The sequence below is a fragment of the Schistocerca cancellata genome, chromosome 3, assembly GCF_023864275.1.
Source record: "Schistocerca cancellata isolate TAMUIC-IGC-003103 chromosome 3, iqSchCanc2.1, whole genome shotgun sequence".
NCBI classification, from domain to species: Eukaryota; Metazoa; Arthropoda; class Insecta; order Orthoptera; family Acrididae; genus Schistocerca; species Schistocerca cancellata.
Window position 1 is genome coordinate 17,686,498 of NC_064628.1, and position 144,179 is coordinate 17,830,676.

Genomic DNA, 144,179 nt, shown 5'->3' on the forward strand with positions numbered 1-144,179 from the left:
TGTCTGTGATCTGAAATGTCTTCTGCACACATTGCTGAGGCATCTCTGACGTTTGTTGACGAAATACACTCCTGGAAATTGAAATAAGAACACCGTGAATTCATTGTCCCAGGAAGGGGAAACTTTATTGACACATTCCTGGGGTCAGATACATCACATGATCACACTGACAGAACCATAGGCACATAGACACAGGCAACAGAGCATGCACAATGTCGGCACTAGTACAGTGTATATCCACCTTTCGCAGCAATGCAGGCTGCTATTCTCCCATGGAGACGATCGTAGAGATGCTGGATGTAGTCCTGTGGAACGGCTTGCCATGCCATTTCCACCTGGCGCCTCAGTTGGACCAGCGTTCGTGCTGGACGTGCAGACCGCGTGAGACGACGCTTCATCCAGTCCCAAACATGCTCAATGGGGGACAGATCCGGAGATCTTGCTGGCCAGGGTAGTTGACTTACACCTTCTAGAGCACGTTGGGTGGCACGGGATACATGCGGACGTGCATTGTCCTGTTGGAACAGCAAGTTCCCTTGTCGGTCTAGGAATGGTAGAACGATGGGTTCGATGACGGTTTGGATGTACCGTGCACTATTCAGTGTCCCCTCGACGATCACCAGTGGTGTACGGCCAGTGTAGGAGATCGCTCCCCACACCATGATGCCGGGTGTTGGCCCTGTGTGCCTCGGTCGTATGCAGTCCTGATTGTGGCGCTCACCTGCACGGCGCCAAACACGCATACGACCATCATTGGCACCAAGGAAGAAGCGACTCTCATCGCTGAAGAAGACACGTCTCCATTCGTCCCTCCATTCACGCCTGTCGCGACACCACTGGAGGCGGGCTGCACGATGTTGGGGCGTGAGCGGAAGACGGCCTAACGGTGTGCGGGACCGTAGCCCAGCTTCATGGAGACGGTTGCGAATGGTTCTCGCCGATACCCCAGGAGCAACAGTGTCCCTAATTTGCTGGGAAGTGGCGGTGCGGTCCCCTACGGCACTGCGTAGGATCCTACGGTCTTGGCGTGCATCCGTGCGTCGCTGCGGTCCGGTCCCAGGTCGACGGGCACGTGCACCTTCCGCCGACCACTGGCGACAACATCGATGTACTGTGGAGACCTCACGCCCCACGTGTTGAGCAATTCGGCGGTACGTCCACCCGGCCTCCCGCATGCCCACTATACGCCCTCGCTCAAAGTCCGTCAACTGCACATGCGGTTCACGTTCACGCTGTCGCGGCATGCTACCAGTGTTAAAGACTGCGATGGAGCTCCGTATGCCACGGCAAACTGGCTGACACTGACGGCGGCGGTGCACAAATGCTGCGCAGCTAGCGCCATTCGACGGCCAACACCGCGGTTCCTGGTGTGTCCGCTGTGCCGTGCGTGTGATCATTGCTTGTACAGCCCTCTCGCAGAGTCCGGAGCAAGTATGGTGGGTCTGACACACCGGTGTCAATGTGTTCTTTTTTCCATTTCCAGGAGTGTATATTACAATGAGAGTGACTGTGACAACTTGATGTTGATAAAGACAGGAGAAAAATTATTTGAGAGAAATACAGAGATACTACTATTGGAAGACAGGTTCATATATATTGAGATTCCTAATGGTTCTGTACCTTCTTTTTTTACAGTATTAAACTGAAGTTTCGCAATAGTACGGGATCTCGTTTGGGACCTTGTCTTTACACTTTTGGCGATGGTTGAATATTTCCATATCATGTAAAACGTCCATTTCAGATATCTTCTCTGAAGTGTAAAATACTCTAAGATTTTGTCTATTTCAGGACTGTGCAGTCGACTCAGTCTAATCATGTGATCATTACCGTATGACAGCGAAACTTGGTATTTATTCCAAAGTGTTAATACAGAACCCATTTACGCTTGAAGAAAATAAGTTCCAATTTTGGCCAGCAGGTGCAAATCTGGCTTGTGAACCCAAGAAAGACTTATAGAAATGTTTCCATATGTAACGGATTAAGAATGGGACCTGGACGGATTAAGTCAAAAAAGTGAGAAAGGCATAACTTTGATATTATTAACTGCCACTGGTTCAGTTTGTTCAATATGAGCAGCGGAGACGTAAACGACTAACTAAATAGTGCCAGATTTGCACCTGGTGGCAAAAACTGGAACTTTTTTTAGCAGAAATCGGTTCCGTATTAGTGCATTAGCATATCCACCAAATTTCGCTGTCATACGATAATTACAGCCCACAGTGGACCTCTGTGAATAGCTCCACTTTAATTATAATTACCGGCATTTGGAATGAAGTCTATCTAACTCGTTCTTACACAGACGATGCTGGCGACGGTTACGATGTAATAGTGATGTCGACCTGTCGCGAAAGACAGTAGATATATGCGATTGCAGTCTGTATTATATACCACATTCCACTGATGAATTCGTCTCGGATTATCAGCCGGGTGGGGGCGTCGTCTTCTCGCAACGTTTCAATGAGTTTCGTACCCATCATCTTCTGGGGACAGAAGATGATGGCTACGAAACTCATTGAAACGTTGCGACAAGACGACGCCCCCACTCGGCTGATAATCCGAGAAGAATTCATCATACAGCAGATACTCCTTAACTGGATCACTCCGCATCATCACAACGAAATCTTTATTACCACTGAACCATTTTCAATGACTATCATGGTCACTGCTACTACGAGTACCAGACACATGTGAACTAGAAGCTCACACATCTAATGTGAGCACCTCGTATGTACTCAAGAATGCAAAATTCTATCCGCTACAGTCAGCTGCCGCCCAGAGATGAACACCCTTTATAACTGACTCTTAATGTACATGAATGCCTGTCCGAATTGTTGCAATATACCACATTCCGTTCCTCCGTCCAGCGGTGTAACAGCTGTTGTTATGGCCGTTTAACAAGAAATGTAACGCATTTCTCTAATGAAAGTAGGATGGTTATTTCCGAACAACATATTATTCCCCACTGGTCTGGCTATAAGACCTTGTTATTCAACATAATCTCCGTTCAGGGCGACGGCATTACGCCAGTTTAGTGGTTGGCCTGTATGCCCGCATCTCTACTGGTTGACGTCGGAGACAGAGTTTTGCTGCATCCGTAACCTCCCCATCATCCGTGTACAGCTGCCCACGGGGTGCATGCTTCATTTGGCCAAACAGATGGGAGTCGGAAGGTGCGAGATACGGACTGTCGGGTGGATGAGGGAGAACAGTCCAATGAAGTTCTGTCAGCTCCTCTCGGGAGGGCAGACTTGTGTTAAGCCTTGCGTTGTCATGGAGAAGTTCGTTAGTACTTTTATGGCGATGAACACGCTGAAGTCGTTCGTTCAATTGCGTGCGGATAGCACAGTACACTTCAGAGTTGGTCGTTGTAGCATCAGGGAGGATATCGAACAGAAAGAAGCCATTCAGAGTCCCAGGAAACCGGCGCCATAACTTTAGCGGCTCGGGGTGAGGCTTTGAACGTTTTCTTCGGAGGAGATGTGGCGTGGTGTCACCTGTGGTCTGCCGTTTTGTTTCCAGTACGAAGTAATGAACCGGTGTTTCATCGCCTGGGACGATGTTCGACAAAAAATTGTCACCATCAGCGTCGTAATTCGCGAGCAATTTTGTACAGATGGTGCTTCATTGCTGTTGATGATCTTCTGTTAGGCGGCGAGGAACTCAGACGGCGCACACCTTTGACTATCCCAGCTGGTGGACGAGTGTGTTAGCGCTACCGAGAGAGACGTACAGCTGAGCAGCGAGGTGTCTGATTTCGGTCCGTCGGTCACCTCTGCTCAGAGTGTGCGCACGTTCCAGCACTGCAGGCGTCACACCTGTGTGCAGGCTGGCGCAACGCGGGAGACGGGACAGTCTGGGCAGTGTTGTTGCGATGATGACAGACGCCTCGTCCAACGACTCACCGTGCTTTTGTTCAGTGCAATGTCTCCGTAGTCATTCTGCAATTGCCTATGAATGTCTCTGATGCTCTGGCTTTCCGCCAAAAGAAGCTCAATGGCAGGTCTCTGCTTGGAACGTACCTGCTGTCCAGACATCATTTTGAAGGCTACGTATAGCGTCACCACCAATGGGGATTTCATGAAACTATAGGGGCTGAAGAGAGAATAATCCCTAGTTACCCAAAATCTGCGTTTTTTAACCAAAATCGGCCCAAAAAAAACGCTGTTGCATTCCTTATTGAATGCTCCTCGTATTACTCACCACCTTAAGAAAGCACATTTGTCGGTAGGGAGTGGAACAGACTGTATACAACTGGTTTCAGACGCTCACATGACTCTTCACCGCTTACGAAGCTATGGCAGTGAAGTGGACTGAATGAACCACCTGTCTGCGTGTAATCAGCGCAGTGAGTTTGTCGACGTACAGGCGTGGCAAAGAGACTCAAGGAAGCTGTCGCGGTTAGACGTTCACATGCTCACACGGTGAAAGAAGTTGTCTGATTTGTTCGTGCATCAACGCGAACTGTCCAAAGTGTGTGTAAGGGATGGTGTACACTCACAGTCGTTTAATACGGTGTATGAACGGTGGTTATAAAAAGATCCTGATCTACAGGAACCCGAGGTGAGTGTCATGTCTTATAAGTGTCAATCGGCTTCAGACCCAACAGTAATCGCTGCTGTCAACGAATGCGGTTCTAGAATGACATTTTCACTCTGCAGCGGAGTGTGCCCTGATATCTGCCAGGAAGTTTCGAATGCGATTCTGTTTAAGCAGTTTCCAAGCAAAGTCTGCGAAGGACACTGCTTAGAGTGGGCAGTTGGAGTTAATTACGTTGCGTAAGACCAGTGCTCACAGTGGAGCGTGTAACCGGTCATCTCCAGTAGGCCGAAAATCACAGGAACAGCACAGTATCTGACTGGAGGTGTTTAGTGTGTTCCGACGAGAAACGATTTTGTCTCTCTTCAAATGATTCAAGGTGTCGGGTGCACCGACATCCCAGCTGCGCGTTTAGCCCGCCGTATGTTAAGGGTGCAGTCCAGGCGGGATTTCGTCCCATGAAGTTTTGGGGGTTATTTTTCGTGGCACAGCTTGGATCCACATTTCCACCATACCCTGATAATGGATCAAAATTTCTATTACAGCTTTCTCGTTATCCAAGTGTTGCCTTTTTCCATATTTTCATGATGCAATTGTTGGGCGTACTGTTTTTCCAAGATGACAACAGCGGTATTTTCAGGGTTACACCAAACGTCCCCTGTTTCGGAACCACTCATCCTGTCGCTCATCAACTGACCCTCAAAATCACATTCTCTTAAGTCCACTTAAAATTTATATCTGCGGGTGAAATTTAGCGACAGAGATCACCGTAAATTGGTAGTTCTTCGAGATTCAACCATCAGTGTGTGGCTTCAGCTGGCTGAAGCGCACGCGAAGAAACTTGTCGGCTCTCTTCTTTGGCAAACTGAGGCTGCTATCAGGCTACAGGCGGTCTTGCAAACACAGCACTTGGTTATATGAATGCGAACCTATTTCGACATGTGCTGACGTGCATTTACTTTTTATTCGACGACCAGTACTACGAGCAGCCAGATGGAGTTGCGATGGGAAGTCCATTGTCACCTATTATTGCCAGTTTGCTTATGCAAGATTTCGGAACGAACATGTCTTGTCTGCGTGTTTTTTCAGATATGTAGACGTTACTTTCGTTGTTTGGTCTCATGGCACTGAGAATCTGAACGAAATTTTAGAACACCTGAATTCATTTCACCCGAATATTCGTTTCACGATGGAGGTGTAAATGGACGGCTGTCTTCGCTTCCATGAAGGGTCGGCCAGGTGGAAGGTGGATGGTACGTTGGGCCATTCTGTTTATAGGAAACCTACTCGCAGTGATTTGTACCTGCACGTTGACAGTTGTCGCCATCCTGCTCAATGCGAAGGGGTACCCCGTGCTTTTGTTCACAGGGCCTATGTCATCTCGGACCCTGAGAGTTTGTCAGATGAATCAGCCCATCTCGAAGTCTCCTCTTGTCAGAACGGTTGTGGTGAAAGACAGAGCAGCCGTGCGCTGCGCTATAGACCAACCGCGCACCGCCTGACTGATGACAATACCGAACTGCCACCAAGATCTACGGACTTTTGTCACACGCAGTGAGCATTTCGAGTAGGTTTGATCATATTTTGCAGAAATATAAGGTGAAGTGTGTTTTTCGACCACCATCTAAACTCAGAGTCCTTTCAGGTTCCGTAAAGAATGATGTTCGTTAGCGTAAGGCGGGTGACTGCCGTATTGCTTGCAGTTGTGACGTTTCATATACTGGTCAGTCTGTAAGAACTGTGGAGGACCGCTGTACTGAACATAAGCAGCAAACACGCTTATATCACTCTAGAAAATCTGCCATACCAGAATTATCTTAGACACCGGTCATTCTATGGAATATAGACTACTGGCCATTAAAACTGCTACACCAAGAAGAAATGCAGATGATAAACGGGTATTAATTGGACAAATATGTTATACTGTAACTGACATGTGAATACATTGTCACACAATTTGGGTTCATAGATCCTGAGAAATCAGTACCTAGAACTACCACCTCTGGCCGTAATAACGGCCTTGATACGCCTGGGAATTGAGTCAAACAGAGCTTGGATGGCGTGTACAGGTACAGCTGCCCATGCAGCTTCAATATGACACCACAGTTTATCAACAGTAGTGACTGGCATATTGTGACGAGCCAGTTGCTCGGCCACCATTGATCAGACGTTTTCAAATGGTGAGAGACCTGGAGAATGTGCTGGCCAGGGCAGCAGTCGAACATTTTCTGTATCCAGGAAGACCAGTACAGGACCTGCAACATGCGGTCGTGCATTATCCTGCTGAAATGTAGGGTTTCGCAGGCATCGAATGAAGGGCAGAGCCACGGGTCGTAACACATCTGAAATGTAACGTCCACTGTTCAAAGTGCCGTTAATGCGAAAAAGAGGTGACCGAGACGTGTAACCATTAGCACCCCCATACCATCACGCCGGGTGATACGCTAGTATGGCGATGACGAATACACGCTTCCAATGTGCGTTCACCGCGATGTCGCCAAACTTGGATGCGACCATCAAGATGCTGTAAACAGAACCTGGATTCATCCGAAAAAATGACGTTTTGCCATTCGTGCACCCAGGTTCGTCGTTGAGTACACCATCGCAGGCGCTCCTGTCTGTGATGCAGCGTCAAGGGTAACCACAGCCATGGTCTCCGAGCTGATAGTCCATGCTACTGAAAACGTCGTAGTACTGTTCGTGCAGATGGTTGTTGTCTTGCAAACGTTCCCATCTGTTGACTTAGGGATCGAGACGTGGCTGCACGATCCGTTACAGCCGAGTGGATATGATGCCTGTCATCTCGACTGCTAGTGATACGAGGCCGTTGGGATCCAGCACGGCGTTTCGTATTACCCTCCTGAAACCACCGATTCCACATTCTGCTAACAGTCATTGGATCTCGACCAACGCAAGCAGCAGTGTCGCGATACGATAAACCGCAATCACGATAGGCTAAAATTCGACCTTTATCGAAGTCGGAAACGTGATGGTACGCTTTTCTCCTCCTTACACGAGGCATCACAACAACGTTTCACCATGCAACGCCGGTCAACTGCTGTTTGTGTATGAGAAATCGGTTGGAAACGTTCCTCATGTCAGCACGTTGTAGGTGTCGCCACCGGCGCCAACCTTGTGTGAATGCTCTGAAAGGCTAATCATTTGCATATCACAGCATCTTCTTCCTGTCGGTTAAAGTTCGCGTCTGTAGCACGTCATCTTCGTGGTGTAGCAGTTTTATTGGCCAGTAGTGTAACAACACGAAAATTATGAAATGCACTTCGAGCTAGGTTAGTGTTGCTAAGTAAGCTGTTGAAATGAAATCAGCTAGTAGCCTTACAAATAGAGATGGTGGTTTTTGTTTAAATTCTTCATAGAATCCTGCTCTGTCACTTGTCCAGAAAAAAAAACAGTGGTTCAAAATTTTTTGCTACATCACCATTTGAGTATTAATTTCACTACCGATAACTTGTGATGTCGCTCATCCTCAGTTTGTGTGTGTGTGTGTGTGTGTGTGTGTGATCTGTACGGAATTTATGCGAAAACGGAGGTTTTAAATTCGCTTGCGCAACGCTTACTTGATGTAGCTTCGCCATGAAAATGTCAGGGAGTGCCTCTGTCGAAATATCAGCAGTTGGCGACGAAGTCTGCCGGCTGAATTCCGGTAAGTTATTTTAAAAAATACGTGTTTCAGGGGTTTTGGAAACTCGAGCCCGTAATAGTGTCAAAGTCCGCCGCTCGTGGTCTCGCGGTAGCGTTCTCGCTTCCCGAGCACGGGGTCCCGGGTTCGATTCCCGGCGGGGTCAGGGATTTTCACCTGCCTCGAGATGACTGGGTGTTTGTGTTGTCCTCATCATTTCATCATCATCCAGGAAAGTGGCGAAATTGGACTGAGCGAAGACTGGGTAATTGTACGGGCGCTGATAACCACGCAGTTGAGCGCCCCACAAACCAAACATCATCATCATCATAATAGTGTCAAATAGGGGATCAAACGTTTTACTATATTATTTCATTATGAAAGCAGTTTCACACCTAAATCAAAGAAAATTTGTATTTGACTTGTCAAGGCCAATGTCTATAGGAATCAACCAATGACACTTGCAGTCTTCAATGATGACCCTCAAAGAGAACATTATCACGTTAATTCGCGAGCTCTCGCAAGACACCATGCAAAAGGTCATGAAACGTTTAGTGATACGGATTCGTTACTGTCAAACTTATGCAAAATGCTGTATTTCGCAAATAAACTATTGACTTTAGGTTCTAAGCAGCTGTAAACATTTCAGTTGTAACAGTACTATTAAACAAATGGTATGTTATTTGGCACATCCTGAACAAGTTTTCATGTTTTTACAAACATTAGTCCAAAAATTATATTACGAGTAATACTGTGACTGGAACATTCAAAGCTAAATAAAACACCAGTGACGTAGAATTGCAAATGGATACAAAATCTGCCTTCTGTGTTTTTAAGTTTCCGCTACCATTGGTTTTAAAATGTGTGGCAGACGGTTTTTGTGGAAGCATTCGATACATTGGAGCGTTCTAGCGATAATATTTTTGTTATTGAATCGTTATTCACGAGAACATTTTGACATGTTACGACTCGTAAACTGATATTCCAGGAAGTTGGTGAGTCTATCAATTTCACTTTTATTTTTTCTTGTTGTTATGCTCTTCAGTCCGAAGACAGATTTGATCTATCTCTCTATGGTACTCTATCCTGTGCAAGCCAGTTAGGTTCCTTTCGGAGTATGCTGATGCATTAGCTCCATACTTAACAATAATATAGAACCGTTCTCTCGACGAAAGATCCGTACCCAAAGACTGGAAAGTTGCACAGGTCACACCAATATTCAAGAAAGATAGTAGGAGTAATGCACTAAATTACAGGCCCATATCGTTAACGTCGATATACAACAGGATTTTAGAACATATATTGTGTTCGATTTAATTTGATTACATTCCATTATCCTTCTTTAAAGACGCTGTCCATTCTGTTCAACTGCTCTTCCAAGCCCTTTGCTGTGAATAACAGAATTACTATGTCATTGGAAAACTGTAAGGTGTCAGGCAAATCCAACACTTTCCATGAAAACCCTGACATGATAAACAAATCCAGTAGTATGTCACATAGCTCCGAATAAATCGTGACATTAAATTAACCAAAGTAATACGAGTAACGAGTGAGCAAATGGAATACCACAGACTAACACAAGAATGCCTAAATGCATGTCATACCTTCCCACCGTGAGACAGACGCAGTTCCGAGGGGAGAAACCGAGAACAGAAGCCGAGAGCAGAACCGTGTTAAGCTAGAAGGTACTACGATAAGGGACGGACACCCACGTCGCCAGCTAACCACCAGGACCACCCCCCCAGCTCATGTTAAAAGCTAGAGCGCTCCAGAAGAACAGTACAGATCTTACAATAACACTAAAAGGGCCACACCAGCTGCAAGTCTTACCGTGAGACTTTTTCGCGTCTCTTTTACGTTGCAAAGTATAACGTTTCTCATTGAATAGACAGAAGTTTTGTAGGCGGAGCTTAAGGTTAACATTGAGACCCTGATTGGTCAGATGAAAACACAGCCAGATAGTTTTTTTAAACCAACTTCGGTAAATTGTAGTAAGGAGAAGTTAGGAGAGAGTTGCTTCCGAGACAGCGAGGTGAGCGGAGCTGTGCTGCCCTTCGCCCCCTGACGAACACCGACAAGGTAATGAACGCACGCGATGCCGCATAACAGCGCATAAAGCTTCACTCAGAACTGCAGAAGTCTCATCTGTTACACCCCCTTTTTGTGTAATACTAGTGTCGATCGTCAATAAAAGCTCATGGTGTTCACATTTGCCACTTGAAGTAAAAATCTGAAACGCGATGATTTTTCTGTTATATAGTTATTGAGAAGCCACATCAGCCACTGTAATTTACGAAAAGTTAGATAAGTAATTAAAGATAATTGAGGGTAACACTGTAGGCTATTTTGAAAGTTTTCTCTTTTGTGAAACTTAATTTAAACCTAGATTATAGATGTGATATGGCATAGGTCATCCTTCGATCCATTGTAGAACTTGGAAACCCTTTCAGGGAATATTCATTCACATTTTTGTTGGACGCAGTTGGTTTTTATCATCCTGTATTAAAATATTTCCTTTTATCAAAAGTGAAATTTATAAACAATGTTTTGTGAGTAGAATAAAATTTCCAATGGTAAACCTAACTGCTTTTTCGACGTTATTTTTACCAGCTAACTAAAAATAGGAAAGCCTTGAACCCCTTCCACTAAATTTAGTTAGTATTAAGATTCTTTTACAGGGAGTGCAGTGGAGCTGACGCTGAAATCATTAAATATTTGGTTATATCATCGCTAGTCTCACTGAACTCTACATGTCATGTGCGGTCTGGCGTCTCCTTACCAGCAATAGGTCCCAGGTTCAAACATGTCAAAAACAGGCTCAGAGCATCATTGCGCGAAAGTGGTAGGGAGACACGATATAGACAGACAGACACCTCGCGGAATGTTATAAAACCTCAAAGTTTTTACTCTCCCTGAAATTTAATTCCTAATTAAAATCTTTCTTTTGAATCCCTTACTGCTTGTTCAGTGTACAGACTGAACGACATGGGCTAGGCTACAGTCATGTCTCACTCCCTCGTCCACCGCTGCTTCCCTTCCATGCCCCTCGACTCGTTATCACTAATATCTGATTTCTGTACAAACTCTACATAGCTTTTCGCTCCCTGTATCTTACCCCTGCTATCTTGAGAATTTCAAAGAGCGTATTCCAGCTAACAGTGTCTAAACCTTTTTCTAAGTGTAGAAATGCTGTTAACGTAGGTTGCCTTTCCTTAACCTATCTTCTATGATAAGTCGTAGGGTTAGTATTGCCATGCGTGTTCCCAAATTTCTCCAGAATTCAAACTGATTTTTCCCGAGGTCGACTTCTACCAATTTTTCCATTCTCCTATTTCCATTCTCCCATTTTACAACCATGACTTAATAATAATTCGGTAATATTCACACCTGTCGGCACCGTCTTTCCTTGGAATTGGAATTACTAAGTTTTTCTTGAATTCTTAGGGCATTTCAGCTGTCTCATACATCATCCACGATAAATGGAGTTCTGTCATGGCTGGCTCTCCCTCTGCTGTCAGTAGTTCTGACGGTGTATCGCCTACCCTTGTTACCTTATTTCCAGTTAGATCTTTCAGAGCTCTGTCGAATTCTTCTCGCAGTATCATATCTCCCATCCCATCGTCATCTACATCCTTTTCACTTTCTATAACACTGCCTTGAACTTCGTTTCCTTGTATAGACCTTCTAAATACTCCTTCCACCAGTCACCAGTCAGCTTTCCCTTTTTTTGCTTAGGAGTGGTTTTCCATATTAGCGCTTGATATTCATACAGCTGATTCTCCAAAGACCTCTTTAATTTTTCTGTAGGTGATATCAATCTTTCCCCTAGCGAAATATGCTTCCAAATCCTTACATTTTTCCTGTAGCCATTCGTGTTATCCTGTTTGCACTTCCTGCCAATCTTATTTTTAGGCGTTTTTGTTCTCTTTCGCCAGCTTCATTTGCTGCATTTTCATATTTTCTCACTGCATCGGCTAACTTCAGTATCTCCTGTGATATCGAAGTATTTCTACGAGGGCTTGTCTTTGTACCTGTTTGATCCTCTGCTGCCTTCACTATTTTATCTCTCAAAGCTACCCATTCTTCGTCTACTGCATTCCTTTCTCCTGTTATAGTTAATCGTTCCCTAATGCTCCCTCTTCACTCAACAACCTCTCGTTCTTCCAATTTATCCTGTGCATCTCCTTAATCCTAACTTTAGGATTAGGGATCTGGGCTTACCGAAAGAAAAAGGCGAATTGCTTGGTTCTAGATTAAAAGAAAAGAACTTACTGGCAGTTGAAACCAGCACATACATGTATAGAAAGAGAGAGTAGCAATTTTCCAAGTTTTTTCAACAACAAGGTGATTTAGCGTACTGCTCAGACATTCGCGCCTGATGAATGAACCGGACGGGGTGGTCGAGCTGTTCTAGGCGCTATAGTCTGAAACCGCGTAATCGCTACGGTCGCAAGTTCGGCCATGGATGCATCGGCCATGGATGTGTGTGATGTCATTAGGTTAGTTTGGTTTAAGTAGTTCTAAGTTCTAGGGGACTGATGACCTCAGAAGTTAAGTCCCGTAGTGCTCAGAGCCATTTGAACCTGATTAATGAGTTATGTATTGAATACAAAAAGGAAGACTGGAGGCTGTTTATTGATTCATCCAAAATTAGTTTAAAGGCTGTTTCATTACACAATGGCAACATTTATGCATCTATACCTATTGGACATTCTGTGCATGGGAAAGAAAGCTATGAAAATCTAGGAATAGTGTTAAACAAAATAGGCTATTCTGCTCATGGTTGGATGATATGTGGTGATCTAAAAGTAACATGCATGCTCCTTAGTCATCAAGGTCACTTTACCAAATTTCCATGTTTCTTGTATGAATGGGACAGTAGGACTAGGGATCAACACCGGTGAAGAAAGAAATGGTCTGTGAGGGAGTCTTTAAAAACTGACGAGAAGAAGATTCTACGCAAAAACCTTGGAGATCGAAAAAACGTACTCCTACCAGCTCTACATGTCGAGTTAGGCGTTATGAAACAGTTTGTAAGGCTTTTGCCTAAAGATGGACCATGTTCTAAGTATCTCTTCCAAACGTTTCCGCAACTTTCAGAAGCTAAACTAAAAGAAGGCGTCTTTCTCAGACCTGACATTAGAAAACTGATGTTTGATGGCTCAAATGGTTCAAATTGCTCTGAGTACTATGGGACTTAACATCTGTGGTCATCAGTCCCCTAGAACTTAGAACTACTTAAACCTAACTAACCTAAGGACATCACACACATCCACGCCCGAGGCAGGATTCGAACCAGCGACCGTAGCGGTCGGCCACCACGGCCGGCACTGATGTTTGATGTTAACTCTGAATCCACAATGACCTTAAATGAGAAAGAAGCATGGATATCATTCAAGCAAGTCGTTACAAAGTTCGTAGGACATGAAAATGACCCTGAATATGTTTCTACTATAGCTAAAATGTTAAAGAAGTTTAAAACTTTAGGAGGTTTAATGAGCCTGCAAGTTCACTTTTTGAACAGTCACATTGATTACTTCCCGGGCAATATGGGAGATGTTACTGAGAAGCAAGGAGAGCATTTTCGCCAGGACATTGAAGTGATGAAAAACCGCTACCAAGGCCGCTGACTACTGTTGGTCAATTCACCGAGAAGTTCAGCAAGCGACTCATCGTAGAAAAAGCTACAAAAGAAGCTTCAATGAAAAAAGAGAAAGAAAATACAAACCAATTCAAGCTGACAAGTGAAACCTCTATTAAAACATATCATTGTTTTAAGTATCTTACTGTAAATACAAACCATGCTTATGTTGTAATTTCCCCATTTACCATATAGCATAGAATTTTTGTACTATATAATAAAGAGCATATTGCTTGAAAACCATGGGTGATACAAGACAACAAAGACTATATTCGGATTCAGCTACTAAAAATCTATAAAGATCAGCTATCAAAGTAAAAAAGGTTTTTGATATCGCGGTTCGCTTAGGGCTCTTGGCCAGGCTGTGTGGACGACGCAGTGGCGGCCCCTGAATGCAGGCCGGCCTGCCGAGCGGCGACGCGTCGCGGGCTCGCAGGCGCGGATCTGCCTTCCGGAGCGGCGGCGGACCCGCGTCCCGGAGATATCGATCCCGCCCCCGCCGCCCCCGCCGCCGCCCCCACGTCGCTACAAGTTGGTCGCAGCACCTCCTGCTCCCCCTACGGCGGCCCTCCTCCCTCTCAGGCCTGGACGCAGACCTCGGGGGCGGCGGCGGCGGCGGCAGCGGCGGCCGGTGACCGGTGGCCGCTGTCACTGCCGGCGCCCGCAGGCCTAGCGCTGCTCGAGCGGCCTGATGAAGTTTCATCCCAGCCGGGGTTCACTCTGGCAGGGCCAGAACCTTCCACGGAATTCCAAAAATCTACCTCTAAGGTCTGGTGGTGACTTCAAATCGCAAATAGCATGGAACTAAAAGCAACAACAGGTGGACCAACAGCATCTACCGAAAAAAAAACACAGACTGCATAATTCACAATAGTATTTTCCATACAAAAACAAATAAGTATATTTATGGAGCTGCAGTGTGACTAATAAAATATCGATCTACGAAAGAATACGTAACATCTTCCTTTCTTTCTTTCTCGGGGCCTTTGTCCCGCTCCAACGCTGTGTCGGCTTTGTTATTACGGATGTGGCAATGTTAGTGTTTGGGATGGCCGGACGGCCTTCCTGGCGCCACCCCGAACCCCCCCAGGACGGAAGCAGTGTACCCCAGCTGTCTGCGTCTAGTATAAATCATGAAATAATGCGAACGTTTTCAAATGTTCAAATGGCTCTGAGCACTATGGGACTCAACTGCTGAGGTCATTAGTCACCTAGAACTTAGAACTAGTTAAACCTAACTAACCGAAGGACATCACAAACATCCATGCCCGAGGCAGGATTCGAACCTGTGACCGTAGCGGTCTTGCGGTTCCAGACTGCAGCGCCTTTAACCGCACGGCCACGTCGGCCGGCCGTTTTCTAATGTCTGTGAGTCGTGTAACTGAGGCGGAACTTGGGGACCAGCCCGGTATTCATCTAGCGGAATGTGGAAAACCGCCTAAAAACCACATCCAGGCTGCCCGGCATACCGGCCCTCGTCGGTTAATCCGCCAGGCGGATTCGATCTGTGGCCGGCGCCCCTACCCGAGACCAGGAAGCAGCGCATTAGCGCTCTCGGCTACCCTGGCGGGTGAAAGAATACGTAACATCTCAACTAGAAAAATCTAGGAAAAATACCAAGAAACAATAGTTATGATCTCAACTTAGCCGACAAAGTATATAATCATACTATAAAGCTACACGCCAATGAAAATAAAATGCCGGCCGGAGTGGCCGTGCGGTTCTAGGCGCTACAGTCTGGAGCCGAACGACCGCTACGGTCGCAGGTTCGAATCCTGCCTCGGGCATAGATGTGTGTGATGTCCTCAGGTTAGTTAGGTTTAAGTAGCTCTAAGTTCTAGGGGACTGATGATCTCACAAGTTAAGTCCCATAGTGCTCAGAGCCATTTTTGAAAATAAAACGACAGCATTGCCCTATCAAATAGCACGTCTACAACTTTCTATCCACCTTTTTGCAGTAATTGGCATTAGCTGCTGGTGGTGCTTAACAGATGGTAGGCTATAAGCGTCATATAGTAAGCTTAAGCATTTGTAAACATTTGTGGATTTCCGACTGCATCATAAAGTTATTCTCGATTGAATACGTCAACTTAGGAACCGAATTATTTTCATTTGCGGGAAGTTTTAATCTTCTCCTTTAATACGGACAAATCTGCGGCTGAGTCTCGTACAGTGCTTGGTAAGACCTGTGTTGAGGCACCCACTAGTGGAAGAACGCGCAGAGAGTGGTTTCGACGCAGCAGTAACGGGGATTTTGACGTCGCAGACCCCCATGGCTATGGAAGAGAGAAGATTTTCGAGACTGCTGAACCGACGAATACCGTCACAACAGATCGTTGTCGAAAGCAGTTGATGCGTCTGAACCGAGCACTGAAAGACAAACTGCCACAATATAGCGATAGACATGAAAAGGTGATTTTGTGGCATGACAATGCTCGACCCCCTGTCGCAAAACCCATCAAAGCGTACCTGGAAGCGTTGAAATTGTAAGTCCTAACCCACCCACAGTATTCTCCCTCTATGTACCACCTTTATTTCTGTCAGTGGCAAACGGCCAGTCCAACGAACACCTCCGGTCATGTAAACTAATGCAAATGGGATTGTTTCATGGATTTCCTCAAAAGACGCCCAGTTCTTCTGCCGTGGAATTCGTATGTCTCTCCAAATACGGGAGTAAGTAGAGGCCACCGATGGCCAATACTTTGAATTGTAAATTTTTTGAAGTTTTTCACAATAAAGCCTCGAACTTCGAGAAAAACGGTGTAAATAAAGTTGTAGAACTAATAGGACATGGTAACCACAAAGCCCAGTTCACATGCGTACTTTATTAGGAAATATTTATGAAAAAAAACAAACTTGCATTTTGAAACACCAAACTGATAAGCTTCACAACACACGACGATCACGAATTTAGAATTCCCTAGAACAATCCTGTGTTTACGTGGCAGTTTATGGCCTAACTGTCACGTACGCTATTTTCTAACTTAACATGCAGATAGCATTCGTTAGCGCAGCATGGAAACTACAGACAATATTCACTGTTACCTATGATTCCCCTGCTAATTACTTCTTCATCTCCTTTCACTTAATAAGGTGAGGGAAACAGGTTACTTCCACAGGCTTGGGGGCACGTTGTAGCTGACTCGCTGCAGGAAAGTTAACTTCAGATGACAAGAGTGTTTTTAAAGTTGTTTGTTGCCGAAAGCCATCTCCGGGTAGGTACAGAACAGGGAACGGCATTCTGCCACGTCCGCACATTAGGAGCATCGAAGAGGCCAGGCTACATAACATAACAAGTGCATTGTGCAAGAAAGGAAAACGAATCCTTTTTACAAGGGACATTCAACAAGTAATGCAACACATTTTTTTTCTGAAAGCAGGTTGGTTTCATTCAAGACTCCATTTTTTTTTCTCTTCTCTCACTGGTTAGATGTGGCCCGCTACGAATTCCTTCCTGTGCCAGCCTCTTCATCTCGGATCCGTAATCTAGGTCCTCAATTATTTGCTTGATGTATTCAAATCTATGTCTTCCTCTGCAGTTTTTACCCTCTGAAGCTCCCTCTAGTACTGTGGAATTTATTCTGGGATGTCTTAACAGATGTCCTCTTATTCTGTCCCTTCTTATTGTCAGAGTTTTCCATATATTCCTTTCCTCGCCGATTCTCCGTAAACATCCTCATTCCTTACCATATTAGTCCACCTAATTTCCAACATTCTTCTGTAGCATTATATCTCGGATGCTTCGATTCTCTCCTTTGCCGGTTTTCTCACAGCCCAAGATTAGCTTCCATACAATGCTGTGCTCGAAATGTACATTCTCAAAAATTTCTTCTTCAAAGTAAGGCCTATGTTTGATACTAGTAGCCTTCTATTGACCAGGAATGCCCATTTTTGCCAGTGCTGATCTGCTTTTTAAGTCCTTCGTGCTCCATCCATCATGGGTTATTTTGCTATCTTGGTAGCAGAATTAACTTCATCTACTTCGCGATCACCAATCCTGATGTTAGGGTTTTGGTTGTTTTCATTTTTGCTGCTTATTACGTTCGTCTATCTTCCATTTACTCTCAATCCATATTCTGTACTCCATCAGACTGTTTATTCCATTCAACAGATCCTGTAATTCTTCTTCACTTTCCTTCAGGAAAGCAATTTCATTAGCGAATCTTGTCATTCATATCCCTCACCTTGAATTTTAATCCCACCCCTGAACCTTTCTTTTATTTCCGCCATTGCTTCTTCGATGTACAGATTGAACAGCAAGGACGAAAGACTACACCCCTGTTTTACACCCTTTTTCATCTGGGTACATCGTTCTTTGCTCTTGTACATATTGTATACTACCCGTCTTTCCCTATAGCTAATCCCTATTTTTTCAGGATTTCGAACATATGGCACCATTTTATATTATAGAACGTTTTTATCTAGGTCGACAAATCCTATGAAGGTGTTTAGATTTTTCTTTAGTCTTGCTTCCATTGTCAACCACAGTGTCAGAATTACCTCTCTGGTGCCCTTACCTTTCTTAAAGCCAAGCTGATCGTCATCTAAGACACCCTCAATTTCTTTTCCCATTATTCTGTATGTTATGTTTGACAGCAAGTTGGAAAATAAGTTGTTAAGCTTTTTGTGTGATAATACTCGCACTTGCAGCTCTTGCCATCTTCGGAATTGTGTGGGTAACGTTTTTCGGAAAGTCAGATGGTATATCGCCATGCTCATACGTTCCACACACCTACGTGAGTAGTCGTTTTTCGCCACTTATCCTATTGATTTTAGAAATTCTAATGGATACTTATCTATCTCTTCTGCCTTATTCATCTTTAGTCTTCCAAAGCTCTTTTAAATTCTGTTTCTAGTACTGGATTCCTAATTCCTCTACATCGACTTCTGTTTCTTCTTCTATCACGTCATCAGAAGCCTCATAGAAGCCTTCAGTATACTTTTTCTGCCTATCCGCATCTCTGCATTTAACAGTGGAGTACCCATTACACTCTTAACACTACCACTCTTGCTTTTAATTTTACCGACGGTCGTTCTGACTTTTCTGTATGGTGGGTCGGTCCTTCCAACAATCATTTCTTTTTCAATTTCTTCACATTTTTCATACAGCCATTTAATCTTAGCTTCCCAACACCACCTGTTTATTACATTCCTAAGTGACTTCTATTTCTGTATTCCTGAATTTCCATTAACGTTTTTGTATTTTATTCTTCTATGAATCAACAAAAATATTTCTTCTGTCACCCATGGTTTCTTTGCAGTTACCTTCTTTGTATCTATGTTTTTCTTTCCAGTTTCTGTGATTGTCCTTTTTAGACATGTCCATCGTTTTCAACTAAACTGCCTACTGAACTATTTCTTATCGTAGTATCTATAGACTCAGAGAAATTCAAGAGTTTATCTGTTTATTCATTAGTATTTCTGTATCTCACTTCTCCGCGCACTGGTTCTTCCTGACTAGTCTCTCGAACTTCAGCCTACTCTTTATCACTGCTAAATTGTCATCTGAATCTATATCTGCTCCTGGGCAGGCCTTACAATCCAGTATCTGTTCCCGAAATCTCCGCCTGAGTATGATGTAATCTAACTGAAACCTTCCCGTATCTCCTGACCTTCCCCAAGTATAGCTCCTCCGCCTGTGATTCGTCAGCAGTGTGTTCACTGTCAGTAGCTCATATTTATTGCAGAACTCAATTAGTCTTTCTCCTCTCTCATTCCTTGTCCCATCCGTATTCTTTGGTGACTATTCTTCCTACTCCTTTCCCCATAACCGCATTCCAATCCACCGCGACTGGTAGATTTTCCCCTCCCTTTACGTATGTTCAGTATCCTCATATATTTACTCTCTCTCTCTCCATCTTCGGATTGCTATCGTTGTCGGTGTTGTTTTGCTATCGCTTCTGATTAAAAAAACCTGTCACTGAACTGTTAACAGTAACTCACTTTCTGTCCACCTTTCTATTCATAACGAATCCTGCTCCTGTTATATCATTTTTTGCTTCTGTTCATTTTATCCTGTACTCATCTAACCTGAAATCTTTGGGTTCTTTCCATTTCACTTCACTGACCACTGCTATATCTAGGCTGAGCCTTTGCATTTCCCTTTTCGGATTTCCTAGCTTCCCTGTGCTAGGTAACATCCGAAAGATGTTCGGGCTCACATGCGGTTCCCCTTCATCGAAATGTCTTGACTCAAACTCGTCTAGGGGTTGAACCGCACGTGTCGCATTGCACGCCCTAAATTAGACACTAGTGACCCTTTGGTTAAATTGTCTGCGAAGTTTGCGAAATACGAAGTTAATATAACATATAACAAGAGTAATAATCATATCGGAAACTAAATTAACGACCCATAAATGATGTAGGCCACACAGCTGCAATTTAGTTAGAATAATATTTATTCAGAAAGCAAACTAACAGCGAAAGTGGTAGTATTTGGAGTTACTGTTACACTCGAGCGCTTATCCATTTGACAGAGTTCGATCATTCACAATCTCATCGCGAAACACAAGTCCGATACCACTCCTCGTCGTTTACACGAAGAGTTAGCGTTCACACCAGGTGCGCGGCTGCTCACCGCTCAAAGACAAAGTCCCGCGATGCCACACAACGCGACATTTTCTGAGTCGTTTCACTTCCTAGCTGTCTAAAGACCGACCGTACGCTTTCGTGCCTCAATCCGAACTGTACCCTTCGGTGTCTTCAGCCGAACTGTCCCTCTGTCCGTACCGGCCACGTTTCCCACGCGCCGAATATCGCTCAACTGTCTGGGGCAGTTCCCTTTCCTGAAGCCGTCCATGTGATTGGCTACAGCTTGTTCTACATTATTTTACATTTTCACTTATTGAAATAATCAAAGCTTGACCACTTTCTCTTTCTAAATAAAGTTACAATAATACCCATTACATCGTGCGGTAGCGTTCTCGCTTCCCATGCCCGGGTTCCCGGGTTCGATTCCCGGCGGGACAGGGATTTTGTCCGCCTCGTGATGACTGGGTGTTGTGTGATGTCCTTAGGTTAGTTAGGTTTAAGTAGTTCTAAGTTCTAGGGGACTGATGACCATAGATGTTAAGTCCCATAGTGCTGAGAGCCATTTCAACCATTTTTGAACCCATTACATAATAAACGTTAAATTCTTTTACACGAAACCAATAAAATTTCCTTCTTAACTTTGAATGTCACGGCCAGTATCTTTGCAGCAATGTACTTTCTGATAAATAAAGAACAAAGTAACTATTACACACTAAGCTTAACAACAAATATTCCATTACCTAATTCAATAAGGTGTCATGCTGTCATCGTTCAATGTGTTTTGAGTTGAGGTAATGATGATCTGATGCTTAAATTAAAATAGTGATAATTTAAATTTACTATACGTTTTAAGCAAATAAAGTTACAGAGTTGATATTTACAACGTTTGTTATTTTAATTATGGTCTTCTATATGAAATGATGTTACAAAACTTGTTAATTTCACTTTAACAGTAAATCCTAAGCTATTATAGATATGATCAGTATTCAAGTTTTATTGGGATCACCACTAAAATTTATGGACGAAGGCAGATTAAAATTATTGTGGCTTCATTCCCTGAATTACTACAGAATTAAATAGTTTCCACTAATGTTTCCCTTTAAGGCCGATCTTAGGTCCACCATATTTAACACTACTACGCCCCAGTGGCCACAAACGCCTTCTACTTGGTTTCCCTATGACGTAGGTTCTCGTCTGCCTCACTCGTACACTACAGCGCTTAAGCCTCAGTAGACTATAGACGTCTGTGAGTTTCCCCATCTCGTGGTGAATCTGCGCCCATTGTGGGATGCGGTCCTGGACGACAGGGTTCGTTTCACAATTCCTGTAGGCTGACTCTTTCGGCCACATATTTAAATGACAGCGCAATGTTGGTTAACTCACACCTACCATCTTTAAACTTCCAATACTACACGCCCCGACTCGTGGAACGTTTTCCTTTTGTTGGTTACTCGATCTTCTTCTAACGGTCACGTCCCCTGGGCAGTCGCCTCCCAGAGATCTGGATCTGTGGAATTAGTCCAGACTCTTTTACCAATACAGAGACCATTAAAGGCCACATATCCAGTGGATACTCGTTAAGTGTCTTTAATGCAGTTGTTTCCTTTGCCTTCTGCATTTACATGACCATCATTGCTGACTCTTCCGCCTTTATGTGCAGTTTCCCATCCCAAGGGCAAGAGTGTGCCCTGAAACTGTATCCGTTCCTCCGCCCTCTTTGATGAGGCCTTTGGCTGAATGAGGGTGACTTCTAATGCCGGAAGTCTTCGGTCGCCATTGCTGATGATTTTTGGTCAGAATAGTAGCAGTGGCGGAGTTCGAACCTGGGATTGAGGACGTGTTGATTACTGATTAAAGGCGCTATCAGTAGATCATAAATACATCGTATCATTCCCCTCGCTTTTGGCTGCAATAGCACTATTTTTCAATATAACCTCCGTTCAGTGAGACGGCCTTACATCAGATGGTAGTAGGAAGCTTCGAGATCCAGGTCGCAGGATAGTTGAGGAAGAACACTCCAATGAAGTCCTGCGAGCTTCTCTCAGGCGAGAAGACCTGTGTGAAGCCTTTTATTGTCATGGAGAAGGAGAAGTTTACATTTTTGTGGCAACGAACACAATAAAGTCGTTTCTTCAGTTTCATGAGGGTAGCACAGTACGCTTCGAAATTGGTCGTTCCACCATGAGGGAGGACAGCAAACAGAATAACCCCTCCCCCTCGCCAGAAGACCGTCGTCATGACTTTAGCGGTTGATCGCACGGCTTTGAACTTTTTCTTTGGAGAAGTGGTGTGGCGTCCCTCCATTGATTGGCGTTTCGTTTCTGGTTCGAAGTGATGAACCCGTGTTTCATCTTCTGTGGCGATGTTCGACAAAATATTGTCACGATCCGCCTCGTAGCGTGCAAGCAACTCCGAACGGAAGGTCCTTTGCTTCTGTTTATGGTTTTATGAGCTTTTGTTGAGGCAGCCGAACTGTACGTGGACAAAACGATGCCGGACATTCTCATATAGCAGTTAGATGCGTTTTTCTCTCAGTCCAATTATGACTCTGTGCATGAGGCATGGGGACGAAGGGCAGCCTCAGAACGTACCATTATGTTCCGGGAAGCAAAAGAACGCAAGTATAACTCAGCGGCGAACCGCCACTGGGCCCGTCTCCACGGGCGGTCTTCTCTTACCTCTGGCAGCCTGCTGCGACCGCTGCGTTAAAGTATTACTCCGTTCCACCGAGCGAGCGCAGTTTCTTAATGAGAAATCTGGGCTTAATTATCTGTTAACAGTGTTCCTCTGCGGGAACACCGACCTATTCCTGTGCCCTGTACTTCTGAATGAATATTATTTGTTCTGTGAATGTTCGAATTCGTAAATGACTTTTTTCAATCTTGAATGCACACGATCTGAACAATAGGTAGCTGCGTCTTACATTCTGTAAAAAATTCGTATAATAAGTTTATTTTTATTTTTCACTGACGATTAGTTTGTCTACGCCGGTGGTAGAACTTTTATTATTGTTGCTTTTTTTCTACATTTTAAGCGTGCCAAATTCGTCAAATATTAACGTTACTACTTCTCTCACCACAGTTTCTACTTCATGTGTCTTTGTCTGTCATGAAAACAAACTCACACAAATAAACGTTCTGTAAAAATGGATTAAGAGAATAGATATGGAACCACATTTACTTAGTCCATTGTGGATGACGAACTCCAGTTATGATTTAAATTGAAGATTTATGTTGGTATAATACGCAACCAGTCGCTTTTTCCAATTTCGCACAATTTATTTTCTGTACCATTGACCTCATTTTCAGGCAACTCCAGGCTGATCATCAGATGAGTGGGTTACAGGAACATTATCAGGGTCACGTCCAGTTAGGCGCTGTGATTGTAGTGTTGGTGGAAACAACGGAAATCTTGCTACTCGAGACGAAATGTTTATGAAACTAAAAGATCCTTGCACTGCACTCTTCCGTGGTATCCGTGACAAATTAATTTTGATAAGGTGCGCTTTACAGCTCATTGGCGCGCATAAACATTCCTTAACTGCACTTTGCTTCACACTCAGCCGTAAGTAAACAATAAACGTAGGTTCAAAGAATACGAATGTGCTGTGTATCACACTTTGCCACATCGCAACGTTTGAGTTAAGATGCATTACATTACACTAAAAATATTTACAAGGATAGATAATAGCTGTAAATGGCCATTGCAAGCTGTAGATGTATGCATGTGTTGATAATATACATGCAATATGGATGAAGAAGTTAAAAGAAGGATAAGTGTACGTAGTGAAATATTTTCTACAAAATTAGAGAGTAAATGAACCACACCATATGTGACAGAGCATTTCTTTTTGGATTCATGATAATATAAATAACAGAAAGCAAAACAGTTGTGAGTAAACAGATGGCATAATTTATTTGTGTAGGCTTCCGCGGCCAGACTCAGTCGACATAAAAGTTTTCTGGGTCTGGTACCGCGTCATAATGTAAAAACTACTGCTATGGCTGGAGAAAAACCAACGTTTCGGCCACGGTTGCAGCGGCCTTTTCCTTGGTCTAATGGTGCGTTCTAGCTATGCAGTGTCCCTTACATTTTGTTGTTACTGTTCACTGCGCATGTCATTACGTCATAATTTTAAAAAGATAGGTTACGTTCTCCCTCCTCCGAAATAACCTATTAAAATAAAGTTCCCTCTCCTTCTTCCTTAAGTGACCAATGAAACGAACTATCTTTTTAAAATTATGACGTAATGGCATGTGCAGTGAACACTAACAACGAAATATATGGGACACTGCATAGCTGGAACGCACCAGTAGACCCAGAAGAAGGCCGCTGCAACCCTGGCCGAAACGTTGGTTTTTCTCCAGCCACAGCAGTATTTTATACGTTATGACGCGGTACCATACCCAGAAAACTTATGTCGAGATGGCATACCAGTTACACGAAGAAGAGCATATTAATTTACAAAGTTGGATGAACATATCTTATTGTCTCTTTTGAGGGATTCTTGGTGCAAAGACGTCTTACAAATTTTCGAACAAATAGTTCCGTGTTGATTCATTTCGTTCGATAACGATATTTCGAGATTTCCGTTTGTAAATGTAAATCTCCGTTTTTTAAATTTTTTGTTATTTGCGGCAGCGCCACGAATATGGCTTCCAGATAATTTGATAATGTTCCTGTAACCTCACCATCTGATGACGAGTCTGCAGTGACGTAAAAACTGTTTAATGGTACAGAAAATAAATCTTTCAAACTTGAGGAAAAGCGACTGGTTGCTTGTTAAACCCGCGTAAATTGCCATACAGCGTCTGTAGTTCCACAATGAAGGCCTCAAGAGGTTTGTGTGGATAAACGGTATAGACTGCAACGGCATAAAGATAGTGAGACAAAAAAACTGCTTTCTGTGATCAGATAAAAAGTTTAAGTTTTGTTCTCTGGTCGAGTAGACGTCAGTAGATCAGATAGAACGCCCGCACGTGCTAGTGAGTATATGTTAAGGAGAATGAATTAATGACGGTCTAGTAATTCCACATTGTGCCATGGCAAAGGGAAGTATACGACTTCCAGGTATGGTTCGGAATACGGTTTTAATTCATTAAGATTTTTCCGCTCAGCACACTGTACACTTCACCTGAAAGGTTTCGTTCTGGAACAAAATATCTACGTTAGGACAAAGGCGTTTGACATCATAACATTTTTCCCTGGAGTGTTAGTCCAGACAGGTATTATGAAAATTCTACGTGGTCTACAGAAGATTAAGAGAGGGCGTCTGTTTTGGTTGTAAGACATGCTCAGAGACTTTACTTTGCTTTTCATTGATAGAAAATTCAGAACTCGAGTCCTTGTCTGCGTGAAAGTCCTCATCTGTGAAGGTGAGTGACAACTCAGTTACTTTCGTGAGCCATTGTGCTATAGGTATTATCAGTGCTTATTTGTAGTCAATACTATAATGATCGCCAAAGTAGTCTTAGAGGAGACAATCTAGTGTGACGTGGCGAGCCCCTGAAAGTTAGTGTCGGGCACAACACTCCCATAATTGCGCGAGCACATCCTAGTGCAGTTCAGTTCTCAGTCACCATTACAGATAAATAATTGTTACAAGGATAAACACTTTTCAGGACAGTGAACTAATGCTACACTTAATAACCCTAGCAGTACCGTAGTTTCTGGCTTTGTAATATTATGTCGTAACACTAAGAAATTACATTACAACATGCGGAAGTAGACCAGTTACTACAAAGACCAAATGTCGGTCAGGATTATGAAATGATGTGCTCATACCTGGAAAATGTGTTGCTAATAATAACCACAGTCTGTCTACAATACTTACCATACAGGGAAGTAACACATACATTGCATTCGCGAGGACTGCGGTTCAATCCCGCGTCCGGCCATCCTGATTTAGGTTTACCGTGATTTCCCCAAATCACTCCAGGCAAATGCCAGGATGGTTCCTTTCAAAGGGCACGGCTGACTTCCTTCCCCATGCTTCCCTAATCCGATGAGACCGATGAGCTCGCTGTCTGTTCTCCTTCCCCGAATAACCCAACCCAACCCATACATTGAAGCGCCACAGAAACTGGTATAGGCATGCATATTTGAATAAGAGATATGTAAACAGGCAGAATACGGCGCAGCGGTCGGAAACACCCACTTCGTGCACTTCATTCACCATTCAGTGCTCGCATTTCATATTTCTAATCCACGCATTCTGGTATTTGGTAAACTAATAATTCAGGTAATATTAACAATTTGTATGGGTTGCCTGATTTATTTGACGATTTTTACAGCTTGTCTCACACTGATCTGTGAGAGGAGCTTGGCGCCAGAAATTTTCTTTCTTCATGGGCGAGGGCAGCAGTCTTCCTAGCAGCCGTGATGGCTTCCCGTTTCCTATCCTTTTTCCGATCGCCAGGGTAGCACGTGGTGGCGCTTGAAAGTTCAGCAGTGGCCAAAGTTTCTCCTGCTCTCAGTTCCCCAACCTGCCTTACCAACCTTGTAACTGATATTTCTTCTCTACTTTAACGTCGCGAGGTCGCCTCCCTGTGAAATTCCGGCCCTATGATTGGCCAGTTCAGGTGCGCGCCCGTTTTTCGCGGGCGGGCGCCAACCGCCCTCCGCGAATGGATAGTGGACAAAGGGGCAGTAGTCAGTTCTAGTGTGACCGTGCCTGAGGCCGGAGGTGCCGCTTCCAGGAGATGAAGCTCGGTAAGCATGAGCGCCGACGTGCACTGTAGATTCGCGCCCTGCGGCCCAGAGGGAACCTTATAGGTCATTGTACTGATGTGCGCTCCTTGAATCACGGTTTATGCAATGTTTTCCGTGTTATAAGACTGTAGGGTTTTCCTTATACAGTCGGGCATAATGTGCGAGACGTGTTGGTTACTCACAGAAGCTTGCAGTACAGCACTAAAGTGCATGCTCACTTTTCTACTTCGTCTGACAGTAGCTCTTTCAGTTCTCCTGTGTAAAATTCTACTCAGAATTGATGTCTTCCCAGCTTGAAAACTTGTGCCCTTTGTCCTACGCCACGTGGCGAGTGTCTGGCGCACCTTTATGTTTCGTTAACGTAGTCGGAGTTATGTGAATAGCTTCGCGTCTTGCTGGTTGTATTCCTTTAGTACAGGAGGCTACCTAGCGATTCACCCAGAGTAGCATCTTTCTTAGTCTTTGGCTGATTCATGGTGGTGGTCTTTGCATGCCTGCAACCCCTCCCTTTAGTAAATTGGACCCCATTTGATAATACGGCGATCGTCCCTAAAATTCCTTGTCTCCTGCTATCGTGGCTTATTATGAACGAGCGATGGGGCAAGCTACTGAACTCAATTCTTTCTTCCCCCACCCCCATTTGATTGTACAATTGTTCAGTATTCAACTGTTAAATAAATGCGTCCTGTATTCTGTACATTCTCCCTTTCATTGCGCGAAACCATCCTTAGTGTCACAGTAGAATAATGAAGAACTATATCGGTTGCTACAAGGTCGTGCAGGTCTCGCGCCATTAATGATTGGATCAAGAATCAATATCGCGCGCCTGGCACGACCATTGGACGCATGGCATCGATAATAGTAATAATAATTTTCAATTATCCCCCATTGATAAACTGGGAAGTGTTCACGGCTCAGTGTGAGTACGTGACCACTAAATCCAATTGATGTGGTGGAAGTAGTGGCATCTGTTTTATCTTGCTGGTTTTTTTTTTAAAAAAAAAAAATATCAAAAATTACAGCCCCTACACAGAGGGATAGTAACCTGTAAAAATAAAACGAGCCACCGCTTTTAAAGTATCTGGCGCAGTTGTTAGATCGGTTTATAACGCCGGAAATGCATATCCTTGTACTATAAATTTACATCTATTGTACTATAAATTTTTTACTTATTTTGTTACCTGAACATATGACATTTCTGTGTCTTTATATATTGTAATTGTTTTACAATTTGTATATACAGGGTGGTCAGAAAATGTCTGAAACGCTTGTCGTGATGTTGTAGGGCAGATTGTACTGAGACATAAATCTTAATAAAAAAAATACGATACGTTGCGCCATTTCCGGGTTATTTAGCATTGAAGTTAGCCAATCAGATCGTCGCGCGAGTAAATTCAAGTTTCAGCTAGCGAGACAAAGCACTCTTTCGGCAACGCCGCCCCTGGCAGGCCGCTTGAGTGAGAGCGCGCTAGCCCCGATTGGCTAAACTCTACGCTAAACAACTCGGGAACGGAGCAACGTATCGAATTTTTTTCTTAACATTTATGTCTCAGTACAATCTGCCCTGTAACATCCCTAAAAGCATTTCACACATTTTCTGACCACCCTGTATAATAATTGGTTTGTTTTGTAAATATTAATTGTATTTTTACGCTGGGTCTTGCCTAGGGAAAACTATGCTATCGAACGAGTACATCGATAGGTCGTGTGGAGAACCAAAGTGTTTAGGATCTTTGGTAGTGTTAACTTAGCCGCGTGGAGCGCGGGCAGAGCAGAGTCTGGCCGGGGCAAGGCAGTGCAGCAGGTGTGTTGCGTGAAGCTCCCGCGAGTTGCCGCGCTTTCGCGGTTTGGTAGCATGTAATTGCGCTCGACTTCCTATGATAGTTTCTGACACGGTGTCGCGGACGGGAAGCATTAGCTGGCGCACGCCAAGAGCCCGTTTCGTCTGGTGACCGTGTCGAGAAGAAGGCGCACCAACATCCAGCTTCTGCAACAGCGACTGCTGGCGCCATCTCCTCGATCAGCGACTTCAGACCTTCAATCAACCAACAAGGAAGACTGAAAGCACGTTAAGTTTTAGAACCGTATGGCAGACCTCAGCTTTTCAAACTGTTCCATTTGCATCACTAGAATACAGCAACTTAGCATGAACCTTTGTGGCTCATTGTCCCAATTGCATTACCAAGCAGGGTCCCTTCCTTTTCCGGAATGAAGTCGAGTGCCGTTGAAATTCAAATTCCAGCATTAAAGTAGATTTCATTCCATTTCACTGCTCTAATTTCAAAGATCAGTTAAAGTATTCATAGCTCGCTACAATAACGAAAGAGAACTATCTTTAGATTACACAAGCATAAATTAAGAGTGCGAGTTTTGTTACCATATTTTAGCTTACCAGTGACTCCATCTCAGCTTGGTGCGTACTAAATTTTGCTATTGTTAATTGTGCAAAATCATTTAATTCAAGTTCAAAGTTAAATCTCTTATTTCTAAATTGCGTAGATTCAAGTAGCTTTTGATGGTTGTTGAGGTAGCCCAAGACTAACCTTATTTTATTTAATTTCGTAGTGTTTCAGAAACAAAGATCACTATTAATTTCAGTCACTAAATCAACCTTCAGTTTTCCGGTTTTATTAATTCTTTTGCTAAATTAAGTCAGAGTGTAGCGTAATTTATAACTTTTGACAAACATTCAGTTTTCACACAGCACGAGTCAACCTTCAGTTACCACGCTTTTAGTGTTAATTATATGTGCATTAACCTTTCTTTTTGAGTTGTTATAGTAGTTGTCCATAGGACTGGCGACCGTAATTTTCCCAAAATCTCAAATATCTAATTAATGCCAGTTAATTGTTAATGTAACGACCGCACATTTACTTTCTTTATTAACTTTACCCTTTTTCAAAATTAATTTCCACAATTTCATTTGCATTTTTCCTTCCATTGAGATGTAACCCTTCCTCCCTCTTTACGGACAGATCTGTGACGATAGCTTTTCCCACATTTCCATTAGGTACACGCGGTTTAATTTTTCGCTGTCATTAAGTTCGATAAGTGAGAGTGAGGTTACAGGTTACTGCTGCTACAAGGGCAGGTTATTAAGATTTAAGTGAGTTTGAACGTGGTTTTACCGTCGGCGCACGAGCGATGGGACACAGCATCTCCGAGGCAGCCATGAACTGGGGATTTTCCTGTACGAACATTTCACGAGTGTACCTTGAATATCAAGAATCCGGTAAAACATCACTTTTCGACTTCGCTACTGCCAGAAAAAGATCCTACAAGAACGGGACCAATGACGACTGAAAAGAATCGTTCAACGTGACAGTCAATCTGCGGCAGATTTCAATTCTAGACCATCAATTAGTTTCAGTACGCGATCCATAAAACGAAACATCATCGATATAGGGTTTCAGAGCCAAAGGCCCACTCGTGTACCATTGATGACTGCACGACACAAAGCTTTATGCCTCGCCTGGGCCCATCAACACCAACATCTACGTCTGCATCTACATCTACATGATTACTCTGCAATTCACACTTAAGTGCCTGTTAGAGGGTTCATGGAACATTTGCACACTACTTCTCTACCATTCCACTGTCGAATTGCGCGTGGGAAATAGGAACACCTAAACCTTTCCGTTCGAACTCTGATTTCTCTTATTTTATTATGATGGTCATTACTCCCTACGTGGGTGTGTGTCAACAAAACATTTTCGCATTCGGAAGAGAAAGTTCGTAAGACGTGTATATTTCTATTGCCTATTGCCAAAACACAATTTATGAAAGATGTTCATATTTTGTTAATAGGATTAAGTAGGAATAATTAATATTTGTCATGTTGGAAATAATTGTGATAGCAGGGAATGTCTGCACCAAAGTATTGTTGGCAGAAGAGACCGCACTTTAGAGTTCGTAGGAAGTCAGTAGTATGCGAGATGTGAAGCGAGTCGGTAGCAGGTCTGAAGCGAGAGGTTGAGAGGAGCGGTGTGCCTGCCAGCCACCAGCTATGGTTTACAAGAGATAATAAACGGATGTACAGAGACATCAGCTAACTACCATTATAAGAGGAACTAATATTATTGAATTATTTTTTTGAGAAACTCAAGACTACTGAAGGTATGTTTGCGCAATGCTAGTTGTAAGATTGCTGTAAAAAGTAAGTCTAATTTGCACATTTGTAAAATCATTTCATTCAGAATACAATTAATTTTGCCAGCAATATTGCATTACTGATTATAATCCATCCCAAAAAGCATCAACGTATAACTTTGCAAAATTTTATTGTTGTGAAGAAAAAGTTTAACTATGAATTACGTAACTTCAGTCAAATTTATTAAATAATAACGTCAACTTTGCTATTAAAGATCAACGTCAGCTCTGGTAATAAATACAGCCACTTATTATGACAGCCCACCAGCAGATAATAGAGTATAGTAAAACAGAGTAAGTATATTCATGTCGCAGTTCGATGTAGCAGTCAGATGGCGATCCAGTAACAGTTTCTATGTTTCGTCGAAATAACCAGAAAATCACTTTTCATAAGAAGCATTTAAATTTGTATGCGAAGATTGAGAAAGAATTAATTTCTAAGGGAAGATTTCATTTTTTATTATTAAGCAAGAGATAGAAATCCTAAGGGAAGGTTTCATAGGTTATTGTAGAAGGGAAGGTTGTCTAACAAAAGAGATATAGAGGAGACGCGAAGGTTTCAAGTTGGTGATTGAAATTTCGTAAATACATCCTACCTGGTAAGGATCCCACACCACGCAGCAATATTCCAGCAGAGGACGGACAAGTGTAATGTAGGCTGTGTTTTAGTGGGTTTGTCGCATCTTCTAAGTGTCCTTCCAACAAAGCGCAGTCTTTGTTTCGCCTTCCCCACAATATTATCTATGTACTCTTTCCAATTTAAGTTGCTCGTAATTGTAATTCCTAGGTATTTAGTCGAATTGACAGCTCTCAGATTTGTGCGGTATATCGTATACCCAAAACTTGTCGGATTTCTTTTAGTGCACATGTGGGCGAGCTCTCACTTTTCTTTGGACTGTTCCCTTTGCGGACGGGTCTCATTTCAAATTGTATCGAGCAGATGGATGTGTGCAGGTATGGAGACAACCTCATGAATCCATGGATGCTGCATGTCAGCAGGGGACTGTTGACACTAGTGGAGGCTCTGTAATGGTGTGGGGTGTGTGCAGTTGGAGTGATGTGGGACCGCTAATATGTCTATGTATGACTATGACAGTGACACATACTTAAACATCCTGTCTGATCAGCTACATACATTCATGCCGACTGTGCTTTCCGAAGGACGTTGGAAATTCCAGCAGGACAATGTGACACCCCACACATCCATAATTGCTACAGAGTGGCTCCAGGAACATTCTTCTGAGTTTAAATACTTCCGCTGCTCACCAAACGCCCCAGACACGAACATTGTTGAGCATATCTGGGATGCCTTGGAACGTACTGTTCAGAAGAGATCTCCACCCCCTTTTACTCCTACGGATCTATGGACATCCCCGGAGGATTCATCGCGTCAGTTCCCTCCAGCACTAGTAAAGTCTTGCCACGTTGTGTTGCGGCACTTGTGCGTGCTGGTGTGGGCCCTACATGATATTAGGCATGTTTACCAGTTTGTTTGGCTCGTCAGCGTATTTTATGACGGTATGAGTGTGAAGCGTGAAGTATGAGTTGCTTATCTACCAGAAGTCAGATCTGAAACCACATCAATAACAGATGACTACCACAGGAATTTCCTAATCACGTATGTCCTACATTAAAGTGCAGTTGAAATAGACACAAGACTAATGTAATGCGTACCAGTACCTCTACCTCTGTTAAAAAGCATAGAATCTTCCCACAAATACAAAAAGTGCTGGAAGGTCATGTTGACGCATGACCATACGTCAAACAAGCCCAGGAAATGGTATTGACACTGGCGAACAGTAAAGTACCCCGTGAGGTTCCGGGATTTCTTGTAACGATGTTTCGGCTAATCAGCAGGTCTATGTCAGAATTAGGACCAGCTATGGAACTCACCTGAAGATGGCTGCCTGGCTGTCAGAAGAAAGTTCGTAACAATATTCTGACATCACACAGCAGCAACCCGAAATTCGACGAAATATTCATTACGCCGGGAAAATTTCAAGCTAAACAACAGTACAGTACTCTTACGTCCCTGTGACAACTATCCACTCATTGCCTCTCTGTTTAAAACGATGGAGGGACACTTTGTTCTGCCTAACGAAAAACTCTCCAACAGGATTCGGTGGACGAGGAAACAGACCTTAAATACATGGTCTGAAAGAATCCTCCTCCTGCAAGGATGCCAGAATCACTAGAAGGTTCATTTCGCTACATATAATAGTTTCGCAGGAAAAGACAGCTGCATTAGCAAGACATGTACTGTATTTTTCTGTACACTAAGAAATGCAGTTATCCTGAGCACATACTAACGGGAAGTCCAACGCCTTTGTTTTTTCGGAGGTGAAATATCTGTGACAGCTGTCACTAGTTATCAAGCTACGATCAGGTTCACGATACCTATTGCCTTTTTCACTATGTTTGAAAGCATTTGGAGGTATGCTGACGACGAAGTACCATCTCCACCGACGCAAAAGGTTGACATGATCAGTTTTTCATAGCTGCTCATCGGTATATTAACGTCAAATGTAGTTACTGAAACGTACAACGAAACGTAAAGTGATTACTGTCGTCGAAGTATGTTGACATAGACAATTTTTACAGGAAGTCAGTCTGGAGGTTGACGCCTCGTCTGTGATGAGAAGGACCTTTCTGGTTCTCACCTGAAATGATGAAAGGAAAGAACGAGACACGTGGCTCTGGAAGTCTGGACAGTGACTGGAACACTGCTCATGCCACTGTGCTGCCTGGCCTGCAAAAAGCTTAAGAATTACATCCCAAGAAAAAATCAAGACTTCACTTGCATGCAAATCACCATATACAGCAAGATGTCGTCACATGCGGAAAAAAGTTTTAAGGTGGGTTAATGGTGTGACACTGGCACCGAAGTCCACCACAGTTCTGCCCAACACCACCGTGTACGTGCCACACCACAGTAAGGTCATAAACCACCCCCTCCCCCCCACCTCCGTTACACACATTTCGCCCCCTACACTGCCGCCTCTGCAGTGGAAGTCAGAACCCCGACACCCAGCGCTGAAATCACGCGGCTTTCTTATGGGTGGCCGAGGGAAACATTTCAGACACACCGCCGCTCACAACCGATACAAAAAGACCGCAGGGGGTGGCAGGAAGGGCGTCAATGGTATCACCTTGAGAGGTAGATTCCCACACATTTCGCTGCCGAAAAGGACAATTTGGAGTGCGATGAGCTAAAGGACAGCGTTCGTAACAACGTTCGACACTTCTGCCGCTCCTGGACATTCCAACCCTACTCTTCATGCGTTGTGGGGCTGCATCGCTACTGAACGTGATCAGATACACACACTTGGAATGTGTGTGACCGCAATTTGTCTATGGTATACAGGGCGGAAACCCTAGGCACCGTTCAGTACTATCCAACGGAGTGTGAACGTGATTTGAAGCTGCATAGGGGCTTAATCCTTTTCAGCGATTCTGTTTCCCGCTCTCCTGTGGCGTGTTCACGGAGGGTGCTACACAATCTGTAACGTAAGATCTCCCAGTTCGACAAAACCTCCGGTGGCACCCACGCAGAGGGTTCTATTAACCACCTTCTAGCTGTCTCTCTTACCTTCCACTGTTGAACCGCGAGCGGGAAAAACGAGCACTTAAATTTCTCTGTGCGAGCCCTGATTTATTTTATCGTGATAAACATTTCTCCATGCGTTGGGGGCTGCCAACAGAATGTTTTCGCAATCTGATGAGAAAACTGGTAATTGATGTTTCATGAGAAGATCCCGTCGCAACGAAAAAAGCCTTTGTTTTAATGACTGCCACTCCAGTTTAGGTAACATGTCTGTGGCACTATCTCCCATCTTTAGCGATAATACGAAACGAGCCGCCCTTCCTTGTACTTTTTCGATGCCATCCGTCATTCCCACCTGATGCGGATCCCACACCGCACAGCAGTACTCCAGAATAGGACGGGCAAGCCTGGTGTAAGCAATCTCTTTAGTAGACTTGTTGCACCTTCTAAGTGTTCTGCCAATGAATCGCAGTCTTCGGTTTGCTTTACCCACAAGTTTCCAGTTTAGGTCAATTTTAATCTTAATTCCTAAGTATTTAGTTGAATTTACAGCCTTCAGATTTGTGTGACTTATCGCGTAATCGAAATTAAGCTGATTTCATTTAGTACTCATGTGAATAACTTCACACGTTTCTTTATTCAGGATCAGTTGCCACTTTTCGCACCATAGAGATATCTTACCTAAATCATGTTGCAATTCCTTTTGGTCATCTGATGAGTTTACAAGACGGTAGCCGGCCGGTGTGGCCGAGCGGTTCTAGGCGCTACAGTCTGGAACCGCACGACCGCTACGGTCGCAGGTTGGAATCCTTCCTCGGGCATGGATGTGTGTGATGTACTTACGTCAGTTAAGTTTAAGTAGTTCTAAGTCTAGGGGACTGATGACCTCAGATGTTAAGTCCCATAGTGCTCTGAGCCATTTGAACCATTTTTTTTTACAAGACGGTAAATGAGAGCATCACCTGCAAGCAATCTAAAGGTGGCTACTGAGAGTTTCTCTTATGTCGTTAATATAGGTCGGGAACAATACAGGCCCTGTAACGCTTCCTTGGGGAACGCCGGATATTACTTGTATTTTACTCGATGAGTTTGCTTCTATTACTACGAACTGTGACCTTTCTGACAGAAAATCATGAATTTAGTCTCAGAACTGTGGCGATATCCCTTTGGCACGTAGTTCGGTTAGAGGACGCTTGTGAGGAACGGTGTCGAAAGCCTTCTGGAAATCTGAAAATATGGAATCAATTTGACGTCACCTCTCGATAGCACTCATTAGTTCATGAGTATGAAGAGCTAGTTGTGTCTGACAAGAACGATGTTTCCTGAATCCGTGCTGACTATGTGCCAATAAATCGTTTTCTTCGAGGTACTTCATAATGTTCGAACAAAATATATGTTCCAAAATGTTGCTGCAAATCGTTCGTGATATTGGCCTGTAATTCAGCGGATTATTCCTATTTCCCTTTTTGGGTATTGGTGTGGTTCAAAATGGTTCAAATAGCTCTGAGCACTATGGGACTTAACGTCTGAGGTCATCAGTCCCCTACAACTTTGAAGTAATTAAACCTAACTAACCTATGGATATCACACACATCCATGCCCGAGGCAGGATTCGAACCTGCGACCGTAGCGGTCGCGCGGTTCCAGACTGTAGCGCCTAGAAGCACTCGGCCACCCCGGCAGGCGGTATTGGTGTGAGTCGAGCAATTTTCCAGCCTCTAGGTACGGATGTTTCTGTGAACGAGTGGTTGTATCTGACTGGTAAATATGGAGCTCGAGAATGAGATTTTCACTCTGCAGCGGAGTGTGCGCTGATATGAAACTTCCTGGCAGATTAAAACTGTGTGCCCGACCGAGACTCGAACTCGGGACCTTTGCCTTTCGCGGGCAAGTGTTCTACCATCTGAGCTACCGAAGCACGACTCACGGCCGGTACTCACAGCTTTACTTCTGCCAGTACCTCGTCTCCTACCTTCCAAACTTTACAGAAGCTCTCCTGCAAACCTTGCAGAACTAGTTCTGCAAGGTTCGCAAGAGAGCTTATGTAAAGTTTTTTCGCGGGCTCTCCTGCGAACCTTGCAGAACTAGTTCTGCAAGGTTCGCAGGAGAGCTTCTGTAAAGTTTGGAAGGTAGGAGACGAGGTACTGGCAGAAGTAAAGCTGTGAGTACCGGCCGTGAGTTGTGGTACGGTAGCTCAGTCGTTCCGCGAAAGGCAAAGGTCCCGAGTTCGAGTCTCGGTCGGGCACACGGTTTTAATCTGCCAGGAAGTTTCATAAATATGGAGGTATTGTATTAGCATACTCTGTGAGGAACCTGACTGGTAGTTTTAATGCAGATCCCTATATTCTGAATGGCACACGTAACATGTAGTACAATCTGACCGTCAGTCTCCAGCTTGAATTAACACTGTGAGGATCTTTATTATAAGCACCATATGAAAAGTCTCCATCTCTGTGGTACTGGTATCTTGATAGGGTATACACTTAGGTGACGAAAGTCGTGGAATAGCGACATGCACATATGAACATGGCTGCAGTATAAAACGGCAGTGCTTTGGTGAAGTTGTCATTTGTACTCAAGTGATTCATGTGAGATAGTGACCGACGTGATTATGCCCTCACGAAGTGAATTCACAGACTTTGAAACTGGAATAGTGTTGGAGCTATTGCACACAGGAATTTCCATTTCGGAAATTGTTAGGAAATTTAGTATTCCGAGATCCACAGTGTGAAAAGCGTCCCGAGTATACCGAATTTCAGACATTAGCTCTCAACATGGACAATTCAGTGGTCGACGGCGTTCACTTAACGACCGAGAGCATCGGTTTTTGTGTAGAGTTCTCAGTGCTAACAGGCAAACAACACCGCGTGAAATAATCGCAGAAACCGGTGTGGGACGTACGACGAACGTAACCGTTACGTCACTGCGGCGAAATCTGTGTTGACGGGCCACGGCAGCAGGCGACCGAGGCGAGTGCCTTTCCCGACAGCACGACATTGCCCGCAGCGCCTCTCACTGTATCGGCTGGACCGCCTAGGGACGGTGGGCAAGCTGCGCGTCCTGGTCAGGCGAGTCCCGATTTCAGTCGGTAACAGCTGACGGTAGCATTAGTGTGTGGCACAGACTCAAGTTGTCAGCAGCACACTGGGCAAGCTGGTCGTGGCTCCGTAAGGGTGTGGGTTGGAACAGACTGGGTCCTCCCGTCCCACTCACCCAGTCATCGACTGGAAGTGGCGATGTTTGGCTACTTGGAGATCATCTGCAGTCATTCACGTACTTCATGTTCCCGAACCACGATGAAATTTTTGTGGATGAAAATGCGCTTTGTTACCGGGCCACAGTTGTTTTCGATTGCTCGGAAGAACATTCTGGACAATACCAACAGATGATTTGGCTAGCCAGATCGTCTGACACGGTACACAACCGAGAGGACAGTCTGTGCACAAAATCCCGCACCAGCATCAGTCTCTCAGTTACGTGCGGCTATAGAGGGAGCATCGCTCGGTATTTCTACAGGGGACTTGGAACGACTTTTGAGGTCCCTGCCGCGTCGAGTTTCTGTACCACGCCGCGCAAAGGAAGGTCCGACACGATGTTAGGGGATACCCCATGACTTTCGCCACCTCATTGTAGGATATGTTTTTATGAGTAGGTGAAAAGCCATTTGTTTTGATGTCGGCAACGTTTCTCTTGAGTTTCCTTCGAGGTGTTTTCAGTGGCGATTTCATGTCCGTTTTTCCATCTGTACGCCGAAATTGAGCTGTGTTTAGTTGTTCTATAGAATCTATGTCATTTTCATACACACTTCCCCATTACATTCCCGGATTTTTTTCCAGTAGATATTTAAAAAGTGTGTTTATGGCTCTGAGCACTATGGGACTCAACTGCTGTGGTCATCAGTCCCCTAGAACTTAGAACTACTTACACCTAACTAACCTAAGGAGATCACATACACCCATGCCCGAGGCAGGATTCGAACCTGCGACCGTAGCAACAGCGCGGCTCCGGACTGGAGCGCCTAGAACCGCACGGCCACCGCGGCCGGCAAGTGTGTTTATTATGTGTACACGTGCACGTTTGCAGAAAAACTCTGGTGGAAATCGTGGAAATTTGTGAAATTGGCATGAAAGTGCAAAGGAAAAAATAACCGACTGCATGGAACAACCAGACCCATTTTGGCACATGTGTGTAAAGAGAAAAGTCGAAAAGTTTATTGAAGACATTCTAAGGTAAATGAAGGCAATGTGTCCCGTAAGCAAACATATAACCTTTCATTGAGTCGCAGAGATGGAATTTATACTCTATGAATAAAATGCACACATCAAAAAAAGTTTTGCATCGCCCCAGTTTCCTGAAATTCTGAAGACAGAGGTTAACTGAAGGTGTTGTATCACACACACAGTCCCTCTGACTGTTCAGAGATATCACTAAACCCACCCAAGGATGTAAACAACCGTGCATGAGCAGCGCCTCTTGGATGGAGGGGGTCTGACAGTCGATCACTTCCAGTCATTCCACCAGGTAGGAGGTACACGGCTCTTGTTGTCTGTAGTTCAACCATGCCTAGACGGTCATTGTTACTTTGTGCCAAGAAGGACTCTCAACAAGGGAAGTGTCCAGGCGTCTCGGAGTGAACCAAAGCGACGTTGGTCGGACATGGAGTAGATACAGAGACACAGGAACCGTCGATGCCTCGCTCAGGCCGCCCAAGGGCGACTGCTGCAGTGGATGACCGCGGACTGCGGTTTGCGGCTTGGAGGAACCCTGACAGCAACACCACCCAGTTGAATAATGCTTTTCGTGTAGTCACACGACGTCGTGTTACGACTCAAACTGTGCGCAATAGGCTGCGTGATGCGCAACTTAACTTCCGACGTCCATGGCGAGGTCGGTTTTTGCAACCACGATACCATACAGCGCAGTACGGATGAGCCCAACAACATGCCGAATGGACCGCTCAGGATTGGCATCACGCTCTCTTCACCGGTGAGTGTCGCATATGCCTTCAACCAGACAAACGTCGGAGACGTGTTTGGAGGCAACCCAGTCAGGCTGAACGCCTTAGTGCAGCGAGTGCAGCACGGTGAAGGTTCCCTGGTGTTTTGGGGTGGCATTATCTGGGGCCGGCGTACGCCGCTGGTGGTCATGGAAGGCGCCTTACCGGCTGTACGACACGTGAATGCCATCCTCCGACCGATAGTGCAACCATATCGGCAGCATACTGGCGAGGCGTTGGTCTTCATGGACGACAATTCGCATACCCATCGTGCACATCTTGTGAATGACTTCCTTCAAGATAACGACATCGCTCGACTACAGTGGGAAGCATGTACTCCAGTCATGAACCTTATCGGAAATGCCTGAGATAGATTGAAAAGGGCTGTTTATGGACGACCTGACCCATCAACCACTCTGAGGGAACTACGCCGAATCACCGTTGAGAAGCGGGACAATCTGGACCAACAGTGCCTTGATGAACTTATGGATAGTATGCCACGACGAATACAGGCATGCATCAATGCAAGAGGACGTGCTACTGGGTATTAGCGGTACCGGTGTGTACACCAATCTCGACCACCACCTCTGAAGGCCTCGCTGTATTGTGGTACAACATGCAATGTGTGGTTTTCATGGGCAATGAAGAGGGTGGAAATGATGTTTACGTTGACCTCTATTTCAATTTTCTGTATAGGTTCCGTAAGTCTCGGAACCAAGGTGATGCAAAACATTTTTTTGATGTGTGTAAAATACATGTACAAATGACTGAACATTGTGTTGCCAGAATCAGTTCCAGTGCAGTTTAGCGATGCTGGGCCAGTCACTTTGTAAAATACGCCCAAGTTTCAGTGACAATTGCAGGTGTCCTATATACGTTGTACTATTTTACGAAATGGCGTGACACACGGAAGAATTTGACTGAAACTTATTTGTATTTAATTTTTTTATATTCTAGTCAGAAATAAATACAGCACGTGGTAACTACCATCAAAAACCAAGAATTACGAAGCTGTCGATGAAAATCTTGCAACTTCAACTGCATTCCGACTCTCAAGCAGAAGGTCTTCATCTCTGTAAGATGCAGGGCGTAGTGGACAATCCAGTAGGTGCTCCATGCTCTGTGATTCTCAACTGTCACTGTTCGTGGTATCCACTGAGAAGTGTCATTTCTAGAGATTACTCCTGGATCTTCCAATCTGAGAACAAAGACGACTGACCTCCACCGAATCCAGTCCGTTCATGCCCAGGTGTTAACGAATCCAAATGGAGGGGCCAGCTAGAGTAAATGTCACTCCACACTCCATAATTTTTTGCTGTATTTGCTGTTTTTTCAAGATTGCAGTGATCTTTAAGAACCTTCTCCTGGATGGTCCACAATCTTGAGCCTTCTGGAACGGATGCAAGTAATGGACATTTTTCCCGCTGAGACTGATTTGTTTATTCCACGTTGGCAGTTACTTCAGGACGGAGATCTGGTTGCACTATTCCAGCGATTTGGTGTAGTTTTACAAGTGGCGTTGGTTTGAAACACACTGTAGTATTGAGTGGTACTTAAGTAAATAAATTAGTGAAATCAAAGTGAACTAGAAATTAGAATATAAATGAAAAACTTGGTTTAGTTAAGAGAGTTACATACTGGCAAACAGCGGGCAGAACAGCAGAACAGAAGAGACAATGACCGTGAAGTCAGGAAGTTCCACATAAGCGGGCGCTGTCAATTCAGCCGTCAGGGCATCGCCCGACCGGCTCACGTATTTCTCAGTTGTCGCATGTGAGCAAAGGCTCTCGCCTACATCCCAAGAGCCAATGACCGACGTTAAGAAGACTCTTCGAGAAGCTTTTCAACGTAACAGAAGAGGCAATGATCGTGAAGTCGTTCACCTCCAGTAAACTGAAGTGAATAAATACGCGAGACGCAGTGGGCCTGACAGACAAGAGACGAAGAAGACGAAGGAAGAAGAGAAGAGTAGCAGTAGTTTTCAGTCAGTTTCGGTGCTGAAGACCGTCATGCAAGAAGAGACTGCATCATGCACAGACGCACCAAGTCCGCCGCTGTAATGGAATAGCAAGCAGCAGCCGCGGCGCCAGAAGACAGATGCTAAAAGGTATTTGAAGACTGATTTTTACGTACCCAGGTGACTCGTGAGGACGGGAAGGAGACGGCCTCACATCAGCAGTCACCTGTGAGCTGGGATGAATACCTGACAGCCGAAGACTGGCAAGCGGGAGTCCGTTGTTCGAGTCCGGGACACTGGCCTTCCCCCGCCGCGCCGCGCCGCACCCCTGGCCGACGCACAACACACGCGGCCGCTTAGAGAAGAGAAACACTGGGACGACACATCCAAGGTATCACCATCCGTTGCACGACTTCGCTCCCAATAATTAAACGGTCCACCTCGCGCTGCGCGTCTCCAGTCAGCTGGGCGAGACGGCGACACGAGATACACACCGCCACGCGTAATCAGACGCCGCCGCCGCCGCCGCCGCAGCAGAAGGCTACGCAAACTATACAGCTGCCGTTCTCCGAACCAGAACGTCCCAGTAAGATACAGTTGTACGAAACTTGCAATAAAAGTTATCTTATGTAAAAATGCTGTTTCATTCTACCTCATACCCGATCCAAGGTAGAACCCACCCTGCCCACATGTTGTTAAGAGAGAAAAATTAATTTATCTAGTATTTTCACCCTGACATAATGCTTTAGAATGCTCATCCTGACAATTGACTTGCATCAAAAGAGAAAACCCAGTTAAATTTAGTAGCAGAAGTGCTACATTTAGTGTCAGAATTGTTACAGTAGTAAGACCATATGTTTCGTTTAGCGTCTAGTCAACTGTTTCTACGTGGGTAGATTTGTACAAGACTGGCCATGCGTACTCTGCAGCACTGTAACATGTTGCTAGTGCCGTCGTTCTCACGGTGTGTAGTCGAGAGCGAATCGTGTTAGCAGTGATCTTACGAAGGACATCATTTATGACTTCCACCTTCACTCTAGTATTCTCACAAGCGCGCTTGTACGTCAAAGTACAATCGTGAGAGACTCGTAGATATTTTGACTGGGTCGTATTCAGTAACTGTATTGTTGCCATATGGTGATAAGTTTGTGATGTGCCTGGTTGTGCTTAAGATCAAAAGCACACAGTTGTGTTTTAGCTAGATTGGACGAAGTTGATTGCTAGAGTAATGGACACTCAGCTCTTTCATTCCATTTGCCTGTTGCCTTCAACATCTTCAAAACATCTCCTTTGACTTCCTAATGCCACATCATCTGCTTAAAGGAAACTACTTGTGTTGGTCATTAGTGGTTGGGCATTCGTATAAATGTTAAATATCCGTGGTGAAAGATTACTTCCTTGTAGTAAACCATTTCTTTTAAATCTCCACAGACTGCGTTTACCTTAGATGTCTACATAAAACTTCCTGTTTTGAAATAAATTTTGAATAAAGTCGCAAATCCTCACTCTTTCATTATCCCGCAGACCTTTCGTGACAATGCACGGTTTTTGTCAGCGTCACGGCCAGTCGTTAGATCGAAAAAAATCTTTCAGTTTTCTAGCTTTCAAAGCCGACCTCAGTAAACTATGAGAAATTAACGAACTTACATGTACAGCTTTTTCCTGGTCTGAATCGTTCTGAGTCTGCAATATGAATCAAACGATTCAACAAAATTTGCTCGAAGATTTTGACCAGATGGCATGAGAACAATTTTGGTACACGAAAAACAGTTTCTAAGCTACGGTCGTTTAATAATAAACTATGAATGAATGTGAACGTGCCGTTCACTTCACTTTCCGAAACTTAGTATACATGTATGCGGAGCTATGAACGCAAATAGCCTCACTGTTGAGGCTATTTGCAGATAAAATTTCAAGCACTGAACTTTGAGTGTACATCATCAATGTTTTGTCGGTGGCTATAGCGCTCCCTGCTGGCTGCAGCCATCATTCCGCATCGGTATAGCGGACCGACACGAAAGTAATGTCCTTTATTACTGTCCGATGCGTCAGTACTAATTCGGTGCTAATATTTTACGCCGCTTTTTAGGAAAAACGATCTTGCTATGTGGTGCGGAGAGCTGACACTGCTCGCCATCAAGGGACATGTTCCCGGCAGGAGGAAAAGAAAAAAAAGAGGCCGGCGGCCACTCGCAAACAAACATTGGCGTCAAATGCAAACCGCGCATAAATGAAGCTTGCCCGTGTGTACTGGCCCAGGGCGCGCACGACAGCTGCCGCGTATGAATATTCAGAGCTGTATGTATGAGCGCCTCTAAGTAAATGTTGCACTTTCTGATCAGGCCCACTTCGCGGTATGTAGTATTACGCCGTGTACTGGCGCTTCCTAACAGGTACTACACACACACTCTGGCACACAAAACCGCGACACTGTTCCGTCAGGGCGGTGTCTGTTTTAATAACCTACCACTGTAAACACCTGAAGTATGCAAGGCAGGTTTCATGCAGCTTTAAGTTTTTAACGTCCTGTATACTCGTTAAGGTCTCTCGTGAGTTCTGCATAACGCGGGATATGAAAAATTGCAGAATTGTAAAGCAGGAGGTATGGTTAGTTTTTAACGTCTCCTCGACATTGAATTCGTTTGTGCTGTTCCACCAGCGCACAACTAATCTGCAGAAAATCACCCACAAGCCTGCAACGTACAAGATCTGTTCAAAAAATTCCGCGACGTTCGTAATTTCGCGCCAATGGGGTGTTGTAGTGAAATGCGGTTGGCATCTCTGCACGTACCCGTGTTTAAAGTGTAATTGCCGGAAGTTTCACTGTTGTATATCTGTTAGTTATTGTTCAGTGCTGTATCGAGTAGAACGTTGCGTCGCACAGTTCGCGAATTTCGAGATGGCAGAGTTAGAGGAGCGACCCGCCTGGATTAAATTTTGCGTGAAACTCAAGAGAACCTCTACAGAGAGAAAGCAAATAATGCAGTAAGCCTACGGTGACGAGCGCTTAAGGGGCTCCGGAAAGCCTCAAAATCATGAAAAGTTCAATTTTTACTTTTTTGCGTTTTCTAAATCTGCAGACGATTACCTTTTAATAGATATATAATGTATTCAATTCCGATGACTACAACTATTTTTAATTTTTTTTTGAAATGTGTTCTACATGGGCGTGACCCACTGTGGTGCTGATAAACTGCTGTCAAATGGTGTTATTATTAACGTCCGTGTTCATCAGGTACATTTTAGTGATGTGAGATAAAGTATGTGTTGTGGCTAACCTGTGATGGTTCAATATATATCGCTGGTGTGATTGTCGATTGTTTCATATTTATTTACTCTGTCGTTATCTCGAAAATATTCGTAATTAATTCTGTTTCTTGAGTCTCTGTTTTGTTGAAGTATAATAATGAGTAAAAGTAAAGTTATTAGAAATCCTCTGAAGGCTTTTAAGAAAAGGAGAAATGTTGGAAAGCCAAAGGTATGTGTTATTACTGTAAATAATAACATTCTAACATGGTACGAGCGATGCTTGCTTTAGACAAGGGCCGGCCGAAGTGGCCGTGCGGTTAAAGGCGCTGCAGTCTGGAACCGCAAGACCGCTACGGTCGCAGGTTCGAATCCTGCCTCGGGCATGGATGTGTGTGATGTCCTTAGGTTAGTTAGGTTTAACTAGTTCTGAGTTCTAGGGGACTAATGACCTCAGCAGTTGAGTCCCATAGTGCTCAGAGCCATTTGAACCATTTTTTTTTTAGACAAGGAACGCCTTCGGGCTGCAGACAGGGTTGTAAAGAGTCTAGAAATATAAGCAAGAGTAAACAGGAGGAGGAACAAGAGGAAGCTGGAGGAGAAGTTTGCAGAGGATGAAGATAATCCATCCTATGGACCTGGAATGCACTAAAAAGTTAATGCAATCTTTGTCGCTCGATTCCCAAAACTTTTATTTTCTCATACTAATTACGTGTTTTCTAAGGATCTTCCAAACATACTTGTTTCAAACTTTCAGTAAATGTTACACAGTACCTTCTGCATAATTTAACACAGCCTTTTTCCAAAAAACTGTATATTTTTGAATATATAAATAAAAAATTGCAAAAAAATGTTGTGAATTTTCATTACAATTGAAAAAAAATCATCTTTAATAACTGAACTAAAATTTTGTAAAATCCCTGTGTTAAGTTGTAGCCCATATTCCAATAAATAATCTGTAAAAAGTTCAACTTCCTACCTCAAATACTTTGTGAGGAAAGATGAATTTATAAGCGTTATTTTAACATTGCAAGTATAGGGCGTTCCGGAGCCCCTTAAGCCGTCCTCGGCGTTACGAATGCTTCACACGGCTTAAAAATGGCCGGATGGAAGTAAAAGACGACACTCGTTGAGGACGCACTTCGATTTCTACCGACGGCGCTCATGTCAGGAACGTCAACGAAACTGTGCTTGCCACTCGAATACTGACTGTCGGAGAGATTGGAGAAGAATGTAACATTTCAGTTGGATCGTGTCATGAAATCCTGACAGAGCATCTTCGAGTGCATCGTGTCGCCGCCAAGTTTGCCCCATGGCTGAAGAGACAACACCTAGCAGTCTGTAAAGAGCTTTTGGATCCCGAAAGTGAGAACTAGATTTGCCATAAGACTTGGGTCTTGATGTTGAGACCAAAGTTCAATTTTCGCAGTGGGTTGAGAAAGGTTCTCTAAGACCAAAAAGAGTTCGTCAGGTAAGGTCAAATGTCAAAATCGTGCTGATAGTTTTCTTTGACTTTGGATTAGTTCATCGTGAACTCATGCCACAGGGACTAACTGTTACTCAAAGGTGCTATCGGGACGTGTTGCGACGCTTGCGACAAAATGTGAGGAAAAAAAAAACGGCCTGAAATATGGCGAGACAATTCCTGGCTCTTGCATCTCGATAACGCAGCCGCACATCCAGCCCTTTCGGTGCGTGACTATTGCAAAAAAAAAAAAAAAAAAAAGTCACTGTGCTGCCTCATCCTCCTAACTGTTCAGGCCTGGCCTCTGCGAATTCCTTTTTTTTTATTTCCATTGCTGAAAGCCCCACAGAAAGGACGAAGATGTGCGACGATAGACGAGAGAAAAGTAAATTCGCAGACGGCGCCTCGCGCGATCCCAGTAAGAGACTGCTTCCGGGAATGGAAACGGCATTGGGAGACGTGTATCAACAGTGGAATAGAGTAAGTATTTCGAAGAAGACCATGCACAATAAGCAAAAGGTAAGCGTAGAATAATTTGAACAGACCTCATATGGTGCATAAACAGTCAGAAATACACATTGCTACTGGATTACACGATTTGACAACAATCATTGGAATCAGACACACCCATTAAATATCTAGGAGAATGCGTAGGGAGCGATTTAAAGTGGAGCGACTACGCAACAGTAATCGCAGGTAAGCCAGATGGCAGAGAGACCCATCGGAAGAATCCTGAGGAACTGCAGTCCACCCACAGAGCAGGTAGCGTACAAAACCCTCGCTCGGCAAATGAACTGCGGGCCAGGCTGGCATTCTTACGATATTCGGCAGACAGAGGAAATGGGAAAGATCCCAATAAGAGCGGCGGTCTTCGTTAGAGGTCCGTTTACACCTGCGTCAGCGAGACATTGCACTTGACAGTTCGCAGTACGTCAATGTAGGTTGGCTGTACTGCAATAGCGATGTCGCAACAGCAGCCTTTATACGCATAGCAGAAGATACCGTTTTCTGTTCCACCTCATAAATGTAAGCTACTGAGCGATAACAGTAGATACAAGAAATCGTTTTTGACTCGCTACTGCAATGAAAGCAAATAAAGAACCGCATAATGATGTAATGTACATTGAAGTCGCTGAAAATATGTTAGTTGATCCAGACGTCTCCGAATCGTTACGGCTCACGTCTACATCTCTCAACTTTTGCGATAACATTCCCTCGCTTACTACTGTTCTTGCACCAATTCCAAGAGCTTTTGATGTTCGTTTCATAACCTTATTGGCAAGAACTGACGACTGTCCACGAATACTTGTGTATACTTTCTCCTGCTTGTAAGACTCACAAGTCCTCTGTAGCAACTTCAGTGCCTCGCTGTCTAACAGCGCTCCTTGACGCAAAGGATTGTCACTAGGTGAACGAAGTTCTTTCGAGTATCATATTTTTCTAAACCACAGTGAATCAAAGCACAGTTCAGCGCAAGCACACAGTAGAAACGACACACTGTGTACGTTGTTTATGTTCACTCCGAAGAAATGCGACAACGCGGGAGCTTTGACGTCACGATCGGCAACGATTTCCACGCTGCGATTGGTTCACGCTCCACGACTAGCGCCTCGCGCTTCTCGTTCTCCACTTGTCAGCCTGTTACGCTGTCAACTTCTAACGCGTACGTCGAGTGCAAAGTTTTAGCGGCCTGGGTACAGCAGGCGTGAAAGCGTCACGGAGAGGATCGGCCGAATCCGGTGGCACGCGCTGCGAAAGAGGCATTGCACCTTCCGGTGTGGTTCACTGATGAAATTACGAGAGCATACTTTCCTAGAAGAGTCAACTAATATATTGCTTCCTCCTATTATAACTCGCGAAAACGCCACGGAAATAAAAGACACATACGAGTTCACACTGCAGCTTAACAACAACAACCATTCGCATCTGGAACAGGAAAGGTGGAAAGTCACAGTGGTACAACAAAGCACCCTCCGCCACACACCATCAGGCCGCTTACGGAACACTGCTGTAAACGTAAATGTTTCTGTTTAGGAAAGCTACTGAAATGTGAAGCATGCATCAAGGAATGCTTATTAGATTGTTTACAGATTGAGGCATGGAAACCTAAAACTAAAACCATCTTCTCTTTTTCCAGTCGTGAACAAACCAAAACAAATCTGTGGTCTCTAACACTTGTCAGCAACTTTTGGACATAATTTCTGTTTTGAAAAACAAAATAAGTATGCTCATTGCACTTAACCGTGAGACATAGCCCCTTAAACAAGAATATAAAAATATTAAGATTCGATATCGGTCATTTCCAGAAATAATTAATAGCGAGATGTGAGGCGTAGTGCCTTGCATTTCGCCTATGTAAGTAATAGACGATAGCAGGCAGACAGCTTCATAGATGAGTCGTGTCTCGCGTGACAGCTGCGCCTTGATCCAGTAGCTGAGCAAGTAGTTCCGGCTGAGGCCGACAGGTGTCAGCATCTTACAGACTATGAAATTAGCAAGTAGTTGAAACAGTATATTTTATTGAGATTATCGTGACTTTCATTAATTATTGCTATCTTTTTAATTACTAGTGTGAATGATAGCGTGAATGCGAATTATTAAATAAACGAGTACTGCTATATCCATTAACAGAGCATGAGAACTGTGTATCGAGAGAGTGAACCGTACTCAAGGGAAAGTGCACCTAGCGTCTTTATGCGACTGAGAAAACAAGATATATTTTGCGATAAGTTCGTTGTTCAAAGAGGGAATGATTTTGATATTTGTGGCTTTTACAAATTGACCTTTTATAAATTGTTCATACAAGCTTTAAAGTTGTGACTGGTCGAAAGTAAAAGACGCAGGACTGTGCCGTTTAACACTAATATCGGATTGGTACGATGTATATCAGCCAATCTGAGGACAGCACGTGCGCGCGTGTTTTGTGGGCCGAGAGAATTACTTTGCGATGCCTAAATGCAGTCCGTATCTTAGCCGCGATTATGTTCGGACATGGATATAAGGAATTCTGAATAGATGTGAAAATTTTACAGTATAATGGTTAAAACTTTACCGTGAAGTGCCACGAAGTGGACACGAACGTCTGAAAAAAAACGAAAACGTCAAATTCCGATTTTAATATGTAAACAGTTGAAACGTCCCCTTAGAACAATTTATACAGGACTGAGCTTAAACTGACACACAATATTTTTTTAGCGCAACGCAATCTGACTTTCAGAAATCCCTACAAAAGAATGGCCCTGACTAACATTAACGTGTACCTTTCACAAATCACTTACCTCACCAAAAATCTTGGTTACTCGAACTACTGTAATACAGCGAGCGCCACTACTGCCAGCTAAATAAAAGATTCAAACTACTGAAGGCACTAACTACTAGTAGGCATAGTTAGCAAATGAAAGATTTTAGTAGCGAACAACAATGTATTTACCTTAATAGTCATAATATATATAGTAGTTCATGACATCCAGTATTACAAATTTCAAAACTCCGCCATCTCTCTCCTCACATCCACCACTGCTGGCGGCTCACCTCCAACTGCGCAACGCTACGCGCTGTTCACATCCAGCTGCCGCTGCCCAACACTACAATGGCAGAGAACAATGCAAACTAGCCACAGACTGCACACAGCACAGCCAGTGATTTTCGTACAGAGCGCTACGTAACGTTGCCAATAAGAAAACATAAACAGCCTACTTACACAGTGACTCTTGTACAACCAAAATCCGCGTGGCGTGTTATACAGGGCACGACCACAAACTGAGAATTCGTACTGGTCAAACTGTGTAATGTTTGAGCGAGCATTCAGTCGCAGATAATTTGTTTGTTAATCCTTTTGGTAACGAATTTGGCTACTTACCATAAGCTGGCTACTACGAGTGAATGTGACTGAGTGTGAATGGTGGAATAGCTAACTTAATATTAGCACGGGTCCTGCGCCGCTTCGTATCAAACAAGTCACAATACACTGAAGTTTTTACTCGCAAACTATCTTTCAGTTAATCTCTCAGCTAACCTACGCGTAGCTTCCGCCACAGCTTTTTCTAGCCAGCGAACATTATGCATTTTTCTAACAGGAAAGGTGTGTGGGCAGGACTGCAAATGAAGAAATCACCGAAATGTGAGTGGACCTGTTTTCTGTGCGATAAAACTCAGATAACCGTGCCGTTGCAGATGGGACTGTTTGTTTCTAACAAAATCAGTTTTACCGCAGTTTACTAGCGAGAAGATTTCGTTAAGGCAGAGTTTCAGCAGTAGAAAGAAAGTGAAGGTTACTTTTCTCTGCGTCTAGTTATTAACCTAAAAGTTGTTAGAGAGATTACAAGTTCGTGAAGGATAAAATGACTAACGAATACAAAACGAGAAAAAGAAATAGGCTGTGCTTCACTTTGTATCTGAGTATCGTCACAAGCGTCCAGAGCATTACATTTTTGAGATTAAAATAAATAGTGTTAAAGGCCTTTCCGTTTTTATTCTTCTTGCAAAGGCAGAGTGGCAGACTACAAGCTTTCCCTGTTGCAGGCGTATTACAGCTTTTCTTTAATAGTACTAAACTGACGGGTAGCACATAGAAAACAACCGAACTTGTAGGTGTGCAAACTTTCAGGCATGATGGAGACGGGACGTTGTATCAATTTTAGGTAAGGGACCCTGGCCCGGAAACGACCAAGTCGAATACTATAAGCGAAAATCGTCCTTATGCCTGTGACAGTGGACCTTTTCTAGTGTTAGCATTAGTGAACTGGAAAGTCACATACCCAAAAATATTACATCTGCACTAACGCGGCATGTGTGTGCCGCACTAGAAAACACTAACTCGTATGCGCCGGCACAACTCGGGCGCATAAATAACAGCAGCTGCACACTAGTATCTTCTACGTAAGTGCTATTTTATCATTGGCTATTGGTAGGCAGCCTACGCATTTAGTAGTACCATCCAAAATAAAAACCGTTTGTCACAGATATCTAAATGATATGTATTTAACGTAATTGTATTTAATTTGTTCATGAATTTCGAAACTAAATATGTTTGAATGAATATTGTTGCTAATCTGAAAAAAGTGTAAAATAATAGCAACGCGAGAGAGAGTTTTAGTAGCAATATCATTATGTAAATGTGGAATGTAATATGCTTGGCTAATTTTCACAGAGCAGGCGAGGGAAATTAATGTAAATTACTTCTTTGAAGTGCTTTTTGGCGCGGAAGACGTGGTACAGAAGTTACAAGATAATGAGTGGCGAAAGAGGTTCTAGATGATCCAAGAAATGACTGGCTTGGACTCGACGCATGCAATTAACGCAGCGTCTTCATACTTACGTATTTGTGGAAGAATAGTTCACAACATTAGACGACATTGACTGACAACGGTATAACTAATGTGAAGTTAAAATGCTGCGAAAATATGAAGTCACGAAAAAGATTCGCATGTAAACTTCGTGCTCTGTGCATTACAACGACAAGATGGTATTAAAAGCACTTTACCTCTCTGTGTACCATGGCCAGTATTGATAGTGGCTGTTAACACGTCGACAAATGATCGTGAAGAATCGGAGAAACCACTGTCCGAAATGATAACCTCACAAATGGGGAATTTCAAGTATATCACACAGTTCGTAGTGCATTACTATTCTACACTCCTGGAAATTGAAATAAGAACACCGTGAATTCATTGTCCCAGGAAGGGGAAACTTTATTGACACATTCCTGGGGTCAGATACATCACATGATCACACTGACAGAACCACAGGCACATAGACACAGGCAACAGAGCATGCACAATGTCGGCACTAGTACAGTGTATATCCACCTTTCGCAGCAATGCAGGCTGCTATTCTCCCATGGAGACGATCGTAGAGATGCTGGATGTAGTCCTGTGGAACGGCTTGCCATGCCATTTCCACCTGGCGCCTCAGTTGGACCAGCGTTCGTGCTGGACGTGCAGACCGCGTGAGACGACGCTTCATCCAGTCCCAAACATGCTCAATGGGGGACAGATCCGGAGATCTTGCTGGCCAGGGTAGTTGACTTACACCTTCTAGAGCACGTTGGGTGGCACGGGATACATGCGGACGTGCATTGTCCTGTTGGAACAGCAAGTTCCCTTGCCGGTCTAGGAATGGTAGAACGATGGGTTCGATGACGGTTTGGATGTACCGTGCACTATTCAGTGTCCCCTCGACGATCACCAGTGGTGTACGGCCAGTGTAGGAGATCGCTCCCCACACCATGATGCCGGGTGTTGGCCCTGTGTGCCTCGGTCGTATGCAGTCCTGATTGTGGCGCTCACCTGCACGGCGCCAAACACGCATACGACCGTCATTGGCACCAAGGCAGAAGCGACTCTCATCGCTGAAGACGACACGTCTCCATTCGTCCCTCCATTCACGCCTGTCGCGACACCACTGGAGGCGGGCTGCACGATGTTGGGGCGTGAGCGGAAGACGGCCTAACGGTGTGCGGGACCGTAGCCCAGCTTCATGGAGACGGTTGCGAATGGTCCTCGCCGATACCCCAGGAGCAACAGTGTCCCTAATTTGCTGGGAAGTGGCGGTGCGGTCCCCTACGGCACTGCGTAGGATCCTACGGTCTTGGCGTGCATCCGTGCGTCGCTGCGGTTCGGTCCCAGGTCGACGGGCACGTGCACCTTCCGCCGACCACTGGCGACAACATCGATGTACTGTGGAGACCTCACGCCCCACGTGTTGAGCAATTCGGCGGTACGTCCACCCGGCCTCCCGCATGCCCACTATACGCCCTCGCTCAAAGTCCGTCAACTGCACATACGGTTCACGTCCACGCTGTCGCGGCATGCTACCAGTGTTAAAGACTGCGATGGAGCTCCGTATGCCACGGCAAACTGGCTGACACTGACGGTGGCGGTGCACAAATGCTGCGCAGCTAGCGCCATTCGACGGCCAACACTGCGGTTCCTGGTGTGTCCGCTGTGCCGTGCGTGTGATCATTGCTTGTACAGCCCTCTCGCAGTGTCCGGAGCAAGTATGGTGGGTCTGACACACCGGTGTCAATGAGTTCTTTTTTCCATTTCCAGGAGTGTATTTTACATCAGATGGAGTGCAGCAAAAGTTTATATACTGTTTTAATCATTTACTGTAATGGACCTCTCTCTCGCAGTAGCGACAGCAAAAGGTGTAATAAATATGTGTCGTGAAAAGTGAATGTTATTGACAGTGTTAATATCTCATTTATACAGATTTCTTAGAACTTTTTAAGGATACCTAATGGAGCCAATGTTATTCTATATCACTGAAGTTTTGGTAGTGCTGCTCCAAGCAACATATTTAAAAATGCTGAATTGTATCACTCTAGACAGCAGACATAAATAGATGACAAGTACGTGCACATTGTTATGCTATGAACTGAATTTGCTAATGAGTGAGACTGAGGAGAAACTATTAGTGGTTCTATGCAAATACAAATAAATGTTTGTTTTGCAAAGTGTCACACGAGTTATGTTCCTGATCTGCTTAGTTCAAGTTGCAAGTAACATTAGTCGAAGTGTTGTTGCTAGAGTTGACACTTGCTTTCCAAAATTTAAGACTTGCTGCCTTTCATAAAAGTGACATAGCTGATCCTGTAAATTATTAGTGGTTCATGTCACTCGTGTAACGACCAATTAAAGCGTAGCTTAAGTTCATGTATTTTCCAGGCGACTTTTGCCGTATGAAGGGTAAATGTGCTTTTGTGACACACGTATTTTTTGACTTTATAACTGAGGATATATGTATTTGGATGGTTTCTAAGGAATGTTACATAATTAATGGGGTTAGTGCTAAACTCATGAGTTTGCTGAGTGCTGTTAAAGAACAGTTACTGCTACATACTACTGGTTACCATTTATTTCATTTTTAGTGACTTTTCTCGTTACATATACTTTAATTGCACTGTGTGGCAATTGCAGCGACCATCTCTCCCACAAAATTTTCCCATTGTCTTAGGGCATACATTGTCATCTTTATGGAGACAGATATAGCTACACTTACGAAAGTTTTGGTCGCATTTTAAAGACACAACTTAAAATTAAAGCTTAGCTAAAGTGGTGGAACAAGAGAGAGGAAGAATCAAAAGGCTGGAGGGAGAGGCGAGGGATATCGCAAAACTCTTTGCTTTCCATACCTTTGGAGGAGGTAGTATAGAAAAATCCATGAAAAAAATTGTACAGTAAACTTGGATTCCAGAAGACATATCTTAAGGGCTACGAGCACTTGTTCAGTAGACGATAAATATCTTACAGCGGCAAACAAGAACAAGTCCCCATAGTCTTGTGGTATCTTGCACCTGTGTCCCTCGAACTGATGCATTTACCAGTCTTCACCGTCCCTGCAAGTTTGTAACATCATCAGGGAATCACTCTGCAGGTTTAGAGGTAGGTGTAAGTACGGTGGACAACAGCGTACTTACAGAACCAGAACCAGCTATTCGGTATAGCGTACAGGAGCCACAATTCCAAAGGTGTGCATCTGGCAGCCAAACGTTTTAGAGTACAGATATTAGCAAGGGCGGATGAACGCTGCTGTCTGGGCCTATAATTTTGAAAAAGTCCCGCCTCCACCAATGAGGAATGGTCGACGATGATACACACTGATGCCAGGGTACAAGTACATAGGACATCATCCTGCCTGTTGACATCCTCCCATCGACGTGTATGAACGTTGACCGATCCTCTGTACTATTCTGGCAGGCGACAAAGTTATTCAGAATATTTACACTGGAAGAAATAGGGTCTGTCATACAAAGAAGTGACTGCACGGTAAATATGATGAAACTGAAAGGAAATGTATGTCAGAAAATCGAATTCAGCGAACAGAAAAGTCGTAATAGCTTTGGGAAAAATTAAGTATGTCAAGAGTACACTGAGAGTCCCTGCAAGGGCGAGGAACTTCCTGCTAACACGCCAAAAGAAATGGGTGTCAATTTGGAAGACATGAGAGATTAGTTATAAAAGAGTGACAACGATCTATGAAAGACTTGAGATCGAAAAAGGTATATCAGGTAGATATAATTCCTTTGAAATTGCTAAATTCATTAGGGAGAAGCCAACTAAGTGAGACTGTAGGATCTATGACTCTGGAGACGTTCAGAATTTCAGAAATGTGCCGTCCACACAATGACAAAACACCAAGGCTAGAGAAAGGTGTAAAATATTGCACAGTCACCTTCACAACCCAGGCAAGTTTCGACAAGAATGTAAAAGAAATTTGAGTATTGGTTAGCAGCTTAGGAGAGATAAGGACAGAACAAGGCAGCTCTAACGTATTTTTTAGCAAAACGAAAACTTAAGGAAAGTCAAGAACTTCCGTAGAATTTTGCGCAGTAGAAAGAACGCTCTATAACGTTTGTTCGAAATCATTTGACACATGAGTATATGCTATACGTAAAAACGGGTAACCAAGAGGAGGCAGTATGGATGGAAGACCAGGAGAGAAGTAGCAGCTCCACTACCGACCGACCATCGTGTCATCCTAAGCCATGGCGTTATTTAGGTATGGGGGGCGTCAGCAATAACTCTCCCGACAGTTGGCTGTTTCGCAGGCCTTGCAGCCGCTGCTGGTCATTAATGAGCCACTGTTTCTCATTCAAGTAGATTCTCCGTTGGCATCACGAGGCTGACTGAACCACGTTCCAGGCCTCCCACGAAGGAAAAAATCTCTGGCGGTACCGGGAACTGAACCCGCGTCCTCCGCATGGCAGTCAGCCATGCTCACCACTCAGTTATGGTTGGTTGGTTGGTTGATTTGGTGGAGGGGACCAGACAGCGAGGTCATCGGCCCCATCGGGGTAGGGAAGGATGGGGAAGGAAGTCGGCCGTGCCCTGTCAAAGGAACCATCCCGGCATTTGCGGAGGCGATTTAGGGAAATCAGGGAAAACCTAAACAGGATGGCCGAACGCGGGTTTGAACCGTCGTCCTCCCGAATACGAGTCCAGAGTGCTAACCACTGCGCCACCTCGCTCCGTTGTCAGCTACAGAGAAGGACTAGAAAGAAGTCCCCGGATTAAAATGGGTGGAAACAGGAATGCTGTCTTTCTCATCTTCTGTTCAACCTGTTCATCGATGATGCAATGAAGTAAATAAAAGAAACGTTCCGGAATTGGATTAAATTTCAGGAGAAACGTTGTCAGTGACACGATTTCGCAGATGATATTGGAATCGTCTGTGAACGTAGAAAAGAATTACAGGACATGTCGAATGTAATGAACTGACCAATGAGCGAAGAATATGGATTGACGAAAGGCTAAAGAAAGACGAAATTATTAAGGACTAACAGAAATGAGATTAGCGATAAAGTTAATTTCAAAATTGTGGAACATAAAAGAGATGAAGTGAAGGAATACCGCCACCTTGGATGGAAAATAGCGCACGACCAACAAAACAAAATGAAAACATATGACAGTTCATTGTCGTCACCAGTACCCACTGATTTGAATACCCGCTCAACGAGTCCAGCGCAGAGCTGGGGTAATGCACACGGCGGCCGCAATTGCTGGGAGGCTGCCTCCAGGAGTGGACAAGCAGCGCTACACTCCTGTCGACAGAAGAATTTTTGCTGTGGACCGACCAACTTCGCCATACTGGTCGGACGAGGACGCGGCGTGGCCTCCACTGGCTAGGGGGGCCGTCGCACTGGGCACTTGTTGAGAAGCTACTGCGTCGTGTACCGAGAGAAAGTTGTTACTGAATGGCCCGGAAGTAGTTTCACTGTAACATTCTGGCTTTTGGGTATTGTGTTGATTCAGGAGGTCAATGTGTCGCTTTACATGTTTTCTGATTTATGATCAAGTGAAGTTAGTAGAACATTTTGGAATCCGACAGGTGAGGCCGGTTTTAGTAGCCGATATTTATTGTTTAGTTGAAGAAATCCTTATCCGTTCTCTTAAGCAACTTTTGGTGTTTTCAAATATCATCATTTAGTGCGACACATTTTTTTCCTAAGTTCTTTTCTTGTTCAGCTGTGTTCAAATAATATTCTCCATATCCAGTATTTTTAATGAGATTTATTGGTGTAGAGTGATTTTGTTTACTATTAGACTGTCACGCTTTGCCTACTTTTAAGAGAGTTCTTTGATACCATTTTAATGATTCTGGCCTGTTGGTTTTTTAATTATGAATAACTTACAAGGCACTGAGAATGTAAGTTTGGAGCACAGCATCGTATGGTAATGAACCATGGACTGGGGGAAAACCGGAACGGAAGAGAATCGAAGCATTTGACATGTGGTGCTGCAGATGAATGTTGAAAATTAGGTGGACTGATAAGGTAAGGAATGAGGAGGTTCTGCGCAGAATCAGACAGGAAAGGAATGTGTGGGAAACACTCGCAAGGAAAAGGACAGGATGATAGAACATCAGTGAAGATATGAGGAAGAGGGAGCATTGAAGGGCAGAAACTGAAGAGGAAGACAGAGACTGGAATACATCCGGAAAATAAATGAGGACTTAGGTTGCTAGTGCTACTCTAAGATGAAGAGGTTGGCTCAGGAGAAGAATTCGTGGCGGGCCGCATCACGCCAGTCAGAAGCCTGATGGTTCAAAAAAACTGCAACGTCAATCCTGAGGTCTCTCGACCTGGTAGAAAACTTACCTTTAAGATTGTTGAAAGGAAACATTACGCACACCTCTCGATCCAAATATCACCACTCCGAAAATCGTTACAAAAGAAGTAGACAGTACTGAAATCGTCCAACCACAAATTTGGACAGCTGGTGCGACATACTCCCAATACTGAGGTCGTGACGTTTGCATTACAGCTTCAAGCAGGTAAAGCATAGATTAACACTGGCACAAGCATCAGACGGAGACATTAAACTGAGAAAAGAATTTGCGCATATTTGGAACATGGCGTTGAATTGAAGGGAACTGCAGGCAACACAAACCAGGTAAGAAGAGAAAAAACAAAACCGTTTAAAATGAATAGTACGAAAACGTATTGAAATGCAGTTGTCTAACAAGAACCGAGCAGGCTCTCTGCAAAGTCAGCGAGGAAACGAAAATGTCGAAAACTCTAACAAGAAGGGACTGTATGACGGGACACCAGAAATAACTTCTACGATACTAGAGGAAGCTGCACACGGCACAGGTGTAGAGCAGAACAGAGACTGAAATATGCAGAACAAATAATTCAGCACGTCGAATGTAAATGCTCTGCTGAGATGAAAAGGTTAACACAGGAGATGAAGTCGCAGGATGCCACATCGAAGGAGTTGGAAAACTGGCGACAAAAAAATTCTCTTACATGTGAACGACACAGCAATCCACTGCTCGCTCATGTGGAGACGTTTATTCTCCCAAAGCAACGCCTAAGATATTCTATATATGTAACAAAATGGTGCACCATATCAACACTTCTATGTAGTGACAGAAGTGTTTTAGGAGCACTCCACTGGCATGGAAGATGCTTCTGCGCCCTCCCAGGGCGCATAACTTCAGTTTTCTGGAACACATCTCGGTCGGGCATCAGGTTCCATAATACGCCTGGTACCTTGTGGAATCGACACACATTGTCACCGTGTATGTTTTTTTTTCTATTTTGTTTTACCGAAAAACATTTTACAGGGATTTTAGCAGAATAATAAACACCACGAAACTTATACTTTTTTCTGTTTGGGAAGCCAAATATTTGCAGACAAGCTGTCCCTATAACATCACATGTCAGATTTCTTTTGCATTTGGTAATGAATCAGGGCTTCCATATCTCAAGACATTCATGATGCCCTGTATTAGATTTTGGTCCACCTGCAAGGGTCACCGTTCCGGTCTGCCGACTGCTGTTGGCAAGCAGGGCGCACTCAGTCCCTGTGAGGCGAGTTGCAGAGCTATACTTGACTGAGAAGCAGCGAGGGCGGTCGCGAAACCTGACAACGACTTGGAGAGCGGTGTGATGGTCACGTGCTCTTCTCACGTGCTCACCCGGTGACGCCTAAGGCTGAGTATGACACGCAGGCCGGTCGCTATCGTTCTTCATGGTTTGTTCGGACATTGGTTTTTGTACTGCTCTATGAGTAGGTTTAATAATGAATAAAAAAATAGGAGTGCGGGTAAGCTATTACAAACAGCGTAGTGAACGTATTATTGTGGGCAAGATAGACACGAAGCCCACACCTACTACAATAGTACAAGTTTATATGCCAACTAGCTCTGCAGAAGATGAAGAGATTGATGAAATGTATGATGAGATAAAAGAAATTATTCAGGTAGTGAAGGGAGACGAAACCTTAATATTCGTGGGTGACTGGAATTCGAGTGTAGGAAAAGGGAGAGAAGGAAACGTAGTAGGTGAATATGGATTGGAGGAAAGAAATGAAAGAGGAAGCCGTCTGGTAGAATTTTCCACAGAGCATAACTTAATCACAGCTAATACTTAGTTCAAGAATCATAATAGAAGGTTGTACACATGAAGAATCTTGGAAATACTAGAATGTATCACATAGATTATATAATGGTAAGAAAGAGATTTACGAAACAGGTTTTAAATTGTAAGACATTTACAGGGGCAGATGTGGACTCTGACCACAATCTATTGGTTATGAACTGCAGATTAAAATTGAAGAAACTGCAAAAAGGTGGGAATTTAAGGAGATGGGATCTGGGCAGACTGATCAAACAAGAGGTTGTACAGAGTTTCAGGGAGAGCATAAGGGAACAATTGACAGGAATGGGGGAAAGAAATACAGTAGAAGAAGAATGGGTAGCTTTGAGGGATGAAATAGTGAAGGCAGCAGAGGATCAAATAGGTAAAAAGACGAGGGCTAGTAGAAATCCTAGGGTAACAGAAGATATATTGAATTTAATTCATGAAAGGAGAAAATATAAAAATGCACTAAATCAATCAGGCAAAAAACAATACAAACGACTCAAAAATGAGATCGACAGGAAGTGCAAAATGGCTAAGCAGCGATGGCTAGAGGACAAATGTAAGGATGTAGAGGCTTATCTCACTAGGTGTAAGATAGATACTGCCTACAGGAAAATTAAAGAGACCTTTGGAGATAAGAGAACCACTTGTATGAATATCAAGAGCTCAGATGGAAACCCAGTTCTAAGCAAAGAAGGGAAAGCAGAAAGGTGGAGGGAGTATATAGAGGGTCTATAGAAGGGCGATGTACTTGAGGCCAATATTATGGAAATAGAAGAGGATGTAGATGAAGATGAAATGGGAGATATGATACTGCGTGAAGAGTTTGACAGAGCACTGAAAGACCTGAGTCGAAACATGGCCCCAGGAGTAGACAACATTCCATTAGAACTACTGACGGCCTTGGGAGACCCGGTCCTGACAAAACTCTACCATCTGGTGAGCAAGATGTTTGAGACAGGCTAAATACCCTCAGACTTCAAGAAGAATATAATAATTCCAATCCCGAAGAAAACAGGTGTTGACAGATGTGAAATTTACCGAACAATGAGTTTAATCAGCCACAGTTGCAAAATACTAACGCGAATTCTTTATAGACGAATGGAAAAACTAGTAGAAGCCAACCTTGGGGGATATCAGTTGGGATTCCGTAGAAATATTGGAACACGTGAGGCAATACTGACCCTACGACTTATCTTAGAAGACAGATTAAGGAAAGGCAAACTTACGTTTCTTCTCGCTTCCCACGCCCGGGTTCCCGGGTTCGATTCCCGGCGGGGTCAGGGATTTTCTCTGCCTCGTGATGGCTGGGTGTTGTGTGCTGTCCTTAGGTTAGTTAGGTTTAAGTAGTTCTAAGTTCTAGGGGACTTATGACCACAGCAGTTGAGTCCCATAGTGCTCAGAGCCATTTGAACCATTTTTGAACTTACGTTTCTAGCATTTGTAGACTTACAGAAAGCTTTTGAGAATGTTGACTGGAATACTCTCTTTCAAATTCTGAAGGTGGCAGGGGTAAAATACAGGGAGCGAAAGGCTATTTACAATTTGTACAGAAACCAGATGGCATTTATAAAAGTCCACGGACATGAAAGGGAAGCAGCGGTTGGGAAGGGAGTGAGACAGGGTTGTAGCCTGTCCCAGATGTTATTCAATCTATATATTGAGCAAGCAGTGAAGGAAACAAAAGAAAAATTTGGAGTAGGTATTAAAATCCATGGAGAAGAAATAAAAACTTTGAGGTTGGCCGATGACATTGTAATTCTGTTAGAGACAGCAAAGGACTTGGAAGAGCAGTTGAATGGAAGGGACAGTGTCTTGAAAGGAGGATATAAGATGAACATTAACAAAAGCAAAACGAGGATAATGGAATGTAGTCGAATTAAGTCGTGTGATGCTGAGGGATTTAATTAGGAAATGAGGCACTGAAAGTAGTAAAGGAGTTTTTCTATTTGGGGAGCAAAATAACTGATGATGGTCGAAGTGGAGAGGATATAAAATGTAGACTGGCAATGGCAAGGAAAGCGTTTCTGAAGAAGAGAAAAATTGTTAGCACCGAGTATAGATTTAAGTACTGGGAAGTCTTTTCTGAAAGCATTTGTATGGCGTGTAGCCATGTATGGAAGTGAAACATGGACGATAAATAGTTTAGATAAAAATAGAATAGAAGTTTTCGAAATGAGGTGCTGTAGAAGAACGATGAAGATTAGGTGGGTAGATCACGTAACTAAAGAGGAGGTACTGAAGAGAATTGGGGAGAAGAGGAGTTTGTGGCACAACTTGACAAGAAGAAGGGACCGGGTGGTAGGACATGTTCCGAGGCATCAAGGGATCACAAATTTAGCATTGGAGGGCAGTGTGGAGGGTAAAAATCATAGAGGGAGACCAAGAGATGAATGCACTAAGCACATTCAGAAGGATGTAGGTTGCAGTAAGTACTGGGAGATGAAGAAGCTCACACAGGATAGAGTAGCATTGAGAGCTGCATCAAACCAGTCTCAGGGCTGAAGACCACAACAACAACAACGAGACACTGAGGTAATGAACACATAGTAACGAGCAGAGATGGTGCGTGTGATACGGTCTTCTATGCGTGAGGACAACAAATTGTATGGACACTATCTAACAAAAAAATGAAACCCCCAGAAGACATGGTTGGATGTCAGTGTGACTTCGATACACATCTTCGGGGGTATGTAAATGATTGTATGTAAATGATTAGAGTTGCAGTTCTGTGCGACAAGTAGAGTGCTCAGTAGGATACGTTAGTACTGCTAGTGTTCAGTTTTGTTACCAATCCTGTCATGTAAGACATCGTTATCAGTACCTGAGTGTGTTTTGAAGGGCTGTACTTGCGGTTCTCCATTTCGCTGACTAGTCAAATCGTGCAATATCTGGATTTGTGGGGCATTCGGATGTAACAGTAACCAGATTCTTGACTCCACGTAAAATTGGGGACAGGCACATTCACCAAGGTGTTCGGTGAAGTGTTACTGACCGCTCAGGGAGGATCGTCATACTGTGCACCAAGCACATCACAACCTCCTCGCATCAGCAGATGCCACTGAGAATTAGTAATGGACTCTGTCCCATGCATTTGGCAACGGTAACACCACAACATTCATCAGGATTCAAGTACACCACATTATTCCCCACTCCTTGGCTGCAAAATCCTGTTTTCAATATAATCGCCGTTAAATGTGACGGCCCTACGTCACCTTACTGGCATCGTCTTGTCGGAAACTGGCACCACGACGTTGCCAAATGATGTCCGTGAGGTATCGTTGTCGCATCAGATTTCCCTCAGTCATTTCGAGCCGTGAACTGAAGACGTACCTGATTGATCCACACGCGGCAGTGTTTGGGATGCTGCCCTGAATGGGAACAATGAGTGCTGACGAATGGAGTCGCATTGTCTTCATGAATCACGGTTCTCCTCTACCCCAGATGACAGTCACCTGCGAGTATGGTGGAAATCTGGGAACGTGTCCCATTCCTCCACCGTTTTGGACAGATACACCGGTGTTACTCCTGGCGGAAACGTGTGTGGAGCAATCAGGTATGACTTCAGTTCACGGCTATGAATGACTGAGGGAACTCTGGTGGCACAACGATACTTCACGGACATCATTCGGCAACGTCATGGTGCCATTTTTCAACAAGACGATGACTTCGAAAGAAGGTACGTGTCTTTGTGGTGTGTCTGCTGCGTGACACTGTTGTACTCCCGTGGCCAGCAAGTGGTGCCACGCCACCTCTCCTCCGAAGAGAACGTTCAGAGCCCTCAAGCGGTAAAGCCATGGTGACAGTCTTCTGGGACTTTGAAGGAAGTATCCCCTTTGATGTCCTCCCTCGTGGTGCAGCGATCAACTGTGCTGCCCTCAGGAAATTGGAGAAAGGAATTCAGCGTATTCGTCCCACATAAATGCAAACGAATTTCTCCTTCTCCATAACAACACAAGGCCTCATACATTCTTCCTCATCCTCGGATGTCGCACCTCTCTATTTCCATCTGTTTGGCCCAATAATGGATGCACTCCGTGTGAAGTAGTATGTGGATGATGGGGAGGTTACTGATGCAACAATATGTTGGCTCTGACGTCGACCAGTAGACTGGAACCATACGGGCATACAAGCCCTGCCAGTAAGATGACGTTAGATCGCCACATATAATGGTGATTGTATTGAAAAACAGGATGTTTCAGCCAAAGGAGTGGGGAATAATGTGGTGTATTTGAATCCTGATTGGAACCAACTTTCATTTTTAAAGAGAAGGTGTGTTTTACTACTTATTGAACGCCCTTCGTATTATGTCAACTGACTCACACCTCTCCCTAATTACAGCCTCACTGTACCAATGCAACGCAAGACGACTTACTGGCTGCCCGCATCTCGTGGTCGTGCGGTAGCGTCCTCGCTTCCCACCCCCGGGTTCGATTCCCGGCGGGGTCAGGGATTTTCTCTGCCTCGTGATGGCTGGGTGTTGTGTGCTGTCCTTAGGTTCGTTAGGTTTAAGTAGTTCTACGTTCTAGGGGACTTATGACTACAGCAGTTGAGTCCCATAGTGCTCAGAGCCATTTGAACCATTTTCGACTTACTGGCTCGTCACGCCAAATCAGTCCTACTATACGCCTCCAGTGTGGCTTCTAAAGTTTTTTTTGTTTTTTTTCTTTTGTTTGTTGGGGAACGTTGACCCATAGTTTTACTTTCCAAACCGCATTGCAGTTAATGGTAATGAGCTCCTAATACAGTTGTTGATCTTTTGACGTTTCATTCCAGTCTCGGACGAAAAGTGTCCGCCTCAGTATGTGTCTAATTTATCTGTACCCAATACGGACACCCATTTCAAAATTCAAGTTCTGACATGTCACTAACTTGCTGCCTATGTTGTTCATGTACTCATGGTCTTTTGTTCACAATTTCATAACTGAGTGTGCGGAACTTCATACAAAAGTACTGAAGTATCACAGCGCATCCACCTCGTCGCTGGAACGGCGTATTTTAAAAATTCGTGTAGTCTATGTGTACGCAATATGCCAAACTGAGTAGTGTGAATTTTCTTATCATAAATTAATTTTGTGGCTGTGGAGCAAAAACATACATTATTGTAACATTGTCCGCAAGAAAATAAACATGTCCAGCATGTTTGTAACCTGAGAAAATACACTCCTGGAAATTGAAATAAGAACACCGTGAATTCATCGTCCCAGGAAGGGGAAACTTGATTGACACATTCCTGGGGTCAGATACATCACATGATCACACTGACAGAACCACAGGCACATAGACACAGGCAACAGAGCATGCACAATGTCGGCACTAGTACAGTGTATATCCACCTTTCGCAGCAATGCAGGCTGCTATTCTCCCATGGAGACGATAGTAGAGATGCTGGATGTAGTCCTGTGGAACGGCTTGCCATGCCATTTCCACCTGGCGCCACAGCTGGACCAGCGTTCGTGCTAGACGTGCAGACCGCGTGAGACGACGCTTCATCCAGTCCCAAACATGCTCAATGGGGGACAGATCCGGAGATCTTGCTGGCCAGGGTAGTTGACTTACACCTTCTAGAGCACGTTGGGTGGCACGGGATACATGCGGACGTGCATTGTCCTGTTGGAACAGCAAGTTCCCTTGCCGGTCTATGAATGGTAGAACGATGGGTTCGATGACGGTTTGGATGTACCGTGCACTATTCAGTGTCCCCTCGACGATCACCAGTGGTGTACGGCCAGTGTAGGAGATCGCTCCCCACACCATGATGCCGGGTGTTGGCCCTGTGTGCCTCGGTCGTATGCAGTCCTGATTGTGGCGCTCACCTGCATGGCGCCAAACACGCATACGACCATCATTGGCACCAAGGCAGAAGCGACTCTCATCGCTGAAGACGACACGTCTCCATTCGTCCCTCCATTCACGCCTGTCGCGACACCACTGGAGGCGCGCTGCACGATGTTGGGGCGTGAGCGGAAGACGGCCTAACGGTGTGCGGGACCGTAGCCCAGCTTCATGGAGACGGTTGCGAATGGTCCTCGCCGATACCCCAGGAGCTACAGTGTCCCTAATTTGCTGGGAAGTGGCGGTGCGGTCCCCTACGGCACTGCGTAGGATCCTACGGTCTTGGCGTGCATCCGTGCGTCGCTGCGGTCCGGTTCCAGGTCGACGGGCACGTGCACCTTCCGCCGACCACTGGCGACAACATCGATGTACTGTGGAGACCTCACGCCCCACGTGTTGAGCAATTCGGCGGTACGTCCACCCGGCCTCCCGCATGCCCACTATACGCCCTCGCTCAAAGTCCATCAACTGCACATACGGTTCACGTCCACGCTGTCGCGGCATGCTACCAGTGTTAAAGACTGCGATGGAGCTCCGTATGCCACGGCAAACTGGCTGACACTGACGGCGGCGGTGCACAAATGCTGCGCCGCTAGCGCCATTCGACGGCCAACACCGCGGTTCCTGGTGTGTCCGCTGTGCCGTGCGTGTGATCATTGCTTGTACAGCCCTCTCGCAGTGTCCGGAGCAAGTATGGTGGGTCTGACACACCAGTGTCAATGTGTTCTTTTTTCCATTTCCAGGAGTGTATTCTTCATTTCAACATTTGCCGTGCACTATCATTGCTTTCTAACAAAAGATTAATCATTACGTCAAGAAAAGTCTTAGAATGAAATTAAGGTGAATCCCTGTACATATGATGTCGACACATTGCTGCACAGATCTTTTGCATCATTTTTTATCGCCCTACGTTTAAAAATAGATGCAGATAGCGTACGCATGTGGGCAACATCGATCTGTAACAAAAGAGCCATCGTCGAAGTCTCCAAACGCTGACGAAAAACACGCTGCTCCTGAGTTTCAAATACGTCAAAAGCATAAAGATCTCTCATAATAAGGTAGAGTGACTTCACTGTAGGCATATGTCCCTACAGTCAGTTTGCCTTCTTCGCAGAAGTGACCTGATGTTATTGTTTGCATCGTCGCATATACGCTGTAGCTCAAAATGTTATACTGAGATCTATATCAGAGATATGAAAGAAATAAGCTCTTTGCCTTCTCTCTCTCTCTCTCTCTCTCTCTGTCTGACACACACACACACACACACACACACACACATAGGCACCCAAAGTAAATAAACAAAAATATCATTGCATCAAATCCTGCACCATACAATCTCGCACGAAATATGCTAAACTACTGTCAAACTGGACAAAATCAAACCGATGAGCAGGTGTACAACTCTCGGTGAATGTGATGACGTAAGTTTTTCTAATTACAGTTTTGTGTATAAATATTTGGGACACTAGACAAGAGTGAAGTAGAGAAGACGAAGAAGGGTGTGTATTATTGTAACGCGCAAAGTACACCAAGGAATGTATGACGATAAATGATCATTAATTTCGGCGTCAAAGTATTTTTCTAATTATGAAAAGTTATTTGTAAGGAACTATGCGGGAAACCGCAGAGCGGTTTGTTGCTGATGGTAGGTAAAGCAATAGTTTTTTTATGGATACACTTCCAATGACTATGAGGTTTTCTTGTAGATGGAAGCTTAACTCGTGAAGCTTTTATAGACACACTTCTTCAGTTTTAAGTTTCACTTCAGTTACAGGAATGTCAATGACAGGAAGTGTTTCAGTACGATGGTGTATCGCCACGCTGGAAGCTGTTTGTTAGTTCTTGGGTGAAACCTTTCCGAACAGATGGACTGGTAGAGACGGTCCAAAATTTCTGAAGCTACATTACGGGTTAGAGCATTCACTTAACCATTGCCTGAAGTACAAAATCTTATTTCACGAATACGAGATGCTATAGATTCAATGACGAATGACATGTTGGCAAAGACATGCAAAGAAACTGAGTGTCGAGTAGATCTTCTACGGACAACAAACGGACGACACGTGGAAATGTATCACTAAAAAACTTCCGGAGTTAAGCTGTCATTTGCCATAAACAACAAAAGCTGCATCTACCACAGTTTCTAAGAAGTAATTCTTCCCACTGTCACCGTAGACGTGTCGCAGCGCCCTCTTCTCCACGTTTCACCCCTTCTTTTGCCGCCTCTGCGATGGAGGTGAGAGGAACTTCATTACGGCTGGTTGACGGAAACTTTTCAGACAAACTGCCGCTGATAATCAACACATAAAGGCTGCCGGGGGTGACGTAAAGGGTGTCAATGAAACCATCCCTTCCCTTGGGGCATTGGTTGGCACACATTTCGCTGTCGGAAATGACTGTTCGCGATAGAATGACGTTCTTGACACTGATTCCACCCCCTGAAAAGTTCCTAGTGGCTCTACGCCATATAAAGAGCAAAAATTGTGGTAGCACTACTCCAACTTTAGACGTTAAATGGGGTTTCAGACCAACGATGTTCTCAGAATAGCATTGAAACGCACAAAGGGTGGCAGCAGTGTCGAACGTTGTCAAGAAGGTCGTCCTACTCCTCAAGGCACTGCAAACCGTCGTTTTCGGCAGCAAAATGCATGCGAATCAATGCCCCTAAGGGAAGGTGTGGTTACATTAACGCACTTTATGCGACGCCCTGAAGCCTTTTCGTGTCGATTTTGAGTGGCGGTTGTTCTAAAATGTTTCCCTCGGCCTCTCATAATAAAGGCGCTTTATTTAAACGCAGGGTGTCGCCGTTCTGATCTCCATCGCAGAGGCGGCAAAGGAAAGGGTGAATCGTTGGTAAGAGGGTGCGTGTCAACCTTCCCAACATGTGACATGTGGCTCTGGACTGAATTACGGTGAAATCTGGTGCAAATGTGACTTCATTAACCCACGTCAAAGCTCGCACGAACTTCTAAGTTGTGACCTTTTCTTCACATGTATCAACATTTTTCTGTTTGAAACGTCACCGAGCCAGAGGAAGCCACGCTTTTTTACCATTACAGAGAAAGGTGTGAGGCACATTTGAACCGAATTTCAGGCTTATGGGTGGAACAGGAGACAATTAACATAGTTTCGAAAAAGCGATACTTTAGTTTTATGGCGCAGTGAAGTTGAAATGGATTTTCATTCATATAGTTTGCGATACATCTACGGCTGCTGTTGTTACGTTGTGTTGTTTGACTGTTAAGTAGCGTCCCATTCCTTGTACACACGTTATATAGTCCGCGTTCATACATTAACAAATCGGAAAAATTATTCACAGTATGGTCATGAGCACGTCCAAAGAAGATAGCGTCTTTCTGCAATTCTGTCACGTTCCCACTTTGACTCAACCTACTGTGACATACATACAACTGACTGACACACACACACACACACACACACACACACACACACACACAAACACACAACTTTTTGTTATGACTTACTGCAGCGGTTCCACTACCATGTACAGTACTTCACGGTGGCAGGTGAGCTCTTTAAAAAAAATGGCTCTGAGCACTATGGGACTTAACATCTATGGTCATCAATCCCCTAGAACTTAGAACTACTTAAACCTAACTAACCTAAGGGCATCACACAACACCCAGTCATCACGAGGCAGAGAAAATCCCTGACCCCGCCGGGAATCGAACCCGGGAACCCGGGCGTGGGAAGCGAGAACGCTACCGCACGACCACGAGCTGCGGACGGTGAGCTCTTTCAATGGGGTAGTTAATATTTTATACTGCGAGCTTATTCCTCCAAGGAAATATTTGTATGGGTAGAAGGTTAAGATGCAACCATTAACAATCCCAGTCTATAACTTCTGCTGTTCCAGCTCCATGTGAGTTGAAGAGACTCCAATCTCCCTACCTCTTTCACCTTGTTGTCACTACAACCTTAGGGGCGCCATTCCATCGACGAGCTTAGGCCATGGCTGATCGATTTAATCACACATGGTGATCCGCTTGCTCCCATCTTAGTCAGTGACTGACACTCATCTAATTTGGTGAGGGGTGGTTTAATATAGCGCGGTACACTTTTATCACCTTTGCGTGGCCATATGTTCGGCAGATTAGACACCAATTTATCTTGACCGGCCAGAACTTAAATGTTAGCCGCACTATTAGTCTAACAGCGCTGAGAAATCTCCAGGAGGCAGGAACTTTCAACACGGTACCATGGACCACCTGCAACTCGAAGAACGAGAATTATTATTTTGCCTCCAGTGCTCGAAGGCGTTCAAGTAATTCAGCAATTGCCTTGCCCAGAGACTCTAGGTGACACATGTCCAATTAAAATGCGTAGTCGGCTCCGAGAGAATCCTGTAACTTATACTTAAGGTTGTTGTGGTCTCCACTCCGAAGACTGGTTTAATGCAGGCCTCCACACAATTCTGTCGTGTGTAAGCTATATCATATCTGCGTAACTAATGCATCCTGCATCCAGTATACTTACACTGTAGCCAAGCCTCAGTCTCCCCCTGCATAATTAACCATCACGCCCTCTCCCCTCCGCCATCATTTTTCTTCCTCATAAATCTGTATCTCCCCATTACTTATCCGGTCCAGTCATAACCTTTAGCACACTTCTATCGCACTACACTTCAAAATATCCTATTCTCTTCTTTGTCTTGTGTTTTGGTACACATTTCACTTACGTATAGGCATAAATTCAGGACACATTCCTTCAGAAAAGGCTTCCTAATACTTAAATTTATATCAGGTGCTAAAAAATTTCCTTTTTCCAGAAATGCTTTTTCGTAATTCCAGTGTACATTCTATGTCCATTATTGTGCTTCACAAGTAACAGATATTATCTAGTACTTTTAGTGTCTCATTTCGTAATCTAATTTCCTCGGCGTCGCCTGATTTAATTAGACTGAAACTCCATTACTCTTAGTTTACTTTCGTTGAAGTCCATCTTATATTTTCGAGACGTTGTCTATTCCCGTTCAACTGCTCTTCCAAGTCCTTTACTGTCTCTGACAGAATTACAACGTTGCGATGCAAATGGCTGTCGAAACACCGCCATAGCTGAAACAGCACTGAGACGTTACCATAGAAACGCCAACAAAATCGCTTCATGAGCTTGTTCCTCACCGACAGATGCGCGAAGAAGCTACGTTAAGGCGTCAGGGATCTTCTCTTGCCGAATGGGGTACAGTGGACTAGGACCTGCTCCATGAGGAGATTATGTGCCGTACCTAGGGTGGTCACCTTGCTCCATGATTGAACTTATATGTGGTGCTCGAAGCTTAGAAGCACAGTGGCGTAACGCAACGCCACAAACACGGATGACAGCAGTTCTCCAGAGGGCGCCCGTACAAGAATCGGACTGTTATCTCAGTCCATGCTGGAATCCCTGGTTCACAGCTTGTGGAAATGTTGGGCGTTCTATATTTGTTTGCGAGAGCATCACAGCCCGTGCTGAATTTCTGGACGTACTGGCAAAGCGGCACGACATTTGGTAAGCATTAACCAAGGCCTGTTGCTGGTTTTCCGGTATATTTTATATCCATATCGCTATATGAAGATGTTGTTGTATCACCTATTCGTGTACGCATTAGCGTCGTACCTGATGCAGCTTGGACGATCTTGAACATGCGATCATCTACAAGCTTTATGACAAAATCAGCAAATGATAAATTAAGAAGTACATTAGCATAATTTTGTGATGTATCGCACTAATGGCACCGAAAAAGCTAGCACTGAATTAGCTCTTTCTATCAGAAAGAGGCTGATGGCGGTTTAGCGTGTGACCTTGTTCAGGAAATCATTCATGACATGTTTGCGGTGATTAAACAAAAATAGTAACATTAAATTAGAAGATGAATGTTATCAGGCACGAATTTTCCAAAGTACGCTACTTGGCTTGGTTAGCTGGCTACCAATGACCCAACCCCCAACTATTCTTTAGAGAATCGAATTCCAGTGAGTAAAATAGAATGAGACGCCTGATGACGAATGAGAAAATGTGTTAAATATTCACCGTTAATAATGTAAAACTGATAGTCGGAGCTATTTAAAATTTTCTGAAAACCAAGCTTAACTGTTAAACAAAATTTCTTACAGTGGTATAATTCTGTAGGTATATTAAGTGATAAATTTGGATACTGTCCGCAAAACAGATAGCGAACAGAGTTCATCGTAATGTTTATGACACCGTATCTCATGAATTGTATCATGTTGTTGTTGTTGTTGTGGTCTTCAGTCCAGAGAATACTTTGATGCAGCTCTCCATGCTATTCTATCCTGTGCAAGCTGGCTCAAATGGCTCTGAGCACTATGGGACTTAACTTCTGAGGTCATCAGTCCCCTAGAATTTAGAATTACTTAAACCTAACTAACCTAAGGACATCACACACATCCATGCCCAAGGCAGGATTCGAACCTGCGACTGTAGCGGTCTCGCAGTTCCAGTCCTGTGCAAGCTTCTTCATCTCCAAATAACTACTGCAATCTACATTCTTCTGAATTTGCTTAGTGTATTCATCTCTTGGTCTCGCTCTATGATTTTAACGCTCCACGCTGCCCTCCAATACTAAATTGGTGATCCCTTGATGCCTCATAACATTTCCTACCAACCGATCCCTTCTTCTGGTCAAGTTGTGCTACGAATTCCTCTTCTCCCCAATTCTCTTCAGCACCTTCTCATTAGTTAGGTGATCTACTCATCTAATCTTCAGCTTTCTTCTGTATCACCATATTTTGAAAGCTTCTATTCCCTTCATGTCCAATCTATTAATCGTCCACGTTTCACTTCCATACGTGGCTAGACTCTGTACATATACTTTCAGAAAAGACCTCCTGACGCTTAAATATATACTCGATGTTAAATTTCTCTTCTTCAGAAACGCTTTCCTTGCCATTGCCAGTCTACATTTTATATCCTCTCTACTTCGACCCTCATCGGTTATTTTGCTTCCCTAATAGTAAAACTCATCTACTACTTTTACTGTCTCATTTCCTAATCTAACCTGACTTAATTTGACTACATTCCATTATTCTCGTTTCGCTTTTGTTGATGTTTATATTATATTTCCCTCTCAAGACACTGTCAATTCCGTTCAACTGCTCCTCCAGGACCTTTTCTGTCTCTGACAGAATTACAATGTGATCGGCGAACCTCAAAGTTTTTATTACTTCTCCACGGAATTAAAATTCCAACTCGTAATTTTTCGTTTGTTTCCATTACTGCTCGCTCAGTATACAGCTTGAATAACGTCGGAGATAGGCTACAACCTCGTCTCACTCCCATCCTAACCACTGCTTCCCTTTCATGCCCCTCGACTCCTATAACTGCCAACTGGTTTCTGTACAAATTGTAAACAGCCTTTCGCTCCCTGTATTTTACCCCTGCCACCTTCAGAATTTGAAAGAGTATTCCAGTCAACATTATCAAAAGTTTTCTCTAAGTCTACAAATTCTTGAAACGTAGGTTTACCTTTCTTAATCTATCTTCAAAGGTAGGTCTTGGGTCAGTATTGCCTCACGTGTTCCAACATTTCTACGGAATCCAAACTGATCATCCCCGAGGTCCTCTTCTACCAGTTTTTCCATTCGTCTGTAAAGAATTCGTGTCAGTATTTCGCAGCAGTTACTTATTAAACTCATAGTTATGTAATTTTCACTCCTGTCAACACCTGCTTTCTTTGGGATTGGAATTATTATATTCTTCTTGCAGTCTGAGCCTATTTCACGTGTCTCATACATCTTGCTCAACAGATGGTAGAGTTTTGTCAGGGCTGGCTCTCCCAAGACCACCAGTAGTGCTAATACAATGTTGGCTACTCCCAGGGCCTTGTTTCGACTTTGGTCGTTCAGTGCTCTCTCATATTCTACACGCAGTATCGTATCTCTCATTTCATCTTCACCTACGTCCTCTTCCATTTCTGTATCATACAACGATATATTTTTCCATATGTATTCAGTGGTTTATGTCAATACGTCAGCAAAATGTTTTGCGAATAGAACTAGTAGCAAAGAAGAAATAAATTTTACTGCATGAACAGTGAAAGTATAGTAAGCGATAAGCTCTTTTACTTTTATAAGGGGCCGGAGCAGCGAGGTATACTTTCGAAAACATTTTAAACTGTGCAGTAAAGTTTTTGGCAACTCGGAAAGTGGTCTCATTCTTAAATACCAGACAAATACAGTCTGGATAATTTGCACGCAGTGAGTTATGTGTCTCAGAACGTATATACTGTTTCTAACTGCAATACTTCAAGTATCATTTTAAGCCTTTAACGTAAGATTATTGTTGTTAATGAGTAGCTTGTGATAGCATCTTAAAATTTTAAATTCAGTCAATAATTACATTAAATGTTGAATATCTTTTTTCTGGCTACATATGAAATACCTATGAAGTTTAAAGTATTAAGGGTTAACTTCTGGAGAAGAAAGGAAGGAAGGGAGATGAGGGCTACTATCCGTTGATGACGAGGTCAATAGAGACAGAAACTAAGCAGTGATTGGGACGGATCGGAAGACGTCGACACTTGCATTAGGCGATTTAGGGATATGTCGTATGGCCGTACGGCGCTTCGAGCCACTGACGTTCCAAATCCGAGTCCGGTGCGTTACTGCAACACCACGGTGTTCAGTGCTTGTGTGACAATCTGGTACAGGAGATCACGAAAACGTTTCTTCTCACCAACACCCAACTGCTCGAGATTTGCCTCAGATTCTGTATAAACCCTACGACGTCTTCGTCTGGGATTTTACCACACGTGTTTTATTACGAGGTTTTCCCGTGTTGAATTATTAAGCGAGATATTTCGTGACTGACGAAGTTCTTTCAAACCTTAATTGCTCTTCGAGCAATGTGCGAGCTTATCCAGCTGTGCGGAATGTGGGAAAAAGTATGTTCAAAACAGCTACTATCATTATCTCACACTGTTTAGTTTAACTGACACTAACTGACGCTAAGGACAGCACACACACCCATGCCCGAGGGAGGACTCGAACCTCCGACGCGGGGAGCCGCGCAAACTGTGTAATGCACCCGAGACCACGCAGCTATCCCGCGCGGCTAAGGAATATTGTGTATGTTTCTCGTATGTGTGTTACAGATCGTTTACAAAGTATACAGAACCAAGGCTGAGATTTTACCGTAAGGGCCACTGACTTCAATATTTGCACAGTATCTTCCAAAAGTTAACATTAGTTAATTACAAAATGATTCGGTTTTGCGCAAAAAATACAATCACGTCACATCGTTCAACGTGATCTCGCAACCTTCTCCGAGTGACAGTGCTGTGCTGTTTGGAGCTTGCTCGGTGAAATAACTGCTTGAATGGTTCTTCGGCATAACGACCTGCGGTGTCATGAAAACTGCACTATACTTCCATGGGCCAGCACCTCGTTATCTTAAGGTGCAACTGTAGAGAGCCGTATTGAAGAACCAATTTATGACCCCTAAAATTTATAACCTCTAAAACATTTCCTAGAGAGTAACCATCATCATCTTGTGTTTCTCCATAAACGCTTGTGGTGTGTTGTATCTTCGTCGTAAGCATGAAATTTCACTCATCGCATGTCCAGTTCCTACACGGTCGAGCATATTCCAGCATTTTCGTCGACGAACCGTCATTACCGTGTCTACAGACGCCATCTGTGTGGTGCGGAGACATCTACCGTAGCGTTTTTTTTTTAGGCACTAGGCTGGTTGCTCTCTGACTCATCACGGTGGTAAGCGGGTTCCATCAGAAGATAGCGGCAGACCTCCATGCACTCTGCTAGCTGACGTTACTTTCGAACACCAGTTTAATGGCGAATACACTAGTTTCCAAGGCAGGTGGTATCTTATCTGACTTTACGCTCGAACGTCAGCGTAGTCGAAAGTACCTTACAGTACTTTTCCTGAAAGCTGGTACCCACAACAGTAGCCTGAGTCCTCTGAAGAACGAATTCGGAAGTGAGATATGTGAAAACTTCATGAATTTCTCTATTTCAGTATGGTTTAGAGGGACATCTAGTATTTAATTTCAATCAACACAAATTAAACTATACAGTGAGCGGACGACAAGGTGATTAAACGGAAAAAGCTACGGAAAAACCGCAGACTAGCTATTAGAGACCAGAAGGATTAGAGTTCTGTATAATTTATGATCATTAATTGCAAGATGGGAACAGAACTCCGCAATACTAAATGTATGGTTGCAAAAAGTTCAAACGGAACAGTCTGGACGGAAGCGGCCACACCTGATTTGGCGCCAGGTAACACCACCCTTCCAATAGTCGCCACAGACGAGGTAGCTAACTCCCTAAAGAGGCCCTCACAAACTCAGTATCAATATTGTTTGCGCAGTACTGAGTATTTTGCGATAATATTGATTATCTGAGAGTGTTATTCATGGCTTCCGCATTCTACTGAAGGACACTGCTGAGTTTTTAAACATATTGACACTCGCTTAATATATTTCGCAATACAGTGTACACTGTGAGGCTGATATTGTGCAATAAACAGCAGTTGCTGACGAGACATCGAGAATTATGTGAAAATTAATATATAAGGAATGACATACAGTTGTAGGACAGAGATTTAGAAACCAGATTTTAATTTGTAGGACATTTCCAGGGGCACATGTGAACTCTGACCACAATTTATTGGTTATGAACTGTAGACTAAAACTGAAGAAATCGTAAGAAATGTAGGAAATTAAGGAGATGGGTTGAAAAAGTCTGAGGTTGCTGAGAGTTTAAGAGGGAGCATTAGGCAACGGGTGACTAGAACAGGAGCAAGGAATACAGTAGAATATGAATGGATATCTTTAAGAGATGAAACAGTGAAGGCAGCAGAGGATAAAATAGTAGAAATCCTTGGACAACACAAGAGATATTAAATTTTATTGACGAAAGGAGAAAAAATTTTATTGACGAAAGGAGAAAATTTAAAAATGCGTCAAATGAAGCAAATGAAAGTGAATACAAACGTTTAAAAAATGGGACTGACACGAAGTGCAAAATCGCTAAGCAGGTGTGGCTAGAGGACAAATGTAAGGATTGAGAAGCATAATTCACAAGGAGAAAGATAGATACAGCGTAAAGGAAAATTGAAGAGGCCTTTCGGGAAGAATGAAGCAGCACTACGAATATTAAGATCTTACTCGGAAAATCAGTCCTAAGGAAAGAAGCGAAAGCCGAAAGGTGGAAGGTGGAAGGAATGTATAGAGAGACTATACAAGGGAGATAAACTTGAAGGCAGTATTATAGAAAGCGAAGAGGATGTAGATGAAGATTAAATGGGAGATATGATACTGCGAGAAGAATCTGACAGAGCCCTGAAAGATCTAAGACGAAATAATGCCCCGGGAATAGAGGATATTCCGTCGGAACTACTGACAGCCTTCTTCCAAAACTCTTCCATCTTCTGGGAAAGGTGTCTGAGACAGTCTAAATACCCTCAGATTTCAAGAAGAATGTAGTAATTCTAATTTCAAATAAATGGTAGGTGCGAAAATTACAGGTCTATCAGTTTAATAAGTGATGATTGCAAAACATTAACTGGAATTCTTTACAGAAGATTGAAAAAACTGGTAGAAACGGACTTGGGGGAAGGTCAGTTTGGATTCCGGAGAAATGTAGGAACATGCGTGGTAACACTCATCCTACGACTTATCCTAAAAGACAGGTTAAGGAAAGGCAAACCTACTTTTATAGCATTTGTAGACTTAGATAAAGCTTTTAACATTATTGACTGGAATATTCTATCCGAAATTCTGAATGTAGCAGCGATAAAATACAGGGAACGAAAGTCTGTTAGCGCCTTTTATAGAAACCGGACTGCAGTTATAAGAGTAGAGGGAACGAAATGGAAGCAGTGATTGAGAAAGGAGTGACACAGGGTTCTAGCCTCTGACCGATGTTATTCAATCTACACACTGGGATAGCATAAAGGAAACCAAAGAAATGTGTGGCCTAGGAATTAAAGATCAGGGAAAACAAAAACTTCGAGGTTTTTCGATACCGTTGAAATTCCGTCAGAGACAGTAAAGGACTTGGAAGAGCAGTTGAATGGACTGAACGTTGTCTTGAAAGGAGGATATAAGACGAACATCAACAAAAGCAACAGAAGGGTAAAGGAATGTAGTCGAATTAAATCAGGTGATGCGACGGGAATTAGATCAGGAATAGAGGAGTTTTGCTATTTGGGCAGCAAAATAATTGATGTTGGCCTAAGTAGAGAGAAAATAAAATGTAGACTGGCAACGGCAAGAAAAGCGTTTATGAAGAAGAGAAATTTGTTAACACTGAATATAGATTTAAGTGTTAGGAAGTCTTTTCTTAAAGTATTTGTCTGGATTGTACAAGTACGCATTTCATTAGTAATTATAGCATCAAGCCCAACCTCCTTCATGTTGTTTGATAAGATTTCGAGATAAAGCATGGAGGTGACTTGCTACTGTTACCGTATGCCAATATGTAAGTTTTTCGCCCTGCCTTAGCATCGAACCGCTGCGTGAACCAGAGGCCGGAAGGGCCAACCAGTCCATGTGGTAGGGTGTGAGGGTTCGACCGTGGAGCCAGTAACAACTTCAGCACCAAGACTCCAAAAACACAGCCATCATATACACTGCATGGTCCACTTAGTCCGACAGCTTAAAAACACCACTTCATGTAACTTGAGTAAACCAGTTTCCTTTACCACAACATCAGTGCTTACAATTGGGGATCAGTCTATCATGTGTGTACTGCGGATGGAAATGTTTGAGAAGATGTTATTGACTGTTGGGAAGTTTACAAGCGTGGGGCAAGAAGTGTGGTTAGATGATCCATGGCCTGTACGAATAGCAAGTGCAATCGGGTAACAGTTAGTTGATCCATAGCGGTTATAGGCGGTTTAGTAGCTGGTAGACCAAAGAACAGAAAAAGAAAATAGTTTGTCACGACATTCTCTGGATTTGTCAGGGAATTCATCTGGATACGGTGGTACGGTAATTAATGTTCTCCTCAATTTGACCTCTGACTAATGTCTTTGGCGCGTCTCACGTTATAGAGGTCGAAGTCGCCCTGATCGAAGTCTTTCCTTCTCAATAACAATTTACATTAATCCTCACTGACATGCGTAATCAGGAGAGATAATTTAGTCTGGATTTATACTTTATTTATTTAACCTAATCTTTCTAGGGCCATGAGCACCAATCTTACATCGAATCGCGGTTTCACACACACAGAATCCATTACCTTTAAAATTGTGTGAGTATCTGAGGTGGCAGTATGAGTGTGTTATATTGACTGAACGAACGAAATTAATACTGCATTACTTCCACTACCGCGGGTGCAACCCCTAGCAGTAATAATAATAACAATAATAATAATAATAATAATAATAATAATGACAATAACTGTAACATTAATAACAGTAATGATAGTGGCAGATATAAGAAGCCTTTACAGGTCTATAAACTAGCTATTTTCTGATATAGCGAATTCGAGGGAAACTAAATTTTAGGAGAATACGTCGGATAAGAATGCTGGGACATGAGGAAGATCAGATTGGAACGACGGATTTACGATGGTATTGCGTGCGTTGCTTTAGTAGATAAGACGTTACCTGTCTTCTGAAGCTGTAGATATTTAGTTCTCTACTATAATACAGGTGTTTGTTTCCAGAGTCGGGTTCCTGCTACTAGGAATGATTTCACGAAGGCCGCTGAACGATGGAATGGGGTAGAAAGGCTTTTTCTGTGGTGCGAACGGATGTTTCTGCCTTGTTCTTCAGACAAGAGCGTCAAGTTCAAGGAGAGATATAAGGGACAGTGTTCACTGACAAACACTCCGTCTTCAGGCCACGAGTGGCCTACCGGGACCATCCGACCGCCGTGTCATCCTCAGTGGAGGATGCGGATAGGAGGGGCGTGGGGTCAGCACTCCGCACTCCCGGTCGCTATGACGGTATTCTTGACCGAAGCCGCTTCTATTCGGTCGGGCAGCTCCTCAATTGGCAACACGAGGCTGAGTGCACAGTACAGAAGACGGAGGGTATGGAAATCTCTGCGCTTTTCTGCATGCAGACAGGATAGCTGCGCATGGGATGGTGAAATATGATCAAAGAGTCTAATTCATAGATATAATGAACACAGGCATTCATAACCAGTTTCAGACGCCGTGAGCTCTTCTGAGAAAAGCCCTGCAGGATAACGCTGTCATCAATAATTGGAAGTATAACTATTTGTACAAGTTTCTTTTTCAGGTGAAGTGGGCAGAGACTTTAATATTTTAGTGGGACATGGAGAGACCTTTGTGCCTTCTTGCACATTTCAGTTTAGCTTTTCATCTATTATTACTCCTAGACACTTTGCTGAAGGAGAGATGTTGATGTTTCTCCCATTTAGAATTAAATATGACAGATAGTCCCCATATTTCGGGCTGATGAGCCTAGAATTATCAGCAGGTACCGCTAGGGTTTTGGACAGGTTGAACCTTAACCTTATGTCTTCCGCCTGTTTTGATAGTGCACACAGGCCGTTACTGAGATTCTCGGCCGCTGTCTTCAGGTTTATAGGTTTTGCGCTCAGATGCAACTGGAGGTCATCAGCGAACATGTGGTATTTTAAATACTATAAGATTGTTGAGACGTCATTAATGTACAGGGAAAAAGAGTATAGGACCTAATACCGAACCCTGGGTCACGCGTGATACTGCCTACCTCCACTGTGACTGGTTGGCAGAAGTGACGCATTGTTGGCGAGACGTCAGGTATGAGCGAAGCCACTGCACTGCACTCGGCAAGAAGCTTAGGCTTCCAAATTTGCCAAGTAAGATGTCACATCCGACGGAGTCAAAGGCTTTACTGAAGTCTAAGATGTACATAAATCATACTTGCCTCTTGTTGATACACGGCAATCTTCAGGGCATCTGTTACCTTTATTAAGACAGATGTTGTGCGGCGAATTTTATGGAAATCTAACTGGTATTCGTCTAATAGGATATTTGTAGTAAGACAGTTTGTTAGGTTGTGGCGTACTTTACATTCTAAGGCCTTGGACAGTGCAGGAAGAATGTAAACAGGTCGGTCATCGGAGGATCCTGTGCCAGCGTTCGTTTTAGGTAATGGCTTAAGTATTCCCTCTTGCCAGGCCTCAGGGAAGGTATTTATTGTTAGGCGTGGTTGAATATCTATCATACTGGGCAGTAGTGGGTCAATAGTAAGTTTCATAATTTGGGATGTGGTGCCATCGTGTGCAGTAGAGCTGACCTGATACGCCTCATGGGTTTCTGACGCCATTGCAAGTAACATGCTTTACATAGAACCATCGTCTATGAACATAACTCGTAGTTAATGGTTGGAGACACATCAACGTTGTTACAGTCAACTGAAACTAGTTCATAGATGATGTTCATTGATGTAATCGTGCATATGATTAGAGTTAGCCGCCTCAACATCAGTTATGGCCGGAAGATGTTGTGCTAAATCATCAAAGTTGATAGCCATATAACAACTAACTTCGAAAGGACGGCTGTAGGTGTTCCATTTTATTACATACCCTATCAGGATCGGTCTCCAGTCCTAATTGCAACTTTTTGTGCTTATATCAGCCAGAGTTATCATAAGATGTGCGATGAGACGCTGATGAAAGGGCTACGTCATAGTAAATTTTTTGACTGACAGTTCGCCTACAGCTGCAGTGCCAGCAGTTTTCCCGTAATGAGCACTATATTTAGTCTTAATTTATTATGTCTCGAACATGTGTAGCAAACATACATGGGGCACATGAGTCGTGCAGTAAATGCGCTGCTCTTTCTGTTGGTGTCATCCGCGTAGCTAGAATTTAAATGTGTGAAAAATATAATTAGCAGGTTATCACTGTTAGCATTCAACCGCGGTTCTTATACATATATTTTAACAACGCGTTTCAAGAGACAATGCTCTCATCATCAAGTTGTAACGTCTATGTCATGAAATTAAACGGACTAAAAAGACAAAATACCATCACAAATAGTTGGGAAGTCCATAGAGTAAAACAGAATTAAAAGTATATTGGACTGTGGGTCCTCGTCTTACATTGAAGTTGTTGACACAAGTCGATGGCCGTCCCATAGCTACCAAATATGCTGTCGCACTGTGCCGGCTCGGGAGCTGTTGTGGACTGACGTGCCTAGGTGTTGTGGCGTGGTTACAGCCGTGTGCTGGACGGTAACGCTGTGCTATTGGGCGCCTTATTTCCTTATTGCATTGGTCTGCCATCGTTAGCCTCTCGCAACTCCGTCAGTGACATGCTACAAGTTTCAAGTCGGATACCTACCCTAAAATAATTCTAAAAACCCGCTAAAAATCTCATTTCTTTAAAATTATGATGTGCATTTAGAATATTGCTTTGTTTCTTTTCATGGATAGCTATCTCGAATTCCTCAAGTAAATCAAGTTTCCTCCCTTTCTTTTCTACATGCAATATTTCTACGTTGTCTTCTATGCTATTAAGGGGATGGTCTGTTTCATATATATGGTTCGCAATAGCTGATTCGTCATTATTTCCTAACCTGAACGCATCTTTATGTTCTTTATACCGGATCGCGAATGATCTTCCTGTCTGCCCTATATATTTTGTATCACAAGTTCTGCACTGAATCTTATAAACGCCCGATCTTTCAAACTTATTTCTCTTCTCGCCAATATCGTGCTTAAGGCTATACCTCACTAGGTTATTAGTCTGAAAAGCTATTTTAACATCGTAGGGCTTAAAAATATTTGCTATCTTTTGTGAGACTGTTCCGTAGTATGGCATCGTGATAATTTTCACTTTTTCTCCATCAGGTTTTTTCTTTTTGCGCTTATTACTTTTCCGTAACAGTTTTTTAACCATATCTATTCTGTATCGGTTATTCAACGCTATTCTCTTAACGGCATTAATTTCAGTCTCCTTATCTTTTTCGCTCATAGGTATATTGACTGCCCTATGCACAAGACTACTGAAAGCAGCTTCTTTATAAGCCTGCGGATGGCATGAATCATTCGGGATCACGGCATCAGTCGTATTTTGTTTTCTATAAACGGAGAACGCATGTTTGTTGCCCTGCTTTTTTATATTCAGGTCCAGGAACTGTAAACAATTGTCAGTTTCATACTCCACGGTAAATTCTATTTTATTATGTGCGTCGTTGAACTTTTTTACTATTTCCTCAATGTCCTCACGGGAACCATCGACAAGGCACGTCAGTCCACAACAGCTCCCGAGCCGGCACAGTGCGACAGCATATTTGGTAGCTATGGGACGGCCATCGACTTGTGTCAGCAACTTCAATGTAGACGAGGACCCACAGTCCAATATACTTGTAATTTCGCTTTACTCTATGAATTTCCCAACTATTTGTGATGGTATTTTGTCTTTTTAGTCCGTTTAATTTCATGACATACACTTTACAACCTGATGATGAGAGCATTGTCTCTTGAAACGCGTTGTTAAAATATATGTATCAGAATCGCGGTTGAATGCTAATAGTGATAACCAGTATAACGGCAACTGCTACCTCGACTCCATAGTGGATTATATTAAATATAATTAGTAAATTGAAAACAGCAAGTAAACCCTGAAAACTTACAATTTAAACGTTGTTCATTATGTGTGCTCACGTTTACCAACAAATAGTGCAATACTATTTGCGTAGCTGTTTTGTATAACTACTGACGCTGACTTCCATTAATCACGATATTCACACGATTCTTGTCTGTTAATAAAGTGCGTAAATAAACAGATGACTAGATCATTTGCTTCGCTTCGACTAGCGCTTTCCCATCGAAGAACCATCAAGCCTGTTGCTTAATTACTATAAACGTTATTACATTTAGTGCAAAAAGTCTTTACAGATTTCTTATTGACTCATTAACTAATCAAATAATTCAAGCTCATAGTCGATCTATGTACCAAAATAATCGTATTAAGTTCTCTAATTTTGTCTGTCCTGCTATGCTGTATATTTAGTGGTTTATGCTCCAGTTGCGTAGATCGATTATAATATGACAGTCTTTGTGAGAACTGGTAACGATTCTTGTGACGTCACGTTCGAACGCTGGTGAATCTGAAAGGAGCACAAGGGGCCAGTCGTTACCGCGTCATGCCGGCCAAGACCCTGCCAAACGTGAGAGCGACGCGCACGAGAGTGGTCGCTCTGTCATCAAAATACACTGAAGCGCCAAAGAAACTGGTGTAGGCATGCGTATTCAAATACAGAGACATGTATACAGGCAGGATAAGGCGTTGTTGTCGACGATGCATATATAACTTAAGACAAAAAGACCCTGAGCAGTTGTTTGAGCGATTGCTGCTGCTACAATGGCAGGTTATCAAGATTTAAGTGAGTTTGAACGTGGTATTGTAGACGGCGATGGGACACGGCATCTCCGAGGTAGCGAAGAAGTGGGGGATTTCCCTGTACGACATTTTCACGAGAGTGCCGTCAATATCAGAAATCCAGTAAAACACCAAATCTCCGACATCGCTGCGGCCGGAAAATATCCTGCACGAACGGGACCAACGACGACTGAAGAGAATCATTCAGCGTGACAGAAGCTCAACTCTTCCGCAAATTGCTGCAGATTTCGATGCTGGGCCATCAACATGTGTCAGCGTGCGTACCATTCAACGAAATATCGTCGACATGGGCTTTCGGAGCCGAAGGCTCACTCGTGTACCCTTGATGACATCACGGCACGACACAAATCTTTATGCCCCCGGCCCCCTGGCCCCGTCGACACCAACACTGGACTGCTGGTGACTGGAAACATGTCGCCTGCTCGGACGAGTCTCGTTTCAAATTGTAACGGGCGAATCGACGTGTACGGGTATGGAGACAACTTCACGAATCTACGGACGCTGCATGTCAGCAGGGAACTGTTCAAACTGGTGGAGGCTCTGTAATGGTGTGGGGCGAGTGCGGTTGGTGTGATATGGGACCCCTCATACGTCTAGATACGACGTAAGCATCCTCTGTGATCACCTGCATCCGTTCCAGTCCACTGTGGATTCCGACGGACTTGGGAAATTCCAGCAGGTCAATGGGACACCCCACACGTTTAGAATTGCTATAGAGTGGCTACAGGAACACTCTTCTGACTTTTAAACACTTCCGCTGGCCACCAAGCTCCCAAAACATGAACATTATTGAGCATATCTGGGATGCCTTGCAACGTACTGTTCAGAAGAGATCTCCACCCCCTCGGACTCTTGCGGATTTGTGGAGAGCCCTGCAGCATATATAAGCCAGGTGTACCAGTTTCTTTGGCTCTTCAGTGTAAGTCACCTCAGATTTGTTTTCAGTTTGTCGTATGGCATTGAGTGTGCTTCTGTGTGGCTGCGAACGATGGACGCAGTTGAAGACAGAAACTTTTAGAAGATATGGAAATGTGGCATTTAAGAAGTCTCAGGAGAACCAGATACGCAGAACTATTTTGTAAGCGATCACTGAACAAAGAAACGTCGTAGCAACTACGCCAAAAAAACTAAGCTCTCTGACATTTATTTCGTTTCACTATGTTTTTAACAAATATATTGAAAAGAAATGGATAGGAAAGGAAGCGAAAGGAAGGGCAAGAACTAAAAGTAGTTGACTGTATGTTAGAGGGAACAACATGACAAAATCGTCAAAAAATGAAGATGGGTTGACGAAACAGAGAGAACTGTTTACGATAAGAAGAGCCTTCAGACAGTGACTTGACCAGCTGGCACGATTTGGTCACAGCCGGAGACGGTGTTAACAGTGGTATTCGAATGACGTCACGCTTGACCCCGCTCTCTGCGATGACATCAATGCCGGACGTCTATTCTTTCGCATGAGAGGCAGCTGGACACCACCACCAAGCTGTTCCTGATGAACTACGGCCGAGATCCAGAGTAAATTTCACTCTCCACGGTTGTCTATCCCGGGTAATCTAAGTCAGAAAATACATTAGATACCGAGAACGGTATTTGCATTGATCGGTCAAGACTGGAAGGAATTAAAGATACAATGGAATTTCGGTGTTCAAAGCCGAGGGTGGTAGGGGACTTTTCCTTGAAGAGAAAGTAGTGTAAATGATCCCGATTAGCTTGTAGGTGTGGTCTTGTTATCTGGGATACCCCACGGGATGAGTGAAGCCGCCTGTCAGAAAGGGCGCTTTCCTCCGCGAACACCGGCTCCTTTTCTTGCTGACATGTGAGATTTGTATCATAAATGCATTTGTTGAAGGTAATAGGCGAGGGTAATGAAGGCGTCTTTATTTTAGTTTCATGTTTGCGTTGTGTGATGATGAGAGAAGGGTTGAGGTGGAACCCGGTGCAGACACACATCCCGATCCCCGTGAAAAGCACGAAGGGTGCTGCCGAGCTGAACGTCCACATCCGACGGGACAGATCATCATCAACAGAGTCAAATGCCCTAGCTTCATGAGACATGCCCTAGGTGTTTGGAATTTAATGCCGGTCATTGGCGCAAAGACTGGTGTTCATGAACTTCGTCACACTGCTCCCCCTCCCATTATCGACCAAATATTCTCAGTTGAAATTCCATCCACGCCAGAACTCCAACCGGCTTCCCTACGTGTCGAGTGCCAATGCACAGGCGTACGTTAGCGACCTTGGCTGTGGCCGCGGTTAGCTGACATGTGATGCAATGGAAAGTGGAAATGGATACCTAAAGTAAGATGGAACGCGCATCGGGGTGCAGAGAGGCCATCTGGTCGCTCGCACACAATATAGGATAGTTGCGTGGGGTGATGGGGTTGCATAAAAGCCAACTGTTTAGGAGAGGAGTGAATGGCTTTGAAGCCAGGGACTGGTAGCGCCTAAAAGAATGATTTTATGTCCACAAACTACCTCCTGCTGGAACAAGCGAAGATTTTGTTGCAGCCAAATCTGTGACGGTCCTCCAACTCGTATTTCATCGGCTTTCGAAACGGCCAACCAAATGCCAGAGAACGTAGTTCAGCTATGACTGTCCCTTTTCAGCATATGGGTTTTGTGTTTAATAATTAAGATGTGCGTATTGATCGATTATTTTTGTAACGTTGTGCCACAAAATATAGGCTGCCTGCAATTTATGGGGCTTGAGATTTAGGACACTCGAAGAAAACTAGCAGTCTCTGCCACCTACATTAGGATGTACTTCAACATCCAGACTTCCCACGCACCGTCTGAGTAGTGCATACCGCGAAATAAATTTCAATGCCTGTACACCGTAGAGGTTTCCTGCCTTTGATAAAAACAGTCTAGACAGGCAACAAGTGGAAACGACGTCTCTCGCAAGCGCAACAGAAAATGCATTGGCCAGAACTCTTGCAGTAACACATTTATGAAGGCGAGACACATTGGTCGCGGCGTGCGGTGCCGCTAACCCGGGCTGTTAGCGGAACTGCGGAACTGCCCCCGAGGGGCCGCCGACCGCAGGCGCTGCCGGAGCCGCCCCCACGGCGGTTGGCTCCGATGGACAGTTTGGTTGTGGCGAGCCGTATTTGGCGTTGGTGGCTAGCCAATTGGACCGATTTAGTAACGGTACCGGTTTCACATTTGCTGAAATGCGTATATGTGATAATGCAATTACAATTTGGTCGCGGAAATGAAGTCGAAAATGTAGTCTCAACGTTTCAGAATGAATTCACGTGTGTTCCGTATAAAGTCAATTTAAACAGAGCCAGAGAAATGTTGCCACGCAACGGTTTTCTCTTTAGTCGTAACAAATACCGTCAGGTGAGGCTCCACGATGTTTAAGGCACTGGTCTCGGACTACAGAGAGCAAGTTACACTTTAGCAATGAGGTTTTCTAGGTCGCAGCGTAACAGAACAATTAACACGGGTAGAAATGAGTATATCAGCTCTGTCAAGGTGGTTACCTTAGACTGCGCTGCTATACTTCTCAGCTATTGACAATAAATGTCAGCGGTGATCATTGTACCTCGGGGAAGCAGTTCGCAGTACACCGTACGTTCACCGTTCCACAGCACGTATAACATTGTTTTTTGGATGCGCACAGGTCTTTGGACGGGGAGTTGCTGTTTTGTTTGGGCTCAGTCATTCCTTTCTTTTTATTATGTTAGCATAAAGGCACCATTTCTCGTCGCCAGTAATGATACATGCTAGGAATGGTTGATGTTCTTCACGAGTCAATTCATGACGCGCAGAGATGCACGTAAGTCCACCAGTTGATTTTTGTGACTTTGGCTTAGAGCATGCAGTACCTACACACACGACTTTTGAACCTTTCCCGTTGCATGCAAATGTCGCACGATGGTGAACTGATAATACTGCATCGAGTTTGCCAGCTGTCGAGAACACTGACTTGGATCGTTGTGGATTAATGTGTTTAGACGATCTTAATCACAGCCCGAAGGTCTTCCTGAATGTGAAGTGTCACTAATGTCAAAACGATGCTCCTTAAAAAGACAAAACCAGTTTCTTGCCCTGCTTCGTCCGATGGCATTATCCCATATACGACGCAGTCGTTTCTGGCTGCCTGTCACCCACCTATTTAACTCATACAGAAGACTAGGTCAGAAATGTTCCGATTTCTCGACTGACACTCAATTTTCTAACGTCCGCAGCTCCACTCGCTATATCCGAATGACAAACTGACAGTATGTAACAACAACAAACTATAAATAGAAAAGAGAAATCGATAAGTAAACTCAAAACATCCGGAACACCAACATGCAAACTTAACTTTCATTTGGTATAGATCCGACACCAGGTACAATATCTGGCAAGTATCGCCCTGAATCAAACTCCAGATCCGTTTGAAAGACGCTTCCAAGAAATTATTCTAAATTCAACCACGGAGTGATGACGTGGTGGACGTCGAAGACCGTTTGCAGGCAGCTGTCGGCTGGTGCACGTCCTAAGTGGAAGGCTGAGCGTCGGAAATGGAGGTACGTGGAACCACTCTGCTTGTCGGGTCGTGCAGCCCCCAAAAGTAGCTGGCGCGCTGAGCGATATCGAACAACGCTCTACTTTCGCTCACGTGACAGGCTATGCATAGTAGGGCGGCAAAGATGTCACTCTCTGTGGACCAGACGGGAATTACTGCGTTAACAGTACGTCGCCCCGCCGCTCGACGCCTGCTTGGCAGGCAACCAAAATGACACTGCTGTATAGCGTGTAGCCTCTGTTTTCCGTGGGTTGCAGCAACCTAACTTCAAATTCCCTGCCGAGCCATCAATACTTGTACCTTCTTGATTTCACTGAATCACGTATGTTGCATGCCACAATTATACCTTTTGAAAGTAACTACGCTGATTTCCGTCAAATCCTTATCGAATCCGAGGTAATACACCGTCTGTATTGACGACGTCTTCACCGGCACTGAAAATCTTATCTTCCAATCTATTTTTATACAGCTTTATTTATGCAATAGCGAGTTTCTGGCATTCACCTATCTTTATTAGTGTAATACAGTGATACCTTCACAAGATCTTGCCAAGAACCAGAGAAAATAGTGGTCCTACGTAAAATAGCTAAGCTGGTCGAAGCCTTCTATCCAGTCACTTGTTCACCCGTCTGCTGTGGCAATAGAAGATAACAAAAGGAAAGCTGAAGTTTTAAATTTTGCGTTTAAGAAATCGTTCACGTGGGAGGACAGTACAAACATACCTTCGTTCGACAATCGCGCAGGCTCCCGTCTGGAGCACGTAGTAACAGGCGACCCTGGCACACAGAAGCAGCTGAAAGAATTGAAAACAAATAGGTGGCTTGGCCCGGCTGGAACCCGAATTCCATTTAACAAACAGTACTATACGGCGTTGACCCCTTACTTGTATTTATCAAGGATCTTCCATCCGGCACAAAGTCGCAAGCGACGGGTAGAAAGCATGGGTGACTGCTGTGCATAAGAAGGTTGAGAGAACGGACACGCAAAATTACAGAGCAATATCCTTAACATCGCTGTTCTGCATAATTCTTGAGTATATCCTCAGTTCGAATACAATAAATTTACTTGAGAGGGAAAAGCTCTTGTTGACAAACGAGCACGTATTTAGAAAGCATCGCACGCTCCCAGATTGTCCTTCCGCGCGAACCACTGATGAAGGGCAACAGGAGGATTCCGCACTCCCAGGTTTCCGAAAAACGTTTGACGTGGCGCCCCACTGTAGACTATTAACGAAGGTACGAACAAACGGAACAGGTTCCAATTTGCGAGTGGATCGAAGACTTCATAAGTAATAGAACCTACCTAGTACGCTTTTCTCGACGGCGGGTGTTGTTCAGAGACAAGATTATCGCCTGCAGTGTCCCAGATAAATATGGGAGGACCGATACGGTTCTCTACATACATAAATAATATAACGGACATGGCGAACAGCAGTCTGCTGCTGTTTTTTGATGAAGCTGTGGTGTACCGGAACATGTCGTTGTTGAGTGACTGAGACGATACAACGAGACTTAGACAAAATTTCTAGTTGGTGTAACGAACGGCAGGAGCTCTAAATGTAGAAAAATGTAAGTTAATGCACATGAGTAGGAAAATCAATCCACTAATGTTCGAGTACAGTATTAGTAATATGCTGCTTGATACAGTCACGTCGATTAAATGTCTAGTTGCAACGTTGCAAAGCGATATGAAATGTAACGAGCACGGAAGGACCGTTGTACAGAAGGCTAATGGTCATCTTTCCGTTATTGTGAGAATTTTAGAAAAGTGTGGGTCCTCTGTAAAGAATACGGCGTACAGAACACTAATATGACCCATTTGAGAGTACTGCTCGAATGTCTGAGATCTCCACCAGGTCGGTTTCGAGCAGAACATCGAAGTAATTCAGAAGCGTGCTGCTAGATTTGTTACCGGTAGGTTCGATCAACACGCAAGCGTTACCGAGATGCTTCGGGAACTCAGACGGGACTCCCTGGAGTTGGACGTTCCTTCCGAGAGCCCCTACCGAGCATATTTAAAGTACCGGTTAAAAAATGGTTCAAATGGCTCTGAGCACTATGGGACTTAACTTCTGAGGTCATCAGTCCCCTAGAACTTAAAACTACTTAAACCTAACTAACCTAAGGACACCACACACATCCATGCCCGAGGCAGGATTCGAACCTGCTCGGCCACACCGGTCGGCTAAAGTACCGACATCTGAAGCTGACTGCAGAACGATTCTACTGCCACCAACGTACATTTCGCGTAAGGAGCACAAAGACATGATAGATAAATTGGGACTCTTACGGTGGCATACAGACAGTTGTTTTCATCCGTACATGCGAGTGGCACAGGAAATGAAATGACGAGTTGTGGCACAAAGTACCCTGCTCACGCCCTGTGCAGTGGCTCACGGCGTGTGCGTGCAGGTGTAGGTGTAGATGAAATACACCGTTATCTGCATTTTAAATGCTGCGGCTGTCCTTTGAAAAAATTTTTTTTGTAACTACCACATTTCCCGATTTGTGGATTACGATTAATTAAAAGCTTGGTGCATTAGTTTCGCATTTATATGCATAGCACACTCTGGTTTAGTGTCGGTGATGCATCCACCAACACAGTAGTTGCCATGTCGTTGACTCACCTATTCGTGTAAATCGGAAATTACCCTTAAAAACAAGTTATAGTTTTCTTATACATTCCGGAACCACTTACGAGGTCATTTGTGTTTATAGACTTTAAGACTGTCGTCCTTAAAAACTGACATATGCCGCTGTGTGAAGATAAGGGTATTTCACCAGTTGAGGATGGGTGAAAATTCGAATTGCGTCTTGGCATTTGGGAGTTGTACAAAAAGTGGCACGTTGCTGTATTTCTTCAAGCAATTTAATCTATAGGCACAGGACTCAGCCACGATTACCTTGGATCAATTATAGTTCCAGTAAACCCCTCAGTAAAGCTTGTATCATTAAAATTGCTACACCACAAAGATGACGTGCTACAGACACGAAATGTAACCGACAGGAAGAAGATGCTGTGATATGCAAATAATTAGCTTTTCAGAGCATTCACAAAAGGTTGGCGCAGGTGGCGACACCTACAACGTGCTGACGTGAGGAAAGTTTCCAACCGATTTCTCATACACAAACAGCAGTTGACCTGCGTAGCCTGGTGAAACGTTGTTGTGATGCCTTGTGTAAGGAGGAGAAATGCGTACCATCACGTTTCCGACTTTGATAAAGGTCGGATTGTGGCCTACCACGATTGCGGTTTATCGTATCCCGACACTGCTGCTCGCGTTGGTCGAGATCCAATGACTGTTAGCAGAATATGGAATCGGTAGGTTCAGGAGGCTAATACGGAACGCCGTGCTGGATCCTAACGGCCTCGTATCACTAGCAGTCGAGATGACACGTATCTTATCCGCACAGCTGTAACGGATCGTGCAGCCACGTCTCGATCCCTGAATCAACAGATTCAACCATCTGCACGAACAGTTCGACGACGTTTACAGCAGCATGGACTATCAGCTCGGAGACCATGGCTGCGGTTACACTTGACGCTGCATCACAGACAGGAGGGCCTGTGCCGGCCGCGGTGGTCTAGCGGTTCTAGGCGCTCATCAGAAACCGCGCGAGTGCTACGGTCGCAGGTTCGAATCCTGCCTCGGGCATGGATGTGTGTGATGTCCTTAGGTTAGTTAGGTTTAAGTAGTTCTAAGTTCTAGGGGACTGATGACCTCAGATGTTGAGTCCCATAGTGCTCAGAGCCAGTAGCGCCTGCGATGATGTACTCAACGACGAACCTGGGTGCACGAATGGCAAAACGTCATTTTTTCGGATGAATCCAGGTTCTGTTTACAGCATCATGATGGTCTCATCCGTGTTTGGCGACATCGCGGTGAACGCATATTGGAAGCCTGTATTCGTCATCGCCGTACTGGCGTATCACCCGGCGTGATGGTATAGGGTGCCATTGGTTACACGTCTCGGTCAACCTCTTGTTCGCACTGACGGCACTTTGAACAGTGGACGTTACATTTCAGATGTGTTACTACCCGTGGCTCTGCCCTTCATTCGATCCCTGCGAAACCCTACATTTCAGTAGGATAATGGACTACCGCATGTTGCAGGTCCTGTACGGGTCTTTCTGGATACAGAAAATGTTCGACTGCTACCCTGGCCAGCACATTCTCCAGATCTCTCACCAATTGAAAACGTCTGGTCAGTGACGGCCGAGCAACTGGCTCGTCACCATACGCGAGTCACTACTCTTGATGAACTGTGGTATCGTGTTGAAGCTGCATGGGCAGCTGTACTTGTACACGCCATCCAAGCTCTGTTTGACTCAATGCCCAGGCGTATCAAGGCCGTTATTACGGCCAGAGATGGTTGTACTGGGTACTGATTTTTCAGGATGTATGCACCCAAATTGCGTGAAAATGTAATCACATGTCAGTTATAGTATAATATATTTGTCCAATGAATACCCGTTTATCATCTGCATTTCTTCTTGGTCTAGCAATTTTAATGTCCAGTAGTGTATGTTCTCTGAAAAGAGGTCTAGGACAGTCCTAGGCAAACTACATTTAAGTGATATTATAGAAAGGTAGTTAACATGATGTTAACACATTTTTTCATAATATATCCGTTTTACGGCGTAATATGAAGCTCTCATCAAGTAGAGTGTAGATTTGAACACCGCATTGCTTTTATAGAGATGGTACTGTTGGAGGTGATGTGGCCTCGTCTTATCCCGACATTTCAGCTGATTTTCCTTGGTCATTTACCGGTATACCAGGTTTGGCAGTTGAGCGTGGGATCTGAGACACGACGTAGGTTTGCGTTTCTCACACGATTAAATGATTTCCAGAGGTAGAAAAAGCGATAAGTGGTAGAAAATATTTTTTTAATTTAAGGTTGAATAACAAGTACTTTTTTAATTCTACTTGATACTCATCCTTAAATATAGAATTTTTCTACTAACAAGAACGGAGAAAACCATAAATAAGATAATATCTTAGAATCAGTTGAGGACTGAAACTGGGATCTTTAGAATATCTTAAGCTAGCCCGCTAAGGCAGTCGAGCTGTGCTTTTAAATCCTCTTACGTCGTATACTGGCGAATTTTGGGGCTAAGATTCTGGTTGTTTCAAGTGTGAATGTCTACAGTTCCAAAGATTTTTATGAACCCTTCTGAAACTTTATGTTCTTCGAGGAAACTAGCTTGGAAGGGGAGACAACTAATTTGCTTTAATTAGCAAAGCGGCGATATTAAGAACCAAGTACTCCGACAAGGTACAAAATGGATAGGTAATAGAGAGAATAGATGAGAAAATAGTCCGTAGATAAGCTTCCGCAAACGGAGAGCAGATTATCGAAACATGAGAACGTAACACTGCTAAGATATTTCAACAAAGTATTCTGAGTCTACAAACTGCGTCACTTCGAATAAAGTTACCAGCGACTTTAACTCCTGATGACAATGGCGGAGACAGCTATTGAAAGCTCGGGTGTTTTATTCGAAGCGACGTGGCTTGTGAACCGAGCAGATTTTACTGAAGCATGCTCAGCTCAGTATGAAGCCATTGAGGAAGGCCGTTTGCAATAGTGGCCGAAACGTCGTATAATTTTATATATTGATAACGTGGTCAACAGCCCCGAAGAATTTTATCGACAGTGACAAAGGCTGCGGAAGCCTACCCTTACATAAAACACCAGTACTTGTTGCAGAGCTTATTCTGCAGTGACCTTTTACTTAATGAAACTGGCTTAACCACGAAGAACTAATCCTAAATGTAGTGGTTATGAACTGACAACTAGTTACTGAGGAACAAATGCAAAACACGGTTGTGTATCTATGTTGAAAGTAGTGGTGTAAATTTGATTCATGTAGTTGTAGAGGCAAACGAACTATCCTTGGAGACAAAACCGGATAAATTATAGTTACTTTGTTGTAACCCCATCCCTCCCCTCCCGAATCACAATGAAGACATTTTTATGAGAAACGAAATTGTTGATACTTAAGCATGAATATTAACGAATAGTGGTAGTTGTGACGTATGTCGTAATTCTATATTAATAGACTCAACATTCATCACACGTGATACCAAACTTGGTAAGGTCCGACACAATATGGTGGTAGCAATAGACAGATGTACCACTTGATTTGAAGCAAATGCACTGCAGAAAATGAAAGTAAAACTGAAGACTTCATATCCATTATGAATTCTCCTAGTCACAGTGATAAAATAATCAGACTATAAGTATTTCACATGGATCAAAAACACGGCTAGGAGACGCAGAAACGGAAATTATGTGACAGACTGACATGCTTCATTTGTCTACTACATTAGCTGAGGAACAGTATCAGTAAGGAATTTCTATGTTATGAATAATTTGAATTCTCCACTCTCACCTGACTTATTTAGTACCATTGTGAGATATTTATGTAGAATCACAATCAGAACTTAAGTGGCAAAAAGCTATCTGGTGCACTGCAGGGCTTGTTCCACGTAAATCATGTAGAATTAATTTCAAACTACTTAATGTAATGAGAGTACCAAGCCTGAATATCTGTAATTTCGTTGTATTTGCTAATAAAAATAAGCAAGTATGATCTGAGAAAGTCAGTCCACGCACACAATGAAAAAAGCAAGGCTACAATTGACACACTACATGTTAGGCTAGTAAAGAACCATAACAGCTACAAATATCTTGGTGTTGTCGTCTTCAGAAAATAACCTGAAAGTACCTAACTAGGGTAAATAAACAAATTTCAGGAAAGTGTTACAAAATGAATGAAAAGTAAATGATTTTGCAATGCTCGAGAGTTGCAAGAGTAAGGCAAATGACCTATCGATAAACAACCGATTGTTTTATATAACCATAAGCCTTTTGTGTTTCTCTTACACTATCATCTTGAACTTATTTTCATTAATCTGTGTAATTTCTTATGTTTTTGTCATTCAGCTACGTACTAGACGTAATTGTTGTAACTTATTTATGTAATTTATCTACTTATTCTGCTTACGCTTTAACATATACCTAATTATTTTGTTGAAGGCACTGACTCCATACAAAAAAGCTCATGGGCTAATACAACGTCTGTATTTGTATTTGTAAAATCACGTGATAAAATGATGGTACTAATCCTTTTGCTTCCACAGTTCTAGAAGATATGATGTTTTGTACGTCAGAGAACCGGTTGAGATGAAAATAACTTGAAACGAAAACAAAAAATATGCTAACATTTGGTACAAACCTAAGTATCTTCAATAGTAATTCTTCTATTCGCTCGACTTCATTTGAAGGTACGCTCAATTTAGTCGTGAGAGTTGCACGTAGCCAATCCTGAGAATAGTTTACTGTGAAAAAAATTAAAACAAAACTGTATGAACTGCTTGGATCAGACGTCTGTATTTTGGCGATACTGATTGACAAGCGTCTTATTCGGCTTGAAGAGTCTTGCTAACGAACTACTTGTGTACAAATTTCTATACCTATTTTCTATTTTTAGATGGAGTTATCACATACATTCCATTCGCGTATCACAACTTTTCTTTTTATCCTATAATATCCCTTGAAACTCGAAATAAATTTACATTATGAGTATCATACTCTGATGTGTGAACAATATTAAGAAAGTAGCAGCATGTACAGTACTCTGAAACGTGCTCGATATGAGACCCGAACCAGCGACATTCGCATTCGGCTGTATCAACACTATTTGGTGATCACAAAACACTTTACACACTGGGCAGCCACAGCTGTAGAAATAGATCTTGATACATAAACAATCGTAACCGCTGTTAAATGATCCTTTATTGAAACGACACGTTTCCCAGCTTGTAGCTGTATCCTCAGGTATACATACGAACAGAAAAATAAAATAAACAATATTGCTTATATCCTAGATCAAAAAATAATGTGGTAAATAGCGGGTAAGGGTAGTCACAGCATTATATATATATATATATATATATATATATATATATATATATATATATATATATATATATATATATATATACATCAGGGTTAAATAGACGCCGCAACATTGTCTGTCCAATCATAATAAAATGTTTGCCGAAGAAACAATAGTCAGGTAATAAAATCGGCAGAACAATGGAGTCGACCACTCAGATAACAAGGGGTCCTCCAGTAAAAAACGTCAAACGAACTGATAGAGTCTAAAATTCAAAGTTTGGAAGTATTGAATTAAAAGAAGGTAATTGATAAAACTGGAATATAACTAAACAAAAATTCACGGTTGGTAGAGCAACATAATGCAGAATAGACTCACGTGGCAGTAACGTTCGGTGGTATGCGGGCAGAAAAATAGATCAGATAAATGCCACGATAAAATAGGAAACCTAAAATAAAAACAGAGCCTTACTAGTCAACAAATTCAGGTTGAGGGGGGGGGGGGAGGGGGGGCGGAATGCATATGAGAAGAAAGACTAACCAAACAGCGCTGATAAAATACAAGGAGGAAACATATTATGGAAGTTACCAAAATGTGAAATTCAGCAATAAATACTAGGAATCAATGTGACGGAGGAAGCTGGGTGGTATCCTTACATAGCTGATTAATTCAAGGATGGCAAAATGTAATTATACCAGGAGCATGAGATAAACTTGATGGAAAACAAAAGATATTGAATACAACCAGTACTTATCGGCTTACAGTAATGATAAAAACTTGCAGTTAAAGAAGGTGAGAGATCCAAAGGGGGACCTCAAGAAGAGAGTGGATGAAGTAAACTAAAAGAGTGATACTGTTCTTACAACGCATTATCTCAATTTCTTCCATAATTAGGTTCAAATGGCTGTGAGTACTATGCGACTTAACATCTGAGGTCATCAGTCGCCTAGAACTAAGAACTATTTAAACCTAACTAACCCAAGGACATCACACACATCCATGCCCGAGGCAGGATTCGAACCTGTGACCGTAGCTGCCGCGCGGTTCAAGACTGAAGCGCCTAGAACCGCTCGATCACACCGGGCGGCTCCAAAATTAGGGTTTGGCATTTATTGTCATGGTGTAAAAGTTTTAGATTTTTTGACAAATTAGTGGTAAAATGCACTTGTTCAGGAGGTGTGTACTCAAAGATGGTTTTGAATTGATTAAATTCGTATGTTCTCTAAATCTGATATCGAAACAGTTCCCAGTTTGGCAGAGGTTGCAAATACGGATTCAGTTGTAAGGTTGTTTTTATTTAAAATACGACCTGTTTCGTGCTCTTTCATGTCCTTCATGAGGTCTTATCCTGAAAATAAACAAGAGACCGGAGATGGTGATAGTTTTTACACGCACATATAAAAGCAAAAAATTCCATATAACATTTTACGGGACAACGAACGAGTTAGGTGCGGTACAGCCTAACTCGATGGCAAAGTGACAGAAAATACTGCGGATGACTGTCTGAGTAAATAAATACGCAGTGAACACCAGGACACTTACACTTTGTTTTGCGACGCCTAGCGCCGCGGTGGACAAATACAGGACGCGATGTGTCACCAAAGAGCGCAGAGCACGGAGCAGCTTACACGAAGGCGGGAAGCAAACTGGTAAACCAGAGTGTCGAAAGTACTGCCATCCGTTCACTGGTAGAGCAATGCGGGGCCAACTAGCCTGGTCGTTCACAGTTTCAATTAGTGATCTACATTCAAAATGAAAATAAAAAACCATTACATAGAAAGTTACATCAAAGGCGTTAAAAGTCAATTATGTGTGGTAAAGGTACATACTGAACAGGAGCAGTACAGAACTGCAGTAAAACTAACAAAGACGGCGACGTGAAATTTATGTATCAACCGTAACACACAATGAAAATTTTTCCTTTGCACCAGTGGCATGCCGGCCGGTGTGGCCGTGCGGTTCTAGGCACTTCAGTCTGGAACCGCGTGACCGCTACGCTTGCAGATTCCAAACCTGCCTTGTGCATGGATGTGTGTGATGTCCTTAGGTTAGTTAGGTTTAAGTAGTTCTAAGTTCTAGGCGACTGATGAACACAGATGTTAAGTCCCATAGTGCTCAGAGCCATTTCAACCATTTGAATCAGTGGCATGCAAGTTTTTACTTTAGAGGGGATGCATTAGGTGACGTGGAACAACGCGCCAAAGTCATGAGTTAAAAGAACACACGCATGTGCCACTACTATTAAAATGCATCTCGCTGGAAGGTAGCAAAACCTTACCGAACACACTGTTAAAAACTCATATACCAATTAATAGCTAGCAACAATAGCTCTAAAGGGACGCATTGAAAGTAGGATCAATTTAAAACCCGCTAACTAAACCCCGTCGACTAGGCGACATAGGATAAGATCTGAGACAAATTTTACATCATGAGAGACAGGCAAATTTTAAATTAGCGAGATCACAGATAATGACTCACAATAATGCGCAGTAGTCATGTGATAAAAAAAATTAAAAATTTACAGACTTGTACTAAAAGAGGACATTTTCCGGTTTGATCAGTATACACCAAGGGTCATGCCCGATTGGTGTCGCCCGCATCTCGTGGTCGTGCGGTTGCGTTCTCGCTTCCCACGCCCGGGTTCCATTCCCGGCGGGGTCAGGGATTTTCTCTGCCTCGTGATGGCTGGGTGTTGTGTGCTGTCCTTAGGTTAGTTAGGTTTAAGTAGTTCTAAGTTCTAGGGGACTTATGACCACAGCAGTTGAGTCCCATAGTGCTCAGAGCCATTTGAACCATTTTTTGATTGGTGTCACCTATTACTGGCTTTTCCTGTGGGTTCCCCGCCCCCACGCGCTTATTGCTCCACCGTTCCTCTCCTGCGTTTATTCCGGCTACGTGACTATTGAGTTCCACATTCTGGCAAGTTTCTTAATACTGCTCGTCTTCCATTTATCAGTGTCGCTTGGTTACTCTGTTTTCCTGTCTCTGTTTTCTACTAATCTGTCTTTATCGGTTATTAACACACTATTTTTATTTTACACTATTTTTATTTTAGGTTTCCCGTTATATCGTAGTTTTTATCTGATCTGTTTTTCTGCCTGCATAACACCGTATGCTACTGCCATATTAGTCTGTTCCGCATTATGTTGCCCTACCTACGGCGAGTTTATTGAATTATATCTTCGTTTTATTAACTGCCTTCATTTAATTCCACATTTTCAGACTTTAAATTATAAACCCAATTTTATTGTAGGATACCTTCCTATCTGGGGTGGACGACTCCAACGTTCTAGCAGTTTTATTACATCTACATCTATATAGATTTTCCGCAAGCTACCGTACACTTCTGGCAGAAGGTTCGTTGTACCACTAATTGTCATTTTCCTTTCGGAAATAGAGCGAGGGAAACCATTGTCTATTTGCCTCCCTATCAGCCCTAATTTCTCGTATCTTGTCTTCATGGTCGCTATGCGCAATGTATGTAGGCGGCAGTAGAATCGAAACTTCCTGGGAGTTTAAAACTGTGTGCCGGACAGAGACTCGAACTTGGGACCTTTGCCTTCCGCGGGCAAGTGAAAATCTCATTCTGGAAACACCCCCTAGGCTGTGGGTAAGCCATGTCTCCGCAATATCCTTTCTTCCAGGAGTGCTAGTTCTACAAGGTTCGCAGGAGAGCTTCTGTGAAGTTTGGAAGGTAGGAGACGAGGTACTGGCAGAAATGAAGCCGTGAGGACGGAGCGTGGGTCGTGCTTGGGTAGCTCACGTGGTAGAGCACTTGCCCGCGAAAGGCAAAGGCCCCGGGTTCGAGTCTCGGTCCGGCACACAGTTTTAATCTACCAGGAAGTTTCATATCAGCGCACATTCCGTTGCAGAGTGGAAATCTCATTCTGGCAGTAGAATCGTTTGGCGGTCAGCTTCAACAGCCGGTTCTCTACATTTTCTCAGCAGTGTTTCCCGAAATTTCCGTTTGAGTTTCCGAAGCATCACCGTAACACTTATATGTTGTTCAAACTACCAGTATCAAATCTAGAAGCCCAGCTCTGAATTGCTTCCACGTCTTCCTTCAATCCAACCTGGTACGGATACCACGAACCCGAGCACAACTCAAGAACAAGTCGCGCCAGCGTGCTATATGCGGTCCCCTTTACAGGCGAACCACTGCTTCATAAAATTTCCCCAATAAACCAGAGTCGACCAGTCGCCTTTCCTACCACAGTTCTCACGTGCTCGTTCCATCTCATATCGCTTTGAAACGTTGCGCCCGGATATTTAAACGACCTGACTGTGTCAAATGTCCAAATGCGTGTGAAATCTTATGGGACTTAACTGCTAAGGTCATCAGTCCCTAAGCTTACACACTACTTAACCTAAATTATCCTAAGGACAAACACACACACCCATGCCCGAGGGAGGACTCGAACCTCCGCCGGGATCAGCCGCACAGTCCATGACTGCAGCGCCCGAGACCGCTCGGCTAATCCCGCGCGGCATTGACTATGTCAAGCAGGACGCTAGTAATACTGTATCCAAAATATTATAAGTTTGTTCTTCCTACTCACCCGCATTAACTTACATTTTTCCTTATTTAGGGCTAGCTGCCATTCCTCACACCAACTGGAAATTTTGTCTAACAAAATTACATGATTAGCATTTCTCCAGCGGACGTTTTATTTTCATTCGACACAGAATGATGAGTAATCCGTTTAACTCCGTTCTGAATTTTATTTGGACTAATTGTGAGTACTCTTACCCTTTACTTACAACACTCCTTTTTAACTTTGGATACTGACAGTATTGTTTATTTTTCCCCCGTTTATCTACTGAGATGTGTGCCTCAGAATATAGCTGTAAGCTGCGAAACCCATTTTCCGTGTCAGATGTATACCCGAGGATACAGCTATAAGGATCATTTAACACGTACGAGGGCAGTTCAATAAGTAATGCAACACATTTTTTTCTCGGCCAATTTTGGTTGAAAAAACCGGAAATTTCTTGTGGAATATTTTCAAACATTCCCGCTTCGTCTCGTATAGTTTCATTGACTTCCGACTGGTGGCAGCGCTGTACGGAGCTGTTAAAATGGCGTCTGTAACGGATGTGCGTTGCAAACAACGGGCAGTGATCGAGTTTCTTTTGGCGGAAAACCAGGGCATCTCAGATATTCATAGGCGCTTGCAGAATGTCTACGGTGATCTGGCAGTGGACAAAAGCACGGTGAGTCGTTGGGCAAAGCGTGTGTCATCATCGCCGCAAGGTCAAGCAAGACTGTCTGATCTCCCGCGTGCGGGCCGGCCGTGCACAGCTGTGACTCCTGCAATGGCGGAGCGTGCGAACACACTCTTTCGAGATGATCGACGGATCACCATCAAACAACTCAGTGCTCAACTTGACATCTCTGTTGGTAATGCTGTCACAATTGTTCACCGGTTGGGATATTCAAAGGTTTGTTCCCGCTGGGTCCCTCGTTGTCTAACCGAACACCATAAAGAGCAAAGGAGAACCATCTGTGCGGAATTGCTTGCTCGTCATGTGGCTGAGGGTGACAATTTCTTGTCAAAGATTGTTACAGGCGATGAAACACGGGTTCATCACTTCGAACCTGAAACAAAACGGCAATCAATGGAGTGGCGCCACACCCACTCCCCTACCAAGAAAAAGTTTAAAGCCATACCCTCAGCCGGTAAAGTCACGGTTACAGTCTTCTGGGACGCTGAAGGGGTTATTCTGTTCGATGTCCTTCCCCATGGTCAAACGATCAAGTCTGAAGTGTATTGTGCTACTCTTCAGAAATTGAAGAAACAACTTCAGCGTGTTCGTAGGCACAAAAATCTGAACGAACTTCTCCTTCTTCATGACAACGCAAGACCTCACACAAGTCTTCGCACCCGAGAAGAGCTCACAAAACTTCAGTGGACTGTTCTTCCTCATGCACCCTACAGCCCCGATCTCGCACCGTCGGATTTCCATATGTTTGGCCCAATGAAGGACGCAATCCGTGGGAGGCACTACGCGGATGATGAAGAAGTTATTGATGCAGTACGATGTTGGCTCCGACATCGACCAGTGGAATGGTACCGTGCAGGCATACAGGCCCTCATTTCAAGGTGGCGTAAGGCCGTAGCATTGAATGGAGATTACGTTGAAAAATAGTGTTGTGTAGCTAAAAGATTGGGGAATAACCTGGTGTATTTCAATGCTGAATAAAACAACCCCTGTTTCAGAAAAAAATGTGTTGCATTACTTATTGAACTGCCCTCGTATTACGGTTCTTAATTTATCAAGATGCATTCGGTGATCAGTAGAGCTGAGCACTACAGATACTCAAGTAGACTCCAACACAGTGTTTGAAGCACGACGCAGTCATGAAAAGTCAAAGCACTGCATGGATGAACACAAGAAGCCGAAATCATAGAATAACGGCCCCATTGGACAGAGCCTAACAAGGCTATGTTCACAAGTTCCTACACAAAGACTACAAACGTAAAAGAATTATTTTTATCTCAGAACATTATTTGAAACTGGAGCATAGTGTGAAAGGGGGGAAAAATTCTATTTGGTTCCCATCTCTACACTGAATAGGTCACAAGACTTTCACAGAAAAGTGTAATTCCTGACTTTTGCTCCCTCACTTGTTTGCAGAACAGCAAATTGAGTCACGGCCGACAGAGCTTGAGTCTACTTTCAGAGACTTGGTCAACACGGAGGGTCTTATTGATTCCTCTGTCAGAGGCAGCATCCTCATTTTGGTCGGTATCTCGGCAGAATCGCAGTATCGGTCGAATTTTCTGCCTGCGATGATCTTCTATAAGCTACCAAACTGAAACTGTCAATGTAAATAGCCAATCGCATTGATCAGATACAGAATTCGCTTTACGTAAAAACACTAAATTCGTTATCATTCCCCATCGAGCGCATCAGAGATCAGCGATTGTCGGTTACTAAAAAAGTTAACTTTCATTTATCCGTCGCAATCGAGTGTTTCGTTAATACTGTCACTTTTTTTCTGCAGTTAGTGTCATCATAAATCAACCGCCCTTTTTGTTTCTGTTTTCTCGTTATTCACTTTATTTATTTATAGTGTTCTTCTATATGTTGTCAGCCCGATAGCAATAACACTAGCAACAGCACTAACTGTACATGTGCTGTAATTCCCAGACCTTGTAAGGAAACTGAATAGTTTACTACATTTGAACTGTCATACAAAACTTTGGTCAGACTAATGTTTCGATGTTTATTGCAAATAGGTCTTGTATAATGCGGCGGCGTACACGAAATTCTGAACGTTTCGGGATTCGTAGCCTATATCATTTGCACACAGATTACTGGTGCAAGAGCGGAATTATTTTTAAATAAAAATTTAATTTGCTCTGCTTAAACGATAAATACAGGGCGATGCAGCTGCCCCTGCCGCTTTGTTTCATGCAGCCCATAAAATGTTCAAAAACTACACACGGTATTCTCACCTTGTCTCGCTCGCCGCGAACAAACTATTACTCCTGCAGAAAATGTGAACAGGACCATTTTATAGAATTCAGTTAAATTTTGTACTGTGATACGTTTCCGCTAGAAGCTACAGTTTCTCAGTTATTCAAGGAAAACGCGTTAGAAGGTAGCTTTTCTACATTGTTCTCGAATAATTCGAAAACTACGGCCTCTAGCAAAAACACAATAAGTACTAAATTTAACTACATTAAATTTCCTACAGAAAGGTTCTGTTCATTTTTTCTGTACGACTATCCATGTACTTGAAACAGTCCACCTGTTCTAACTTTGTTCCTCCTATTTGGCACTCAATCCGTTTATATTTCTTTCCCACTGACATTACTTTCGTTTTGGAGATGCTAATCTTCATACCATTGTCCTTACATTTCTGATCTAGCTCTGAAATATTACTTTGCAAACTTTCAATCGAATCTGCCATCACAACTAAGTCATCCGCATATGCAAGACTGCTTATTTTGTGTTCACATATCTTAATCTCACCCAACCAGTCTATTGTTTTCAACATATGATCCATAAATAATATGAACAACAGAGGAGACAGGTTGCAGCCTTGTCTTACCCCTGAAACTACTCTGAACCATGAACTCAATTTACCGTCAACTCTAACTGCTGCCTGACTATCCATGTAAAGACCTTTAATTGCTTGCAAAAGTTTGCCTCCTATTCCATAATCTTGTAGAACAGACAATAACTTCCTCCTAGGAACCCGGTCATATGCCTTTTCTAGATCTATAAAGCATAGATACATTTCCCTGTTCCACTCATAACACTTCTCCATTATTTGCCGTAAGCTAAAGATCTGGTCCTGACAACCTCTAAGAGGCCTAAACCCACACTGATTTTCATCCAATTGGTCCTCAACTAATACTCGCACTTTCCTTTCAACAATACCTGAGAAGATTTTACCCACAACGCTGATTAAAGAGATACCTCTGTAGTTGTTACAATCTTTTCTGTTTCCATGTTTAAAGATTGGTGTGATTACTGCTTTTGTCCAGTCTGATGGAACCTGTCCCGACTCCCAGGCCATTTCAATTATCCTGTGTAGCCATTTAAGACCTGACATTCCACTGTATTTGATGAGTTCCGACTTAATTTCATCCACCCCAGCCGCTTTATTGCACTGCAATCTATTGACCATTTTTTCCAATTGCTCAAATGTGATCCTATTTCCATCATCATTCCTATCCCATTCTACCTCGAAATCTGAAACATTACTGATCGCATTTTCACCTACATTGAGCAACTCTTCAAAATATTCCCTCCATCTGCCCAAGGCAAAGTTTTCTTTTCACATAGAAAAAATATTTTTTGCAAATTATATGCCATCTGAACCTTAAAGTGCTAATAATTATCCTTTTCGCCGCGCGGGATGAGCCGAGCAGTCTAGGGCGCTGCAGTCGTGGACTGTGCGGCTGGTCCCGGCGGAGGTTCGAGTCCTCCCTCGGGCATGGGTGTGTGTGTTTGTCCTTAGGATAATTTAGGTTAAGTAGTGTGTAAGCTTAGGGACTGATGACCTAAGCAGTTAATTCCCATAAGAATTCACACACATTTTTGAATTATGCTTTTTGTATTCGCATTGGATTAGTATTTCGTATTTAAAGTTTTTTGTTCTTCAAAAACCGGTTCTGTCTTTTAAATTTTTACACATTTTAATACAATATATTTTATTAAATTTATGAAACTAATTATTGTTTAAGTTACTTTCATGTATAATGGAAGTAGTTACCACAGTTTAATAACCGTAACACACAATAATTGATATTTGGTTAATTTCAAAAATTAACTGGGAAAATGTTGGCTCTGGTGCTACCTAAGACAGATCACCAGTTTTTACTTTTTATGTCATTTATATTAAAATTACTTAAACTGCCGCACTAATGAAATTGTAACCACTTATATCATATACTCATAGTGGTATTATATAGTTGTTGTCAAACGGTCAAAATGCTTGTAAGTACAACTTTTAGTCTCTAGCAGTGTCCTTTCCCGATGGTGAAAAAAATGGCTCTGAGCACAATGGGACTTAACTTCTGAGGTCATCAGTCCCCTAGAACGTAGAACTACTTAAGCCTAACTAACCTAAGGACATCACATACATCCATGCCTGAGGCAGTATTCGAACCTGCGACCGTAGCGGTCACGCGGTTCCAGACTGTAGCGCCTAGAACCGCTCGGCCAACCCGGCCGGCTCCCGATGGTCAGTCGCCGTCCTTAGCGATAGAAAGCATGTATGTTTAAGAAACCTGTTTTGCAATTTTTGTGAGCTTGCTGAAGTTGGGAGTGTTGTTATGTTAAAATGTAAAACTTATTCAGGGAAGAATAAAATACTGAAGTAATGTGAAGCGTGAATCAGTATATTAACAGTGAGTGTTATCAACATACCAACCAAACCCTTGCACCAAGCAGTCTAGGCAAAAAGAACATTGAGAATGGCGACTGCAGAAGATTAATCTGAACATCAGGTAAGTAGAAATATTGCTACTTGCCTTGATAAAAAGTGGGAGTCTACTTCTGCCTGCTTCTCGTCTTTGAAGCCCAATATGTGATTTGTAAATGCACACTCGAGTTTTGTGGCAATACATCTATCGACCAAACGAAGGTCTTGTCTTATCAGTGACTACGGAGAAGGAGATTGTTAGAACCTGCTGTTGTCGTATGCACACTTCGACACAAAATAAATGACTCACTCACTTTATAAGAAATGACTTGCTATGGCGTACAAATGATTGCTTATTTTCCGACCATAGCTGTGTCGTTACGCAGTAACGAGTTTTATCCAAACCGATCAACTCAATTTCAGCGTAGCAACAGTTCACTACAGATGTGTTCCTGAACTCCGCCTTATAAGGGATGCAAAACGGCTGTTCAAATGAAATGAGTCTGTTGCTGCAAATTACGCTCTAATCACGTAATCATACGGGAGTAAGTAGCTTGTGAGATCCCCAGTAGCAACATTTTTATGGCACTGTAATCTCCGCAGACACTAAAAGATTAACACAGCATAAGTCGAATGTAAAATAATTTCTGATCCGCTGTCCTTTATCTATCCGTTGTCTCCGCAGGCCAAAAATTGTTTCGTTAATATTCTGATGTGCAGGGTATATAAACACGTATCAGAAACCTTAGGAATTTTTTCTTGACATCAAAACATTACAAAAGGTTCGCATAAACATTGGTCCAAAATCCCTTCGTTAGGGAAGTATGAAAGATTCCCAGCAGTAATTGACGGTTGTGTGGAATGTGTACATTTACCGATTTTCTTGTTTCCAGTTGTTCATGGCATTTGTTTTTTTTTCTTTTTTTTTTTTTTTCTTTTTTTTTGCCCGATTATCGATTCTTCTGATTTACAGTCACTTCCACCACAACGATGTATTCAGTGTCTGAAATTACGGAAATGTACTAGTTGCACGAAGTTGCTTCATCTCACTTAACACGGATCGTTCGCCAATATCTCGATAAATAGTTTCCAAACAGGCGGATTAGTCGAGCGTGGCCATTGCACGGCCTGTCCCATTTCCAAATTTCAATCAAATCGATTTTTGTTTTGCAGACACTTAAAATCTTTTGTGTATTCGATTCCTGTACCCAATGTCGATGTTCTGAGGGATTTTGTCCAAATTGAATTGGAGCAAATGCGGAACATACCAGGAGTTTTGCACAGCGTACGGCAGAGTATGGAACGCAGGTTCATGGGATGTAGGACAGCAAGAGGTAGTAACTTCCAGCAATTTTAGTAAATGCAAATGTGTTTCATAAATATATAATCTGTATAATTTTCGACCAATCAATAATAAATCTTTTCATATATATGAATGTGTTTTCTGAATGTATCATTTCTGTCCCATGAATAATAAAACCTTTCATATCTTCATAAAGAAGAATTTTCGGTCCACTTTTCAAATGAACATTTTGTAATGTTTTGAGGTCAAGGATATTTCCCTAACCTTATTGACACGTATTTTTATACACGCTGTATACAGTGCAAATGGCTTCTACACTACCGGCCATTAAAATTGCTACACCACGAAGATGACGTGCTACAGACGCGAAATTTAACCGACAGGTAGACGATGCTGTGATATGGAAATGATTAGCTTTTCAGAGCATTCAAACAAGGCTGGCGCCGGTGGCGACACCTACAACGTGCTGACATGAGGAAAGTTTCCAACCGATTTGTCCGCCGCTCGTGGTCTCGCGGTAGCGTTCTCGCTTCCCGAGCACGGGGTCCCGGGTTCGATTCCCGGCGGGGTCAGGGATTTTCACCTGCCTCGAGATGACTGGGTGTTTGTGTTGTCCTCATCATTTCATCATCATCCAGGAAAGTGGCGAAATTGGACTGAGCAAAGATTGGGTAATTGTACGGGCGCTGATAACCACGCAGTTGAGCGCCCCACAAACCAAACATCATCATCATCATCATCCAACCGATTTCTCATACACAAACAGCAGCTGACCGGCGTTGCCTGGTGAAACGTTGGTGTGATGCCTAGTTTAAGGAGGAGAAATGCGTACCATCACGTTTCCGACTTTGATAAAGGTCGGATTGTAGCCTATCGCGATTGCGGTTTATCGTATCGCGACATTGCTGCTCGCGTTGGTCGAGATCCAATGACTGTTAGCAGAATATGGAATCGGTGGGTTCAGGACGGTAGTACGGAACAACCATCAGCACGAACAGTTCGACGACGTTTGCAGCAGCATGCGCTACCAGCTCGAAGACCATGGCTGCGGTTACTCTTGACGCTGCGTCACAGACAGGAGCCCCTGCGATGGTGTACTCAACGACGAACCTGGGTGCACGAATGGCGAAACGTCATTTTTTCGGATGAATCCAGGTTCTGTTTACAGCATCATGATGGTCGCATCCGTGTTTGGCGACATCGCGGTGAACGCACATTGGAAGCGCGTATTCGTCATCGCCATACCGCCATATCTTCCGGCGTGATATTCTCGGCTGCCATTAGCCGGCCGAAGTGGCCGTGCGGTTAAAGGCGCTGCAGTCTGGAACAGCAGGACCGCTACGGTCGCAGGTTCGAATCCTGCCTCGGGCATGGATGTTTGTGATGTCCTTAGGTTAGTTAGGTTTAACTAGTTCTAAGTTCTAGGGGACCAATGACCTCAGCAGTTGAGTCCCATAGTGCTCAGAGCCATTTGAACCATTTTTTCGGGTGCCATTTGTTACACGTCTCGGTCGCCTCTTGTTCGCATTGACGGCACTTTTAACAGTGGACGTTACATTTCAGATGTGTTACGACCCGTGGTTCTACCCTTCATTCGCCGCGCGGGATTAGCCGAGCGGTCTAGGGCGCTGCAGTCATGGTCTGTGCGGCTGGTCCCGGCGGAGGTTCGAGTCCTCCCTCGGGCATGGGTGTGTGTGTTTGTCGTTAGGATAATTTAGGTTAAGTAGTGTGTAAGCTTAGGGACTGATGACCTTAGCAGGTAAGTCCCATAAGATTTCACACACATTTGAACATTTCTACCTTTCATTCGATCCGTGCGAAACCCTACATTTCAGCAGGATAATGCACGACCGCTTGTTGCAGGTCCTGTACTGCCCGTTCTGGATACAGAAAATGTTCGACTGCTGCCGTGGCCAGCACATTCTCCAGATCCCTCACCAATTGAAAACGTCTGGTCAATGGTGGCCGAGCAACTGGCTCGTCACAATACGCCAGTCACTACTGTTGATAAACTGTGGTATCGTGTTGAAGTTGCATGGGCAGCTGTACCTGTGCACGCCATCCAAGCTCTGTTTGACTCAATCAGGGCCGTTATTAAGGCCAGAGGCGGTTGTTCTGGGTACTGATTTCTCAGGATCTATGAACCCAAATTGCGTGAAAATGTAATCACATGTCAGTTCTTGTATAATGTATTTGTCCAATGAATACCCGTTTATCATCTGCATTTCTTCTTGGTGTAGCAATTTTAATGGCCAGTAGTGTAGTATAGCGTACTCTCTCAATCACTGTATGTTGTCAATGAAATTGTGGCTTCCGCAGTGGTTGGATTGAGGAATGGCATTTGTTTTATGACTTAAGGATGGCTGATGCCAACCGAAGCAGCTCATTTTGTTTGAAATTATTGTGGTTGTGCAGGACAGTAAATTATTTTCACACATAAGCAAAGAAAGATGTCACCTGACAAACGAACCGTGATTCTATAAAATAAATCACCATATAAAGCCTAAGAAAATGAAACAGAAGAGACAGGTGCAGTGGAAATAAAGTTATTACGAGGATTGCAAGCGATATATTTCAGCTGTAAATTTGAAAGTACAAACTAAAACGACGAGAAGATCAAGGCGTAGAAAGAAGTAAGGAAACCAATTCAGCCATAACATAACCTGAAATAAAACTAATGGTTATAACGGCGACAGAGATGCGTATTTATGTACTGTCTCCCGTGCTACGTAATTAGGGAGTCTTCCTCCGTTGAGAAATTAACGTCTTATTAATCAGAACTTTACAGAGAAAACCGAATGTCTTTAAACTGCCTATACTTTCATTAATACATTATACACTACACGCTACCAAAATGTGGCCGTACCTTTTGTGCTGTAAAAGAGACACGTCTATAACAGACCATAGCTTCAAGAAGAGGATATACTTATGGTAATAAGCGTCGAGCGAGGTCTGACCGCAGCGCCTGAAATATTCATCACTCGATGCCGGAGATGCGGGCTGGGGAGAGAAGGCGCCTCCGTGGAAGCTGCTTATCAGCAAACTTAAGCCCTTTCGGAAGCACTACAGTGGCGCGGTGGCCCGAAAATAATACTGCTTCGTTGTCTTTCTGCCGCGTAGGCCACTGCATGAATATTGCAGTGATATATTTCATGAATACTTAATTCATATTACAAACGTAAGCAGCGAAAGTAATCGGCACATGACAGGTATCCTGTCACAAGGGTGGCATTTTTGTGAAAGTGATCGTCTTTTGTTTCTTGGCATGCTGTGAACAAAGATGGCAGCTTTAAGGAGTAGTGATCCCTCTTCTCTCTCTCTTTCTCTCTCTCTCTTTTTCTTTAAAGAAAACCGGTCCAGGGAGTTCAAAGGAAGCTTTACATGTACAGCTTCACTACGCTGTTGTATTTGAGCGCCGCGCGGGTTAGCCGCGCGGTCTGGGGCGTCTTGCCACGGTCCGTGCGGCTCCCCACGTAGGCTTAGGGACCGATGACCTCAGAAGTTTGGTCCCATGAGATCTTACCACAAATTTGCAATTGTATTTGACCACGAGCGGCATCTATGCAATGTACTAAATGCGTTGCAAATCTCAATCGTGCTCAGAACAGTATTCTGTGTAGCTGTGACTGCACTACAACGGAGCTACGTGACTTCGAAAGCGGGCAAACTGTGGGCGCTCGTATAGTTGGTGCTTCCTTAACCAAGACAGGCTAAGTGTTTGGTGTTTCAACAGGCGCCTTATCGAAGATGTACACCGCGTACAAGGGAGAGCGGGGAAACATTATCCGCTAAGTCAGAACACGGATGAAAGCGAGTGTTCAGTGATCGCCACAGGCGGTCATTGAAGAGAGACGAAAACTAAGAAATGGGAGCTGCAAAAGTCAATGCAGAACTGAATCTCGCATTCCGGTATCCTTTCAGCACAAAACAAGACGAAGGGAACTCCATAAACTGGGAATTGCAAGGTAAGCTGGAATTCCGTAACCACTAACCAGCGATGCAAATGAACGTAACAGGAAAACCTGGTGCCGAAGCGGCAACACCTGGACTATGAAGCAATCGAAGAGAGTTATTTGGTCGCATGTGTCTTGTTTTACATTGTTTCCATCTTCTGGTCGGGTTTATGTCGCAACACTGAAATATGGCGGGGCTTCGGTGATGATGTGGGCAGACATATCGTGGTACTTCAATGGCGCCACGGTTACTCTTTGAGGTCACACTACTTCCAAGGAGGGCGTTAGCACTGATGTGTATCTGGTTCACACCGAGGCGCAGTGTTTGTTCCCCAGCGTACCTCTTCACACAGCTCGCTTCGTGAGGGACTGGTTTTGTCGGCAAGAGGATGAATTGTGACTCTGCCCTAGCCTCCACGGTCATCAGATCTCAATATTATTGAGCTTCTGTGGTCTACTTTGGAGAGAAGGGCACATTATCACTATCTACCTCCATCATCTTTAACTGAACTTGTCACTATTTTGCGGGAGGAACGGTGTAAAATTTTCTTCAATCCCATTAAGAATCTCAGTTTGTCCATTCCGAGACTAATCGAAACGGTTTTGAATGGCAACAGTTTTCCCATACCGTATTAGGCATGGTAATGTGTTGCGGTCGCCGTGGTTCGACAATGTTCTCGACCACCTGTAGCATATCGTAGAAGTCTCGCATAATACTGATTCTTGAAATTTCTTAAGGAAGCTTTCGTAGGATATTTGGCGTCTGCCTTCGAACAACTACCATTTTATGCTTTTCAGAGTTTCACGCACCCTCTGCCGTGGGCCAAACAAACGTGTGGCCTTTCTTTGTATCCGTTCAGTGTTCCTTTTGATCTTGCTGGTATGAGTCCCACAACCGTGGGGAAATATTGCAGGACGCTTCTTCACACGGGCTATTTGTGAGCTGTCTGTTGTGTAGCCTGACTGCTTTGTCCGAGTATACTGCCAATAGCCGGGAGTATTCCACCTGCTTCAGGTACGACCTAGCGTGTGTCAGCATTTCATTTTACACTTCCTGATGCCGTTACAACCACGAATTCCTATGAGCTGCCTTATTTCGAAATGTAATTCGTTGAAAGTGTTAGCGCGATATACAACCCTTTTGCGTTTTAAGATGTGCAGTATTTCACGTTTCTGAACCGTTCGTAAAAACTGACAATTTTTGCTCTAATCTGAAATTCTGTCAATACATAATTGTATATTTATGTTCCCATATTCAATACTTCTCTATAGAAAACATCACCTAATAAAAGTCGGAGGTTACGGTACTGCTGGTCGTTAAAAATACAACACGAAACAATACTACCGATAACGAAGTTACACTTTTATACACACACTGAGACGCAAAAAGTCATGGAATAGCGATGTGGACATTTGACTCCGGCAATTGATGGGCAAAGATTTGTGACATGGCTATGGCCGCACGCCGCAAATTTACAGACTCTGAATGCGGAATGATAGTTGGAGCTGGAGGAATGGGACACTACATTTCGGAAATCGCTAAGTGAAGCAGTATTTCCGGTTGAGACTGTTCTAATGGTTCAATTGGCTCTGAGCACTATGAGACTTAAAATCTATGGTTATCAGTCCTCTAGAACTTAGAACTACTTAAACCTAACTAACCTAAGGCCATCACACAACACCCATTCATCACGAGGCAGAGAAAATCCCTGACCCCGCCGGGAATCGAACCCGGGAACCCGGGCGTGGGAAGCGAGAACGCTACCGCACGACCACGAGCTGCAGACGGTTGAGACTGTAAAGAGCGTGCCAATAATACCATATTTTAGGCCTTGTTTCTCACCACGGACAACGCAATGGCTGACAGCCTTCACGTAACGATCGATAAGAGCTGGGCTTGTGTTCCTCACAAGTGGCGTCTAATCAAGCTGCGGGCCTATGGGGTATCGTCTCAGTTGTACGACTGGATTCGCGATTTCCTGTCTGGAAGGTCGCAGTTCGTAGTAATAGACGGCAAATCATCGAGTAAAACTGAAGTGATATCAGGTGTTCCCCAGGGAAGCGTTCTGGGACCTCTGCTGTTCCTGATCTATATAAATCACCTGGGTGACAATATGAGCAGTTCTCTTAGGTTGTTCGCAGATGATGCTGTAATTTACCGTCTAGTAAGGTCATCCGAAGACCAGTATCAGTTGCAAAGCGATTTAGAAAAGATTGCTTTATGGTGTGGCAGGTGGCAGTTGACGCTAAATAACGAAAAGTGTGAGGTGATCCACGTGAGTTCCAAAAGAAATCCGTTGGAATTCGATTACCCGATAAATAGTACAATTCTCAAGGCTGTCAATTCAACTAAGTACCTGGGTGTTAAAACTACGAACAAATTCAGGTGGAAAGACCACATAGATAATATTGTGGGGAAGGCGAGCCGAAGGTTGCGTTTCATTGGCAGGACACATAGAAGATGCAACAAGTCCACTAAAGAGACAGCTTACACTACACTCGTTCGTCCTCTGTTAGAATATTGCTGCGCGGTGTGGGATCCTTACCATGTGCGATTGACGGAGGAAATCTAAAGGGTGCAAAAAAGGGCAGCTCGTTTTGTATTATCACTTAATAGGGGAGAGAGTGTGGCAGATATGATACGCGAGTTGGGATGGTAGTCATTAAAGTAAAGAGGTTTTTCGTCTCGGCGAGATCTATTTACGAAATTTCAGTCAGCAACTTTCTCTTCCGAATGCGAAAATATTTTGTTGAGCTCAACCTACATAGGTAGGATTGATCATCAAAATAAAATAAGAGAAATCAGAGCTCGAACAGAAAGTTTTAGGTGTTGTTTTTCCCGCGCGCTGTTCGGGAGTGGAATGGTAGAGAGATAGTATGATTGTGGTTCGATGAACCCTGTGCCAAGCACTTAAATGAGAATTGCAGAGTAATCATGTAGATGTAGAATTGTCAGTGCTAATAGGCAAGTAATGCCACTTGAAATAACCGCAGAAATCAATTGAGAAGTCCATTAGGACAGTGCTGCGATATCTGCTGTAAGAGGGCGATGGCAACAGACGTCCGACGCGAGTGCCTTTGCTAACGGCAGGACATCGCCTGCAGAGCCTCTCCAGGGCTCGGTTAGACTTTAGACGACTGGGAAACCGTGGCCTGGGCAGATGAGTCCCATTTTCAGTTGGCAGGAGCTGATATTAGGATTCGACTGTGGCGTAGACCCCACAAAGCCATGAACTCAAGTTGTCAGCAAGGCACTGTGCAAGCTGGTAGCGACATAATGAACTGGGTCCTTCGGTCCAACTGGACCACTCATTGACAGGAAATCGTTACGTTCGGCTACTTGGAGATCATTTACGGCAAAAAACGACGCAATTTTTATGGATGACAACGCGCCATGTCACCGGACCACAATTATTCGAGAATAGCATGAAGAAAATTCTGGCCAGTTCGAGAGAATGATTTGGCTACCCAGATGGCCCGACATGAATCCCATCGGACATTTATGGGACATAGTCGGCAGGTCAGTCCGTGCACAAAATCCTGCACCGGCAGCGTGGTTTAGTATTTAGGCAGGGGGACTTCCAGCGACACGTTGAGTTGCTGCCCTACTCCGAGCAGACGGTCGTCCGACACGATGGTGGGAGTCGTCCCGTTACTTTCATCAGCTCAGTGTACGTCTACACTCTTGGGCCGTACTCGCGCCGACCATTTAAATCCTTCATGGCGTGTAGTATGATGCTAAAACTTCTCATTAATTTCATACGAAGAAAGCTGTCACTCGTCAGGCAGAGTGTATGTGGAATGCACATGGTTCTTTTTTTTTCTTTTTTTTTTCAGGCTGGGTGATAGTTTGACGTCCTCTCATCAACGCTTGCCAGTCGACATGCACAGAGGAAAAACAGACCTCGTAGAAAGTAAACATACATAGATCGATAAGATTTTTAACAGTACATTGTCGAAATATCCGTGACAAAGTTCCCGAATCTACTACTATCCAGGGAATTTGTAGCGCACAGATGATTCTCGGAACCGAGAGCTGGCTGAAACCCTAAGCAGAAAGATCTGAAATACCTATCGAGGCGTAGAAAGTATATCGAAATGACAGATTAGATCCCGTAAGAGGGGGAGTATCCACTGCTGTCTACAAAAATATTGTGACCATTTTGGTCGAAACTGAGCCTCACTTGAAGATACGTGAGTGGATGTTTCTACAGACCACCCGATTCCGCAGTGACAGTTTTAAAATCATTCAAAGAAAGTCTACGCACAGTAGCGAAAATTTGTAAGTAGGTTGTTTAGGTTTTTATGTTGGTAACGCCACGTAGCTATGTAAGTAAGCTGCTTAAGCTTTTATGTTGGTAACGCCATGTAGCGCTCTGTATGAAAATCACTGGCTGTGCTGTGTGCAGTCTGTGGCTGGTTGGCATTGTTGTAATATTCGCTATTGTAGTGTTGGGCAGCTGGACGTGAACAGCGCGTAGCGTTGCGCAGTTGGAGGTGAGCCGCCAGCAGTGGTGGATGTGGGAAATGAGATGGCGGATTTTTGAGTACAGAATGGATATTATGAACTGCTATGTATATTATGCTTTTGCAACACTATTAAGGTAAATACATTGATTGTTCTCTATCAAAATCTTTCATTTGCTAACTCTGCCTGTCAGTAGTTAGTGCCTTCAGTAGTTAGAATCTTTTATTTAGCTGGCAGTACTGGCGCTCGCTGTATTGCAGTAGTTTGAGTAACGAAGATTTTTGTGAGGTCAGTGATTCATGAAAGGTATAGTTTATTGTCAGTCAGGGCCATTCTTTTCTAGAGATTGTTGAAAGTCAGATTGCGTTGGGCTAAAAACGTGTGTCAGTTCAGTGTTGATCAGAATAAGTAAAGAGAGAAATGTCTGAGTACGTTCAGTTTTGCTCAGCTGTTTGAAAATAAAATAACATAGAGGTTTATCAGCATAGTAATTCATTAATTTTTCTGAGGGGACGTTTAAAATTAGCCAGATTATGCAGTATTGGTTGGAGGCGGCTTTAACACTCCGAGTGTGCATTTAGACGTCACTGGAGGTGCTACGGTAAGATAGAATTGCGAAGTATTTTTGAAAATGTTTTCCGAAAACTGTCTTAAGCAACTTATTAGACAGCCCACATGCACTGGAAATATTTTAGACTTTCTAGCTACAGAGAGACCTGTCCTCATCGACGATGTCACAAGAGAGACAGGAATTAGTGGTAAAAATTTGTTTATCATGTCAGCGACGATTACTGAAGTTAATAAACCTATCTAGAAGGCCAGGAGAGTATTTTTGTTGGACATAGGAGATCTGCAGTTGTCATACTACACAAAAAAAGGAATGGTTATTATTTAGTACCAGTATTATGGACGTAGAGGAATTACGGGCAAAGTTTAAACGGATTGGAAATCATGGCCTGGAGAAGTATGTTCTTAGTAAGTGGACTGTAAACGAAAAAGGCCCATAGAGAATAACAAAATTATGATGTTGCTGAGGCAGCAGAGACTATTGCACTCTCGGTTTAAAAAAAAAACGCACAAATGACGACAGGCGAAACTCAGTAGAAATTCGTGGGTCTGTGAAAAGATCGATGCGTGAAGCTTACAGCTACCACCGCCATAACTTAACAAAAATCTTGTCAAGAACCCGAGTAAATTCTGGTCCAGCGTAAAACCGTAAAATAATCGGAGGCTTCTATTCAGTCACTCGTTGACTAGACCAGTGTGGCAATAGCAGACAGAAAAACGAAAGCCGCAGTTTCAAGTTACGTGTTGAAGAAATCATTCACACAGAAGCATGGTAGTAAGACACCATCATTTAACGATGTGCAGACACCCGTATGGAGAAAACGTCCGCCGCTCGTGGTCTCGCGGTAGCGTTCTCGCTTCCCGAGCACGGGGTCCCGAGTTCGATTCCCGGCGGGGTCAGGGATTTTCACCTGCCTCGAGATGACTGGGTGTTTGTGTTGTCCTCATCATTTCATCATCATCCAGGAAAGTGGCGAAATTGGACTGAGCAAAGATTGGGTAATTGTATGGGCGCTGATAACCACGCAGTTGAGCGCCCCACAAACCAAACATCATCATCATCCGTATGGAGAAAATAGTGACAGACGTCCCTGGTGAAGATCACCAGCTGAATGCGTTCAAAACAAATCGGTTGCCACGTCCGGAACCAACCACCATTCGGTTTTAAAGAGAGACTTTACGGCACTGACCCTTTACTTTGATTGCATTTATCGGGAATGTCACGCCCAGCACGAATTCTCAAGAGACTAGAAAAAAGCGCAGGTGACTCCTTTCTGTAAGAAGGGTAAAAGAAACAGACCAATCCTTAATATACGTTTGCTGCAGAATTCTTGAAAACATTCTCAGTTCGAATGTAATAAATTTCCTTGAGACCGAAAAATTTTTGACCGCAAATCAGCATGGATACAGAAAGCTTTGCTCGGGCCCAGCTTGGTCTTTCGGTCTTTCCTCACGTGAAATACCGCGAACCATGGATGAAGGCCAACGGCCACAGTTAATGCTCCTATTTTACCTCAGAGCGTTTGACCCGGTGCCCCACTGCAGGCTGTTAAAGAAGGTTCGCACGTGTGGAACAGGTTCCTAGATACGTGAGTGCTGTGAAGACTGCTCACGTTATATAACCCAGTATGTTGTCCTTGACTACGAGTGTTCACCGGAGACAAGGGTAACGTCAGAAGTGCCCCAGGGAAGTAGGATAAGCCGCTACTGTCAACTAACTGTATACATAAATGATCTTTCGGAAATGGTGAGCAGCCGTCTGCGGTTGTTTGCTGTTGACGCTGTTGTGTACAAAGAGATGTTGTCGTGGAGAGACTGTAGGGTGATACAAATGACGTACACAGAATTTCTAGTTGGTGTGATGAATGGTAGCGTGTTCTAAACGTAGAAAACGCTAAGTTAATGCAGATCCCGTAATATTCCAAGTAGTACAGAGGCGGGTTGCCAGATTTGTTACCGCCATGTTCGATCAACACGCTAGTGTTACGAATACGCTTAGTGGACTCAAAAGCGAATCTCTGGAGGGAAGAAAACGTTCTTTTCGCAGAACACTACTGAGAAAATTCAGGGAACTACTTGTGAAGATGACTGCAGAACAGTTCTACTGTACGCTAACGTATGAGGGGCGTGCTATAGGTAATTCAACACTTTTTTTTCTGAAAGCAGGTTGGCTTTTATTCAGGACACAATACATCATATTACTCCCCACTTTTTTGGCTACAAAACCCTATTTTTCAATATAAACTCCGTTCAGTGCTACGGCCTTATACCGCCTTACTGCCAGGGCGTTTATGCCCACATGTACCATTTTTCTTATCAACGCGGGAGCCAATGTGTTGCCGCATCAGTAGCCGCCCAACCTTTCCCCCCATCACCGTCGAACAGTTTCCCGCGGAACACAGCCTTCATTGAGCCACACAGATGGAAGTCAAAAGGTCTGAGATCCGGGCAACAGTGTTGACGAGGGAGAACAGTCCCATGAAGTTCTGAGAGCTCCTCTCTGGTGTGCGGAATTCTGTGAGGCCTTGCGTTGTCAAAGAGAAGGAGCAGTTCCTTTGAATTTTTGTAGCGACCAGCAAACTGAAGGCGTTTTTTCAGTTTCCTCAGTGTTTCAGCATGAGGGAGGACGTCTAACAGTGTAGCCCCTTCAGCGTCCCAGAACACCGTCGCCGTAACTTGAGCGGCTGAGGGTGTGAGTTTGAACGTTTTCTTCGGAGGAGAGGTGTTGCGGTGCCACTCCTTGGATTGCAGTTTTGTTTCCGGTTCGAAGACATGAACCCATGTTTCATCGTCTGTGCCGATGTTCGACAAAATATTGTCAGGACCGTACTGGTAAGACAAATATCGCACTATACTAATTTAGGCAGTTGTACCTAATGGGAACTTAAAATTCTGGGATACAAATTTTTTGTAACTGGAAACAAAGAGATGTTTTCCGTCGACACCAAGCGTCGCATGAAACATGTTTTAAGCAGTATCTGTTTAGGCTGACTCCATCTACACTCTGCAAAAACTAAACTGCAAATACCTCCCGAAACACCAGACAGAATGAGCCGGACGACTCTTGGGAGACAAACTCTCTACACAGAAAATAGCAGCAGCCTACCACAGGTGTATGGGCCACTCCTGACAACACCCTTGTCTCGGATGAACACTCGGCGTCGAGGACAGCGCACTGGGTTTCACTACTTGTGAAGTCTTCCAGCCACTCACATATCCGGGAATCTGCTTAGTACGCTCGTACTTTCGTTAGCAGTCTGCAGTGCGGCGATGCTTTCTAAATCCGGCCTGATTTGTGGATCAAAGCTTTTCCGTCGCAATGAAATTTATTATTTTGGAACAGAGAATATGCTCAAGAATTCTGCAGGCAACCAATGTTAAGTATATTGGACTGTCATTTTTCAGGTCCGTTCTCTTACACTTCTTACACACCGGAATCACCTACGCTTCTTTCCACTCTCTTGGAACTTTGCCCTGGGTGAGAGATTCAAAAAAGTGTGTCAAATCTTATGGGGTTTAACTGCTAAGTCCATCAGTCCCTAAGCTTACACACTACTTAACCTAAATTATCCTAAGGGCAAACACACACACCCATGCCCGATGGAGGACTCGAACCTCCGCCGGGACCAGCCGCACAGTCCATGACTGCAGCGCCCTAGACCGCTCGGCTAATCCCGCATGGCGGTGAGAGATTCGAGATAAATTCAAGCTAAGTAAGGGGTTCATGCTGTAGAGTACAAGTAAAACCGAATTGTGATTCCGTTATACTCTATGATTTATTTATGCTTCATTGGTTCTCAGTAAACTCGTTGTAACTAGGCTGTTTATGTTTTCTTATTGGCAACGTTACGTAGCGCTCTGTATGAAAATCACTGGCTGTGCTGTGTGCAGTCTGTGGCTAGCTTTGCATTGTTGTCTGCCATTGTAGTGTTGGGCAGCTGGATGTGAACAGCGCGTAGCATTGTGCAGTTGGAGGTGAGCCGCCAGCAGTGGTGGATGTGGGGAGAGAAATGGCGCAGTTTTGAAATTTGTAAGACTGGATGTCATGAACTGCTATATATATTATGACTTTTGAACACTAGTATGGTAAATACATTGTTTGTTCTCTATCGAAATCTTTCATTTGCTAACTATGCCTATTAGTAGTTAGTGCCTTCAGTAGTTTGAATCTTTTATGTAGCTGGCAGTAGTGGCGCTCGCTGTATTGCAGTAGTTCGAGTAACGAAGATTTTTGTGAGGTAAGTGATTTGTGAAAGGTATAGGTTAATGTTAGTCAGGGCCATTCTCTTGTAGGGATTACTGAAAGTCAGATTGCGTTGCGCTAAAAATATTGTGTGTCAGTTTAAGGGCAGTCATGTATAATTGTTCTGAGGGGATGTTTCATATGTCGACCCTTAGCCGAGGATACCTCACTGGAATCTTCTGATTTTTTTTCTTGTAGTTTGTGTAATTAATGTAGCTATTGTTTATTGCTAGCGCGTAATTGTAGAGAGAATCGCCTTTGTAGTTGCAGTCTTTCATTGTTGTTGTGGCATGCATGTAGATTTGCACCAAGTATTTCGCAGCTGCACTTGCAATTAACTAGATATTATTTTCAGTGCTATGTTAATGTGTTCTCTTACTTTTGCTCTTCAAATTGTGTTTTTCTGTGTTGTCGTGTGAAATATTGTCACAATAATGGCGTGTGACAAACGTAATACTAGGCTCCAAAGTAAACTGAGAAATGACAGTGAAGACGAAAGCAGTGTATTAGCGCCACCATGTAATGAATTAACTAATGTTCAAAGTAGTAATTTGTTAATTGTGCATAGGGAAATGGAGCGGGCTGCAAATAATGGTGTAGGCAGTGAAACAATTAGTGAACAGGGAAGCACTATCGATCGATCGGTCGGCAACAGCTCGCCTCAGGATTCCGAAATGACACGATACAATCTTGCAAATACTGTAGATTCAGGTTTTTCGTCCTCACAGTTTTCTCAAATAAATCAAGACACATTTTCTGCTTTTCAAAATGCGAATATTGCCGGCTGAAATGCAACGGCCGAATAGCACTGAGGAACATGTTTCAGGCACCAGTGCACTGTTATTACAGTAAATGCAACAAATGGGACAAAGGCTACAAAAGTTAGACACAACGCTTGAAGAAAATCAGAAACTAATGGGACAAAATCTTCAAAAGTTAGACACAGTGGAACAAAAGCAGAGACAAACACAGCAAAAGCTTCAAAAGTTAGACACAATGGAACAAAATCAGAGACAAACACAGCAAAAGCTTCAAAAGTTAGACACAATGGAACAAAATCTTCAGAAGTTAGACACCATGCTTGAACAAACACGTGAAGATTTAACTACTGAGTTACAAAAATCGAAGCGAAATGTCAAAAAGTCTGTAATGACGTAAAAACACAAATTTGTCAATATTTCCAACTTATTTTTTCGCGGCATGAAAATGCATTACAGAATCACGAAGCAGCCATAAAAGAACTGCAAACTATTGTTCATGAAAATCATGGGACCCTGCAAGCTAAAATTGACTCAGTTACATCTACCGATTCGGTTACGCAACTTGCAAAAACTCAGGAAAACTTAAAGGACACAGTAGATACTCTGAAAATTGGTTCAGAAAGACACATGGAGGAAATTAGTTCATTATCAGAGAAAGCAGTTGAACTTTCGGATCATCTAAATAATTTATCTACAAAGGTAGATGATAATCTGAATGACAAAAAACCGGTACTCTTTAATGACACAGAAGAGTTCGAACAAATTAGGAAATTCAAACAAAATCAGACTCAAATTAATACGCAACACCAAAGAGAAATGCGGGAGGTACAAGATCAGCTGACACAGGTAATACAAGAATTACGTATTTCAGAGGACACTTGCGCTCCAATACGGGAAGAGGGACATAGAAATACGGAACAGCCACAAAATAATAACACAGCGTATTTCGGAAATTATGAAAGAAATTGGCAAGGTGCACCGAATTTTGAAATGGAACCGCCGAAACGACGTAACAATGACCGATATGCGACTCGCCGACATTATGATTGTGACTATAAGCTGTTCATTACTACACGTAAATTTCAAACATTTAAGATTTCTGGCAACGACATTCACCCACAAGCGTGGCTCCATCATTTATCTCATTGTTTTCCTCCCAACTGGTCATTAGAGCACAGATTAGAATTTATGTGTGGCTATTTAGAGAATGAACCAGCTGTAAGAATGCGATCGGTCATTCACGATTGTCACAGTGAAGGAGAATTTTACCATGCCTTCCTCTCAGCATATTGGTCTCAAGCTACACAAGACCGAGTAAAACATAGCATCATAATGATGAAACATTTCGAACAATCTGAATTTTCCACTCTTGTGAAATATTTTGAAGACATGTTGCACAAGAATCAGTACCTGTCAAACCCACACAGCCCCTCAGTACTCATCCGCATTTGCTTAATTAAATTACCTGAACATTTACGACATATTATTTTAGCAGGACGTTGCAAAGACGACATTGAAGCTTTTCAGGGACTGTTACAAGAACTGGAAATTGACACTGACAATCGCGGAACGCGAAAACAGGAACACAACAGTTACAGGTCACATCCGTCGCAATTCTGCGACGAAAGAAATAATAACTGGACACGACAAGGCTATTCTCACAACACAAATCGTGAACAAAACAGACACAACTCGTATGACAACCGTTGGCAGAGTAGTAATAGTTACAGAGAAAGATCGCACTTCCGTAATTATGAATATGACAGAGATAACCATAGAAACAGACAATATAGAAACCAAAACAATTAGTATCAAGGGAGACAGAATAACTTCAGACGCAACAGTTCAGCGCGCAGTTACGATTCCGGGAGAAATTCTCCACCACATGACCGACAAACAAGAAATTATGTAAACTACCGACAAAACGACAGACCTGAATGCCATCAGAACTGGCGGGATTCAAACAGAGCAGGGCACTCTCGACAAGGTGAATTTGTACAAGTTAGGTCTCCTAATCCCAATAACGACACACGCCAACAAAGAGACAGACAATGACTTGCACCGCAGGCAGCCACGTGCGCCAGCTTGCTCAGGGAAAAATTACATAGACGCTAACCTTGAGAAAAATTCCAGTATTCTTTACCGGCATATACCACATGATAATTGCGTCGAAGTTGAAACTCTGTGTACTAGGAAGAGTAAAGGTTTATACCACATTTCACATGTAAAACCGTTTATTGAAAGATAATCTGCTTTTTAACTTTGTCTTTGCCATAAAGCTTTTCACTTCACATTTCTAGTATGCATTGTCAGAATTAGAAACTGTTACCATGCAACAATGTTTGAAGTTAAATATCTAATCAAGAACCAAGAGAACTTATTTAAATAGAAATTACGAATGCATTGTTATAGTGAACAGACAGTACAGTGTTGTTATTTGACATTCTTGCTTTGTTAGTTGCACGATTACGTAACGACTATAAGGCTTACATACTTAGAACATATACTGGTACTGCTAATGAGATTTTAAGCAACATTTTGGTTTACTTGAAAATACATTCTGGATTTAAAGTACTTTCAGTGAGATACCAGATGACACAGTGGTTAGTTTATGTGACAGCTACACGATTTTATCACGACGCTACTAATGAGTGACAATTTACAATGTTGCTTTTGCAGTGTTTCTGTTTTATATCTGCACAGTTTTTCTGTATTATTCTGGAAAGTAATACATGTTTTAGTAGTAACTTTTGTGGTATAGCTACAATGAGACAGCCTTTTCCATAGCACAACAATATGTTATAGCACAGTACTTTCTTCATCATGGCAATAAGCGTAATAACTAAGATATCTATACACAAAGCATTTCACTTTTGTTTATCATGAGGTAAGTACATTGACTTTTGCGGAACTTAGCTTTCGGAGGACGATAAATACGACACTTCCACAGAGATTATCTTACAAGACGTACAGTTTAGCAGTGATTAATTTTGTACTTAAAATATTTATTTTTAAAGATATTTGAAGTACAATGATACAAAGGTTTTCCGTGATACATTTCATTCCATTGCAGTAATCTGTAACACCTGAGGATATTATTCATTTATCCTCAGGGGGGTACACGCTTACTTTGTGTACCATGTGTTTGGCAAGCACAAGGAGCCCTAGCTAATATGGTATTTGCTTATACAACTTCACACATCGGTACTATATTTCTCTAACACACAAATTACACAGCTATCTGATCATTTAACTGAGAGATAAACATTTTTTTTTTACTACATCAGTGACACATGTTTACGCAATTACACAGTTGGGTAACTTCACATTTATGAAATTGTATTTTGTCTGTACTTTGTGAACTGTTCATATTTTTTCCGAACCATTGTGAAACTATGAGAGCTTTGAATGATGTATTTGGTAAGGGAGCATGATTTTCAAGTACGTTTGAGTTAGATGACACTATTGAAATGAGCAGAGAATATTTTTTAGGGTTTGAAATTGTTGGAGGAAACTACGACGTTTTTGAGATTTGACTGAGGTGTTATGATGTTATTTTTATGACGACAATGTGTATTATGCTGTTGAGGTATGAGTATGAACAATTAGATGATGCTACCATATATGAGGAATTTGATTATGCTACGTATTTCTTGTGATGAAATATTGAAGAAGTGTCGACGAATATGTATATGTATAATAAGGTAAGGAATAATGAATAGTGGTTAGGGACTCTGATTTGGATGGATTTGATAGGATGTTGGAAACCAAGAATCGTACTTTAAGAGTTATGAAATGTGTGTAAATGCGTGAATGTATCACAATGCCGATGAAAACTTTTTAAACACTGTTATATTCATAGCATTTTGTTTCTACACATTTGCAACACAAATTCTCGACCTGTGAAATTTTTTATATGAGACTGTCACTGTAATGCAAACTGGTGTCGTAAATATTTCAATAACAAAGTTAAGTGACCACCTTCACGTAATGAGTCATGGGCACCCAGCTGCATGACAGTCGCCTGGAAAAAAGCTATTAATGTGTGCCTTTCAGAGGCACAGGTGGAGAAAAAAAAGAGGCTATTATCCTTGCTATTGACATTCCTTTGCAGGAAGCATCGCAAATACGACACGCTCAAACTTGAAAACATATGATTATACTGTGGAGCTCTTAATTTATGATATTTACTAAAACGCCTAATAAAACGATGAGAAACATTTCACGGCTATTGTTGTGATGAATTGGAAGAAATGCATTGAGAAGCTATAAGAAAATGGTTTGGCCAAAAAAGTATTTTGAAAGAGATATGAACCAAAAGAATAGGGTTTAGGGACAACAGGTTTAGGTGGGATTTTCTTGGAAATAAATGATGAGGTAAGATAATGGAAAATAAATAATGAGGTAAGAAATATGTGAACATAGAAATACAGAAAGCATGCTTGGATAGGATTTTTTTTTGTGGAAACAAATGTTGAAATAAGATGAAAGATCTATCGAATGAAGTTTTGGGTTGGACTGCAGTACCAAATGTTACACTGAAAACAAACTCTGCACTTTCCTCTTGTGTTATTCTGCTATGTGTTTGTGTACCCTTGGGTATTTGTGTTCTTCCTGTCTTTATGTGTTCATCTGATGAGAGTTACGTTGTAGAATTTTTCTGATAATATGTTATTTACTTTGTAAAAATGTTTACACATTATTTATTCTGTTCTGTTTTAATGCTCATGTGTGAAGTTGATGTTTCAAAAGTTATTCTGATCTTCTATGTATTTACTTATGTCATAATTCCTGTAACACTGATGTATATGTTTTTTTTTTATTGTTTTGTAAAGCCTGTACTACAAATGTTATCTGTATTGTTATTTTCTTTAATAATGTCTTTTGTACCTTTGTTATTGTATTCTTATGTTATAAAATTGTAATTGACACCAGTTCATCAAAGTAAGTAACTTGTAAGTTACATTTCACTGCACACGTTTCTGTTGGTCATAGTATATGGACAATATGTGAGAAGTAGGGACTGATAGTGTTTGCACATGTGTTACTAATTCAGCAAGGGACTGGATAACAGCATTGCTGGTTCTAAGGACATTTCAAACAAATTCTTCGTGAGTGGATGAGTGGTGGTTTATGGACTTGCTATATTCTCCGCAAGATTCTTCGATGGTGATTGTGCACCTGCACAGTCGCAACAGATGGCTGCTGGCCGTCTCTACGAGGACTACAGTGGATCTACACCTTTGATGATCCACCAATACCATTATTTCTACTAGGACTGCAGTGGGTCTGCACCTCTGGTGGCACACCAATACCGTAATCTCTAACAAGACTACAGTGGTCTGTTCTGTGATGACCTACCTACCAATATTCTTCAAAACTTCGACTGACTTGGTTGTGGGTTTGCTCTGTTGTGACCCATTACCTGTTTGCATGTCGAGAGTCAGCACTGTCTTTCCGTTGGAAGGACAACACTACTTCTTCAAGACTGCATGGAAATCCACTACTTCTGTGTGCATTTTCTTTTACTGCTCAGACTTTGAGAAAAAACTTGTATTTTACTGTGATAAACGATCAGGACTGTCTTTATGGACTGAGAAAATTTTATCTTTTGACCAACATTGTATCAGTAAGTGTGTGCATTTGATTTCCTTGTTATTGTAACTGTGAAAAAAATTTTAACAAATATGTATTGACCAGTGCCCAAAACAATTTGTAAAATTTTTTTGTGGGGAGCATGGGGGCTATGTAAGTAGGCTGTTTATCTTTTCTTATTGGCAACGTTACGTAGCGCTCTGTATGAAAATCACTGGCTGTGCTCTGTGCAGTCTGTGGCTAGCTTTGCATTGTTGTCTACCATTGTAGTGTTGGGCAGCTGGATGTGAACAGCGTGTAGCGTTGCGCAGTTGGCGGTGAGCCGCCAACAGTGGTGGATGTGGGGAGAGAGATGGCGGAGTTTTTAAATTTGTAAGACTGGATGTCAGGAACTGTTATATATATGATGACTTTTGAACACTAGTAAGGTAAATACATTGTTTGTTCTCTATCGAAATCTTTCATTTGCTAACTATGCCTATTAGTAGTTAGTGCCGTCAGTAGTTTGAATCTTTTATTTAGCTGACAGTAGTGGCGCTCGCTGTATTGCAGTAGTTCGAGTAACGAAGATTTTTGTGAGGTAAGTGATTTGTGAAAGGTATAGGTTAATGTTAGTCAGGGCCATTCTCTTGTAGGGATTACTGAAAGTCAGATTGCGTTACGCTAAAAATATTGTGCGCCAGTTTAAAGACAGTCATGTATAATTTTTCTAAGGGGATGTTTCACCGTATCGCTGAATAAGCAGCTATGCAACACTTATCGCCAAATCCTAGTTTAGAGAACAAGTTCTTAAATATTATGCTCCTTCCGTAATATGCTGGAGGCATGCGCACTGCAGAGTCCTTCGGAAGATATGCAACACAGCCTACATGGAAGAGTGGTAATTTGCCTAGTACTCAGGTGCAGCTCTGTTTAGTCTAGTCTCCAGCAGAGGGAGCACGAGCCAAACACTGTTTTATGTACCTGTAATACGTCATTCAAATAGTTTCGAAACGCAGATATAAGCAGATGTTTGTACACAGTTCCATTAAACAATCACTATTCACACAATATCGACAATATCATCGTTGTATCTGCACCGTATCAACAGTGCCTCAAGTCAGAATCAGGACTGTATGTAAGATCCCATTAAGAAGAGCCTACCCGGTCATTCTACAAGTATTTGTATCGCTCACTGGGTTCAGAAATAGATCAGACTTGAAGAAGTATCAGCGCAAGTGAACTTTAAACTACAGTTACGCACTATCTTACATCATAGTTCAATACCATAAAGTCTTTTTTACTAAATTATTGTAAATTGTTGCCGGCCGCAATGGCCGAGCGTTTGTAGGCGCTTCAGTCCGCAACCGTGTGACCGCTACGGTCGCAGGTTCGAATCCTGCCTCGGGCACGGATGTGTGTGATGTCCTTAAGTTTAAGTAGTTCTAAGTTCTAGTGGACTGATGACCTCAGATTTTAAGTCCCATAGTGTTCAGAGCCATTTGAACCATTTTTGTAAATTGTTGCTAATCTGTCTTGCCATCGTTTTTTCTGTAATGTTGCCTAACCCTATTTGACCCTGTTTATTTATTTATTTATCTTACGGAATAGGTCATCACATGACTCGTCACTGTCAGGAAATGTTCTAAAGTATCCTAGTAGACACGTGCGGGGCATGTTGATACAGCAGGAGAAACAGTTTGTTGTTCCGAACCACAATCAGAAGATTGTTGTGGACGGTGACAACACATCTTCCATGTCCAGATCGGATACGATTCAGGGTAGTCCAAATAGCCCAAGGCTGGTTAAATCCAGGGGGTTTCTCCTGAATAAATGGCAGTTTCGGGTATTGTGGAAGACAGTTTTGTTGCCAACAGCGGTCCCATTCGTCGGTGGCAAAGCATTATGTTCAGCAAGAATCCTTGCTGTGGCAACAGTGGGATGTCTTGAGCTTAACGTTTTGGCGTCGCAGCGGATACATCATTCAATACTAGAAGGTCGTGGTCGTCAACAATTTTCTGGTATTTTCTTCCGTCTGATATCAGAAGGTGGAATATAGCTCAAGATACACAATCAGTATGTGGAAGAAGATGGTACTGACCTACTAAAAACGCGTATGGCTTTGTTCAGTTTTAGATTTATCTTTGGACTATTAAGCCAGACAGACGCACAGTACTCTGCTGTCGAATGTACCTATCCGAGAGCTGATACTCGAAGAGTGTCTCATGACGAACCGAAACCAGTGACACAAAACTTTTGAAAAATGTTTTTTTTTCTGATTTTGAACTTAGCAGATGTTTGCGTCAAGTTGTGACGAGGTTGTATAGCTGCTGCATGCCAGCAACTGTTATCGACGGCAGGGAGTTCTCTCCCTGCAACATTACTGTGTTTGCCACCACGTATATTTGGCGAATACAACACCCATAGTGGTATTTTCGGAACCCCAAAGCCGTAGATTAAGAAACGCTACGGAAAAGGCTGTAATTAAGTTGGTACTGCTTGGAGCTGATACACATAAATAAGCGCGAGAGATATTTCCCGACAACACAACTTTGTGCAATTTAATTACAGCTGCCGCGTGGAGTAAGCAGTTTACACTGTAAATGAAAGCCAGTTTTCGTGTAATTTATTCCGCGTGTAACGCCCGATGATGAACTAGAGGCCGAAACGCACGGTAGCGAGTGACACGTGGCGCCCGTTTCATTAACATGAAAGAGAAACTCGGTATTAATACGTCCGGCGCGCTAGCGGGGCCACTTTGCGCGGCGGCGGCAGTCCGCGCCGCGTAATACCCTCATCACGGCCCGGCACGGCACGGCACGCCACGCCACGCCACGCCGCCCGCGCACGTCCGCTATTCACGTGGGATTCCCCGGCGCGCATGCGCACGCGACAGCACGCGACGAGTTGCCGCCCCGGGCGCGCATTCATCACGGACGCGCGCTCGCGAATCCGCATTTTCTCGCCGCGTATCGCGAATTTACATCCGGCGGCATTGTGCGAGTTTGGCGGCCGCTCCTGTGCGGCCCGGCCCACTTCGTTACGCGGCTACTGTGCCGCCGACCCGAGTACTGCGCCTCCCTCACCGCGGCCGCTGGCAGTGCGCGAAAGGAGGTCTCGTTCCCCGCTTCGGAGACTCGTGTAGCGGCCTGTTGCGTGGGAGAACTGTGTCCGACCACGGGACACCGCGAGCAGAAGGCGCCAGACAGAGCGTGCTTGAAATTTACATCGAAGAATCGGGAGTGCTCAGGCAGATTTAACGTGAATGTATGTACATATGTAACTTTGCCATGTCGACACTGCTGACGAAATGGACAAATTCTTAACGCCAAACGAATATTTTAATATTCATTTTGCAGCTGAAGCTCGCTTTTTGTCCGTATCTACTTTTAAATGCATTGACGGTAAAAAACGCAAAACCAAAAAATAATTGATGTGCGGTACTGACATTTCGGGAATACATTTACCTAGGTAACGTATTTAAGCGATTAACATTGCAAAATTAATGGTTAATGTAAACGTTAGATAAACCATTGCAAATGTGAAATGTCAGTACGTTAATAACCGATGAACCGCGTGAATGTCGAATGCAAGCATGTAAACATTCATGCATTGTTTTGTACAGTTGCCTGATGTCCGTTTGTGGGAATGGTAACCCATGCCTATCGCCACTTGGTCGGCCAGTACAGAAATACATTATGTGACAAAAGTATCCGGACACCCACAAGACGATACATTTTCCATATCAGGTGCATTGTGCTGCCACCTAATGCCAGGTACTCCATATCAGCCGCCTGAGTAGTCATCAGACATCGGGTGAGAGCAGAATGCGGCGCTCGGTGGAACTCACGGACTTCGAACGTTGTCAGGTGATCGGGTGTCACTTGTCATACGTGTGCGTTCGCGGTTTCCACACTCCTCAACGTCCCTAGCTCCACTGTTTCCGTTGTGATAGTAAAGTGGGTACGCGAAGGGACCCGTACAGCACAAAAGTGTACAAGCCGACCTGGTCTGTTGACTGACAGAGACTGCCGACAATTGAAGAGGGTCGTAACGTGTAACAGGCGGACATCTGTCCAGACCATCACAAAGGAATTCCAAACGGCATCAGGATACACTCAAATACTATGACAGTTTGGCGGAAGGTGAGAAAACTTGGATTTCATGGTCGTGCGGCTGCTCGTAAGCCACGCATAACGTCGGTAAATGCTAAACGACGCCGCCTTAGATGTAAGGAGCGTAAACATTGGATGACTCATCACTGGAAAAAAGTTGTTTAGAGTGACGAATCACGGTACACAATGTGGCGATCCGATGTCAGGGTGTGGGTATGGTAATGCTTGGTGAACGGCGTCTGCCAGCGTGCAAAAGTGCGAACAGTAAAATTCGGAGACGATGGTGTTATGATGTGGTCATGTTTTTCATGAAGGGGGCTTGCAGCCCTTGTTGTTTTCCGTGGCACTATCACAGCACAGGCCTACATTGATGTTAAAAGCACCTTCCTGTTTCCTACTGTTGGAAAGCAATTCGAGGATGGCGATTCTATCTTTGAAAAAGATCGAGCACCTGTTCATAATGCACTGCCTGCGGCGCAGTGGTTACTCGACAATATCATCCCTGTCATGGACTGGCCTGCACAGAGTCCTGTTCTGAATCCTACAGAACACCAATTACGTTCCTTTCGAAGTATGCTGATTCATTAGCTCCATACTTAACAATCATATACAACCGTTCGCTCGCCGAAAGATCCGTACCCAAAGACTGGAAAGTTGCACAGGTCACACCAATATTCAAGAAAGGTAGAAGGAGTAATCCACTAAATTACAGGCCCATATCGTTAACGTCGATATGCATCAGGATTTTAGAAGATATATTGTGTTCGAACATTATGAACAACCTAGAAGGAAACAGTCTATTGACACACAGTCAACATGGGTTTGGAAAACATCGTTCCTGTGAAACACAACTAGCTCTTTATTCACATGAAGTGCTGAGAGCTATTGACAAGGGATTTCAGATCGATTCCGTATTTCTGGATATCTGGAAGGCTTTTGACACTGTACCTCACAAGCGGCTCGTAGTGAAATTGCGTGCTTATGGAATATCGTCTCATTTATGTGACTGGATTTGTGATTTCCTGTCAGAGAGGTTTCAGTTCGTAGTAATTGATGGAAAGTCATCGAGTAAAACAGAAGTGATTTCTGGCGTTCCCCAAGGTAGTGTTATAAGTCCTTTGCTGTCCCTTATCTATATACACGATTTGGGAGACAATCTGAGGAGCCGTCTTACGTTGTTTGCAGATGATACAGTCGTTTATCGACTAATAAAGTCATAAGAAGATGAAAACAAATTGCAAAACGATTTAGAAACGATATCTGAATGGTGCGAAAAGTGGCAGTTGACCCTAAAGAACGAAAAGTGCGAGGTCATCCACATGAGTGCTAAAATGAATTCGTTAAACTTCGATTACACGATAAATCAGTCTAATCTAAAACCCGTAAATTCAACTAAAAACCTAGGTATTACAATTACGAACAACATAAATTGGAAGGAACACATAGAAAATGTTGTGGGAAAGGCTAACCAAAGATTGCGTTTTATTGGCAGGACATTTAGAAAATGTAACAGGCCTACTTAGTAGGACTGCCTAGTCCTAGTCCTAGTCCGTCCTCTTTTAGAATACTGCTGCGCGGTGTGTGATGCTTACCACATAGGACTGACGGAGTACACTGAAAAAGTTCAAAGGAAGGCAGCACGTTTTGTATTATGGCGAAATATTGGAGAGAGTGTCACAGAAATGGTACGGGATTTGGGATGGATATCATTAAAAGAAAGGCGTTTTTCGTTGCGACGGAATCTTCTCACGAAACTCCACTCACCAACTTTCTCCTCCGAATGCGAAAATATTTTGTTGACACCGACCTAGATAGGGAGAAGCGATCACCACTATAAAATAAGAGAAATCAGAGCTCGTACGGAAAGATATAGGTGTTCATTCTTTTCGCGCGCTAAACGAGATTGGAATAATAGAGAATTGTGAAGGTGGTTCGATGAACCCTCTGCCAGGCACCTGAATGTGATTTGCAGATAATCCATGTTGATGCAGATGTAGAGCACCTTTGGGATGTTTTGGAACGCCAACTTCGTACCAGGCGTCGTTGACCGACATCAATACCTCTCCTCAGTGCAGCACACCGTGAAGAATGGGCTGCCATTCTCTAAGAAACCTTCCAGCACCTGATTGAACGGATGTCTGCGAGAGTGGAAGTCGTCATCAAAGCTAAGGGTGGGGTCAACACCATACTGAATTCCAGTATTACCGATGGAGGGCGCCACGAACTAGGAAGTCGTTTTCAGCCAGGTGTCCGGATACTTTGGATCACATAGTGTAGTTTATGCTATGTGTGGATGACACTGGAGGATTCGTCTGATGAGGTCGATTTTTGTGCTCGACTGGAGACAGAGATGGTAACGGTGGAGGCCAAGGCCACATGCCGATACTCTGTAGAGCATGTCGGGTTACAATAGCAGTATGTGGGCGAGTGTTATCCTGTTGGAAAACACGCCCTTGAATTCTGCTCATGAATGGCAGCACAACAGGTCGAATCACCAGACTGGTATACAGTTTTGCAGTCAGGGTGCTCCTGCTACCTTAACTCCAGGTGTAGGTTGAGTCACTGATCTAAAACATCTTAAATGCAACAACAGCCTTCCACAGAAACGTATAATTGAAGAAAATCACCATGTGCAAACATTTTCATCTCTGAATAACTACAGCAACCTACATCCATTTGCACCTGCTTACTGTATTCATGTTTAGGTCTCCCTCTATAGTTTTCAGCTCTCAAACTTCCCTCAGACAATTCCTTGATGCCTCACGTTGTGTCCTACCAACCGAACGATTCTTTTATTCAGGTTGCACCATAAATCCTCCCCTCCCCCTCCCTCCCCCCAGCCAGCTCGATTCAGTAACTCTTCATTATTTATTCGATCCACCCACCTAACCTTCAGCTCTCTTTAGCATTACATTTCAAATACTTCTATTCACTTCTCGTCTAAATGGTGTATCGTACTGTTTCACTGCCGCATAAGCTACACATCAAACAAAGATGTTCAGAAAAGGCTTCCTAACAAACAAACTTATATCACATGTTACCAAATTATTTTTCATAAATGCTTTTCTTACGACTGACGTCTGTGTTTATGTCTTGTCTGCTTGCACCGTTACCATTATTTTAGTGCCCAAACAGCAAAACTAATCTACTACGTCCAGTATATCATTTCTTAATTTAATTCCCTTAGTATCGCCCGATTTAATTCCACAGCATTCCATTTTCATTGTTTCTCTTTTGTTGCTATTTATTTAACTACCACTTTTCAAGACACTATCCATTCCGTTCAGCTGTTCTTCAGAATATTATATTGCGTCCGACAGAACTAAATGTCACCGACAAACTGCAAAGTTGTCGTTTCTTCTCTCGGAACTTTGATTCCTTTCCAAATTTCTGCTTCGGTTCCTTTATTTCTTGCTCTGTGTACAAACTGGGTATCGTCGAGGAAAGGACACAACCCCGCCTCACTTTCTTCTCAAGTATTTCTTTTCTTACAAGGCCTTCGACTCTTACAACTTGCAGTATGTTTTCTGTGCAACAACATTTCTTTCCGTGTCTTCTATCTACATCTACATCTACATATATACTCCGCTAGCCACCAAGCGGTGCGTGGCGGAGGGCAGAATTCGCGCCAAATTCATATTTCCCCCCTCTGCTCCACTCGCGGATAGCGCGAGGGAGAAACGACTGTCTGAACGCCTCACTACGAGCTCTTATTTCCCTCATCTTTGAATGATGATCATTACGCGATTTGAAAGTTGGTGGTAATAATATATGCTCTACAACCTCGGTGAAGATTGGATTTCGGAATTTAGTGAGCAGCCCCTTATGTTTAGCTCGTCGTCTATCTGCAAGTGTGTGCCACTTCAAATCACGAATCTTGCCGCTCTTCTTTGGACCTTCTCAATCTCTTAAATCAGACCCAACTGGTAAGGGCCGCATACAGGCGAACAATACTCTAAGACTGGGCGAACTAACGTATTGTAAGCTATTTCCTTTGTTGAAGGACTGCATCGCTTCAGGATTCTACCAATAAACCGCAATCTAGAGTTCGCCTTACCCGTTACTTGTGTGATCTGATCATTCCATTTGAGATCATTTCGAATAGTCACACCCAGATACTTGACTGATGTTACCGCTTCCAAAGACTGATCATTTATTTTGTATTCATACAGTAACGGGGACTTTCGCCTTGTTATACGCAGTAGGTTACACTTATTAATATTGAGAGACAACTGCCATTCATTACACCACGCATTTATTTTCTGCAACTCCTCATTGATTTGTTCACAACTTTCGTGTGATACTACTTTCCTGTAGACTACGGCATCATCGGCAAACAGTCCAAGGCCACCGTCAATACCATCAACCAGATCGTTTATGTAAATCGTGAAAAGCAGGGGACCTATTACGCTGCCCTGGGGCACACCTGAAGTTACTCTTATTTCTGTTGAAGTTACCCCGTTCAGGACGACATACTGCTCCCTGTCTGTTAGAAAATTCTCTATCCAACCGCGTGTGTCACTGGACAGACCGTAAGCGCGCACGTTTTGTGCGTAACTGAGTATGACCCCTTTCGACAGTCGAGAAATATGGCATCGCCTGGGAGCCTGTTGTATGTCACGCACAGAGAGGGCCAGCTGTGTCTCGCGTGACCACTGTTTCCTAAAACAGTGCTGGTTTCTACAGATGAGCTTCTCAGAGTCTATCAAGGTCATTATGTGTGAACACAAAATATGTTCCATCATTCTACAACAAATCGCTGTTACTTTTAAAATTTCGAAGACTGTCGTTGTTCATTATCAACTTTAAACTGGACGCTAGAAATATTTGTTCTTTCAGACCAGCAGCGCAGGTAAAAGTACTAGTAAACCTGAGGACGCTATTCTCTCACCCCCCATTCTGTCAAAAGTTTTCTTGATTGCTCCATCCTTGCGTGGGTGGCAACCCAGCCCACGGAGGCATTTCTTTACAATTTTCTTCCAGCATCTCAATGAAATTATTAATTACATATTTGGAATGATATTTAAAATCCCATTACGCAGAAAAGTAAACGATCATTCGATGGATCTCTTTCGCTTCTCGTTTCCTTAGGGAAGGAACACGAAATCAGTTTTATAGCGTAAAGAAATAGTCAACATCAAATTAACATGAAATTTACATATTATCAGACTGTCTGACTAAAATGGACGCTACGAATGGAAATCTAGAAGATACCATTCTACGGGGGAATTTATTGCATTGTCCATGATCGCTCCCATGCGCAGAACGAAAGTAATTTGGCACGAAACGAAGTCCTTTTGGTGGGCGCAGTCAGAATCCACACCCTCTTTACTCTGTCTGGGTAGTCAGGTCAGACAAATTATGCGCCGTACTCCTCCAACGATTTATTCTTAAACGTTAATATCCGACCCAGAATACTTTGTGCACTGCTGTACTTATAAACGAACAGTCCGACATGTGGAGACTTGCCACGAAATTTTTCACGCAGGTGTAATCCATTGAAAAAATTTTATCTGCCAAGGCGCACTGCATGTATTTTTAAGGAAATATTGAAGCTAAAAGGTACTCGTTTCTGCCGCACGAAGATCCACTTGTAACAGCTTTAAAAACCATTGCTGCCTGACGCGCGAATTGGCGCATAGGTAGACATTGCGCTGATCACAAGACGTAGCGCCGCGTAGCGTGAAGTGCAAAGAGCATACACGTAAATTTCAAGCATTTCAACCATACGAAGAATGTCTCGCATCATTAATTTTTTGAATAACTTGCACTTCATATAGACAGCTAAACAGTTGCAAATGTGCAATTGTATATTTTGTTATCAATGAAAAAGTTTCTTGATTGTTCCTTGTAGTCGTGACAAAATATGCGAAATTTCTATCGTAGGACGAAAACACATATTTACCTGTACGAGACCCACGTGATAAAAATGGTTCAAGTGGCTCTGAGCACTATGCGACTCAACTTCCGAGGTCAATAGTCGCCTAGAACTTAGAACTAATTAAACCTAACTAACCCAAGGACATCTCACACATCCATCCCCGAGGCAGGATTCGAACCTGCGACCGTAGCGGTCGCTCGGTTCCAGACTGTAGCGCCCAGAACCGCACGGCCATTCCGACCGGCCACGTGATAAAAGAATAGCAAATGCATTCAGGCACTTGTCAGTAATTACTAGCTTCATTTGGATGGGACTGGAATAGAGTAAGAAATGGTTGTGGCCGTTGTTCAGCATACTTTGCTGCGTACCAGCCACACTTGATCAGATCCGTAAAATGTGGTGATAAGTACTGACAATGAGGAACGACTGAAGTTTAACAATATTGTTCAGCTGAAATACCAAACACCCATTGGAAACTATATTGTCCGGCGATTTTCTGGAAAGTGCTTAACATTGCTGAAGATTTTTTTTTTTTTTTTTTTTTAATGAGAGGCTGATCACACTATTAGTTCCCGGAGAAATCTGAATTGTGTTCACAGTCTTTTCCTAGTCCACCTAAAGAAAGAAGTATCTTTATGTCCAGGCCAAGAGTCCAACAGCAGCAATAAATTATTCTCTGCAAATGGTTAGAAGACTTTCCCGATATAACATTCAAAATTATTCTCTCCCATTTCCCGAATTATTCTACATCGACTAAAAGAATTTTTTTTAGTAAACAGTTGGGTTCTTTTATTTTTGTTCGTATTTTACCTTGATGTTCCTGAATATAGAGATAAAGCTACGGAAACAGTAATCCACCCATAGTTATCACTGGCGTTGTCGTATATGAATATGTCACAGCATTCGTCGGCTGCACAAGCGGCTGCATCACTTTTTCGATCGAAACGATAATGTTGTTTCCATGAAACCTGACTAACTGACTTTATGCGCAGCTTTCAGGGGCTAACAAAAAGCTTATTCTCCACGTCAGCTTCGAATTTCTCTATAACATTACCTATTAATATCTCCTCTACACGTCTATTTGAGATGAGCTTCGTAATTTTGCAACTTTCTGAATCTGTCTAACCAGGTCGAAGACGCCTGGAAATCAATAAAGTTCATCTGACTTGCCATTCAGAGCGCCCAGTGTCGTACATTTCCGTCGGTAACAGAGCGTTGAATCTCACGAGCGTTTTTACATCTTTCGAATAGTTTCACACTTTTGGGAGTTTCATTTTGGAGCCTTGCAGATTACGACTGCTTTGTGCCGTGTTATCTGTTTCCTATGCGCTGTAAGTCGAGGGTATTTGCCCAGCTCGGTGGACATGCGCTGTCTCCTACAGAAACGGCAGGGGTGTACAACTCTCCCGCTGCCTGCCAAGCTAAGAATTTGGCAAAATTCAACAACTTTTAAAAAAATTCTTGCAGAGTGTCCTAGCAGCTAAAATTTTGACATAGTGTTTCTTTCGGTGTATTCTTCTTGTATAAAAAAATTTGGGATACGCTTCTACATGTCAGATTGTATAGTCACCTTCCCTAGTCAGTCTAAATAAGGGTCACCAGCCTAGTATCGGCCTGCGAGACAAGGTTAAATTTCTCACTTACTCCAAAGTCAAAAATTAATATCGTTGTGGATTCTACTCTCAGCAACATTCCAACATACGTACGCCGCTAACAGTTCGTACGCCAGCAGTGAAACGGCTTCTAGCAACTTCCGTCGAGACTGTCTACTAGAGCGGTGCACCTTTGCATATGAACCGGTCGATATCTCTTGCTCACCCTGCCTGCGGCGAACCAAAGTGCGGCGGTCATTTTCAAACAGACAGAACCTGGATTTGTCCGAAAACACTATCTGATGACATCCCTGTCCCCAGTGACGTCGTATCGTACACCACTGCCCTCCAGCGTGTTTCTGCACACTCGTCAAAGGTAGGCGAAGAAGTGGACGACGCGCACGTAACTCATGCCGTAATAAGCGGCGCCAGACTCGACGGACTGTCACCCCTGACAGTGTACAAACTTTTACGCTCTTCCACAGTTGCGACAGAGCCGAGGAGGACGCAGATATTTCCTCCAATGCCATTCGGATGAGATGGCGATCTTCTCTGGAGATGGTCTGGATGATGCGACCTGACCCATCTCGTCGAGTTCTACGGCCTTCTGTGAACCATTCTGCACATACCCGTTGCACTGCCGTAACATATGATCCTACACGAACAACTTCCCGGATAGATGCATCACATTCCGTCATGCCAATAATGCGCCCTCTTTCAAACTCACTTATTTGACGGTATGGTTCGCGCATAGAACTGCAAAGCATCATGCACGTCTGCTTAAGTCACGTTGATCCATTACATTTTAGTTTATAGGACAACAGCAGCCGCAGCCACAGTTTAGCGTCAGGTGGTGGTGATCCGCGATATCAATGTCGACCTTGAACACGGGGGGTGACGTGGTTCAAATGCTATTCATTTTTGCACGACATACTAACGTACATATCCTGTGAATATCAACCTTCTATCTCTAGTGATTCAAGGTATTCTGTCTCTTCTGAACAGGAGTGTATAATCCTACAATGAAGAACTACCTATCACGTCACCTGTCAACAGAGCGACTCTGTATTTGAGGCAAATGCATTTTTTCCCGTCAGTATATATATTGAAATCAGAACTGTGTAAACGGAATATTAAGCCGAGGGCAGCTTTCACCGACGCAGCTCAATGAGAAACGACACAGAGAACATTAACTGATTCATAGCCAGGTAAACGGGACAACGACCGAATGGGAGGGAGAATGCTGAATGCTTAATCGTGGGAAGCAGGTCAGAGTGACAAAAGGGGACGTCTCGGTGAGTCTGACAACATGGCTTGTTGGCAGTCGGACAGCGAGGTACTCGAGCTCGCCGAGCGAACCAAACGTCGTGCGAGCGCGAACGGCACTGCTTTGTTCTCTTCAGAGTAACAAATACACTCAAGTTAAAAAAAAAAACAGCTTGAAAGACTGGAGATAGGACGTTCATATTCACAGGGTATGTACATTAGTATGTTCTGCAGAAATGATTAGAATTTGAACCATGTTAGCCCTCGGGCTCAAGATCACCATCGATATCCCGGCGCAGCGCCACCCACCGGTAAAAGATGCCCGCGGCCCTTGTTGTCGCTATAAACCGAAGGAAATGGGTCACCGCGACTTGAGCAGAGGTGCAGGATGCGTTGCAGATCCATGCGCAAACCGTACCGTCAAATCAGTGAGTTTGGAAGAGGGCCCATTATTGGAATGAGAGAAAGTGATTCATCCATCCGGGAAATTGCTGCCCGTGTAGGAGCAAATGTTTTGGCAGTGCAACGGGTCTGTCCAGAATGGTTCACAGAAGGCCGTAGAACTCGACGAGATGGGTCAGGTCGCATCATCCAGACCACCCCCAGAGAAGATCGAGAACTTATGGTGCAATGGAGGAACACATCGTACACTATCAGGGGTGACAGTCCGTCGCCGTTTATCACGGCATGGGTTATGTGCGCTTTGTTCACTTCTCCGCCTACGTTTGACGAACGTGCAGAAACGTGCTAGACGGCAATGATGTATGGAATGATGTCACTGGGGACAGGAATGGCATCAGATAGAGTTTTCGGGCGAATCCAGGTCCTGATTGTTTGAAAATGATGGCCGCATTTTCGTTCGCCGGAGACAAGGGGACGGCATTAAAGTGACTGCATTTGCACGGGACATACAGTGCCAACTAAAAGCCTTATGGTGTGGAGTGCTATAGGTTACAACCAGAAATAACAGCTGGTGCGTGTAGAGGGCACTGTGACCAGTGTGATCACGTGAATGACATCCTGCTATACCCTTTCTGCACAACACCCCAGACGCTATTTTCCAGGAAGACAATGGACGACCACATGTTGCTGCACTAACACGTGCCTTCTTGGCGTCACAGGATGTCAGCCTTTTGCCCTGGTGAACCACATCACCAGATTTGTCACCAATTAACTTTGGAACCAGGTGAATGCAGCAAGAATGACTGTACCATAGGGCGCCATTAGCGCCATCACGCATGGAACAAGTTACCAGGGCTTATGGCGGACCCTGCACCTACTAGGTAACAGGACACATACTGAACTGAGGCGACTGAAATGTTATTCATTTCTGCAGAACATATTAATATACACGTCCTGTGAATATGAACGTCTTACATCTAGTCTTATATCTAGGCTGCTCGTGGCAACGGCCCCATATTTTGTGACGTCACTGGTACCACACGCAGGTAGTCTTCCGACTTCAAGCAATAAAGCATGTTGCCAACTTTTCAGGAGACCGAGGTGCCAGATCCTGCCTGCTGAATCGCAGTAGCTGACCGCGTCCTTTCTTGCTCAGAGGTTTCCAGTACTGGCGCCATCCCAACCGCCGGAACGGCTGTATTCAGTGTATCACTAGTCCTCCGACAAGGAAGAAGACACTCGTTTAAAACTTGAACTTTTATTGACGGTTGCCGCCATCATGAATAAATAATTAACTCATGTCAAATGATTCAAATGGCTCTAAGCACAATGGGAGTTAACATCTGAGGTCATCAGTCCCCTACAGTTAGAACTACTTAAACCTAACTAACCTAAGGACATTACACACATCCATGCCCGAGGCAGGACTCGAACCTGCGGCCGTAGAAGGAGCGCGGTTCCGGACTGAAGCGCCTAGAACCGTTCGGTCACAGCGGCCGGCTAACTCCTCTCAAAATGAGGAGAAGCCCAATACGTTTACACCTTTGTGTTCGTCAATATGTTAGGAAAGAATATCGTGTAGTTCTCTTCTCTCGGAAATTTCGCTTGAATCACGGTTTAATTTCCGAGTATTTCGAAGCAAAAACGATAGAGAAACGCCGGCCGCTGTGGCCGAGCGGTCCTTGGTGCTTCAGTCTGGAACCGCGCGACCGGTGGTTCGAATCCTACCTCGGGCATGGATGTGTGTAATGTCCTTAGGTTAGTTAGGTTTAAGTAGTTCTAAGTTCTAGGGGACTGATGACCTCAGATGTTAAGTCCCGTAGTGCTCAGAGCCATATGAACCATTTTTGATAGAAAAACTATGGACGTACCGGTGGGATGTACATTACTAAAGGATGCTGCATGCGTCACCTGATCGACTGGTTATTAATTGATACTAGACCTTTTTTTTGCGGCCTCGTGCGGCCGCCCACGTGCGCATGTCTTTATGGGGCGTTCTTGGTAACGTTCGGAATACGTGGTGTTACAGCTCCCTTCCCCCCAGATACCCGACACCGGTTGCAGCGCGTACTCTAGCCACAGGACGAGCTCAGAGGAGCGGCCAGTAAATGATACTTGGGGAGTTCTATAAGTAAAGCAACACATTTTGCTTCTGAAAGCAGGTTTGTTTTAGTCAGGATTGTAAACACACTGTATTCCTCCCCGCTCTTTTGGCTACAAAACCCTATTTTTGAACGCATCTCCGTTCAAAGTGGTGGCCTTAGTCGGCTTTACTGGGAGATCCCGCACGCGCGCGTGGTGCCACTGTAGCGGGCGACGTCAGAGCCAGCCTCTTGCTGCATCAGTAACGTCGCCACCATACACTCACTCCTTCCCCCGAAGTGCATCCTTCATGGAGCCAGAAGGTTCTCCACAGATGCTTCTTAGTTTCACTTAATGGTCGTCTGTCAAGCGGCGAGGAAACCAGCGCATACAGACCTTTGAGTGCCACAACTGGTGGACGAAAGTGTCAACACTGCGAATAGAAACTTCCAGTTGTGCAGCCAGGTGTCTGTGTGCGATCACCTCGAATGACAATGTTTGTAAGTTGTAACATCGCAGGAGTCACAGCTATGAGCGGCCGGCCAGCTCGCGGAATGTCGGATAGGTGGTCTACACGATCTTGTTGCGATCGTGACAGACGCCTCGTCCAACGACTTTCCGTGCTTTTCTTCACTGCCACTTCACTGTAGACATTCTGCAAGCGCCTTTGTATATCTGCGATACTCTGGTTTTCCGCCAAAAGGAGCTCAATGAAAGGTCTCTGCTTGGAACGCAGCCCCGTTACAAACGCTATTTTGAAGGCTAAGTATAAATCCGCCAGCTACCGTAACTTCACGAAACTACAGAGGCTGAAGAGGAATCACTCCGTGATGTCCCACAACAAACTCCGCTCGTTTTCAGTCGAAAGTGGCAGAGAAAGACAATGTGTTGCCTTACTCATTGAACGACCTTCGTATGACGACAGGCTTTCTTCTTGCAATTAGTTCCATATTTGGCCCCCATATGTTCTCAGTGCAGTTCTCCGAAGCAGTGTCGAGTATCCTGTTCTCTCCGGTTCCGATGAAAGGCGATCGACCTCGCAGCGTCGCGCCCCTGCCGGCCTGCGTCCACCCCCCCCCCCCCCAATAAAAGCACTCTCCGCCACATCCCGGGCAGGCGGGGTGGGCTCTGCGCCAGACAGCCACAGCCACGCCGCGGCTGGCCGCCGCCCGCGCGCTGCTCTGCTCCCTCCGCTGCTTCGCGGCCCCAGGCGGCAGCCGCCACCGGCGCCGTCACTAGTAACCACCAGGCTGCCGTTTCTCACCCCGATACGAACGCTGCTACCTCCATTACTTGTGGCGTGTCTCACAATGATGACTAACTACACTGGTGTGCAAACCTTAAGGAACAAAGTAATTTCGCTTCGTGTGTTGCTACCAAATAATAGAGCTCGGTGAAACTTCGACCACACATAGGAAGACTTACTACAGTGTAGCACAGAATCTGATTCAAACAATTATATCAGTTATTTGAAATTATATGTCCCGGAGACATATTAAGAACGGTTGGTTTAGTGACAGCCGCCAGTGCCTGTAAAGTCCTCAGCTCGTGGTCTAGTGTCTAACGTTGCTGCACGTGGATCACAGAGTCCCGAAATCGATTCTCGAGCGGGTTGGGGATTTTCTCCGCCCGGGGAATAGGTGTTTCTGTTGTCCTCATCATTTCATCATCATTCGTGCAAGTGGCC